We start from the raw sequence: 113,365 nt of genomic DNA on the forward strand, positions 1-113,365 counted from the left end.
CGAATCCCACGTCAGGCTCCCAGTGCATGGAGCCTGCTTCTCCCTCTGCCTGTGTCTCTGCCTCTCTCTCTCTCTCTCTCTGTGACTATCATAAAGAAATAAAAATTAAAAAAATAATAATAATAATTTGCAACACTACCACTAGAATTGAGGCAATGTGCTGATAAGTTTTGTGTGACATTGGAATCCCTTTAGTAAAATATGATAGATGTTCCTGGAAATGTGAAATGTCAAAGATGTCCTTGAGTGAGGAGCTTTCAAAAAAAGAAATTATTTGATATATTTAAGCCATTTTAAAGGGAAGCTTGAAGTTCTATTGAATAGATTAAATTTAGTAGAAAGTTCTAATTCAGAAGCATCAGATGAAAAGGAGTTTGGAATTCTTGAGATGGGGGCAATGGCTAGGATAGTGAAGCCTGAAGCATGGTAACTCTGTCACCCTTACACACACACACACACGCATACACAAGCATACACACACAGACCACATAATAAAAACATATATATCAATTTAAAAATATGTCATAATAGCCAACAATGGAAAAAAAGAGATGCCTTAGTACCTGGGAGGGCCATTGGATGGGCAGAATTTGGAAAGGCTGGGATGAGTGGCTGGCTTCAGCAAGCTTGTCTGCAAGTGAAGCTTGGATCTTTTTAGTACAGGGGTGAGATTAGCAACCCCCCCCCCGCCGCCCCTCCATGCAATCACCACCAGCAGCAACCCTCTGCTTCTTCTGCTCCTACCAGCCTCCAGATTCACTCCTCTTCCTGCCAAATGCCAAGACTCTCTTTATGAGCAGGAAGGGAAGGGGGAAGGAGGGGCAGGTAACGGGAACTGACCTTGCTTTATCATCTTGAAAGAGGGCCACTAATGGGGCAACTGGCTGGCTCAGCTAGTAAGGCATGTGACTCTTAATCTCAGGATTGTGAGTTTCAGCCCCATGTTGAGGGTACATTTACTTTAAAAAAGAAGGAGGGCTGCTAAATAAGCCTCTAGAATTGTTTTGTTTTGTTTAAATGCTGGCACTCTAACAGGATATCAGGCATGACTCCTCATACTGGCACATAAAAAGAGAATAGGGTACATAACTACACCTCTAGCATAATGTATCAGCCTTTTAAGAAATTAAGTCATATAAATACCTCAAGAAATTGTTTTTTATTTTATTTTTTTTAAGAAAATTTTTGTGGTTTTATTATATCATGAGCCATTGAAACATCAGAACAAATCAATATCTGGGCGGTGAGGCAGCTGCTTTCTCCTTTACTTCTTTGGATTACTAGAGCAACTTGTCAGTAGATTAAAAAAAAAAAAAAAAAAAGACAACCTTTTGCATTACTTAAGTCTTTCCAAGGCATGCGCTGGTACCACACAAACTTCTCCTGTCAGATGCAACTATTCTAGCATCCAAACATCATGCACAATACCTCGGTAGTAGCAGCGCACTGCGCCCGCTCCCACCGCGGCCCTGCTCATTTGTGTATGATATTTGGAGCATCTGGAGGAGTGTGAATAGTTATCAGGAAGAGGAAGGAGGAGGAAACAGCATGAGTGCCTGGCTGGGAAGAGGTCAGCCGAAGTTGTGCAGGGCAAGCCTGAACATGTCATTGGTGCAAACCCAAGCATCACTGATGTTCTTTAGTAGGAACATCTGGTGGAACCCCATGATGGGGTCTTCATCAGCCTTGAGGGGCCCACTACCATGCTGATGATGCAGCTATCTGGCGTGGGCTGATGGTCCTGTGCCGTGATGCTGTGCTGGATTTTCTGGAACGGAAGGCTAGACAACTTCTGCACAATGGCAGCTTTCCCCTGGAACTGCTGTCCTTCCCACGTAAGGCATGATGCATCAATATAAATTGCGCCTAGTTGGGTTCTGTCGTTATCAAATAACTGGTAGTATTGCTGAATGAAGCTGGATGCAATCTGCTCCCAAATTGGCTTGTCTCCCTTTCTGGAGCGTCACCCGGCCTTGTTGAGACCCGAGGGGCTGGCACGATGGCGGCAGCGGCGGCGGCGGCCGCAACCCAGCGCTGTTTTTTATTTCATACAAACACCCCTTCTTCTTCTTTATGGCCATACCATAGACTTCCAGAGTAATTTATTCTCTAGACCCCTCTTAGTGTATAGGGACCTGAGAACACATTGATTATAAAGAAACATTAATTGAAACGCATTTCCTGTGATCAGGAGTATTTCTCTGTTACTAAAGACTATGTACTCAAATCCCACAAAATGAAAATTTTAAACAGAATCCTTCTTTTCACCGTCTTAGGCTTAGATCCTGCTTAAGGCAAAGACAAACACTTGGTACAACAGACACTGCGCCTCTATGCACGTTAGCTAAACACGCTGCAAACATTCTGCTTCACCACCCTGACCTGACTGGCCTCTCCATTTCTTTTGTGTTCTGGGAGCACAGAACTTTTGGCAGACTTTTGGATCACAGTGGCCCAGGTATTAGAAAGGGATACCCACTAATGATAGTTCTTAATCTGCAAAAAAGAAAACAAAACAAAAGAAAAACATCATGCTGAGTATTAAAATGCAAGTTTCACAGTGGCTTGAAATCCTGTCAAGGAAATAGTCAAGGGAGCAGAGAAATTGGTGGGCGATTGGGATAGGTGGGAAATGCTTTGACATGAAGAAAAACACCATTATCATCAGGACTTGCTGACATTTGACAAACACTGGGATTGGGGGGGCGGGGTGGAGAGAAACTCTTGTCTGAGGCACGTCCTGACTTGAAGGGATCTGAAGAGAACAGATGCTGGAGATAGGTCTCCATGGGAATTCTGCTAAAAACCAGTGGTTTTCAAAATGTGGTCCTGGACCAGCAGCATCAATATCATTTAGAACTTTTTAAAAACATTAACTCTTGGGCTTTGCCTTTACCTACCAAATTAGCTAGGTGATTCTAATGTAACTACTGAGTTACATTTCATCTGGGCTTTCATTTTCATGCTGCATCCCAGGCTATGTGCGTGTGTCCACATTTAAAATTTTGGATTAGAATAGAAACCTTTACATTTTTGCTTGTTTTAAGCCAGGGTGTTAGTGGAGGAATAACAAACACACAGCGCACTCACTGAGTTATAAGAAGTCATCTAAAATGATAGAAAAAGGCTGATAGGGAAACAGGCAAATATCTTTTATATATATATAAATATATATACACATAAAAGTATCTTATATTTTATATTTATTATATATAATATATATTAATATATATTTTATATATTTTTATACTGTATATATATATATATTCTTTTCCTTGACAGTCAAGTGTGGGTCGCTTGAAATTCTCTTGATTTAAAAATCATATTTGTTTTCATTTGGAAGGAACCTTAGGAACATCTGTTACCACCTTCTTGTTTTACAGATGAGGAAGCTGATGGGGTAAGTATATATTGACATGCCCAGGTTACTCAGAAATTCACCATCGTGGTTCTAAGGTAGAGGGATTATAGGTAAAAGTTTTAAGTTCAGTAGATAGTCCTGATTTGGAGGGAAAATAAAATGTTGACCCACATTTTATAAAATTAAATGGGTCATTTAACTGTCTTCCACATCTCCTGGCTGCTGTCAGAGGCTAGTGGCTAAGTCTCAGATCATGAGAGGAACACATGCTCTTTCTCAAGAGGCCAAGGCTTAGCAGAGCAGACCAGGGCCCCAGCTGCAAGGCTGCCTTTGTCAAGGGAATGAAAGAGTCTTTCACTCCCTGCTTCTTCCTGCCCCCATGCCCAGCATAGCACCAGCAGCAGCCACACCTTCCTTCTGGGAATGCATTCTTCAATTCTGGAAGGAAATCATAAGTGACTTGCCTAGGAAGGATTGCTCGTGAGTAGGTAAAGGAATAAACTTTACTGTGATTATGGATCACTATTATTTTACTTATGCACAGTATCCTACCTTTCAGAAGGCACTTAAAGGAGCACTTTGTATTTTAAGGTCTGTCCCATCCTCTCCCTGGCCTCAACATCCTCAGAAGGCAGAGGGATGGAGAGTCAAACCTGGGTCCGTGTCTCAATGCTTCCTGAAGTGCTGGGCTCCGTGGATATTTGGTGAATTACTGAGTGAATGTGCGAGAGGGATGAGGGAAACAGGTAATGGAAATCAGAGGGAAATTTTCCTGTTTGCCAGATGAGAGTTGAATACTTTGATTTTTCCTTTACATTTAGGAGTAATGAGAGTTAAGACACAAAGTCATGTTCGAGTCACCCTGAAGTCAAGCATGGCAACCCAGATCCTTATATATTTCTGGTCTGGGCAAAGATTATTTTCGAAGAGGATAATGCCTGGGTTGGGAAACATTCCAAATCAGAGTCCAGGCAGCCTTCATAACTGGGATAAGTTATGGTTCCAAATGAAAATGAAAACCCAAATTAACAACAACAACAAAAAGCAGTGGTGAAATCACACCAAGATTTGGAGACAAAATGTTATATGTCATATAACTAAGGTGTCTGCTAATACTATGACACCAATTATCTTGAAGAGTATAAAACTATGTCTCTCCTTTGCAATACTAATAATTCTATATTTTTCCTACTGTAGCTTCTGCAATGGCTTTTAAGTGACTAAGTGAGTTAATATGGTTTATTCGTTCTGTCTGGGCCTCTTGCTATATAAAATCTTAATAAACAGTGATGTGGACAAGATGTCAACACTTGGGAGAAAAAGATATGGAACAATGACCTTAGAAGCAAATCAATAGCTGATTTAATTTAAAGAAACATGGAAGTATGTGAAGGAAAAAAACCCCTGCAATTTGTTTTTTAATACATTATTTTTATGCTCAAGAAACTTATGGTTTGATACATTAGGCTTTTAAATTTTCACTTTAGTAAAAATTGATTGGAAAATATAAAACAAACATCTAAATATGCAGATAGCTTGACTTCTCTAAATACTGCATTTGACACATAATGAACTGATTAAGTTGACAAGATGTTTTAGATTCTGACACTTAAGCTTGCAACTCTAGCAGGAAAGACATAAAATGACTTATTAGAAATAACTTCCTATTGTCAAATTTTTTAAAGTAAGGAGGAATAAAAATATCTTGGCTGCAAATTTGGAAATTTGGGGAAGTAATAGTCCATTTCAATGATTGATAAGCATGCTCTAAATGCTGAAATTCTATTTTATTTTTGATGGCCCTTCTTCCTCAAAAATTTTCCAGATTGGTTTTTGTTTATTTGGAAGCTCATGTAAGCCCAGTGAGGGGAGAGGATATGCCCGTTTATTCCTGTATCTCAGCAGCTAAGGAAGACCTGACTCATGTGGGTAAAATGGAAAGGAGATAGGAAGCAACAAAAGAAACAGTATTTTTTGTTGACATGTTTAAAATACCTTAAACTGATAATTTCTTTGAAAGAAAAATAATGAGCTTTAGTATTTTGTTCCCATGATCATTTTAGCTTATGAATAGTAATATATATGTATTGAATCCTTTTCTTGTTGATAATATTTAGACTTCAGCCATGTTCCAGCAAGAATAGGGAATACACAAAGAAATTATGGACTGTAAATTTGTCGAGGCAAATGATTATTCACATTTATTCAGAGACTGTATTATGTTTTTAAAGCTTAATAAAAGTAATTTTAATATGTATCTATTGTTATGTTTGAACCAAAAATTCTTTAGGTTAAGGACTATATAATCACACTGGCGAGTGAGAAGATGTAACCAGGGAAGCTTGCTTCTCCTTTGCCTGTTTAACTAACAAGGCTGAGAAAATACTGACTTCTACCTCCCCGTTTGTTCTCAGATCCCCTGCTCTAAGAGGAGCTCCAATTACACTATTTTAAAATTGCAAAAAAAGTACGTGTAGGCTTTTAGCCTTTTATAACTAATATATTTTCAGAACTCAGCTGTGCTCAAAATTTCAGCTGGAAACTGAGTTGAGCATCATAAATAGGTACTCAGATATTTGTTTCTTTAAAATTGCTGAACCAGAATTCCTATCCAGGCAGGAAGATGGAATAGAGAGAGAAATGTAAGATTATCTTCAAAATAATGAGGAAGTACAGAAATTTAGAGAAAGGTGCCCAAGGCAAGGATGGTTATGGTGGTACTGGTGGTGCTGATGGTGGTGATAGTAGTGTGATAATCTTAGTGGAGAGAGAGGACAAGTTTCCACGGCAATTGCGGCATTTGGAATAGATCTAGAAAGCAAAGAATACAGAAAGCATAGTTTGTTCTCGAACAGCTGAAAGTGTAGTGTGGCTAGAGCACAGGAGGTGTAAAGAGAGGGAGGAAGAAGAAATGAAGTTGAGATGGGAAATCCGACCTGATTTTTATGGAGACTCTTAGACCATTTTTTAAAGATTTTACATTTGTTCTCCAGGCAGTATAGAATGATTCAAGGAATTTAAACAGGAGAATGAAGTGAACAGATTTTATTTTAGAAAACTGTGGTCACAGATGGAGTAAAGATTGAGTTAGAGAGACCAGAAAGAGAAACCTATGACAGAAATTAGGTAAGGGATGACAGTAGTTTGAACTAGAGTGGCAATAGTGGGATGTTTAAAGCATTTTGAAGGTGAAATTCATAGGATTTGGCTCTTGGTTCTGTGTAAAAAAGGAAAAGGAAATCAGAGGATGAGACTTTATCCCCAATATATTGGGCACCCTAAAATGAGGTGATGTAACTTTAGTCCACTCATTCATTCTACAAATACTTGTTGACCACCTATTCTTGCAGGCATTGTACTAGATTGTGGTGCTACAGAGATAAAAATATGTGGTTGTTATTCTAATGATACCAACAGTATATGAAATTAAATCATTCCAAATTACATCATTACAAAGTCAAAGGACTAAGGATAAAGTTGAAATAATAGTCTAACATACATAACCAATATCTTTAGTAGAAGCTTAATAGAGAAGGATACATATCCTTTGGCAGTTCTTAATAGAAGAAACACATAAAGAGATGCTTGGCCTTCCCAGTTACCAAAGAGATACATTAAACTAACAACAACAAAATATTTGGGGCAAGAGTCTGGTAGATTGATAAAAATGAAACAAAAACAAAAACTGACACCTGGCTGGCTCAGTGGTTGAGCATCTGCCTTCGGCTCATGGCATGATCTCAGTCTGGAATCAGGCTCCCTGCGAGGAGCCTGCTTCTCCCTCTGCCTATGTCTCTGCTTCTCTCTCTGTGTCTCTCGTGAATAAATAAAATCTTAAAAGAAAACATAGTAACATCTCCCAATTTTATAGACTAAAACACACACACACACACACACACACACACACTCTCTCTGACATGCAGGAAATATGGGAAGTGTATATACTAAATTGTTAATAGTGGTTCTTCCCAGATAATGGGTTTATAGACCTGGTGATTTTCATTTAATGTTCCTGCTTTTTTGTATTGTATATATATATTTTTCATTTTTAACTATGTGTTACTCTTATAAGCTAAAAGTGACTAATAATGCTATTTCTAATTTGGAAAAAAATAATAAAGAGCATTGAGGGTAGAGGGAAGGGGAAGAGAGCAATCCTGGCAGTGGGAAAGGCATATGGAAAGGAGCTGAAGTGTGAAGTATTGGAGAGACATTGGCACTTCAGCATCCCACAGCATCAAGTGCCAGAGACAGCCCAGAAGTCATGCAAAAGAGTCTCTTATCCTAAAAGTAATAAAAAACTAAGTACAGATTCTGAACAGGAGAGACATGGTCTATGCACAGATGCTTCTGGGGTCAGAATGGAGAATGGACAAAGGAGAATTGTTTAGTGGCAGGAAGATCACATAGGAGCCCACCAGGTGATGGGCCTTCCCACGCAGGAAGACCCTGGTCAAGTTAAGTATGCAAACTTTCTGTGCCTCAATTGTCTTATCATAAAACAGAAGTAAGAATAGCCCCTGCCTTGGGAGCGGTTGTGTCATGAAATGAATAAAGGTCAATTTTCAGGACCCATCACTTGTGGCATTCCAAGTATTTATTTTTGTAAGTACTAATTTGGTATTTGTAATTTTCTTTTTTAAATTTTAGTTTCTTGTGAAAAAAAATAACTCAACATGAGCTCTATCCTCTTAAAAAATTTAAGTGTACAATACAGTGTTAACGATGGCACCATGTTGCATAGATCTCTAGAATTTATTCATCTTGTGTAGCTGAAACTTCATACACATTGATTAGCAACTCCCCCCAGTAACCACCGTGCTAGTCTCTGATTCTATGAGTTTAACAATTTCAAATATCTTATGTAAATAGAATCATGCAATTTGTCCTTTTGTGACTGGCTTTGTTCACTTAGCACAACATCTTTCTTCAGGGTTCATCCACAGTATAGCGTACTGCAAGATTTCCTGATATTTGTATTTTTCTGTTCTTTTTCTTTAAAAGGGATCCTAAAACTGTACAAGTTTTAGTCTTCAGGGAACTTGGAGCCATTTCTGATAAAGCTTAGGGTTGCTCTCAGGATAAAGTGAGCTGAATGTGTGGCACATGGTAGCTGCTAAATGAGTATCAGTTGTGTTTATTATGTGAAGGTGAGATATGGCTGATGAATACATCTAGGATGATCCCTGGGCACTCTGGCTTGGGTTACAGGATGCAATATCCCCATAGACAGAAAAGTTTAAAAATGAAGGGATACTGGTTCAGTTTTGAATAGTTGAAGTGTGAAGTGCAGATAAAATATCCAGTGGGTGTCCAGAAATAGGTCATGGAAGGGTTAGGAATAGAGCCCAAGAGAGAGGTGAGGGTGATCAATTTGGGAATTATGCAAATACAAAAGGTGGCTAACGTCATGATCATGGATGAGAAGGTTCACGGACAGTGTGAAGAATGAGAACTGAGTAGGGCTGGACAGAATCCTGGGGATACTGGCCTTTCACAATCAGATTGTGGTGGTGGGTACATGAATCTGTATAATTTCATGGTCCTGTATGCTCCCCTCCCCCCAAAAAAAGAATGCATGTAAAAACTGGCAAAAATCCAAATAAGTCTTGCTGTCCAGTTTACTGTGTCTGTGTAGATTTCCTGTTTTTAATAATATATGATGGTTTTGTAAGATGTTATTTTGGGGGAAGCTGGCTGAAAAGTACATGAGACCACTATTTTTGCATCTTCTTCTGAGTCTTTGGTTTCAAAATAAAATGTTAAAAATAAAATCAAGGCTGCAGCATTTAGATTGGGCTGACCCAAAGCAGCCAAATAATTTAGAGTAAGATATTGTGCACTGATAATTATTTTTATGGCTCTCTTAAGCAGTGATCTAATTTCAGGCTAATTTTAAAAGAATGCAACCAACTGCACAAGCTAAAACTACTGTGACATTCCTGCTAAAATCTGTCTCCAATCAATAAAACCGCTAAATCTTTATAGAAGAAAAAATCAGGCAAAGGCAGAGAAGATTAGACAGGAAAATTCTGAGAAGGGGATGAACCCACAGGAAGCAGCTCAGCCCTTCTCTGCAGCACTGGGGATCGAAGAGAGGAAGAAATGCCTATTCAACCCAACACCTGATTTATTCCCAAGACACTGGGAGAACAAATTGTTTCATTCACATACTTCCACTGAAAAAATTAATAAGGGAAAAAATAAGATCAGTTAGATTGTTTTTTGGTTGTTGCTTTCAGGAAAAATAAAATCATTAATAATCTTCAGACTTATCCCATTCTCACAGATTCTGGAGAATATAAGGACTGTTAGAAGTGATTTGGTTCCATGCTGCTCAATATTTGGTCTGGGGACCAGCAACATTGGCATCCTGTGGGGGCTTGCCAGAAATATAGCATTCCAGGCTCCACCTCAAACCTACTGAAGAGAAATCTGTTTTTCAAAGTATTCAGAGGATGTGTATGCACATCGAAGGATGCAAAATCCTGTTCTTGACAATCCTGTGTTTCCACCATGTTCATTATCACCAACAGAAAATTAGTATCAAAAAGATCCATAGAGTAGGATACTAATTTTTAAGTTCTCTGTGAACAAAATCTCATAAAAAAAAATCTTCCTATTCCATGTTATGGTCTGTTTTCTTCTGCTGGGTTTGGGTTAGCAGCTAAGAGGCAGCAGGCTGTGGGGTCTTCTTGGGCACCAAGCAACCGTTATGGTGAGTGAGCTTGGTAGAGGGAAGGGCCCACACTCACTGCCCCTTCAGCTTCCACCTGGCCAAAGCTCTGAGCTTTCTCTTTTCCATAGTGTGAAGGCTGCCTGAGAGGAGCTGGAGTTCAGGAAAAGCCAGGGGAGAGAGGGAGTAGGGATTTTGCGTCCTGAGGTATGACCCCATCTGACAGCCATGCTTCCTTCGGAGTGTAATATTGGAATGCATGTTTTGTTTAATGACTGTCACTACTGGACAGGTTGTTTAATAGAGATGTAGTTAATACATTGCACTCAGTGATGACTCATGAGATCTGGATTTAGCCTGGCCCCTCCAGGAAGGTCACCTCACTTCTTTTTCTGTAATACATGGATAATATTTGCCCATGTTCAGTGCGAGGGCTGGAGTGATAATAAATGCCTGCCTAGAATGAAAGGTCATAGGGATTGCACAACATAGTATCTGCATAATTATGCTGACAACTCGTAAAGCATCCACAAGCATAAAATGTTTATCATTGATATTCACGATGACAAGAGTTGATCTTAAAACCAAAGAGCAAAAATATCAATTGTAAATATTTCTGTTGTAACTAGTAGAGCTTGATTATAAGAATATTGTAATATAATAGGAAACATAAGTAGTGGCAATAAATAGTAAGGTTTAGTGAGTTTTCAGTTTTGGTTTTCCATTCAAATAAAAAGAAGACTTTTAAAGAATGAAGGGATTTTAAAAATAACTATGATAGTTAATGTTCCTTAAGATTTATGAACTATGCTCTTTATGATCTATTAGGTGGAACCATGTGAAAATGCTTTTATCAGCATTTTAATATGGTTCTAAATAATATTTGCCCTATGGTGAATTTGAAAAATGGATGGGAAATTTGCTTTGGTGGTGGTTTTGTTTGAAAACTTCATGGATTCTATGACTCAGAACTTTTGTTGTTGGGATCCCTGGGTGGCACAGCGGTTTAGCGCCTGCCTTTGGCCCAGGGCGCGATCCTGGAGACCCGGGATCGAATCCCACGTTGGGCTCCTGGTGCATGGAGCCTGCTTCTCCCTCTGCCGATGTCTCTGCCTCTCTCTCTCTCTCTCTCTCTCTCTCTCTCTTTCTCTCTCACTGTGTGCCTATCATAAATTAAAAAATTTAAAAAAAAGAACTTTTGTTGTTGTTGTTAGAGAGTTCAGAAATACCACTCTTAAAAAGACAAATTCTTTTGACCAAATGAGGTTCTGTTTAAAGCATTTTGTTCCCCAAAATTTCAGGGAATACAAATGGCGTGAGTTATTCAGAAGATTGAAATAGAAACATATATACTTTGATTTGCTTCCAGTTGAAACCAATTACATTATATCAACGGTGAAATCGATATGACAACATTACTAGGTTAATGTGCAGTATCATTAAACTGAATTTTAGCTCTATGATAGTATGTCTGTGTGTAACGGTAAGTATTGGAGAAAGACAGGAACTCCCGTGACATTTCTGGGCAGAGTAATCTAACTATTACAGATTGTCAAGTTATAACTAAACTTTCTAAAGCCTCCCTGGCATTTCTAAAGGTTCTTTGTCCATGGAGATATTAAAGGACTAATGGGAATAGGAAAGTGTCACTTTGGGTTGAAAGTAGTGATTACTCTAACACACCAATGTAAATATTGATGTGAACATTCAGAACTTAAGGGTAGGGGGAAGGTGTGAGAGCTAAAAAAAATTCTTACCACCATATGCAATAAACTTTTATTTGACAAATTGATTCACTTGCCTCTAAGGCACAACATGCTTCTTCAGAGATTTTCACAGATCTGTAAAACAGAGAGGGCAATACCCTTAGGGCATTTCTGAGAGCGAAATGAGGTAATATGGACACAAAATAATTCTCGGTACCTGGGAGATACCAAACAATTATTAGTTCTCTTTCTCTCCCCCTTTCTCGTTGGTACAATCATCTATTGTAGAGGATTTACTCCCATCTCAGTAAATAGCATGTCCAGTTGCTTAACCGCAAATCTGAAAGACCCCCTAACACCTTCCTCTCCCTTCATGTCTCTTCTCCCTCCCCAAGTTCAGGGAATCTATTAGGGTAACTCTAAGACTAATTATTCTGGGCTGTAGATTCAGTTTTACATGTTATTTTAATGGAAATGGAGGAATTTTCTCCAAAGATAAAAAAGTTAAGTATCAGTGGAAGTATATACGTATATATTATTTTAAAATTGCCCAAGTGATTGCGGAGTAAAATAGCTACCATTTATTCAGCATCTGCTGTGTTCAAAGTGTATTTTTAAAATTTAACAGCCTCTTAAATAGTACTTACAATGTGCCAGGCACATCTGATTTAATGGAATAATTTTTATCCTAAGCATTTTTCACATACTAACTCATGAAATAGTTATTATTACGGTGGCACAGATGAATAAAGTAAATTTGCCCAAGATTACAGAGGCAATCAATGACAGATTGAGAATTTGAACTCAGGCAGCTGGTTTTAAGGTCTGTGCTCTTGACCACACCAACTGGTTGCCTCTTATGAGGTACAGAACTCTGCATTATCTTATTTAATCCTTAGCATAGTCTTATGAAGTAGCTGTTGTTACCCCAGTTACCAAAGGTGAGAACTGAAGCGCTGAGGGGAAATTGCCCAAATTTATTAGGCAGTAGGTAAGACTGCTAGGATTCAAACATGAGTTCATTTGATAGTCCATGATTCTAGTGTATATTTTTAGAGCTAAAAAAAAAGAAACCAGCAAATTTGTAGTCATGGCAAAATTTTCTCTGTCCCAGGATGTTTCAGATTCTTCCAAAGTATGTTATCTTTGGGAACTGGATAACCAACTATAAGATACTGTGTTACAGTAGAAAGGTTTTAAAGTCTAAAACTCCAGGGTTTTTTTTTTTTTTTAAGATTTATTTATTTATTCATGATAGACACACAGAGAGAGAGAGAGAGGGAGGCAGAGACACAGGAGAAGGGAGAAGCAGGCTCCACGCCGGGAGCCCGATGCAGGACTCGATTCCGGGACTCCAGGACCGCACCCTGGGTCAAAGGCAGGCGCCAAACCGCTGAGCCACCCAGGGATCCCCAACTCCAGGGTTTTTTAAAAAAGATTTTATTTATTTGACTGAGAGAGAGAGAGAGAGAGCACAAGCAGGAGCAGCAGGCAGAGGGAGAGGGAGAAGCAGACTCTCTGCTAAGCAAGGAGCCCAATGCGGGTTTTAATCCCAGGACCTGAGCCGGGGATCATGACCTGAGCCGAAGGTAGATGCTTAGCCAACTGAGCCATCCAGGTGCCCCCACAAAAAACTCCAGTTTAAATTATAGTTCTACCACTTACCGATTGTGAGAATTTGATCATGTTACTTAGTGTTAACAAACTTTATTCTGTATGGTTTGGGAGAGGGGGGAATTCAAAGATAATATATGAAAACTACTCATCCTGAACATACAGTAATAGTTCTTCAACAAACCATCAATTTTGACAAAATAGCAATTCCGAAAACAATCTTTGTGAATCTTGGCTTTGTTATGTATTAGCTGTGTTGTTTGGAATATATTAAACTTCCTGAGCTTTCATTTTTTGATCTAATGATAGCCTCCTTATTGCTTTATTGGGGAGGGAAATAAAATAAAGGAGTTAAAATGACCACCCAGAGACCTTCCATATAGTTGAGCTTTAAAAAACTGACACTACTATGGCCCCAAATTTGACTTTTCAGAAAATTTAATGAAAATTGTTTTCATCTGAAAGTGTTAAGTTCCAAAGTCCTGACTTAATATATTCTGATGGAGTAATTTATAGACTCTGAGAGTAGGCTTAATACATATGTAGTTTCTGTGGGCTGTTTAAAACTGGGTATCATTAGCATTTTAATTTCTATCACTTCAGTAGTGCATAGGAAGCACCCCCACTGTTACAAGCAAGGCTTGCGACTAAATACAGTTCAGTGATGTTTAGTTATGCTGTGATCTGACACCATAGGGACTTGTCTATATGTAAATTAAAGATTTTTTTTTTTTTTTGGATGATAGAGCTGGCTCTTTTAAAAAGAAACAGGTATTTTCAAGTTCCACCTCTGTCCTGAATGTGATTTTTTAATAGCCAACAACTGTTTTATTGGTAATAACAATAGCAATTGTTCCAAAAAGACTGAGCCTGTAGAAAAAACATAGGTAAATTCAATTTATTTTATTTCTCATCTTCACATGGCACCAAGTCTTTGCAGCTATATTAGGTTGATGAATGCTTTTTAAAGTTTGTGTTGCTTTAGGAAAAGAGATTTTATTTTTAAAGAAACAATTTCAGGGGATCCCTGGGTGGCTCAGGGGTTTAGCACCTGCTCTTTGAATCAGGGCATGATCCTGGAGTCCCGGGATCAAGTCCCACATTGGGCTCCCTGCATGGAGCCTGCTTCTTCCTCTGCCTGTGTCTTTACCTGTGTGTGTGTGTGTGTGTGTGTGTGTGTGTGTGTGTGTGTGATGAATAAATAAAATCTTTAAAAACAAAAACAATTTCTTTTTTTTTTTATTTTTTTATTTATGATAGTCATACAGAGAGAGAGAGAGAGGGGCAGAGACATAGGCAGAGGGAGAAGCAGGCTCCATGCACCGGGAGCCTGACGTGGGATTCGATCCCGGGTCTCCAGGATCGCGCCCTGGGCCAAAGGCAGGCGCCAAACCGCTGCGCCACCCAGGGATCCCAAAAAACAAAAACAATTTCAATTAGAAATCCAAACTGGCAAAAAGAAGAACAAGAACGAGAAGACAACGACGACTAAGAAACATAAACTGTTCAGGAAATAATATGAGTGAATGATGAAGAAGGAATTTCTGGAGAGAATCGCTTGAAAATTTTAACTATAAGAATGTAACCCTTGGTGTATTTTTATAAAGTCTCACAAAATTAGCAGGCTTTTGTTTTTCTTTCTTTTTTTATTTCATGAACAGGATCTTTGCATATGAACTCTCTATGAACTGATGCATTCAAATTTGTGTTTTGTTGAGTATTGTGTTCCTAGTTATCTGCTATAACATCAGTTTATTTGGGCAGTCAGGCTGGGATGGGGCCAGCTCCAAGAACTGAGAGTGCTGAAGATGGAATTTCTAGACCTAGATCTTTCCATTGAAATTGCCTGAATATTGCCAGAAAAGTGTTAGCTGTTTTGCAGAGGGAATTCTTCTAAGATAATCAGGATATCCAATAATGAATTCTGGTGTTCAGTGGATTTTACCAGCAATTCATCACACATTTTTCTTCTTAGCTTCCTAATAAGTGACATACTCAAGAGGGGAAGGGGCTAGTATCACAGCCAACCAGCACTAAAGATACCTTCTAGTTTTTATTCTTATAATTGCTAATTATGTAGAACTTGAAAAACCTTTATAAGTATACATGGAATACTTAAATATAACCACCATTTTAATAATGTTGAAGATAACTGCTTTGGTGTCTTATCAAGGGATTCTTTTACATTCTATTTACAGATTTCTTCTATAAAAAGACAAGCAGTGTTTAAACAGAAGTTCAAACTTCAGGCATATTCTTGATGGTCTCTGACTGAAGGGCATTGACATTTTCTTTGAGCTCCATCTCTACCTCTCGTAGAAAATCTTTGAGATGTCCAGAAACTCCCACAGGGTTTATAGTCTTAAGGACACCTCTGGGTCTGGGCCTTTACTTTCCCTAATTCAGTGAACTGAATTCTCCCAGCATCATTCACATATTTGTCTTGTTCTGGACCATGTAAACAAGATGGGTATTGAGGCTCTTTTGAAATTTGTCACCAAAACAAAACACAAAGAATTTTTTGAAAACTACACTGAAGGATTCTGGAAATGTAGGCTTCATCATAATGGCAAAAACAACCTCAAATTCAAAATAAGGCAATTTTTTTTCCTTCTGAGTCCTCTGTCAATCTGCCATGTTGCTTTTCCTCTCTTTCAGTTTTCCCTGCTCCTCATTCTCCACTCCACCTGCTGCCAGTCTGCTTATTTCTAATGTAACAGTATTACGAAATGCTATAAGTATTCTTTGATTTATTTTCTTTTATTTGCCTGTTCTTGGGGACCTCACCCTGACTCTAAGTGGCTTACCAAGATTTTCTGAAAGCAATGCAGTTGCTATAAGAATAATTTTGGTGTTTAGTTTTAAACTCTATCCCCCCACTTTGTTATGCATATTAAGTGTATAGAAAATGAGGTACTTTACTGAACCAGCCATTAGCTTCTTTGTAACGTAATATTAAAAATATCAATTTAGCTAGAACAAAGCCAAATCAGGCTAGTAAGAAATATTAAAGGAATTATTTTCCATACTTTAATAGGTTGGATTTTTTAAGGGTAAGTATATTTGCTAAGGAACAGACTCAATATTTCATATGGAAATATAAACTTACAAAGCCTACTTAAGTATCTCCAACTCTATGAATAAGAAATTACTTTTATCCATTTGTACTCAGTTTTTCAAATGCTGCATTTGGCCAGTATCCACTATTTGTTCTAAAGGGGAAAATTATACTGTACTAAAAACATCACAATTATTAACCTTTGGTCAAATGCACACTTTCCATATGCAAAAACTTTAAGGAAGGAATGTGTAATGACATACATTGAAGACCTAGCCTCACGCAGAACTTTTAGATTATAATTATCACATTAGCTTTCAACATAATAATGTACTTAGCAGGAGTTTTATTTTACACCAAGTCATTCTATTGAATTTAATATGAGCTGGGATCAATTAGGTAATATCACCAGTGACAACCTAGATCAGTTCATTTTGTTTATGTGGCCAGAGTTTCTCAGCCTTTACATTTATAAATATTAAAATTAGAATAGAATTGAAACTGAATTATGTCCCATTTTGGAAATTATCATCCAGAAGTATATGAATTAATTGAAAAAAGTCCCTGTCATCTCTTCAAGATATATCTCCAATAAATATATATTCTTTGTTCAATAAATTTTTATTCAAACTTAAAATACTTATAAATACAGATAATTATAATAATCTCTTTGCCCAGGAGGTATTTTTCAAACTGCTTTAAATATAATACATATTCCATAAAGTTCACTCATTTTAGATGTACATTAGTTGAATTTTATTATATTTATAGAATTGTATCATCATAATCTCATTTTAGAACATTTCTATCACCCTAAACAAAAACCCCATGCCTATTTACAGTCAATTCTAATTAACAATCCCAGCCCTAGGCAACTACTACTCTACTTTCTGAATATTTGCCATTAAAAAAATGAAAAAAATAGAATCATACAATATATGTTCATGTTTGGCATCTTTTACTGAAGTTCCTCTACATTGCAATATTTTGGGGGTTGAATAATATCCCCTATATAGATTTACTATATTTTCAAAAATCCATTCATCTGTTGATTGATATACGTTTGGGTTATTTTTGCTTTTTGGTGATTTTAAATAACATTTCTATGAACATTTCTGTCAAGTATACCTGTACAGTTTGTATATGTGTACAAGTATTTGTATTATTATTTGTATTATATGTATTATAGGTGTTCCATTTCCAGAATAAGGCAGGATTCAGCACCAATTCTATTCCAATTTCAGCATTTACAGATGAGAAAGCTGAGAAACTCTATCTCCCTAAGTGAAATAAAGAGAAGTGGAAGGAATTTTATAATGTCAGTTGATTTTTTTGAACCAAGAGAAATGAAAACATGTACATAATTTCACCTCTGATGGGAATTGCAGGTCATATAATAAGTCTACATATAACTTTTTAAGAAATAGTCAAGTTGATTACCAAAATATGCCTGCATCATTTTACATCGGTGCCAGTAATACATGAGGGTTTGAATTTCTCTACATCCTTGTCAACAATTGTTAATATCTATCTTTTTCATTTCAGACTTTCCAGTGGGTAAATTAATGACATAGTGTGTTTTTTTCCTTCCATTTTTCTAAAGACTAATTACATTGAACATATTTTCATATGCTTTGTGGTCACTGGTATACCTTTGGAGAAATGTCTATATTCAAATCCTTTGCCCATCTTTAAATTGTATTACATATCTTATTAAATTATAATAGTTCTTTATATATCCTAAATACAAGTCAGATATAATAATTTGCAAATGATTTCTCATAGTGGGTTGTATTTTCAATTTCTTGACGGTATCTTTTAAGAACAAAGGTTTTAATTGTGATAAAGTATAATTTACTAATTTTTATTTTATTGCTTATATTTTGGGGATTTTAACTAAGAATTCATTGCTTCACCCAACTTTATGAAGATTTACGCATGTTTTATTCTAAGGTTTTTAGAGTTTTAGTTCTTATAGTTAAATTTTTTATCAATTTTCTGTTAACCTTTTAGTATGGTGTGAGGTATAAGTCCAAATTCATCTTTTTAAATGAATATCCAATTGTTTCATTTGTTGAAAAGAAGATTTCTTTCCCATTGAATTTTCTTGGCACTTTTGTTGATAATCAGCTAACTGTAAATAGGCTTATTTATAGGCTCTTAATTTTATTCCATTGTTCAATTCTACCCTACATATGTCTGTCATCATCCCAGTATCAAACTGAATTGATTACTGAAGCTCTGTAGTAAATTTTGATATCAGGAAGTGTGAAGGAGAGCTAAGATGATGGCATAAGGGGAGGACCCTAGGCTTGTCTTGTCCCTCAAACACAGCTAGATAACTATCAAATTATTCTCACTACCCAAGAAATTGACCTGAGGACTGACAGACAAACTGCACAACTAGAGGGAGAGAAGAGGCCACATCAGGAAGGTAGGAATTATGGAGCTGGGATTTGGGGGAGAAATAGATCATTTGGTGCTGCAGAGGCAAGGAAGCCCAGATTGTGGAAACAGGCAAGAGAGAATGGAGCACACAGGGATATGCATAAGGGGAACGCTTCCCCAAAGTTGTTGGCTGGGTAAGCAAGAAGGGCTGATTTTCATGATTTTTTGCAACCAGAGGGGCTCAAAGACTGGAGCTTTAGAGGTCCATGGGCTTGGCTGGGATAGAGTCCTTGAAGGTACTGCCCTACTCCAGGAGAGAAGGCATGCAAGCAATCGGGGCAGATGGCACAATCTGAGAATCACCAAAGGTGCAGGGAGAGACTGTTCATTCTTCTTAGAATGCATCTTGAGAGGTGACATTTGCAGAGTTGCCTCTCAGATGACAAAAGATCCAACAGAGCACCATTTCCCTCCCCCGCCCCTCAGTATAGGCACTGAGGGTGGCTAACCCAGACACTGGAGCTTTAGCTTCCTTTGCTCCAAATTCCACAGCCCTGTGCTCTAGCATAACTGCCCTTTCTCAGTCAAACCTGCATCAGTTCCAGCACAGCGAGACCTTCCCCTGGAAGACCAGCACAGGTCTCCACCACACAAAGTCCCTAAAGTTTTCAGTTTTAAAAACCAGCAGATTTGGCTGGGATAAAGCCCAAAGTGCAATGCACTGCTCCAGGCAGGCAAGGAACCTGGAGACAGCATGAAAACAGTGATCTGAAAAATGCCTGGGATGCATTAGGGGAAATTATTTGTTCTTCTGGGAGTGCCTCCCTAGGATCAGCAAGCACTGAGTCCCTTCTCCAGGGAGAAAGGAGCTGGCTGATGCCATTTCCCTTCCCCACCCTTCAGCATAAACCAACTTTACTAAATATCATAGTGCCAACCCTGGCTACCTGACCTGCTTACATCAAGTCCCACCTCCTTGCACTCTCCTGGTACTGTTTTTCTCAGGCAAGTGTGCCTAAGGACCAGCACAGCAGGCCCCTTCCCAAGAAGACCAGCAAAACTCCTGCATACACCATGTATACTGACCACAGAGTTCTGCAAGGCTTCAGTTCTAGTAGAAGTAGCAAGCATCAGGTCTCATTTAACAAGCAGACCAGTGCACACCTAGTTAAAACTCGCCACTCTGGCCAAGGCCCAAACACTGTCCACTGCAGGCAAGGAGAACCTCTGCAGATGACTGACCTGAGGGAAAGAGCAGCTAAAACACAGCAGCAGAGCACACACAGCACATACCAGAAACACTCCCTGAAGCATCAGGCCCTGGACACTATATGACCTCTTCTTTGTAAAACCATTATTCTCAGGAATAGGAAATATAACAGGCTTTTCTAATGTACAGAAGAAGACAGAGACATAAAAAAATGCCCAAACAGAGGAATTCATACTAAAAGAAAAAGAAAAAGTCACAGCCAGAGATCTAATTGAAACACACATAAGTCATATGGCTTGATGGAGAATTTAAAAAGACAATCATAAGGATATTCACTGGGCTTGAGAAAAGCTAGAAAGACCCTTACCACAGAGATAAAAAGAGCTAAAAAAAAAATAAAAATAAAAACTTTCAATGATTTAACTAAAATTTAATTAATTTTATTAATTAAAATTTAATTTTAATGATTAATTTTTAAATTTTAATCAGTTAAAAATGCTATAACTGAGATTTTGAAACCAACTGGTTATAATGACCTCAAGGATGGAAGAAGCAGAGGAACAAATAAATGATACAGAAGATAGAATTATTGAAAATAATGAAGCTGAACAAAAGAGAAAGAAAAATTGTGGATCACAAGACCAGATTTAGGGAACTCAGTGGACTATATTAAATATAGTAACATTTATATCATAGGAGTTGCAGAAGAATAAGAGAGACAAAGGGGACTGAGGGTTTATTCGAGGGGTTTATTTGAGCAGATTTGGCTCTTCTGGGAGCCAACAACAATTGATAGGTATCAACAATTACCTATCTAATCTGGGGAAGGAAACAGACATCCAAATCCACAAGGCACAGAGAACTCCCATCAAAATCAATAAAAGCAGGCCAACATTAAGACATATTGTAGTTAAATTTGCAAAATATAGTGATAAAGATAAAAATCCTAAAGGCAGCAAGACAAAAGAAGTTCCTAATTTGCAAGGGGAGACCCATAATCTAGCAGCAGATCTCTGCACAGAAATCTGGCAAGCCAGAAGAAAGTGGCATGACATATTCAACATGCTGAATGGAAAAAAATCTGCATCCAAGAATATTCTTTTCAGCAAGACTATCATTCAGAACAGAAGAAGAGGTAAAGAGTTTATCAGACAAACAGAAACTAAAGGAGTCTGTGACCACTAAACCAGCTCTGTAAAAAAATATTAAAAGGGATGCTTTGAGTGGGAAGGAAAGGCTAAAAGTAACAAAGACTAGAAAGGAACAGAGAAAATCTCTAGAATGACAAAACAAGTAATAAAATGGCACTAAATATATATCTATCAACAATTACTCTAAATGTAAATGGACTAAATACCATAATGGATTAAAAAACAAGACTAATCTATAGTGTCAGAATGGATTAAAAAACAAGACTAATCTATAGTCTGCCTACAAAACTCATTTTAGGGATCCCTGGGTGGCGCAGCGGTTTGGCGCCTGCCTTTGGCCCAGGGCGTGATCCTGGAGACCTGGGATCGAATCCCACGTCGGGCTCCCGGTGCATGGAGCCTGCTTCTCCCTCTGCCTGTGTCTCTGCCTCTCTCTCTCTCTCTGTGACTATCATAAATAAAAAAAAAAAAAAAAAAAAGACTCATTTTAGACCTAAAGACATGTGCAGATTGAAAGTGAGGGGATGAAGAAACATTTATCATACAAATGGACATCAAAAGAAAACCAGGGTAGTAATACTTATAACAGACAAACTAGATTTTAATCCAAAGACTGTAACTAGAGATGAAGAAAGGCACTATATCATACTAAGGGGACTATCCAACAAGAAGATCTAAGAATTGTAAATATTTATGCCACCTACTTGGGAGCACCCAAATATATGAAATGATTAATAACAAACATAAAGGAATTCATTGATAATAATACAATAATAGTAGAGGACTTTAACACCCCACTTACAGCAATGGATAGATAATCTAAGCAGAAAATCAACAAGGAAATAATGGCTTTGAATGACACACTGGATCAGATGTATTTAACACATATATTCAGAACATTCCATCCTAAAGCAGCAGAAGACACATTCTTTTCAAGTGTACATGGGACATTCTCCAGAATGGATCTCATACAAGGTCACAAATCAGTGCTCAATAAGTACAAAAAGACTTGAAATCACACCATGCATAATTTCTGACCACACTGCTATGAAACTTGAAGTCAACCACAAGAAAAAATTTAGAAAGATTACAAATACATGGAGGTTAAACAACATGCTACTAAAGAATGAATGGGTCAACCAGGAAACAAAAGAAGAAAAATTTAAAAATACATGGAAACAACCGAAAATGAACATCCAATGGTCCAAAACATGTGGGATGCAGTAAAAGCAGTCATAAGAGGGAAGTATATTGCAATGTAGGCCTACCTCAAGAAGCAAGAAAAATCTCAAATAACCTGACACCTAAAGGAGCTAAAGAACAACAATCAAAGCCTAAAGCCAGCAGAAGAAGGGAAACAGTAAAGATTAGAGCAGAAAAATGATATAGAAATTAAAAAAAAAAAACCCAGAGCAAATCAATGAAACCAGGAATTGATAACCTCTGCCAGACGTATCAAAAAGAAAAGAGAAAGGATCCCAAATAAATAAAATCACAAGTGAGAGGGGAGAAATAACACAAAAGTACAAAGAGAATGTTACAAAACATTATCTGCCAACAAATCAGACAATCTGGAAGAAACGGATAAATTCCTAGAAATTTATAAACTACCAAAACTGAGACAAGAAGAAATAGAAAACTTGAATAGATCAATAGCCAGCAAAGAAATTGAATCAGTAATGAAGAGTCTCCCAACAAATAAAAAGCCAGCCTGATAGCTTCACAGGGAAATTCTACCAGACATTTAGAGAAAAGTTTATACCTATTCTTCTCAAATTGTTCCAAAAAAGAGAAATGGAAGGAAAACTTCCAAACTTGTTCTGTGAAGTCAGAATTACCCTGATTCCAAAACCAGATAAAGACTCCACTTAAAAAAAAAAAAATAAATAAATAAATAAATAAAAGGAAATACAGGGCAATATCCCTGATGAATATAGAGTGCAAAAATTCTCAACAAAATACTACCAAATCAAATACAACAGTACATTAAAAGAATCATTCACCAAGATCAAATGGGATTTATTCCTGGGCTGCAAGGGTGGTTCAATATTCACAAATAAATCAGTGTGATACACCACATTAATAAAAGAATGGATAAGACCATATGATCCTCTCAATAGATGCAAAAAAAGCATTTGACAGGTACAACATCCATTTACCATAAAACTTTCAACAAAATTTAGAAGGAACATGCCAAACATCATAAAGGCCATATATGAAAAACCCACAGGTAATATTATCTTCAGTGGGGAAACTGAGACCTTTTCCTCTACAGTCAGGAACAAGGTAGCAATAGCCTCTCTCAGAAAGTTATTTAGCATGGTACTGGAAGTTCTAGCTTGTTCAATCAGACAACAAAAAGAAAACAAAACAAAAACAGAACAATCATACAAATCAGCAAGGAAAAAGTCAAACTTTCACTATTTGCAGATACCATGATACTCTACAAAGAAAACCCAAACAATTGCTAGAACTGATACATGAATTCAGTAAGGTCATAGGATACAAAATCAACATACAGAAATCTGTTGCACTTCCATATACTAATAATGAAACAGCCAGAGAGAAATCAACCATATTTACAATTGCACCAAAAATCCTAAGGTACATAGGAATAAACCTAACCAAAAAGGTTAGGTTAGGTTTCTGTATTCTGAAAACTAAAGAATGCTGATGAAAGAAATTAAAGATGACACAAAGACAGGGTAAAAGATTACATGCTCATAGATTGGAAGAACAAATATTGTAAAGATGTCTACCCAAAGCAATCTACACATTTAATGTAATCTCTATCAAAATACCACCAGCATTTTTCACAGAGCTAGAACAAATCCAAAATTTGTATGGAACCACAAAAGATCCAGAATAGCCAAAGCAATCTTTAAAAGGAAAAGCAAAGCTGGAGGCATCACAATTCTGGACTTCAAGTTATATAACAAAGCTGCAGTAGTCAAGACAGTATGGTACTGGCACAAAAACAGACACATAGATCAATGGAACAGAATAGAAATCCCAGAAATGGACTCACAATGATATGGTCAAGTAATCTTCAACGAAGCAGGAAAGAACATCCAATGGGAAAGAGGCAGTGTCTTTAACAAATGATGTTGGGAGAACTGGACAGCAACATGCAAAAAAAAAAAAAAATGAACCTGGACCACTTTCTTACACACCATGTACAGAAATAAATTCAAAATGGGTGAAAAAATAAATCTCAAAATGTGAGCTAGGAAACCATCAAAATCCTAGAGGAGAATACAAGCAGTAACCTCTTTAACCCTGGTGGTAGCAAATTCTTACTAGATAAGTCTCCTGAGGCAAAGGAAACAAAAGCAAAAATAAACTATTGAGACTTCATCAAGATAAAAATCTGCACAGTGAAGGAAACAACAAAACTAAAAGGCAGCCTCTGGAATGGAAGAAGATATTTGCAAGTAGGATATATGATAAAGGGTTAGTATTCAAATTACATAAAGAATTTATAAAATTGAACACCCAAAAAACAAATAATTGAGTTAAAAAATAGGCAGATGACATATTTTTCCAAAGAAAATATATAGATAGCTAACAGACACATGAAAAGATGTTCAACATCACCCATCATCAGGTAAATACAGATCAAAACTACAATGAGATATTACTTCATACTAGTCAGAATGGCTAAAATTAACAACACAGAAAACAACAAGTGTTGGTGAGGTTGCAGAGAAAGGGGACCCTCTTACACTGTTGGTAGGAATGCATACTGGTGCAGCCACTCTGGAAAACAGTAGGGAACCACCCTACAATGCAGCAATTTCACTACTAGGTATTTACACAAAAGATTAAAAATACTGGTTTGAAGGGACACATGCACCCTGATGCTTATACCAGCATTATTAACAATAGCCAAATTATGCAAAGAGCCCAAATGTACATCAACTGATGGGTGGATAAAGAAGGGATGACACACACACACACACACACACACTGGAATATTACTCAGCCATCAGAAAGAACGAAATCTTGCTATTTGCAATATCGTGGATAGAGCTAGAGAGTATTATGCTAAGTGAACTAAGACAACCAGAAAAAGACAAATACTATATGATTTCACTCATATATGTAATTTAAGAAACAAAACAGAAGAACCTATGAAAAAAAAAAAGGAGAGAGAGGCAAACCAGGAAACAGACTCAGCTATAGGGGACAAACAGGACAGAGGTGGGCAGGGGGATGGATTAAATGGGCAATGAGTTATGGAGGGCACTTGCAGTGATGAGCTCTGGTGTTGTATGAAAGTTATGAATCACTAAATTCTACACCTGAAACTAATATTACATTGTATGTTAACAGAAATTTAAATAAAAACTTGAAAAACAAACAAAAGAAGCAAAAAACAAAAGAAACAAAAAAAAGGTAGTGTACATTTTCCACATTTGTTCTTTTTCAAGACTGTTGGCTATTCTGGCTCTCTTGAACTTCCATGTCAGTTTAGGATTAGTTTGCCAATTTCTGCAAAATAGTTGTCAGGGATTTTCTTAGGGATCATGTTACATCTGTAGATCAATTTGGGAAATATTGCCATTATAACAATATTCAATCTTTCAGTATGCTAATGTAGAATGTCTTTCCATTCATTTAGGTCTTCTATAAACCCTCTAGCAATGTTTTGCAGTTTTTGGTGACAAGTCTTGCACTTATTTTGTTAAATTTATTCCCAAGAATTTTGTTCTTGATAGTTTTCTCAATGACATTCTTGATTTCATTTTTGGAGCATTCATTGCTAGTGCTTAGAAATTTTATTGATTTTTGTAAGCTAGCCTTTTATCCTGCAACCTTGATGTACTTGATTGGTTTTAGTAGATTTGTAGTAAATTTTAAGGTTTTCTACATATGTAATTATCTTGTATTTAGAAATTCAATCTTTTAAAAATATTTTATTTATTTGAGAGAGTGAGAAAGAGAAGCTGAGCAGGGGAAAGGCAGATGGAGAGGGAGAAGCACACTACCCGTGAGCAGGGAGCCTGACTGGGGGCTGTATCCAAGGACCCTGAGATGATGATGACCTGAGCTGAAGGCAGATGCTTAACCGACTGAGCCACCCAGAAACCTCGAAATTTCACATTCATAAAACTTTATTTGATGCTACTGGAAATTTTTTAAATTAGATTTAAATTTATGTACTTATGTATGATGCAGAGAAGTATGATAGGTGATCAATAAAAGACTTTCCAGAATAAAGAAATGGAAGTATATCAAGTTGCCTGGTATTTAGGTATCACTGGCTACATTTGAAAGGGTTATGTGACAGTTTTATTTTAAAATGTCAATTTACAATAAAACAATTTGCATCTTTTGCTACTATTTAAGTCAGATCAAAAATATATTTTTTAAAGATTCTGTGTATTCATGAGACACAGAGAAAGGGGCACAGACACAGGCAGAGGAGAACCAGGCTCCCTGCAAGGAGCCCCGAATCAGGGACTGGATCAGGGACTCCATCTCAGGACTTCAGGACCCCAGGATCACGACCAGAGCCAAAGGCAGATGCTCAACCAGTAAGCCGTTCAGGTGTCCCCAGATTAAAATTGTTATGGTCAATATAAAAATGAGGGAAAAAGTCACATTTTTTTCCCAGAATTCTTTTAGAGAGTATAAGAAGAGCGAGCAAAATCATTTAAACCACTGTATTAACAAATACCTTCCTAAAGGGGTTTTTTTTTTTTTTTTTCTTTTTGGGATGAATGACGGTTACCTTTCTTAGATTTGGGGAAATTCCCCAGTGGCCCCTAATTTAAAAGCCTCACCCAGTGGTCATCCAACAGTCCTCATCATTAATTAATTCAATTGAGGTAAATAATTCATCTGTAATTAAGTCACTGCCATCCCTCAAGTCACTTAGCTATTTGTAAATGCTCAGGGCAGTATATATAAAAACTTTCAAAGGCAAGTCTACTGAAGAATATGAGATCTATCCTCTACTGTATTTCAGTGATTTTAAAGAAGGGGAGAAATGCGGGCTACGCTCGCCTCGGGGCCTCAGTCCTCGGTGGTCTAGCGGCGCGGCTGGTTACCCCGGGCCGGGGTTGGACCTCCGTACGGCTGCGCCGACTCCGCGCGTGCGCGCACTCACACACGGAGCCGCGCCCGAGAGTTTTACTAAGCACCGCACGCGGGTTTTGAAGGTGACTGTCTTAGACTTGTTAGAAACAAAGATTAGGTTCCGGAGAGTTGAGCAGACCAGCCTTTGTTCTCCCCGACGCGCCGCGTCCAGGGCTCCCTCCAGCCGCGACGCGCCCGCCGCCCGCCGCCCGCCCCCCTCGCAGCCGCGCAGCAGCCCTCAGGCCACCGCGGACAAAGATACTGCGCAAGCGCGAGCGGAGACGACGTGGCCGCCCGGGCCGGGGTCGGGGGCCGCCGGAGCGCCGCTCGCGGGACTCCCTGGGGGCCTTCCGCCCTCGTCCTGTCCTCCCCGCGGGTTCACCTCGACTGCGGCATCCGAGCGGCCCGCTTCGCACACACCACCTCCAAGGTCAGAGTGGGAAGGACGTGGGCTGGGCGGGCCGGGGGCGAGGCGCCCGAGTGGGCGTCGCGTGAGAGCCGACCCGCGGGTTCCTGAGGCGGGAGCGAGGGCCGGGGGCGGGGCGGCCGCGTGACGTGGCGCGCTCTGGAGCGCGCGGCTTGGAATGCTTTGTGAGGCCCGGCGTGCGGCGGCGCGCGCGGGCGGGGCGCTCAGAACCTCGGGACCGCCGCGGCCCGGTGCTCCGTTGCGGCTCCGCGTCCGAGCGAGGAGGGGTGTGGGCCGCGGCAGCCGGGCGGGGAGCTCTTCAAGTGGCGCCGAAGCGCCCGGAGCCCGGAAAGCGCAGGTGGGGCGGCGGCCGGCGGCCAAGCATTAGGCCTGGCCTGGGCCCCCGAGGCGGGCGGGTGGCGGGAGCGCCGCGATCCCCGCGGCCTGGCCGGACGGGGGGAGGGGCAGGGGAGGGGAGGGAAGGCCCGGAGCCCTCGCCCGGGTGCCAGACAGGACACTCCCGTGGAAGGGAGCAGTTTCGAGAGACTAGTTTGAGAAGTTGCTCTCTCAGCCCCCGCCTTCTATTTACGGGACCGTCGACCTCCGCGCGCCCCTGACCGCGTGGGTGTGGAGGCGCTGCTCCCACTGCCGCCCTCAGATCCTGCTCTTGGAACATCTCTGTGGGCCGGTCTGGCTGCCTCCTACGCGTTGTTTACTTGGCTTTGAAAATGGCTGTGGTCATCCGCCCTTTCCTAGCGCTTGAGGCCTCGTGAAAGTTCGATGATGTTTACCGAGTGCCAGCGGCCAACAGCAGTTGAATCGGGAAAGCTTAGCGCACGGTTTTGCTCTTTCGAGTCCCTGCTCGCGTTCCTTTGGGCTTGAGCACTGCAGAGGCGCTCGCTCTGATGTGTGCGTCCGGAAAAAGTTTCACTTGGAACGTGCACCGTTTCGTGACGCGGCACTACTGCGTTACGGAAGGGTTGGCCCAGTTTTCCACTGATTAATGAATTGCTCTACTCTGTCACTGAAGGATCTTCGGAATTCACTTTATTGCATTGTAATTTAATGGATATACGTTCAAGATTGTTGCTGCTTCTGAATACTGCTTTAAATATTTAAGAGTTCAATACGTTTTATTTGTTTTGTTTTTGTTTTTGTTTTTTGATTTCCGGAAGCAAAACGAAGAAAGTAGGGGAATGTAAAAATGTCCCCAGTTAGGAATGGAGCTATTTTTTTTTTTTAATTATTACTCTCCTTTGCAGTAACACCCCATTTGGTGATTTTACAGGAAACCTGTTTGAAACAGGAAGGTTTTATGTTCGTTCTTACCTGTGGGGCTTTCTGAAACGTCATTTGTATTGTTCCTCTGAAAAGAATGCGTAGGATGTTATTGGAGGGAGTTGCATGCAGATATTTGTAAAAGTTCCCTCTTCTTTTTTTGTAAAGAGGCAGGGTAAGCGGGCACTAGAGCCCTTTCTGTATTAGGGGCTACTTGTGATACTGACCTTTAGCTTGATTGTTACTGCCTTTAGGGTATATGGGATTGAACTAAGTTGTCAGATGTTTGATTCAGAATTTTTACCTTTTCTCCTGAGGTCATTTTTTTTTTTAAAGCTTATATATATGCGCGCACACACATACACACATAGTTATGTCCGAAACAAACATGTTTTACTTCTTGTATTAGAACATTTAAGAAATGCACCATTTGTATCTGGAAGTAGATTTTGGTTTTGTTGTTGTTGGGTTTTTGTTTTTGTTTTTTAAGATTTTATTTATTCCTGAGGGACACCGAGAGAGGCAGAGACATAGGCAGAGGGAGAAGCAGGCTCCCTGCAAGGAGTCCGCTAGATGGGGGACTTGCCCCCTGACCTTGTCCCCCCCCCCCCCCAAACCACTGAGCCACCCAGGCATTCCTGGTTTTTGTTTTAAGACAATTATACTGGTGTGGGTGCTGTTTTATGTAGTACTATAGATTGACATTTCAAAATTTTCTGTTCTCAACTTTAAAAATGAAAGTATGTGAAGGCGCAGTCCCTTAAGCCGCTCTGTTTCAGATCAGGTGGTGGTGAGATAGAGCCTGGCATTCCACACTCAGTGGAGTCTGCTGAAGACCCTGTCTTCCTCCCCCTCCCATAAATCAATCCTTAAAAGAAATTTAAAAAATAAAAATTAAAGTATGTGAAGTCATGTAATAATAACTTTTTTCAAGCCACTTGATAAGCTTTTAATTGTGATTAGGGATCTGACATGTTTTCTTTTAATTTTTTAAAAAACTATTCTGAAGTTCTTAACTCTGTGAAACGCATTTTCACGGAGACTACTGAGAATACATCAAATCCTGGAAGATCTCAGAAATATAGTATTTTAGTACAAAATTTACTTTTTGTGCAGAAATTATCAACTACATTTCACCTGATAGATTTACAGGTTTTTTTTTTCCCTGCTAAACTTTTTTTCTTCCAAGATGGAGATGCCAGCAAGAAATGCTGTTCAGCGACTGACCCATGGAATTACACCACCATCACATCACCACTGACCCTGCTCCTCACACTTGACTTTTCAGTGGCCATCCCATTACCTCCAGTGTGACACATTATTTCAAGAAATCTTTGAGCATACTATGTAACATAAGCTTTGAAATGTAGGTAGACACAAGATAAGGTGTTGAACACCTTTTAATGTGCCATTTAAAGATTCTCTTTAGTGAAGTACCTGTCATGTTTTTTTTTTTTTTTTTCACATTAACAAGAATGAGAGGTTATGCCTTTCTATCTTGCTAGAATTATTTTAATGGAGTTTTGGGAGGGAATAGGGCTAACTGCGTGTGAGTAACCTGCCACCTTTAAGCGGAAGGAGGTAACTTTAAAGCTTCATCTAGATATTTTTTCTCATTTATGTCCTCTCCAATATGTGATTCAACCTCATTTTTTAAAAAAGATTTATTTATTTATTTGAGAGAGAGTATGTGAGCACAAGCATGAGGGGCAAAGAGAGTGGAAGAGAGAATCCAAAGTAGACTCCTTGCTCAGCCTGGAGCCAATGTATGGCTCAATCTCATGACCCTGAGATCATGACCTGAGCTGAAACCAAGAGTCAAATGATTAACCAACTGTGCCACCTAGGTGCCCTCAACCTCATTTTTAATTAGCTGGATAAAATCTGGATTTATATTATAATGAATTTTAGAATGAGACTCTTTGTTTCCAACATTAGATATATGGTAGGAAACATTTATTTATTTTAAAGACTTTATTTATTTATTGAGAGAGAGCATGCACATGAGCAGAGGCAGAGAGAAAGGAAGAAGCAGACTCCCTGTTGAGCAGGGAGCCCAATGCAATGCTCAATCACAAGACCCGGAGATCATGACCTGAGCTGAAGGCAGATGCTTAACCAACTAAGCCGCCCAGAAACTTTTATGATAAGAAACTGTAACAAGAAAATTATTCAGTAAATATATTTTGACTTATTCTCTTCTGTTTTTGATTTAAAAGATATTTAGAAATAAGAGCATTATATATCTATTCAACAAATACAATGGAGTGCATTCTTTATGTCAGTTCTAATAATAGATTAGGGAATACAGTAGTAAACGTGACAGACCAGCAAAGGCCCCTGTCCCTTTGAAATATATTTAGGTAGGAGAAATTGATAATAATTCAGTAAACAAATAGTTAAATTAGATAATTAAAGATAATATTTTCTGTTTGGCAGAAATGGAGCAAGAGCCACAAAATGGAGAACCTGCTGAAATTAAGATCATCAAGGAAGCATACAAGAAAGCCTTTTTATTTGTTAATAAAGGACTGAATACAGATGAATTAGGTCAGAAGGAAGAAGCAAAGAGCTACTATAAGCAAGGAATAGGACATCTGCTCAGAGGAATCAGCATATCATCAACAGAGCCTGAACACATAGGTCCTGGGTGGGAATCTGCTAGACAGATGCAACAGAAAATGAAAGAAACACTACAGAATGTACGTACCAGGTTGGAAATTCTGGAGAAGGGTCTTGCCACTTCTCTACGGAATGATCTTCAGGAGGTGCCCAAGTTATATCCAGAATTTCCACCTAAAGACATGTCTGAAAAGTCACCAGAGCCTCAGTCCTTTAGTTCACCTCACCAGCATGCTGAAGTAAATGGAAACACTTCAACGACAAGCACAGGGTTGGTTCCTGCACCTAGTTCTTTATCCATACCATCTCAAAGTCATCCAGCAGAAGCACCTCCTGCTTATACACCTCAGGCTGCTGAGGGCCACTACACTGTATCCTATGGAACAGAATCTGGGGAATTTTCGTCAGTTGGAGAAGACTTTTACAGGAATCATTCCCAGCCACCTCCTCTTGAAACCTTAGGGCTAGATGCAGATGAGTTGATTTTGATACCAAATGGAGTACAGATTTTTTTTGTAAATCCTGCAGGGGAGGTTAGTGCACCTTCATATCCAGGGTACCTTCGAATTGTGAGGTTCTTGGATAATTCTCTTGATACTGTTCTAAACCGTCCTCCTGGGTTTCTTCAGGTAAGCCAGAGAAAAATGTAAACATAATTTGAAATATAGATAGAATACATTATTTTTGTTTGTCAATATTTATTATGTGTTCAGGACATCAAGTGCAAAAAAGATCATTCTTCCTTTTTAACATATCCTGTGAAATTTATGAGCTTTAAATGTTTGCATGTTTGATAACTTTTTTTTTTAGATACAGAATTGTGTTTTAGTATTAAAATTATGATGACAAGACCTGAGGGGCATTGGAGCATTCATCCGTAAAATTTCAAATTCTTTATTGGAGGAGAAACTTAATAACTTCAATTCAGAGGGATTTACGTAACTCATTTGGATGTGTAACTAAATTTCCACAAGTATTGTCAAGCCGCATCTGAGGGGTTGATCTGGACTAGACCCAGCCGAATATACAGAATGGTGAATATACAGAATGGCGGTTCTCAACCTGGGGTGATACCCGCCACTCTCCAGCCCAAGAACATTTTGACAATGTCTGCAGATGTTTTTGGTTGTCACAGCTGGGGAGTGGTTGTGCTACTGCTACTGGCATATAGTAGGTAGAAGCCAGGGGGTACTGCTGAACATCTAAACAGGATCACTAAAAAAAATAAAAATAAAAAAAAATAAACAAGATCACTTCTGTCAATTAAAAAATGATCTAACCCCAAATGTTAACCATGCAGAGGTTGAGAAACTTTGGTATAGAAGTAGAGACTGTGATGATAATTTAAGGTGTATTTCTAACATTCTAAGCAGAAAAATTTACCAGACTGCCCTTGGTGGTCCAGTAGTAAAGACACTTGCTAAGTAACAACTGGTGTTGTTAGGGCATTGTTGTGGAATTAATGAACTATTTTGAAGGTAATGTTGTAATAATCTTTTTAAAAGTTGGACATCAGTACAGGGATTTGGGTTCTAGAAGTGAGGACTCCATTTACACTGGGCGTAACAGGCATTTGCATGCATGTAGAAGTAACTACGTGAGCAACTTAGTATACTTTACTTTCAATTCTTATGTAGCTTTTACGTGGAGTCAGCTTGAAAGTTGTTCAAAGGTAGTTGGAGACGTAATAGGTGTGTATGGAGGAGATAATTTGGGGCATTGCTTTAAAAAAGACTTCATTTTTGGATAGGAAGAATATTATGGATCCTGTAGGTTATTTTAGGAAAGAATCCTTGAGGTAGAAAGAGTAGGCATATTGATTGGGATTGTGAAGAGGCTGATTTTGATAAAAGCTGTAATATTTTCTGCTGACCTGGTAATAGAGCTCTGTTTTAATGATGGAATTTAAAACCAGGGTGTGGTGGGGTGCTGAGTGGCTCAGTCAGTTAAGTGTCAGACTCCTTGATTTCATCGCAGGTCATGATCTCAGGGTTGTGATACTGAGCCACGCTCTGCGCTAGGCATGACACCTGCTTAAGATTCTCTTTCTTCCTCTCCCCTCACCCCCCAAAACAAACATACATATAATAAACACAATAAAATACAGTAAAAAAAAAAAGCCTTTAGGGGCCAGGCTACTGGAGATATGGGAAATGAATATCAGAAACACTCTACTTTGGTTGATTGAGCTCAACCATTAAAATGACTTGTTCTCTAGTAAAAATTTGTCCTGTTTGAGTGCTTTAGATGAAAATGTTTTTATTCTTTCTAATATCTCCTATTTTTGGTTATAAATCATGAGTAAAATTGTACCCCAAATCAAGAGTCAAATATCTAACCAACTGAATCACCCAGGTGACCCTGTGAATGCTGGGTTTGTAATTAAAAGAATTGTTTGGCTTCTCTGGTGCCAGATAGCTTGTGTCTAAATCCTAGCTCCACTTTTTTTCATAGACTCTGAGCAATTTAACCTCTCTGCCTCAGTTTTCTCATACATAGAATGACAATATCTAACTTTATGGAATTGTCGTGAGGATTAAATCAGTAAATACATGTACTTAAAAACAGGTTGATTTTAGTTATTTTCACAAAAGCATGTCTAATTTGAATTATAAAAAAGTCTTAATGTACTTTGTTGTTTATTTAAAACTAGACTCATTGTTGATTATGTGTAGGCTATTTAAGGTCACTAATTTCGAGACTATAATTAGAGAAGCAATGACATTTTTAGGACAGTTCTTGTGAGTGAGTGAGTGATATGCATAAAGAGACTGGCAAATAGCTAATTTTTAGTGAGGATTTGTTGATGCTAATGATTCTATAAAGCTTGTAAAATGCATTTAGAATTTTGAAATGTTGATTTTCTGTATAACAATTCTAAAACTTCAATGAAAACCTAGTTCTATTCATTGATTTTTTTTTTTTTTCCTAACTAATCCCTTCAGGTTTGTGACTGGTTATATCCTCTAGTTCCTGATAGATCTCCAGTTCTTAAATGTACTGTGGGGGCCTACATGTTTCCTGATACCATGTTACAAGCATCAGGATGTTTTGTGGGGGTCGTCTTGTCTTCTGAATTACCAGAAGATGATAGAGAACTCTTTGAGGATTTACTAAGACAGATGTCTGACCTTCGGCTTCAGGTAACTTGTATCATCCTTTTAGCACTGACACTTTTAAAGAAATTATAATAGGGTCTAATGTGATCAGTTAGGAAACTGGGAATATTTAATTTGCTTGTGTGTTCACAAATACTAGTTAGAAATTGGTAGTAAATAGAATTAAGATTATGGGCTCTGGGGTCAGATTACCTGGATTTGAATTTGAACTCTTCCTCTTTACAGCTGTTTTGCTCAAGTTATTGCTTTTTAGTTTCCAATTCATCCACCTCATTGGACTGGTGAAGATTAAAGTTAATATATTAATTGTCTTATATCAGTGCTGGCAAGTAGTAATGTTCTGTGAATGTTAACTGTTGCTGTCACCACAGCCTTCCTGCTTAGTTGGAAAAATAGTCTAATGGGACTAAATGGTGAAGTTTAGGTAATTTTGACATTAGTAGATGGGATATGTTGGACATTTTGGGGGTGATTGGCATTTTGAGGAAGAAACAGGTTTTACTTTAGGGAGTCTTTGTTCTCATGATAAATAAAGCTAAATAGAAAATAAAGTGCAATTAAAAATATGAATTTGCCTTATTAAGCCTGTTTTTTTTCTGCCCACATGTTGATCTCTCATAGGGAGTTGAAATATATATAGACTATTAAGGAGAAGCTTTCATCAGGTATTCTTGCCCATCCTAATGTAAAAGAAAAGGGGAAGAATATTTTTGATTGTGAATATTGACAGTTTTCTGAAGTTGAGATTGACAGAATGATAGTATAATATTTTATTCTCTACTTCAGTCAATGTATATTTAGGATCCATTATTTAACTAGGTATTGTACTAAATGATGGATGAGAATATAGAACAAGAGACTGACTATAAAGATGCTATTTAACAGGTCCTATTCTCAGGCACTTGTAGTTGGCTGAATAATCATAGTACAGGATGATGATAGATGATGAAATAAAAGTATACACACAGTTCAGGAAGGAGATCAGGGAAGATTTCAGAAAATAGTTTCCTTTGAGTTCAGTCTTGAAAGCTATGTTCTTCTTTTCTCAGGAAGTGTAGAGTATACTTTCATTCTGTACTTATATCAGAAAGATCACAGGTGACGGGAGCAGACTACTAGCTAAGTAAAAGGTCAGAGTCATCTCTAGCATTAGGTTATATAAACTATATACGAGAACGACCTGGTGATCAGCATATACTTTAGCATAGTCAGTGCTAAACATTTAAGCTATGGTAATAAAACGTATGGTATCCTTACAGAAGGGTATGTAGCCTCAGTGTGCTCATGGGGAGTGAGTAGTTGACAGAGGCAGAAACATGGTCAAATGGATAGGAGTTCGCAACTTAGCTTTGCTGTTTACTAGCTGAATGAAGTGACATCCTTAATTATTTCAGACCTATTATGGAGTAGTTCCTCCTTTTCACCCCTATATTTATTGGACCTATAATACTGGGTTTTAGGATAGAAATTAAACTAGCTTTTAGGTAGTATGTTTACTTTTTGTGGTTGTATGGCATTTTTAGTTTGCTCTGTTGTCCCAGAAATCCCAACTAAACAAAAGTTAGTTACTAGCTGTGATTTTGACTTGTCTTTACTCTTAAATATTCATTCAGCAAAGTATTTGCAAGCAGAATACCTTCAGTATTCAAGTGCAAAAACAAACATAAAACAAAATCAGGGCAGCCCCGGTGGCGCAGCGGTTTAGCGCCGCCTGAAGCCCCGGGCGTGATCTGGAGACCCTGGATCAAGTCCCACATCAGGCTCTCTACATGGAGCCTGCTTCTCCCTCTGCTTGTGTCTCTGCCTCTCTCTCTCTCTCTCTGCATCTCTATGAATAAAAAAATAAAAAATGTATTAAAAAAACAAAACAAAAACAAAAACAAAATCAAAATCAGTCTTCCAACAATGCAGAGTGGTTAAACTGGACGTAAGTTTTGTTATTGCCTTTAAACTCATTTAGTATTACATGTATGTGTTTCTTAAAATTTACCATATGTTATTTAATTAAATTCAAATGTAGCTACATCTGGCTTAATGATAACTTAAACCAACAACTGCTGTAAATTTATTTTTTATGCTTTTTCTTTAGAAATTTGGTTTAGGCCATTTGTGAACTAAAGAACTCAAGGGGTTGAGGTTTGGTGATGAGATAAACACAAAAGTGTAGAGAAAAGACCAGCAAAAGTGGTTGTATTAGACTTTCAAACACATCAGTGTTTGAACAAGCACATTACTAGAGTGCAGCTTAGAAAAAATTCGAATTTGATCTAAGGTTTAGTCTACCCCCTAGGCCAACTGGAACCGGGCAGAAGGAGAAAATGAATTCCAAATTCCTGGAAGAGCAAGATGCACCTCTGACCAATTGAAGGAAGCCAGTGGCACTGATGTGAGACATTTGGGTCCTTCATTGGACCAAGACAATAAGGATGTGCGTCATAAAGGAAAACGGGGGAAAAAAGTAAGTAAAATAAGAAACAAAGCAATAAGGTATGTGTGTATATTCTATTCTAATGGTGCCTTTCACCAGTTTCAATTATTTATAAGATCTTATCCCTGTTTACTAAAGCAGAGCAACTTGCATAGTCACAAAGTGATCGCTGGTAAAAATAATTAGAATCAGCTTTAATATTTTCCTTTCCAGTGTTTGTTACTTAAACTCTTTTAAAACATATTTTGTGTTTTGGGGGCTAGATTTTTATGAAGTATTTGAAAGATTTTTGTATTTATGTTAATGCATATTTTTTGTTTTGTTTTGTGTTGTTCTCTACCTTCTTGTATACACCAGGATCTTGGAGCCAGGTGCGCTTTTCCTTACACTACCATTTTTATTCAGTCCCTTTCTTTATGGATGGCCATCAGGAAAGAGAATGATTTTTTTAAAAATACATTTAGTAGTGGGGTGCCTGGGTGGCACAGTCAGTTGAACATCCAACTCTTGTTTTTGGCTCAGGTCTAGATCTTGGGGTCCTGGGATTAAGCCCCACATCTCGCTTTGTGCTAAGCAGGGAGTCTTCTTGGGATTCTCTCCCCCTCTGTCTATACCTCCTCCCTGAGCTCGTATGTGCATGCTCGCTCTCTCCCTGATAAATAAATTTTTAAAAAAATACATGTTTAGTGGCTTTTTTCTTTTATTTTTTAGATCTTGAGTATATGATATGCTCTAGATGGTAAATTCGGAATACAGTTCAGTAAGTATTTATTTAGTGCTGGAATGCTGAACATAGTGGAAAAGTTAAATTTCTTATCTCAAGGAATTTATTGTTTAATGGGGAGGACAGATTAGCAAAGAAAATTTCTATCCGGTGTGATCATTAGATGAAGGCACATAGGTTGTATAGTATGCTAGATTGTACCATTAATGTACAACCTAGCCTCATCGATAATGTGGGCCTCTTGTGGTGTGGTAACCAGTAAGGAAGGCTTCTGAGAGGGCATTTGCCTAAGATCAGTCCTGAGGATGAAGCAAGAGTTGGCCATACATACAACAGGTTAAAGGAGATTCTAGGTAGAAGTAGTAAAATAAGCAAATGTATGAAGAAAGAAATAGCATTGTGTGAGTATTGAATTACAGTTTTCTATTCATTGTTGTATTCCATATTGTAAATGCTCAATAATTATCTTAGAAATTAATTCATGCCACTTGAATATTCTACATTTTTAAAAAGATGCTATTTATTTGAGAGGGGGAGAGAGAGTGTGCACAGCTGGGGGAAAGGAGGAAGAGAAGGAGAAGCAGATTCCCTGCTGAGCCAGGGGACCCTGGGATCACCATCTGAGCCGAAGGCAGACGCTTAACCGACTGAGCCACTCAGGCACCCCTTGAATATTCTACATTTATTTGTGTTGAACACCTTAGATCAGATTTATGAGGACTTTGGGAGCCCAAGATGGCTCCAAGAAATGTATTTGTTTAAAAAAAAATTTAAGTTAATGCACAAAAAGCAAATCAAAAAGATACTTAGTGAAAAGTAAGTCAGCTTCCCATTCTGCTGTCCATCAACCACCTAAATTCCCTGCTGCAGACACATTATTGCTAGCTTCTCCTTGCAGATACATTCCAACATATATACATGTTTATTTTGTGTTTGGATATAAATGTACATTCACACTTATATACAATTATTAATACAAATGGCAGCATGAGAGACATACTGTTTTGCTCCTTACTTTTTTACTTAACAGTATATTTGGAAATTTTTCATATCATTTAAAACCTCTATTTTTTAAAAATTTAAGTTGTTAACTAAAAAAATCAAATTGTATAAACAGGCATATACATTGAAAAACTTTACTCCCACCTTTGTACCATTTTCCTTGTCACTGTAGGTAATCACTTTTTATCAGGATCTTGTGTTTCTTCTGTGGGTTTCTTGAGGCATGTAAAAAGCAAATAACAGATTTCTCCCCCTTTTCTTATATAGAAGGTAGTATCATAGAGTGTCCTGTATTTTTTTTTTATTTGATAATAGAGCCTGGGGATCTTTCAGTGTTTTTTTTTTTTAAGATTTTATTTATTTATTCATTAGAGACACAGAGAGAGAGAGAGGCAGAGATAGACCCAGGCAGAGGGAGAAGCAGGCTCCATGCAGGGAGCCTAATGTGGGACTCGATCCCAGGACTCCAGGATCACACCCTGAGCCAAAGGCAGACGCTCAACCGCTGAGCCACCCAGGCATCCCAATCTTTCAGTGTTAAATGGAGAATCCTCTCAAATCTTTTTTTATAGCTACCTCGTATTTTACTGTATGAATTTATAGTAGATTTCTTTAACCAATCTCTTATTGAGTATTGGAATGGTTTTAGGTGTTTACTATTAGAAACAGTGCTTCAGTGAGTAACTTTGTAGATAGATGCATTGATTCATACATTCCCAGGTAATTCATCAGATAAATTCTTAGAAGTGGGGTTACTGAGTCAATAAGTAAAAGCATTTGTATTTTTGATAGATTTTGCTATGTTGCTTCCCTAAGGACTATACTCTTCAGCACTCCCACCAGCAGTGTAGGAGACCTATTTCTTCATAGCCTAGTTCACAGAGTGGGTGATCAGCCTTTCTGTATTTTTGACAGTCTGATAGATGAGAAATGATATATTGGAACATCTTAATTTGCATTGATTTTTTATTGTGAATAATATTGTATGTCTGCTAAGGTTTCCATGAATTTTGTTTTCTGTGTGACGTCTGTTCCTGTCCTTTGTGCGTTTTTAATTACTGGGTTGCTAATCTTTTCTTCTCATTTTCCAGGGACTCTTTATATATTAGGACATTGGCTCATTATTAAAGATAGAAGTTGCTAATATTATGTTGTTTGTCTTTGGGTTTTACTTATGAATGGCTTCCCCTCCTCCATATAGAAGTTTTTATTTTGTTTTTAATATTGTTTTATATTTTATGTGACGTTCTCTTTGTATTTTTATTGGGCAGTTTGATTTTCAATTAATTTTATAGTATGATGTCTGAGTTAGCCTGCTGTTAAGTTCTTAAAATGAATAAATTTAGTTTTGACATTTTGAGTGTTGAGACTAGGCCTCATAATAGCTGTTAAATTAGCAAAAAATACAGGTATTTCTGTGTTCCCCATTTCCACTTAGATGGCTTTTACTTGATTTCTATCAAAAACTAGTTTATTTGGATACATCCTTCCTTACTGATTGAGTCATTTAACAAATCTTCTAAATCTTATTGAGTATCCTGTGCATACTGTCATCAAGGAGGGATTGATAGGTTTATGAAGGAACTCATAGTCTCATCAGTTTAAATATGATTTGATAAATGCTGTATTGGAGATATGTTGGTATTTAAATCTTACTTACCAGGGAGACCCTATATAAGTTTTAAGTTTTATCGCCATTAAAAAAAGAAGAAAGAAAGAAAGAAAAAACAGCATTTTGTGAGTATTAAATTACAAAAATGTTTTTATTGTTCATTGTTGTATTCCATATTGTAAGTGCTTGGTAATTAGGAATTAATTCATAACACAGGAATATCATAACTGTCTCTCAGCCACCTACCTGACTTAGGAGAATATACTTTATAACATAAAATACTTTATGACAGTTGTGGTATTTTGCTTTATGTTATAAGATACACTGGTAATTATGTTGGCTAGAGATATTTTTATTAATTATATATAGTATTTGTTGGCTTGATAATTTATTACATAATGCTTATAATTTTTCCTCCTTATTTTACATTTTGAAACATATTTACTAGGCCAAAGACACTTCAAGTGAAGAAGTTAATCTGAGTCACATTGTACCCTATGAGCCAGTTTCAGAAGAAAAAGCAAAGGAATTACCTGAATGGAGTGAGAAAGTGGCTCAAAATATTTTGTCAGGTATTATAGTAATGTTAATTTTTTTTCCTCTATAATGTGAAATCTTTGGAATCTGTAAGAATATTTAGAAAGATAATATTTTGTATTTTGGTTCCAAATCATCTTTTAATAAATACTTAAACAAAAACAAAAGGAACTAATTTTTTAGAACATTACATATTATCATAAAGGCATAAGTTCTTCTTGCCTATTTTCTGTTTCACTCTTGGGGAAAATTGATAGTGAAAAGCTTTGGGAATCCCACAACTCTCCAGATAGCTCTTCTGAACATAAAATGATTTTCCTTTCCCCTTTGACGTTCACCTTTAATCCTTTTCTTTTCTCCATTTCTCTTCCTTCCTCTTTCTCTAAAAAAAAAATGGTAAGATACTCATCCATCTTTAGAAACAAAGCAGCACTCCCTAACTACACAGCAATTGAGGTATGAAGAGATCTTAGAATTATAGCTAAGCTATTTGGGATGTAGGCCCTACTATTTAATTCTGGTTAGAGAGGGCATCAGATCAGTTATTTTAAAACTGGAATGATCATTACTGACATGTTTTTCCATTTTCATCGGTTAATATTTTAGTTTTTCAGCTATTGTAGCTCTCAGATTTAGATCTTCTATTTTGTTTTTAAAAAATATTGCCAGTTACTCTTTAGCAAGCCAAATTCATGACCCTGTAAGGAGATCTTGACCGTCATTTAAGACTGTCAATACAGATTTCCATCACTGTACCTTATAAGAAGTCAGTAAAAAATAAAGATGTCTAAAGCAGAGGAAACCTTTAACATGAAAAACCAACAAGCTAAAATAAATGAAAATTAATTAGGAGCTAACATAATATCTTTCCCAGTGTCAGAGAGCTGCTGGAGATAAGAAAAGAGAAAGCCAAATTTTTCACTTGTAATTTTAACGGTTAAAATTGGACCCTTGAAAAATATTTTCAAAGAAGTTTTAAAGAAAAATCTTCACTGTTACTACCCTGCCCCATAACTTTACAGGTTGCTAGACTATTAAGTCAGTATTCAGGAAACTTGCCTATATTTACACATATGTAGAGAACTAATTTCAAAGGTTATTTTCTTAAGTTTTTTTTTAATTCATACTGATATAAAACTGTTCTATTTACTATTGCCGTGTAACAAACCATCCCAAACTTCATGGAATGAAACAACAAATATTTGTATATGCTTAGGAGTACCGTGGGCCAGGTATTCCAAAAGGTCACAGCAGGAATGGCTTTTATCTGCTTCGTGATGTCAGAACTTCAGCTAGGAAGACTCAATGGCTGACTAATGACTGACTCAGTAGCTGGGGGCTGGAATCAGTCTGAGGTCTCCCTTCACTGACAAATCGGGTGTCTGGGTTGAAAGAGCTCAAAATCTAGGACTTCCAGATAGAGTGCCTAGACATGGTGTCCATGTGTTTGACAGCTTAGCAGCCTTTAGCTCGTCAGGCTTCTACAGGGTAAGTCAGGGTTTCAAGCATGACTGATACAGCAAACAGAAACTACATACTCTTTCTGATATATTCTTGGAAATTTCTGGTATTACTCACTACAAGAAAGTGACAAACCTTAGATTTATGGGGATTTGACATAGACTCCACTTCTCAATAGGAGGAATGTCAACGTCATGTTGAAAGAACATGTGGAACAGGCAATGCTATTTGGCTCTCTTTGGACGGTATTGCATGCCACAAAGTCTTAACGCTCCTAGGTACCACACAGATTCCACATATTGGTTTTATTCAAAGAGATGGAGCATCCTTAGAATCAGTTAATCCTGGGGACAGATATCTAGAGATTTCAGAAAAACTTTCAGCAATGCATCGTTTGAAAATGAGAAAAACTACACTATGGTAACACTTAGAGGCCAACTTTACTACTTGAGATTTCAGTAGGCTTTTGTAACTCTTCTTTTCATCTTCTCCTCAATTCTGGCAATAGCCCTATAGTGGTACTTAATTTTTTACTATGAGTAAATCTCTACATACTTTTTTCTTTTTCTTTTTTAAATTATTTTTATTGGGCCTATAGATAACAGCGGCTCATCCATCAATGCCCCATTAATCGGGGACAGATATCTAGAGATTTCAGAAAATTTCAGGCAATGCATCGTTTGAAAATGAGAAAAACTATACTATGGTAACACTTAGAGGCCAACTTTACTACTTGAGATTTCAGTAGGCTTTTGTAACTCTTCTTTTCATCTTATCTCCTCAATTCTGGCAATAGCCCTAATAGTTGGTTACATTAAAATTATTTTAACTTCCTATCAGAGTACATACATATCTCTCTACATACTTTTTTCTTTTTCTTTTTTTAATATAAATTTATTTTTTATTGGTGTTCAATTTGCCAACATATAGCATAACACCCAGTGCTCATCCCATCAAGTGCCCCCCTCAGTGCCCGTCACCCAGTCACCCCCACCCCCCGCAAACCTCCCTTTCCACCACCCCTAGTTCGTTTCCCAGAGTTAGGAGTCTCATGTTCTGTCTCCCTCCCTGATATTTCCCACTCATTTTTTCTCCTTTCCCCTTTATTCCCTTTCACTATTTTTTATATTCCCCAAATGAATGAGACCATAAAATGTTTGTCCTTCTCCGATTGACTCATTTCACTCAGCAATAATATCCTCCAGTTCCATCCACGTCGAAGCAAATGGTGGGTATTTGTTGTTTCTAATGGCTGAGTAATATTCCATTGTATACATAAACCACATCTTCTTTATCCATGGACACCGAGGCTCCTTCCACAGTTTGGCTATTGTGGACATTGCTGCTAGAAACATCGGGGTGCAGGTATCCCGGCATTTCATTGCATCTGTATCTTTGGGGTAAATCCCCAGCAGTGCAATTGCTGGGTCTTAGGGCAGATCTATTTTTAACTCTTTGAGGAACCTCCACACAGTTTTCCAGAGTGGCTGCACCAGTTCACATTCCCACCAACAGTGCAGGAGGGTTCCCCTTTCTCTGCATCCTCTCCAACATTTGTGGTTTCCTGCCTTGTTAATTTTCCCCATTCTCACTGGTGTAAGGTGATATCTCATTGTGGTTTTGATTTGTATATAGAATGAAAACCAACTAGCTCACCAAATACTTAAGGTACAAGTAACAAAGTGGCAGAAAATATCCAAGATTTACTCCAGGGAAAATGATCTCTATCAAGAGACTATTTCTACCTGACCCATGCAGGCTCTATGCAAAGATAAGTAATCAGGGATCTAAACTGAGCTCATTGACTTTAGCCCATGATTGGTTTCTGTCCTGTGTCAGCAGATCAGTGAAGATCAGTAAAAGCTACAGTCCTGTGTTTCATAAATATAAAAGGTGAAAAAACATAAAGTAACTGCTTAAAACTTACCTATATAGAATATTGGTTTGAAAGGCTAGAATTACATTTTAAGAAGGCAACTGCCAAACATTTTAGATGAAGAATTTAGTAAGCTGATTTGGGAAGAAGTGGAGGATCTGTAACAATAGACTGATTAGAGGGCAGCCCCAGTGGCGCAGCGGTTTAGCGCCGCCTGCGACCCAGGGCGTGATCCTGGAGACCCTGGATTGAGTCTCACGTCGAGCTCTCTCCATGGAGCCTGCTTCTCCCTCTGCCTGTGTCTCTGCCTCTCTCTCTCTGCATCTCTATGAATAAATAAATAAATAAATCTTTTAAAAAAATAGACTGATTAGAGCCCTCCATTGGGTTAGATTTGAGTGAAATCATTTTAAGTCATCTGCCAACTTCTTATTTATTCAGCAAACATTCATTGCCTTCTATATCTCAGCATTAAATGTATGCATATAATGTGAATATGGATAAAAGAAATCTATATCTGGCACTACACATGCCCTTTAATTTCTTTTTTTTTAATTTTTTTTATTTATTTATGATAGTCACAGAGAGAGAGAGAGAGAGGCAGAGACACAGGCAGAGGGAGAAGCAGGCTCCATGCCCCGGGAGCCCAATGTGGGATTCAATCCTGGGTCTCCAAGATCGCGCCCTGGGCCAAAGGCAGGCGCCAAACCGCTGCGCCACCCAGGGATCCCTACACATGCCCTTTAAAAGATCTTAATAGCTACCAATAAAATATTACATGTTCTCATCTTCTATTGTAGTATCTTTGGTTTTACTGTATTATTTCTCTTACATGGTGATAGCTGCTTTATAATTTGCATCCTAATTATTTCTCTTCATCAGTCCTGTGACTTTTCATTTATCTAATTTCCATTTATTATTAGTCATCAGTGGACTCTGTCCCTCTGGTTTGTTTCATTGCAGGAGTATATAGTCTACTTGAGCTTTCCTTTGTTTCATTGTCGTTTATGATTTCTCAGTCTTCTTCAAATTCAGCTGATTTTTTACTTCCTAAATCTTTCAACCTGTAAGTTAACTCTAAAAACCCATATGTATTTTTTTAATAGAGGTCTTCAATCCCTTTTTGTTATGGGAACTCCTGACTGGATGGTATTTGTCTGGGTTTGAGACGTGGTCCTCCTCCAGGGAGGCTAGTGTTTGAGCTAGAGGTAGACATGTTGACTAAAATAGGAAGAAAAACAACAGTTCTCCTAATCAGTTATCACTTGGCACTTTATTTTTCATTGTTAGCATTTTTAAATAAATAGGATTTTCACATGATTGCTGAATGCCTGCTCACTCATAGGCCAGAGTAATTATGTAAAAACCATGCTACAGACCTTGGAAGAATATACTTAGGTATTTTATATGTATGGCTTTAAAAGCTTGTTGTTTCAGGGTTTAGCCAAAAAAGAAATATTTAATATTGTAAGCTCTCCAAGGCAGGGTAACAGTTCCTCTTAGAGGAAACTATTCTTCTATATTTTTTCTTGCTTTTCCCATCTCCTTCTGACTTCTCCTTTTCCCACATGTGCACAGGACCTTTTCACTAGAGAAGTCTATGCTATCCTGCTTTCTCTGTCACAATCTCATTTTTCATGCATGCTGTAAGAGAAGCATTGAAGGGCTGGAAACTACCATCAAGAAAAATGGCTAATCTAGGCTTCCCAGTTTTCTTCTTATATTTTTTCTTCTCATGCGTTCTTTGAGTATTCTTATGTCTGTCATTCACGTCCATGTTACAAGCTAAAAGGTGCTGAGATTGTGGAGTTTGGGTTTAGGATTGAGGGAGGACCAGGACCCCCTGCCTTATGCCTTTCATCCAAAGCAAGCAAGCAAGAGTTCTGCCTTGGTGTTTGAGATTTAGGTTTACTGGTTTCCAATTTGCATTATTTGTGTCTAAACCCTTTAACACTTCATAGAGGAAAAGTGGTTCCTGGACTAAAGCAAAAAGAAAAAGGATACCTGGGTCCTCAAGCTAGATACCATGTTACTGGCATCAAAACCCAAAATTAGTCCTTACTAGTAACATTGTGGTAAGTAGCATGTAGATAGATACCTATAAGTTGTAGTAGAAGCATAGAGTAATTCAGAACTGTGTTGAGTGATCTGTGACCTAAGTTCTTAAAGATGAATTTACTTAGATATATAATCCAGTTAGAAAATTAGAATTGTAAAGTTGAAAGTTTATGGCATGTTTGAGATATGAACAGTGAATTCCTTGTTTTTGTTTTCCTGTTGGTTTATTAAAGGGTTTACAGGTATAATCAGCTCTAATATTGTACACTTTAAAATTTTCCTATAAAAAGGTGCTTCCTGGGTGAGCTGGGGTTTGGTCAAAGGTGCTGAATTTACTGGCAAAGCAATCCAGAAAGGCGCTTCTAAACTCCGTGAACGGATTCAACCAGAAGAAAAACCAGTGGAAGTTAGTCCAGCTGTGACCAGGGGACTTTATATAGCAAAGCAGGCTACAGGAGGAGCAGCGAAAGTCAGTCAGTTCCTGGGTAAAGTAACTTTGGAGGACTGCTTTTTTTCAGTTAAATTAAAAACGGCTTCTTAATCTAGGTTAATCTGAATGTTCATTTAGATGGTTTAACCTTAAAAGTAAAGGATTAGGACAAAACAGTTTCACTTTGCTACTCATAATAGGGTTTGTAGCAACATCAACCTATCTGAGAGCCTTAGAAACATTTCACGTACTTGGCACACATTAACTGATTCAGAAACAAGATCCCTGCCTAGGTGATTGTTGTTTGCATATTATTTTGAGAAACATTGGTTAAAGGGTTATTTTGGTGTATCAGAGAGAGGAGTGCTGTGTCTTTCAAAAGGAATGGCTCTGAATATATTTGCTATCCTTGAATAGGATACATTCTTTTAAGAACAGCTCACTGCATAGTAGTTGGGGTCAAGTGGGAGGGATGTTTTATTTGAACTACGTTGATTCAGTGATTCTGGTGTCAGCCTTCCCAAGCAATATGCTACTAATTCATTGTCCTTTGAGAATCGTAAATCTAAAGTTTGTATTTTAAGGTAGTCCGATCACTCCTTAGTGAATTATCATTAGAGGAAGATTATCTTTTTGGTATTCAGTATTCTTTGAATCAGGTTTTGGTTTGTTTACTTTTATATAGACTTAAATACCTTATTACTATTTCAGTGAGATATTTGTTGAAATGGAGAAAACATAGAAATGGACATAACTGGAAAATATGAAAGGTGGACCTTGCCAAAAAGAAAATTATATTTTAGAAGCAAGGTTTTAATCACTAGGCTCTGCAAACATATCTTTAAACCAAATAAGAGCCTTTGTTTAAAAACTAGCCAGCCATGGTTCTCATCCTTATATAGAAATGATAAGTTATGCAATAAAATAAGTTTGCTCATGTAAGATGCTCATGTAAGAATTTTTATAAGTAAGAGTGGTAAAATCAAGGGAAGAATACATTTTTTTCTAAGTGTTTCCTTTTTTTTCTGGTTACATTAGTTGATGGAGTTTGCACTGTAGCAAATTGTGTTGGAAAGGAACTAGCTCCACATGTCAAGAAGCATGGAAGCAAACTTGTTCCAGAATCTCTTAAAAAAGACAGAAATGGAAAGTCTACCTTGGATGGTGCTATGGTTGTAGCAGCAAGTAGTGTTCAAGGTAACAAAGGCCCAGAAATTTTACTAGGAAACTCCATTCATTTAGCTGTAGTCTTACTTACTTTTAAATATATTTGCAGGATTTTCAACTGTCTGGCAGGGATTGGAATGTGCAGCCAAATGTATTGTTAATAATGTTTCAGCAGAAACTGTACAAACTGTCAGATACAAGTAAGTTATCATTTTAATGACTAAATCTCTTTGGGCAGTTATAAGAATTCAAGATAGTTAAAATGATTGTGTCATAATTGGGTATATGATAAAAATTTTTTTCACTCTTTTTCTTAATAGTATTTAGGCAAATTAATAGAATTACTATGACTTTGTCTTATATACTAATGTTATATTTCTTAATCATTAATGCAAAGAAGTTTAATGAAAAAGAAAAGCCTATAGTGACTCAATACCTTACTAACTGCATGTTCTTGATGGGTGATGTTTACTAGTAGTTTTGGTGGGAAAAACTTGAATTAAAATTAAACTATTGTACCTTGTTAACATTAGCCCCTTCTGTATACAAAGAATGTTAAATATTGTCACATCTTACTTGACTCTACCCTTGTTCATTCTTATTGGAATGGACAGACTGCATGTTATCTATTTCATATATTAAGAAGTGGACAAATATAGAAATGAGTGTTCTGCCCAAGCCAATCTGATAACTATTAAATGTGAGACTTAAAACAGGATCATTTGATTTTAGCTCTTTATTCTTTATAAGTCCTAGGGGAATCTAGGTCTAAAAATAAATCTAGTATGAAGGACCCGAGTTGCTTTCTTAGCTTTAAATTAGTTTAAAGCCTAATAAAAAATTTTTATTCAGAAAGCAAAAAGGTAATATTAATGGTATTCTCAACTCTGTTATTTATATTAATTATCCACTCAAAGCAGTTGAGTTCATACTTCTGTACCAGACATTGTGTCCAGTGCTTTTCAATATATGTTTAATCTTTAACACAATTTTTAAAAGATTTTATTTATTTATTTGATAGAGCACACAAGCAGGAGGATCAGCACGCAGAGAGAGAGGTAGAAGGAGAAGCAGGCTCCCAGCTGATCAGGGAGTCTGATGTGGGGCTTGATCCCAGGACCATGGGAACATGACCTGAGCCAGAGGCTGGCACTTAACCAGCTGAGCCACCCACACGCCCCTAACACTATTTCTTTTTTTTTTTTTTTTTTTTTTTTTGAGAGAGAGAGAAAGAAAGGTAGGGGGAGGGGCAATGGGGGAGGGAGAGAAAGAGGATCTTAAGCAGGCTTCATGCCCAGCACAGAGGCCAACATGGGGCTCCATCTCACAACTCTGAGATCATGACCCCAGCAGAAATCAAGAATCCGATGCTTAGCCAGCTGAGCCACCCAGACATCCCTCATCCTTAACACTGTTATCTCCATTTTACAAATGAGGAAGCTGAAGCATAGAGCTGTTAAAATACCTCATTAAAGATAATACCCCTACTAAGTGGTAGAACTAGGATATAAGCCAAGTCTCTTTGTATCATGCAGTGTGAAAGAACCAACTCTGCCCTTGATGGGACATCTGTGCAGGTTTAGTATCTAGAGTTATTTTCCACCACTATCTATCATGCATTTACATTCTCTTCCCTCATAGTAAATTACCTGTGGCTTAGGAAAAACTAACTTAATTTCCAAACTGAGTTGATTTGGTCTCCATCTGGGGCATGCATACCTTTGAATCAAAGCAACATAGCATCTTGAAGTGTCAATTTGACCAAAAGATTTGGCAAAGAAAATACAGAATAGATCTGAAGTTCTTTTGGTGGAAATATAAAACCCAAGGCTTCCAACTTCCCTCTTGGTACTTGTAGCCTTGATCTTTAACACATCTTCTGTTGTGGCTCTGAGTTTACTTTGGTGGATCAGTCATAATAAAAAAAAAAAAAGTTTCTTCTTTTGTTGCAAGAACCCAAGAAAGTCAGACATGCCTTTTATGCCAGTAGTGAATTATTTTTAGATTATCAGTATCATTTGTTAGAGATAGTCAGTCATGTTAAAAGTCAGTAGGTTTACCCATTTGCTAATTTAATGAAAAAAAAAAAAGCTTAAATACAATTAAAGAGCTTAATTAAAGATTTGGGATTCACATAACCAGCAAGGTTTTGGTATAGATTTTGTATTTTTGGTCCTTAGTGAGGAGAACCTAATAGGAAGAAAAGGACTTTTAACAGTGGTTCTGAGCTTATTTATTTGTTATGGTACGTATTGCTTTTCTTTTTATCCTTTCCTTCAAAGATTCGTGGAATGAAAAAACAGGTGAGAATTTGGTTAGGTAGGCTTGTATATAAAGTTAACTTTGGTCTTAGCAGAAATTTAATTAGAATGATGGAAGGGGTAGTGAGGATGTAAAGAGTTTTTGTAATACTGTTTCCTCTCTTAAGAATAATCTGGCCCAGAAGTAGAAATTCTCTTTTAAGAGAAGAAACTGCAAATATTAAAGCAGTAATAATTTAATGATTTTTATCACTGAAGAAATGGAAGAGCAAGTTATTTGATTTAATTTAGTTCTCATTTATTTACATAAATTTCCATTTATGAATATAAGTAATACATTTATATTTTTATATTTATGAATTTACATTTATTTAAATTTGTTTATACTTTGGAAAAGTATTTGATAGAGTAAGCTTTTTTGTTTTTCTCCTCTACTCCAACTGCTGGTAGTATGGTAAAATTTGTATTCTTATTTCCTATAATAAGTTATTCCCTCAAGCATTTTGAATCTGCCATAATTATGTGCATTATGCCTAGGTGAAAAACAAATGTATTATATGTACTTCTTTACCTGATCTCTCATGGTACAAGCCAGTACAAAAGTTATCTTTTCATTTAGGCATATTTAAAAGCAGATTGTGTTACAGAAGTATATTGTTTATACCTTTCATGTTTTTAATTATATCCATGGTTTTATTATATAGGATTATGTTCATTGCTTATGAATGTTTTACTAAGGATCTGTATAATCAATTTTACTCTTAAATTTTTAGTAAATTGTGTAGGCATTACTCATTAAGACTATTTTTGTCAATTACATTAATGTTCTTATTTTAAATTAGGAACATGAAGACCTACAGGAACAATGAAAAGCATTAAGTAACTTCAACCCACTATATTAATTGCAGTGTAGTATCTACTAAATAATTTATTACTCTTCTCCATAGCTTCTAAATTTCACCTTTACACTCCTTTTTTTCCATTTCAAATTTCTTAGAGGATAGGGTACCTGACTAGCTCAGTCAGATGACGTTGTGACTCTTGATCTTGTTGTCTTATGTTTGAGCCCCACATTGGGTATAGAGATTACTTAAAAAAAAAAAAAAAAAAAAAAACCTTTAAAAAATACATAAATAAATTGCTGAGAGGAAAAAAAATAAAACTTCAGTAAGTAACATCTATTTTTGTTTTCCCCTCACTAAAATGTTATCTTAGAACACATTTCTGAATAATAAGCTTAGTAAAATAGTTTTTCTATAAGGAATTTACTTTTTTAAAGGTATTGTATTGGTTTATTTAATGAATTTTAATTAAAATTCCCCTTAAATTTGCACTGGGTGACAGGGCAAATTCAAATTCATTAAAGCTAATTCTTTGGCAGATGTCATATTACTCAAAACCAGTTTTATATAGCATCTATTCAAGAGTTATATAAGATCAGCCTTCTCTTTTCTGTACTGTAACTATGCAAGTATTTAAACATTATCATGTCCTTTACTTACTTTTTATTGTCTTCTAAATATTCCCAGCTCCTTTCACAATTCTATATGTACTATGGTTTCCAGTTCCCTTCATTTATCAGTATTCTTTGAAAAGTGGAACCCAGAATTGAATGTAGTATTTTGTGTTGTTTCCAGGTAGAACACAGTGGGACTGCATCCCTTGTTTGGTAATATTTAGCATTTGGCAAAGAGGGAATACAAGACAAAGATATCTTTTTAGTAGCTGTTGTTTTATCGACTCATGAAACTTTTTTTTAATGAAAGTTTATTTATTTATTTTATTTATTTATTTATTTTTTTATGAAAGTTTATTTAAAATCTGGGCTTTCATCTTATTTTTGGACAGTTGATATTTGTACCTAAAATTAAGAACTTTATATTTACTTTAAAATTAAGAACTTTATATTTACACAACAGTATTGTCATTTAGCTCACTGTTCAATTTTGTCTTATCAGACTACTTCTTAGAGTTGTTGTCTTCCATATCCATTCATTAAATATTGGTTCTAAGGCTTTACTCTATGCTCAATCCTTTTCTATTCTTTGTGGATATTGTCTATACTGGTGTCTGTAGTTACAACCGATCATATTTGTGTTTCCAGTTTTTGTCTTAATCTTTATGCTTCATAAATCCCAACTACATAACCCTTCAGCTATTCATTTGCTGAGTCTTGTTTTTTATATTTATTCTTTTCTCTCCAGGCTTGTTACCACTACTGTAGAATAGACCTGCATCATTTCTCAGCTATCTTATAGCTTGTTTCCTATCTGGTTCCTCTGTCTCCCTCTTACTTACAATTCACAATGCAACCGAGTTAGAGCTGTCTAGAAACATAAATTTGGTTGTGCCATTGCCATGGATTTCAAGATAAAGTTTAAATTCCTCAACTTCACCTATAAGGTCCTTCATAAATTGGCTACAACCCACCTGTCTTGGATGGATAGACTAAGAAGGTGCTATTTCTATTTTGAATATTTAAGATTAATATTTCCAAGAATAGTTTTGAAAGTTGCATGTAAATTGAATTTTAGGAAGATTTTTTTTGAAATTTGTTATGACTGAAATTTTGTTATAATTAGTGAAATCTAGAATCACTGCCAATATGCTGTCTTTGTAGACATTACTGAATGTGCTGGAGAATTTTTTTTCCCCTGGAGAAATTTCTGAAGAGTCTCATTCAAACTGTATATGAAGTCTCATTGACTTATTTAGAGTATACTTTATATTCATTTTTATTGCTCTTCAATTGGTAGTGTTACTTGGCATATAAAATCTAATAAGCTGTAATTAAACTTTTCAAGGAGTAAATAAAAAATAAACATTGTCAGGACACCTGGGTGACTCAGTGGTTGAGCTTTGCCTTCTGTTCAGGGTGTGATCCTGGGATCAAGTCCCACGTCACACTCCCCACAGTGCCTGCTCCTCCCTCTGCCTGTATATCTGCCTCTCTCTGTCTCTCATGAATAAATAATATCTTTAAAAAAATACTGTCTTTTTTTACCAGAAATAGACTTTCTAGTTTTTAGCAGTATAGTCTGAATCAACAGTGTATAGTTTGAATGAAGAAAAGAACTGAGCAGTTACTTATCAAGGAAGAGAAGAATAGATGCCTGCCAGGAATACTGGTTCTGAGGCATATTAGGAAGCAGAGGTGATAGATTAGGATACATTAAAGCAAATAAACACAACCACTTAAAAGCCATTTTATTTGGTCTTTAATTACACATTTTGTATAGAGGAATTTTCAAAGTGCTTTAATCTGTACATCTCATTTTATGAGATAAAAAAGAAGAAATTGATGAGATGTGAAGAGGTTGATACTTCACCAATCTTCTTATGGTTAGTTTTGGGCACAATTGGTATTAGTATGTAGTTTTTTGACTCCGAGTTTGGTACTGTTCCCTAAATTAACAGGAATTGCTGCTGAAATGGAGATAGCATGGAAAAACAAGCAAAACATCAGTGTATCAACACAGATGCCTTTTTAGTACATTACTGCTAAAAATGTAGCCTTTGGAATTGTGTTACATATAAAAATATCATGAGTGCAGTTGTAGGTATCAAACTGCATCAGTAGAATAGGGGAAGTGGAAGTTCTTGAATCTGGAGGATTTCCTTTATTCAAAAACACTGATATGGCCAAATTCTTAAGTTAACCATGTCACTTCATTTTAGCTCACATAGTCTGGAAAAGAGGAGCCCTAAGAGAAACCTCAACAGGACATCATGGTCATTCTTCTAGTGCTGAAACTGCTACCACCCCTTTCTTATCATTTAACCTTAGCCATTGCCACTTGATAATAGCATTTATGGGGGCATGATTGACAGAAGGTTCCATGTCTTCTTGCAAAATCAGCAAATTGCAAAGCAACAGGAACTGGCAAACAATAGTTAAGGAAGCTTCAGTGTCTGGTGAGAAAGCCCCAATCAAGAGTGTCTGGTGAGAAAGCCCCAATCAAGAGTGATATGGGGGTGCCTGGGTAGCTCATTCAGTTAAGCATCTGACTCTTGATTTCAGTTCATGATCTTGGGTTACTGGAATTGAGCCCTGTGTCTGGCTCTGCTCTCAGTGAGGAGTCAGCTTCAGGATTCTCTTTCCCTCTCCACCTGCCCCTTCCCTCAATCGCAGGTGCTCTCTGTCTCTCTCAAATAAGTAAATCTTTTTTAAAAAGTGGTATATGGGCAGCCCAGGTGGCTCAGCGGTTTAGTGCCACCTTCAGCCCAGGGAGTGGCCCTGGAGACTCGAGATCGAGTCCCACATCAGGCTCCCTGCATGGAGCCTGCTTCTCCCTTTGCCCGTGTCTCTGTCTCTCTTTTTCTATGTCTCTCATGAATAAATAAATAAAATCTTTTTTAAATAAATAAATAAATAAACAAACAAACAAATAAAAGTGGTATATGAAGCACCTGGGTGGTTCAGTCAGTTAAGTGTCTGCCTTTGGCTCAGATGATGATCTCAGGGTCCTGGGATTGAACCCTGCATCAGGCTTCATGCTCAGCAGGTAATCCGCTTCTCCCTCACACTCTCCCTCTGTACCCTCTCTCTAAAATAAATAACAGTGAGATACACTCTAGCACAGAGATTGAAAAAAAAAAAAAAAAACACCCAAGTATGAACAAGCTAATAGGATCACAAACCACTGTTCCAGGTTAGCCTAATGGTAATAGAGGACTTGTGAATTCAAAGGGTCCAATGTTAGTATAAAATGTCCAGGTATAAGTCACAAAGCACATAGGAATCTTCAGTGTGTCCTAGAGAAAATTATAAAATGTGCCTTTTTTTTAAGTTTATGCTTGCTGAGCAAGGAAAAATCTGGTACTTTAAAAACGGTAAGAGAAAAAAATGGGATAATTTTTAGTGTTTTTGTATAGGCTTTCAACTTGTATTTTCTCATGGAAATGGTACTAAACACAGATATTGATAATTGTCTATAATAACCACTTCTGTATAGTGCTTGTATAATTTCCCAAGCACTTTGCTATACATTTGATGCTCAAGAAACTGTTGGTAGATAGCAGAGGAATTAATCATTTTAAGCATTCAAGAAATAATGAATGTCAGGCAGTGTTCTTAGCACATAGGATTTATTAATGAACATGGCAGAGTTTGTTTTCTAAATAGGGTTTATATTCTAGCAAGATAAGCAAAAAAAAAAAGGAAGTTAAGTTCTATACTATGTAGCAGGTGATAAATTATTGAATATAAAAGAACAGCTTATCAGTTTATCAGGAGATTGACGGATGGACCATGTGGGGTAAAGCAGTTGAAAATAGGTGAGATAGTGAGAAGACAATAATTAACTGACTTGAAGAAGGTGAGGCAGTGAGACATGTGAATTCCTGGGTGAGAATAGTTTAGGCAGATACCAGCCAGTGAAAAGGTCTTACTTATTGGAAGGAATTACTTCCAATAAGATGGCGCATGTGTGTTTCATGGGTTCAAAGAACAGCAAGAATGCCAGTGAATCTGCAGTGGAGTGAGGAAGAAAGTGTTGTAGAATCTTTGCTTAAAGCTAAGCTTGGATTCTGATACTTTAAAAGACCTAACCAGGGGCGCTTGGGTGGCTTAGTTAAGCATCTGACTCTTTATTTTGGTTCAGGTCATGATCTCAGTCTCTTGAGATTGAGCCCTCTGTCAGACTCTGTGCTGGGCATGGAGCCTGCTTAAGATTCTTTCTCTTCCTCTCCTGCCCCTTACACCCCACCCCTACTCCCTCTTTAAAAAATAAATAAAAGGCCTAACCAAATTCTAGTTAAGGTAGAACTTGAAACCATTTATAGTGACTCTAGATTCTTTGTGTTCTATAGTTGCTTCATTGAAAATTTTCTATTTCCAGAAAGGGTGGGTTAGAAAAGGGAAACAGTGACTGATCTTTATTATATTTGCATTTTATTCTTCAATACAAACAGTTGTTATTACATTAATCTCAGCTAGCCCGAGTGTATTTTCACGCAGTTTCTGCTAAAAGAGAAATACAGCCTTGGCACAGTTTGATTTTATTCTTTACTCTGTTTTAGATTATTAATTAAATTGAAACATAACCCTTGATTTTGCTTTCAGGAATAACATACTAATCATGGGACTTACTTAATACTAAATCAGAAGATCTCAATTTATATTTATAATTTCATTATACTTTTTTTCAATCTTTTAAAGATACGGGCATACTGCAGGAGAAGCTACACATGATGCAGTAGATTCTGCCATCAATGTTGGTGTAACTGCCTATAATATTGATAACATTGGTATCAAAGCAATGGTGAAGAAAACTGCAAAAGAAACAGGACAGACACTCCTGGAAGACTATAAAATAGTTGATAATTCTAAGGGGAGTAATCAAGAAGGAAGAGCAAATGTAAACATGAAAAGGGAGACGGGTGAGCAGACAAAGGACCTAGAGAAGAGTGAGGCAAAGAAGAAAGAGAAATGATGGAAGTGCTGTGAATCACCTATACCAAAGCCTTACAAGGTGGATGCATTTTTGTTAAATAGGCAAATGTGGAATTCCCCACAGATTAACCAGTGTTTTAAAAATGTATTCATTCCTATGAAGTGACTATTTCATAAGCTTTACAGCATGTATTCTGCTTACAAGGAGAAGAATCAGTGTTCTTGCATTTGGCCTTTAGAAATATAGGGTTATATTCTCATTAAGTTTATTTTTTCTAAATGTGGCTAAAATATTTTTGCAGTTAAAATAAGACTAATAAAAAAAAAAAAAAAAAAAAAAAAAAAAAAAAAAAAAAAAAAAATAAAATAAGACTAATAATACATGTGCTGTAAACCTCATTAAACCTAATGTTAAGCTATTTTTGTATTTGCTGTCTTTCAAAAAGCAAGATAGGAAATTATATATTTACATAAAATTTGGCATTTAGTAACCTTAGCTCTAGTTGTACTTGGAAGGAATTACTTAAAATATTGTCTCCTGGTTTTGCACTAATTGTGGATTTCTTTTTCTAGGTGCTTGTCAATTTTCAGTATATAAGCTAAAAACAACTATAATCCTAAACTAAAATAATTCTCAGATAACATTTAAGACTTTTTCAATACAGGGAATAGGCTAATCATGGAAAATAAGATGAAGTCTATAGAATTATTTGGTAGCTTATCTCTTTATTCAGAAGTGGAATGGTCTTTCTGATTTAGAATGAATACAAAGAGATTTTCAAGTCTTCTGGATTTAAACTGGTATTGATCTAGGAGCCTAGGAAATTTTGGTATATGATAATTATTAAAATTTGAAGTGATTATCATCACTTGAATTGGACAAAAAAGTACTTTAAGAAATCGCTTTACCATATCTACTTCTTTATTTCAGAAGGCTTAAATATTTATTAAAAATATGAACAATTTTTTGAATGGTAAATATATTTTTATTTTGGGATTTAGTCATTGGGATTTTATATGGTAAAACCAACAAATTATTAGAAAAAGCTCTATTTACAATCATGCTAAAGAATGTGAAGACTTTAGGCTTAATCCATGGTGGTGGGTGAGGTATAATAGTTTCCACTCTGGCAGAAGACAGGACATTCACAGACCTATAAGGTACAAATACATAAGTAAATACCCAGTGGCATTTTATTTTTGTTTACTGATTTTAAATGATTGGTATTGATTTTCATAGCTGTTGTCCATTCTAATATTTCTGAACCTTTAATGGCTGCTAGTTTATTAGACTTCATTCAAAACTATCTTTAAAGTGCTCTTTATGAATAAATTGTTTCTGAATTACTTGGCCTCAAATGTATTCACGGGATTTATTTTGGGAACACTTAGAATTGATAGATCCTTTCTCTAAGGCCAGGGATAATGTGGAAATAAAATTGAATTGGTAAATAGCTTCTATTTAGTCTCTGCCTTAAGTTTGAGATGTGGAATGACAAATATTGGATGCTAAAGTCTACAAAGTTAGAGCAGAGGTCAGCAAAATTGATTTGTCACAATTGTATTTGTTAAATTTGTATTTAGTTGTCCATTTCACTTCATTCTGCTCTGCTCACTTGGTTGTGGGTTTCTTTTTCAGATTAATATAGACACAATCATAATATCTTCTATATTAGAGTGTTCTAGAACCATTAGAGTATATGAGATAAATATACACGTGCACACGTGTGTGTATAAAGAGATTCATTACAAGGAATTGACTCACAAAATTGTGGAGGCTGAGAATAATTCCTAAGGTAGCCATTCAGTTAGCTGCAGACCCAGGAGAGCTGATGTGTTGTTGTTTTAGTACAAGTCTGAAGGCCCAAGAACTAGGTGAACTTGTTGGTATAAGTTCCAATCTGAAAGCCTGCAGGCTCCAGACCCAAGAAGAGCCCATTTCAGTCTGAGTATAAAGGCCAGAAAAGACTAGTACACCAACTGAAAAAGGCAGGAGGAGTTCCTTCTTACCTTTTTTGTTATATTCAAGTCTTCAATTGATTGGATGAGGTCCACTGCCTTTGGGAGGGCAATCTGTTTTACTAGGTGTACTGATTGAAATGTTAATGTTAATCTCATCCAGAAACGCCCTCGCAGACACCTCCAAAATATACCAAGTATGTGTATACCCTGTGGCCCAGTGAAACTGAAAAAATCACAGCTGCTTAGCCCAGTTTTCACTGTATAGTGTATACTTTTACTAAGCTCTGCTTGGCTCTTTGATACTCAATAGATACAGTGTATAAAAGAACAGTACTCAATATTGACTGCTACCAGGGTTCTTCCTACTTTTGCCTCTACAGACTGTCCCTCCCTCATGCTATATGGGGTAGTTTCCTGGGAGTACCTCCAGGCACCAGCTGTCTAGAAATAATCATAGCTAATGTTTATGTAGTGCTTACTGTGAACCATTAATGTTCTAAGTGCTTTTATGTAGGCTAATTCATTTTAACCTCATAACATTCACACACTATTGCAACCTTCATTTTACGGAATACGAAGCAGATACAGTGAGGTTAAGAGAGGTTACTATTTAGTTGGATCTTTTCTAAGAAAAGAGAACAGTATGAAAGGAAAGAGGTCATAGACTAGCCTCAAAAAGGAGGGACCTACACAGTAGAGTGATTGTTAGGCCAGACATTTTTCTTAAACAGAGGTAGATAAGGAAGGACAAATGGCATTTATAGATACCCTTTGCTTCCAGCTGCTTAACGCTAGTTTCTCTTTTTATTACCATTCCACTGGTTTGGTAGTTGGTAGAAAATTGCCCAAGTTAGTAGCAAATAGGTCATAAGTCTTAGATTTGGTGATAGTGTGAGCTTTTGTCTTTTTCTCTGTATTCATAGGTATTTTAGGGCAAGGTAAGAAAAGTGAAGCTTAGGGCTTGTTAAGCAGAAATCATTTTATATTTCGTTTTTTCAGTAAGCCTGAATAAAGCTCTACTTAAACAGAAACTAGTTCTCTGATCTATTCTTGCCAAACTCAGGTTTAAACACACTTCCTAATGGGTATTGCCATTTTGTATTTAGTTTAGCAACAGAAATACTTAAAACATTGTGTTGTTTCTGAAAGCTTGTTTTCTTCAAATTTTTTTTCTATTCATAATATATTTAAAGATAAAGATGAATTTTAAAGTCTTTAAGAACATAGATGAGAAAAACCCAAATAATATCTTCAGATGTATTCTATGCAAAAAGTTGTCATACATGAAAAAAGTTTGGTCACCCTGGAAGCTATTCATTGGAAGAAACAGACTAATGGAAAGTGTCCTCTACATAGGCGCGCGCGCACACACACACACACACACACACACACACACACACCAATCTATTTTGTTCAAATTTGGAAGCCAGCTGAGGAGCAGGTTGCGAGAATGTGCTTATCAAAGAAGTAAGATGTCTGTGGTAAGGAATAAGGTCCCAGCATTTGCAGGTTTAAGAGGATCCACAGACAATATCCCTAGTTAATAAAATATTGCTATTTAGGGAGTAACTGAGTTGGGAGCTGAAAGAATGAGGTTTTGGTAGACAGCAATTGTTGAGTTTAAATTTTCTGAGCTAAAGCCACTCTGATGACAAATTCAGAGTTTTTATAGCTGTGGAAGTGGAGTGGAGATAAAAGCGATGAGAGTTGCAAGTTGAAGGGCAAGGTTGTGGAGAAGACTTTCAGTTGGAAAGACCACTTCTAATGTCAAAGGCAGTAGACAAGGCATGACTCTCAAGACTCTGAGTAGAAGCAAGGAGAAGGCGTAGATGGTGTTACATCAGGAAAGCATGCCATTTACAATTGCTCCAAAAATAAAATACCTAGGAATATATTTAACCAAGGAGGTGAAAGATGTGTACTCTGGAATACTCCTAACATTGAAACAAATTGAGGATGACATAACCAAATGGAAAGATATTCCACGCTCATGGATTGGAAGAACAAATACTCTTAACATGTCCATACTACCCAAAGAAATCTACAGATTTAATGCAATCCCTATCAAAATACCAACAGCATTTTTCACAGAAGTAGGACAAAATAAAGTTTGTATGGAACCACAAAAGACCCTGAATAGCCAAACAATCTTGAAAAAGAACAAAACTGTTATCACAATCCCAGATTTCAAGGTGTACTACAAAGCTATAGTAATCCAAATAGTATGGCACAAAAACAGATTCATAGCTCAATGAGATAGAATAGAGAGCCCAGAAATAAACTCATGATTACATGGTTAATATTTGACAAAGAAACAGGAATATGCAATGGGGGAAAGAATTTCTTCAACAAATGGTGCTGGGAAAATTGCGCAGCTATAATGCAAAAGAAAAGAACTGGACCACTTACACAGAAAAATAAACTCAAAATGGATTAAGGACCTTAATGTGAGACCTGAAGCCATAAAACCATAAAAACCCTACTGAATAAAAAAACAAAAACACAAACAAAAACCTTCTGCACCACAAAGGAAATAACAAAACTAAAAGACAACTTACTGAATGGGAGAAGATATTTGCAAATTATATCTGATAAAGGATTAGTATTCAAAATATATGAAGAACTTATGTAACTCAACACCAAAAAAACAAATGATCCAATTGAAAATGGGTAGAAGACATGAACAGACATTTCTTCAAAGAAGACGCAGATGTGAGGATGAGATATCTCCCACCTGACAGAATGGTGAAACTCAAAAACACAAGAAACAAGTGTTGGCAAGGATGTGGAGAAAAAGGAATGCTTGTGCACTCTTGGTGGGAATGCATCTGGTACAACTACTGTAGGAAACATCATGGAGATTCCTAAAAAAGAATAGAATTACCAAATGATCCAGTAATTCTACTGGGAATTTATCCAAAGAATGCAAAAACACTAATTGAAAAAGATAAATGCACCCCTATGTTTACTGCAGCATTATTTATAATAGCCAAATTATGGAAGCAGCCCAAGTGCCTATTGATAGATGAATGGATAAAGAAGACGTGGTATATATAATGGAAAGTTAGTCATAAAAAAAGAATAAAACCTTGCCATTTGCAACAACATGAATGGATCTAGAGGGTATGGTGCAAAGTGAAATAAGTCAGAACAAATGCCATATGATTTCACTGGCGGAATTTAAAAAACAAGTGAACAAAAAAGAGACCAACTCACCAGATTATTAAGTATAAAGAACAAACTAATGGTTTACCAGAGGGAAGATGGGTGGAGAAATGGGTGAAATAGATGAAGGGGATTAAGAGTATACTTATGATGAGCACTGGGTAATGTATAGAATTGTTAAATCACTATATTGTACCTCTGAAACTAAGATAACACTAAGTTAACTATACTGGAATTAAAATCTAATTTTTTTACATTAAAAAGGCATCCATATCAGAGGAGTGGTTTTTACATGAGGATGGAAAAGTAGTGAGCTGGAAGTAGCATTGGAGGTGGAGAGAATTCTTGACCCTCCTGACCCAAAGAAGCACAAGGCTCTACAAAGAAACCAGAGAACAAAAACATTAATTCTTGGCTTTTGATATTTCAAGAGCTTTTGTTTAGGTGTAAATCATAAAGATTTGAAAGAGTACATAACTATCCCTCTACTGTCCTCCAGCTAACGCCCACCTCCACCCCTTCAGTCTATGAGAGGAAAGAACTACGAACTCTGGCTGGAGAAGAAAGAAGAAAGCCACTAAGGCAGGAAATAGAAACTGGTGAGTGAGAGGAGACCTGCAACTTGCTCCCCACAACCTGTCTGAGGCTGAGCAAAAAAAGTGGGAATACAAGATTTGCCATACCACATGACTTAATTGACAGAATTATTTCATATTATACTTCTTTTTAAATTAACTGTAGTAAAAAAAATAAATAAAATAAATAAATAAATTAATTAACTGTAGTTTTTTTAAAATAACCTATTTACCATCTCTTACAAACCACTTTGTACATAATAACCTTCAATTGCTATTAATTGAACTGATTCTTCAAAATGCTTTAAATTCTCTTTTGCCTATAAATCTGGGTTGTTCTTTTGGACATTAAACAGTGGCAGTAGAGTGTGCTACTTATTACACTTACACTCAGTTCAAACAATTGAATTCCAAACTGTCCCTGTTCTTAAAACAGCCCCCAGTACAGTCTCCAAATTTCCAGAATCTCCCTTCTCTCTTTTAAAACCCACTTTCTAACTGAAGACTTGCCTTAGTTCCAGCATGTATCCAATGAACCATTTTACCATTTTATACAAACTTTTAAGTGTAGCAACCATAGGTCCCAAAAGTTTTTTCTATTTTTCCCATGAATTATCGAGTTTCCAAAAGTATGTTGGTAAGCATAAACCAAATGAAACAAGCATTTACCACATGAAACAAGCATTTACCACATACGCTTTTTATGCTTTAAAAAAAAAAATCTTTGAAGGAGTATCTTATGGGCATAAACAATACATATTTACTGACCACTACCAAGGGTCACTCTTCTCAACACTGAAGATGAAACAGCAGAATAAACAACTCTTTACCGGAGTACTTGTGTTGATTTGTCAGAAAACAGTCCCGTGCTCACACTTCTAAAACTGACTCAGGATATGGAAAGTGTACCAGAGAAATCAGAGGTCAAGGCAGCCCATCTTTCTACTCAAAGATGGATGGGAGCAGGGATAACTAAAGCACAGAACATCAGGAGCAAAATGCAAAATTTGTGATTACAAATACAGGCATGAAACTTCAAGCTGTTGTAAGCAGCTTCGAGCTGTGTCCAGGGACAATTCCCACACTTGGCAAAACAAAATAATCTGTACTGGAAACAGTTCAGGCAGTGCCTTCTCAAGTTCTCTTCAGACACTCCTACCAGAACCCTTGTGCGCAGTAAACTGAAGCAAGAAAGGCGCAGCCAGAACTACTGTTGAGGGGATCCCTGGGTGGCGCAGCGGTTTGGCGCCTGCCTTTGGCCCAGGGTGTGGTCCTGAGACCCAGGATCGAATCCCACGTCGGGCTCCCGGTGCATGGAGTCTGCTTCTCCCTCTGCCTGTGTCTCTGCCTCTCTCTCTCTCTCTCTGTGACTATCATAAATAAATAAAATTAAAAAAAAAAAAAACTACTGTTCAGTACTTCCCTTAACAAGGTCTAAGAGCAAAGTGAACATCGGGCATGGGCATGGGTCGGTGTTTAAGGCCAGCAGATCCCTACTCCTTACAGTCATCCAGCTGGTGCACATCCCCCTCCACCAGTTTGGGTCCCTTTTCTGACGTGTTCCCAGGACGCTCAGCCTGGGCCAGCCTGGGCCCCGCTCTGCCACTGGCACTGGCACTGGCTCGGGTCGCCTTCCTGCGCCCCCGGGCGCCGCCCTGTGACGTGAGAGCGCGGCGCCGGCAGCGGCCACTGGCCACTGGGAGTCGGGGAGTCGGTGCGCCCCGGCGACGGCTCGCGACGGCGCTCTCTTCCCGGGTTCCGGGTGGCTTTTCAGCTCTTGTGGTCGAAGCTGGAAGACGGGGAGGGCGTGGACATTTCTGACCTGACACTATGGAGGAAGGAAGAGGCGACAACTTCGACCGGGTGAGCACCGATCGCCTTAAAATGGAGCTGCTGAAAGAAACCCATCGACGTGAGCGGCGGGCGGCGCGGCGCAGCGCAGGGCCAGGCGCGCGCCGACCAGGGACTTGCCCCTGCGTGCGTCCTGCTGTGGGAAGCGGAAGCCGACGTGAGGCCTGCAGGGTGATCCGAGCCCCGGCAGACCTGCGACGTCGAAAACCAGTGTTTTACAGTGTCATAGCATTTGCCCTTTGATTAAGCGTTTGATATTACAAACAGGCAGGTTTGGAGGCAGGATTCTTGTCTTTGGATCAGGTCAGATGGAGTGTATTGTGTGCACAGACTGTAATACTAAAATATGCGTTTGATTTTCATGTTGCGCTGACTTCAGCTTCTGTTTCAAATTCCAAAGGTTTTGTTTAGTTAGGCTTCTCCATCATCCCTTTAGAAGAACTTAAGAAACGGTGGCATTTTGTAAAAATGACGCGCCTTCTATATACTTCTTAAAATACTCACTATTATACTTCGTATTAAATCTTTGACACATTTTAAGTTTTGTTTTTTTTTTTTAATACCTCCAATCTGACCAGCAGGCCCCATGAGATTTGGACTCCTCTGTGTCCCTAAATCTCCGTGTGCTTTCCTCTGTTGTAGCTCTAACACACTTTTTAAATTGCTTGGTTATTTCTTGGGCTGATATTAAACTGTAAACATGCTGAGGACAGATTATGTGTTCCCTGAGGAATTTAGAGTATAAATTTAGGAATTTTAGAGTATAAATTTAGGAATTTTAGAGTATAAAAGCAAGTACTTTAGAGGAATCCTGCATAAATACAAATCCCAGCTTTTATCACTCTGTAACTACATGATCAACTTAATAAACCACTAAGCTTCAGTTTTCTCAACTCGAAGATTGGTGTATAAATCATAATAGCTCATGTGGTTGTCACCAGGATTGAGTGAAAAGTATGTACAGAGCATATAACATTGGCTTATGATAAGCACTCAATGGAAATTAGCTGCTGCTATCACCATTGCCCAGTTTAATTATTCACTGTAGTATTTTCAACATAGCACAATGCCTTGATGTATAGTAGGCAATAAAAAATACATATTGCATAAATGGTTCTCTCATCATATTTTGACAATTAATGTACTAATTTACTAATGTCCTGAATAGATAATCTCTGGAATGCTATTTGTGTGTATGTGGTTTTGTGTGTGTGTGTGTGTGTGTGTGTGTGTGTGTTTCTCTTTTCCTCTTTGTCTCTGGTTGTCAGTTACCCATTGCCCTAAGTCTTCCATTCTCTGATAATTTGCAGTTAATTTGCTGGGCTTTGAGAAACCAGAACAACTTCTTGGGATCATTTAAGAGTAAAGGTGACTAATGGTTACCTAGGAGCCTCTGAGCTTTAGTACACATTACGGTCCTTGTGGAACTTGGTTATCAGAATCCTCCACTTGCTTGATTTCTGATTCTCAACCATGCCTTCAATAAGTGATGTTTCATAATAAATTGCTCCTAAAGTAGTTGTGTGTTACTTTGTATTATTTTTATATTATACTGGATCATAATTAACAAGATATTTTCAATAATAGGGATATAGTGCAACTATCAATGCTTGAAATAAGACACAAGATAGCGGAACTGGAAGCCAAACTCAATACTGATGATGAAGGTATATAAGTAAATATTTTTATATATGACTCTTGTATAATTATTGTTTAGTTTACCAAGATACCTATAGTGCATCAAATTAGACGTAGGAAATAATAGTACCAGGTCTCAGTACAGCTTTTTGGCAGCATTAATAATAATTTGTTATCGAGGCTTTTAAAACTAATATTTCAGTGTCAAACCTGTTACTCTATAATCATTTGTCTACTTTCAAGTTCAAAATGTTCATCAAAAAAAAAAATGTTCATCAATTAGGAAAACCTTTGTTACATGACACCAATACATTATTGTTTTTGGTAAATAATAAAATGTCACAAATTTTCTGTGTAACTCAAGTAATACCCCTCATATCTTAACTTCTGTGGATTTGGCTATAACTTTAAAATCTTTATCTAGGTTTTGGCTATTTGTGTTGTAAGAATGGTGAAGGGCAGGGGGTGAGTGTTGTGTGCATACACATGCATCCACACACCCACATACCCATATATCCTTAAAATTTATAATGTATAAGATATTAATTCATTCCACAAATATTGAGACCCTGCCATTTGTCAACACTTGAAATGGAAAACCTTTCCATTTAGAGGTTTACTAACTATTGGGAGAAAGTATCAAACTAAAATGCAGTTCTCAGAAAGGAATTAAGTTCTGCAAAAGGAGAAATAGAAACTCAGTTAAGGGAACCTAACACAACTTGGATAAAAACATAAAGACAACTTTTCCAGAGAAGACAGGGCTTGAAATGAATGCTAAAGAACAGTAGGAGTTTATTAGGGTTATGGGGGTGGACTTTGGTTCTTAAACCCATTTACACCTCTCTCCTCTTCTATTGGGGAAGCCATGAAACAAACAGAATTAGTAACCATATGATAAATAAAATGCTACTATTCTTAGTTCCCAAGGCTCTTTTTAAGGCTTGAATGGAGAACACTACTCTGTCCCACATCTGGAGTAGCTTCCTATGTCTCCACGTTTATACTGGAATATATAACTGGCTTTGTCAGGAGAGACTGTCAGTGCACTTACCAAATAGTTGAATTGGCGAGACTAGCTGGGATTTTCTCATCTAACCAGTTACAGACAAAACAAGTCACACTCACAAATATGCATGCAATGCAATAACCATGCCCACTAGTAAAATGTAAGCCTAACAAATCTTATTATCACTTAGTATCTTCTCTTGGAGCGGAACTGGTATGTGGGTATAAAAAGAAAAGGTAAAATGATAGAGTTCTTTCCTCGGGGCCAAAGCTAAACCCTGAGGTGGAGGGGTCAGAAACACATACCCTTTCTTTAACTAAGGCCAGTAACTATGTCAGGTGAGGTGATTATTATTAACCTTATTTATGGAAACATGGAATTTAGAAATTTAAATAGCTTGCTAAGATCATGTAGCATATCATTTCATCCCAGATCACGTACCTACGTGATCACGCTTTGACAACTTCTATTTACCACATCAGCACTGAACAGTTCTGGTTATCTATAGCTGCATAGCAAACCACCTTATAACTTAGGGGCTTGAAAACCTGGGAGGTTAGCAATTGGGGTCTCATGTATTACAGTCAGATGTCTGGAGCTTAGTTATCTGAAGGTTCAATTGGGCTGGGCATTCCCAGATGACTCACATGGCTAGTATCTCATACTTGCTGTTGGCTGGGAGCCCAGCAAGGTACTGCCTATCAGAAATACCTACTCATGGCTTTTGTAGATTTTGCTTCTCACAGAATGGTGCTTGGGTTCCAAGAGGATGTATCCCAACAGCAAGCATTCAAAAAGGCACAAGTGACAGAGACTGCCAGGCCGGTTAAGGGCTACTCCCAGAACTGGTACAACATCAATTCCATTATATTCTATTGGTCAAAAACAGTCACAGATTCAAAGGGATGTAGTAGGAAACTCTACTTATCAAGTTCATAGTACAGAAGAACATAGAGGTGGGGGTATATTATTTCAGTCATCTTTGGAAAATATAATCTGTCACAGGGAGCATTAAACATAGTGCCATTTGAGGAGAACTCTTAAGTAATTGATGAAAATGGCATATAGATTGTCCTGTGAATATATCAGGAGATGAGATTAACGCTTATGAAGACAAATTAAGAGTAGTCTTTAATATGATGCTAATGAATTCGTATTGATCCTGAAGCCAATGGAACAATATTAAAGGAGTACTAAAATGAATTTATTAATTTTTAATATCATAGAAGAAATACGTGCACAAGTGGCAACTCTGGGTACATTTGTTTAGATGATCCTTTCATAGCTACTCTCCCCAAATCTCCATCATCTTTCTCCCCATCTCACTATCAGCTAAGAGCTTACCTTCAAAGAGAAAGAGAAGCAATGAGAAGATTTCCACTTGTTTCTACCAAGAAAGCTACCCACCTACGTGCATCTTTGTATATCCTCTTCCTTCTTTCCTGTTCTCCTGCATATTCTTATCTAAGGGACTCCTCCACGTATGTGATAGATCCTATCTACTCTCACCTACCAAGGACATTACTCCAGCAATTGTCCTCAGCATATAAATGGGCTGGATTTATTTTGTTGAAAAAACATGAAAAAGCTCCTTTGGCCCCACATTTCCTCTTGTGTCATCTTTCACTGCTCTATGTACAGCAGAACTCTTCAAAAGAGTGGTTTCTATTTCCACTCTTACATGTTTATACTTGTTTAGTCTATCTGGCTTATTAACTGTATTAATTTTTAGGCTAAATGGCAAATACAACTTCAAGGGGCTTCACATTCCCATAGTGGCCTTTAGGGTTCATAGGAAACTCTGTGCAGAAAAAATAGTTTATGTTTTAGTATATGTGCTACCAAAGTGAGTACAGAAGTGGTTTATGTTTTAATAAAATCTGAAATTCATCTTAAAGTTCAGTGACAAGATAAAGAAGAGGAAAGAACACGTTCAGATGACTTTTTTAAAAAGTGAGAATTAGCAGTGATTAGAGCTTTAAGTGTATTTTAAAAATTGAAACCACCCTTTGAAAACGATATTATTACCCCATTTTATAGATGAAAAACTGAGACTCATGGATTCTAAATCTCTCTCAAGGCTACAGAAGTGCTGAGTGATAGATCTGCATTTGAATGTAGGCATTCTGGCATCAAAGTCCACACTCAGCCTCTACTTGTTCAACCTCTTATGCTCAAGTTTGCTTCTCAATATTTTTTCATCTAGAGAAGAGAAACTTGATTTACTGAGGCTCTGGGCTCTGAGGCTCTGAGGCTCTTGTTCATCTAGGATTAGAAATGGGCTAGATTTGCCCAGCACAGGGACGATAGTTTTGTTCTCTCTTGAACAGAAGTTTTACCTCGAATCAACCAAAACTGCTCTTGTCAAGATGACTAGTGATTTCCAATTTGCTAAATCCAGTGTCAACTCTTGTCCTCATCTCACTTGACTTAGCACTGATACAAGGGGTCACCCTTATCTTTGAAACACTTTGCTCACTTGGCTCCTGGGATACCATATTCTCAGTTTTCTTTGTACCTACTGGCCATTCCTTATTTCTCTTCACCTTTATGATTTCTGAAAACTTGGGAGTGCCCAAGGGCTCAGTGCTCTGACTTTTCTTTGATACATGCACTCATTACTTAGGTGATCTTTGATCAGATGCTGCTAAATCCTGTCTGTATAATGACAACACACAAATTTACATCTCCATCTGGGAACTCTCCTTTGAGCTCTTTTTAATCTTCATTTATCGGATGGTTTCTATCCCTAAGCCCCTTTGGCTATTGGGTAATATGTTAACAGATCAAATAGTTTTCTAATTCATCTCAGTAAATGCTAGAAATATGTTTTGATAAACTTCAATTTGTCTTTTTTTTTAAACAGAGGAATACTTCTATTTATCTTAAAATGGCCTATTATTTAGTAATGAAACATTAGAGGTATTACTACCCCTGGGGGGAAGAAAACAAAACAGAGATGCCAGATGCTACCATTAAAATTTAATATTTTTGAAAGTTTCCATTAAGCAATAAAATTTGAAATAGACATAAGAGTTGTAGCTATTAGGAAGAGATAAAATTATTATAATTTTTAGTTTTTATAATTTGATATCCAGAATTTTCCAGAGATCAATTGAAAAACTACTGTATTAGTAAAGAATTATGAATGGTTGGATGCAGTAATGGAAGAAATGTTTATGTAAGAAAAAAAAACAGCACTAACCAGTTCAAAAATAGGGTTCTTAAATGATTGTACTCCCAATTTCAGCCCAAACTATAAAATATCAGACAAAAGCCTTGATTAGAAATATTCAGAACCTGTATGAAGGATAGCAGAAGACTTGTGATTATAAGGCAGTAATAACAGTTCAACCAGAATTCTCACCTTATTCAAAGTAAGAGATTTTACACTAGAAAGAAACCCTGGAATAAAATGATAGACTGTATCTATCTTATTTTTGTATCTTTAGTGCCCAGTATAGTGCCATATATTAGGCTTTTCCTTTCCTATTAACATTTTCTTATTTTACAAGACTTTGCAAATTAACATAACTTCATCACTGTTATAAATGCAATGATCAACACAAACATGACTGAATTATTAAAGTCTATATAGAGTCAAGTTTCAATCAATTCAACTGTGTCCTTTTAAACACTTTAAAATGTATTATTTAGCATTGTTGCTTAATAGGGCTTTGTTTTTGTTAACACTGCTATCTAAGGCAAAAAAAAAAACGAAACAAAAAACAACAAAAAAACATCTAAAAGATAGGGCTGTATCTAATTTAATTGTTTTAGAGATTTTATTATTTGTTTGACAGAGAGAGAGAGGGAGAGAGAGCACACAAGCACAGGGAAGGGCAGAGAAAGAGCGAGAAGCAGACTCCCTGTTGAGCTGGGAGCCCAACTTGGGGCTTGATCCCAGAACCCTGTGATCATGACCTGAGCCCACAGCAAGATGCTTAACTGACTGAGCTACCTAGGCACACCATAATTTAGTTTTCTCTTACCTTATGAGTGTCCTCTTCCAAGGTCAATTCATAAAATTGGCCATAAATCAAACTTATAAAACGTTTCAATTTTTGATTTGGTTTTGCTGACTGTTGTACTGATCCTAGCCAAGATCCCTCTGCCCCTCCCCTCATACCCTCATGCTCACACACTCTCTCTCTCTAAAAAGAAATAAACAAATCTTTTAAAAAGAGTGATGCTTTTGTTTGTTTGTTTTTAGAGTTACTGAAGGAGCAATGGTTCATGGAAGTATTGCTTTGGGTATTTTTTCCACCAAGAGACACAAATGTTTCTGCCAAATTTTTAGCCTTGTAATCTGTATTTTAAATAATTGTTTATGGTAAGTGTATTGTTGGGCTTTATAGATTGGCTGCTATTGTGCTGAAGATCAGGGATCATCTTTTTTGGTTTCAAGCATGTTGTGGCTATCTCAAAGATAGCGCCACATCTCTCATTCAGGTGTTTCAAATGTCTCTTAAATTCCCTTAGTATCAAGACTATTAAAAAAACTTGCCATTATTAACTGCCACTCTTACTCCCAATTGGGAACGTAGCTTAAACATTATTCCATTTTAAAGATGGATAAAGAATTAATACTTTTGGTACTTTTGTATTATCACGGAACAAAATGTGGTAGAGAAAGAAATAATCAGTGTGGTTCTCTTTTAGAAAAAAGAAATACTTGATAAGTAGAAAGTTCATGTGATTTGTGAGAGCCAATGCTGTTTTGTGAAAAGAAAACAATTTTGTTAATCTCCAGTTTTGTGGGCCTCCATCCACTTGTTGCGGAATCAGAAATTCTAACACACTTTGGTATTAGCCATGTAAATCAGTTATGGCTGCAGGTTTTGGTAATTTATGTAGTCTTTATGCAGTTGAATTTTAATTGATTAATTATTAATCAATGAATTGTTAATAATGTATACATTATCTTACTAGAATTTGAAACATAATAGACTGGAACAGATCGATGTTAATTATTTAACTGTTTGATAGCTCTGTTTGTATTTTCCTGTCAGTTCAACAGCAGCAACCAATCAGTTGGGTCCATTTAGTTTATGCAGCTTAAGATTTTTCTAAAATAGATTCTCCTGTTTTATGTATCATTCTCCTCACAGCAAGATCAAAACAGCACTGAATGCATTGTCAGATCAACTTTGGCAATGAGGCAATAATTAATACAGGGAGGACAGATTAGATTTAGATATGAACTAGCTGCAAAAATATCAAACAAAGATATTTCAAATTAACTCTGGAAATCAGTCTCAATGATTACTCATAGCTAGATAGCTTAAGAACAGAGTATTCTTTGCTCTGAACAGATTAGTTTGTACTCTTTATTAATTTGACCTAGAATTAGTCAAGCTCTCTTTCATATCTGCCCCAGCTGACTCATCCATTAGGCATAGTGGGCGCATTATGAAGGACCCTTGATGATACTTCTAGAGGCCAATGAGATATTTTATTTTAAAATCAGAAGAAAAAATGAATATGATCCAGTCTGGACTATATTTGTCTTTATACCAGCATAGTAGTAAAAATAGAATTTTTAATATTTTTTATAGAGGAAGAGGCCTACAAAGGCAAAAGTGTCAAGGGGCCATGGAAGTCACAATATGACCCTACAAGACCATAAGACTATTTTTTCCCCATTTAAAATTTTTCTCCTGTAATTCAAGAATAGCCCATTTGCTTTCTCTTTGTCTTTTGTCTTCTACAATCCGGAGCCATCTTTGTACCTGAAGGAATTACACATTTGAAGGTGTACATTTGAAGTCAGTTCATCACACTGGGGAATGTGAATATTGACATCATTACATCCAGGGCCTTGCACTTATTAACATTAATACATGATAGTATACTATTAGGCTTACCTATATTTGAGGATCTCTAAATCAATATTTTAAAGTGGAGGTAAACATTTCCAAACTATAGTTAGATGTGCTAAAAATGAATTACATTCTTAATTTTTTGGTAACTGTTCTGATTTTGATCTGAAGCCCCCATTTCCATGGTGGGGAAAGAGGTCCAATTACAGAGAGAGACTTTACCTAGCCAGTTATACTGGTAATTCCATCTATTTGAACTCAGTGGTATCTTTTGGATAAATGTTCAGTCTGTCAGATTCCTCTTTCCTTCTCGTTCCTGGAAGCATTTGGATTAATAACTTTCAACCTCAGTTTGGGAGAGGGTTCCTGCCTCTGTTTTTGGAACACTATTTGCTAGAGATGAGGGGGTATGGGAGACATGTGGCCAGGTTAGAAGGTTGAGGCTGGTAGTATATGCTTATATTCTTCCTACTTAGATTTTTCTTGTCAGCTATGATGGAGCTGAAATTGCCTCATATATATAAAGAGTATTAAGGTTCAGAAGCAAGCCATCATTTTTCTCTCTATAAAGTGTACTTTCAAGATAAGAAAGAAAGAAAGAAAGAAAGAAAGAAAGAAAGGAAGGAAGGAAGGAAGGAAGGAAGGAAGGAAGGAAGGAAGGAAGGAAGAAAGAAAGAAAGAAAGAAAGAAAGAAAGAAAGAAAGAAAGAAAGAAAGAAAGAAAGAAAAAAAGAAAAGAAAATAGCTTTGGGCCTTGAAGCTGACCAAAGATGTTTTAGTTCTAGGCTGTATGCTCCTCCCCTCCTATAACAATAAAACAAATGTTTTGGTCTTAATAACCAAAGGGGTTTGGTGAAAGAAACCTGTTTAAGGATAAGAGAAGATGACTGAATAGGTAACTGCATGTTTTAGCACAGCGGTTAAGAGGATACACATTCAAGTCAGATAAAACTGGGCTGAAGCCCCAGTTTCCCCATTCTTGGCTTTGTCACCTTAAGAATATTATTTGACATGCCTGAGCCTTGGTTTCCTCATCTGTAAAATAGGCAACGAAGTTTTTTCAAATGAGGAATAATTAGTTAATATATGTAAAGCATTGTGTATTTTATATGTAACAAACATGTAAGTGGTAATTGTAAAACAGACTTTAGAATTTGTTTGCAAAGGGAAAAAAGAGAATATGACATTAGATGGAGGCTAGAACTATTTAGACTGTTATGTATGGATATTTCAGGTTACAAGGAAAGAAACATGTTCCTAATAGTCCCTCTAATAAAATTCTGTGTAAGGGTATGTGAGGAACTGAAGGATAAAGGGAATAGGAAGTGAGAAGACCAGGAATCACAATAGTCCTAGTGAGGTCTGGCTGTGTAGTAATCTGACTGAATTTACTGTCTGCAATCTCAAAGATCCTATCTAATAGAGAAATGCATGCTTAAAAATTAGTTCATTCTAGTTCATCTATATTGCTAACAAAGTCAAGTGCAGTAAGATTGAGCTGATTAATGTTGTAAATAAATGAGAGGTGACAAGTTGATTTTCTCCTATCCCCCTACTTTTCACTCAGGTGGTGAATGGAAAGTTCGTTATGAGACACAACTGGAACTGAATGAACAACTAGAAAAGCAAATTGTTTCTCTAGAAGAGAAAATGGAAAAAAATCCCTGGAAATCCTTCAGGTACCAAAGCAACTATGTATATGTTTTATAAATTGAGTTAAAAGTGATAAAATATTTTTTTAAGATTTTTATTTTATTTATTTATTCATAGAGTCAGAGAGAGAGAGAGGCAGAGACACAGGCAGAGGGAGAAGCAGGCATCATACAGAGAGCCTGATGTGGGATTCGATCCAGGGTCTCCAGGATCACGCCCTGGGCTGCAGGCGGCGCTAAACCGCTGCGCCACCGGGGCTGCCCCCAAAGTGATAAAATATTAATTGTTCATATTTGTTTTGTTGTAGATAGATTGTCTTCTATCCGTGTCTATGAACAAATGCCAGTGGTGAGTAAAGACTGGTTTAACTAAAAGAATAATTGAAGGAAAGAAATTATGTATTTCTTTTTTAGATAGGTTCCAAAAAAAAGTTTAAAGACTGTTGAAAATTCCAAATAAAATATTTTGTTCAGTGGAACTGTTTCTAGGAAGTAAGGAATCCTATAGTAGATCCTTCAACTTAATCTCCCCCTTATAAAGCTGGGCAGGGTTGCAGGTACAAACAAAATGGAAAAAAAAAATGGAAGAAAAAGAATCTCAAATCTCAATAGTCAGTCCAGGTGGAAAATGTTTCTACTTCCTGCAACCTAAAAGAGCCTATTAAACACAGAAATATATATCATACCTATTTAAAAACATTTCCATTCTATTTCCTCCAGAACATAGATATACACATGTATAGATATACACACACACATATTCACATTAACACACATATACACATAATGTATAAAATCCAACAGAGAACCTATAAAATTACCCTATCACATGAAAAAAAAAAACAATTATTGGCTGCTTTACCTAATTTTCTTTGGGCTGCCCTTTCCTCCTGATAAGTTACTTAAATTTATATGTTTTTACTTTACAAAGCACATGTATTTGTTTTTAATTCATTTAAACGTTTGTTTTTTAAAATGTGGAGGAGACGTAAAGCATGGCTTATGGTGGATTTAGAATATGCTTGGAAATAGCCTTTTCTTTAGAACTCACACTGAATTTTTATTTCTAGAATATCTAGAAAAACATGGAAATCTTATAAAAATCAAGGGTACTTTATCTGAAAATATAAATATAATACTCTGCTAAACTGGCAGAACTACACAACCCCATGAGCTAAAATTTAATATTATTTCCTTTAACACATTTGACACTAAGCTTAAAACAATTAAGTGATTTGCTCAGAATCACAGTCTGGAAATGTGGAAATTGATTCTGTTTCTCTAAAAAAACCCAGACCCATTTGACTATACTGTGCTATGCCAACAGCCCTTCTATACTACCTATCAGAAATAACATGTTTTTTAACGTGTTTTATGTAGAGCACTTAACTGACTGCTATATTCACAGAGGTCCTGAGGACTGGAGCGCTACAGAGATTGCTCATTGAATAACTGCAGACCTTTAGTGAAAAATACATAAAAATATCTTTTTTTAATCATAAATCAGGAGAGAAATAACCTATTTTGTACACCTCTGTCATTTTCAACTCAGAAATTTATTTTTGTCTTGCAGTCAGGAAAAATCATGGAGTTATATCTCCATCTTGTGGTACTTAGAAATCACTGCAAGGGTTATTTTAGGCCTTGTCTTTCTTTAACTATGGATATAATTTTAGTTCTACCTATAAAATATAAAATATAAAATACTACCTACAGAACATAAAATATTCTGATTCTCAGTTGCTTGATAACTCATCCTCAGTGCTAGCTCCAGCCTTATGGAGAATAGCAGCAAGTGCTGGTGTGACATGGTATGATACTTTATAGCATACATAAGCATTTGATTGGTTTTTCTCACAGCTACCTCAGACTGTAACATACTCATGTTGACAAAATTCTTTCTTTTTATGAATTTGTGTTATTCTTGAAAAAAATGTGTTTCTCTAAGAGGTTTAGATCTGGAGGCAGAGAATTCTATTTCTCTTCAGTAAAGGACTAAAGAAACGTTAGAAAAACTAAGAGCAGGGTCATGTACCAAGCAGAAAGGAAAGATAATGAAAGTTCAGGCTCTTAAGGAACTGGTTCTCTTTATTCTCTAGGCAGATGCATGTATGAGTATCTGGTGTTTCTTACACAGGGGAATCAGGAGGAGTCTGCAAAAACAGCAGGGATTAGGAATCTAGCCTAGGAGCTGGTGGTGGAAGTCGCCAACTACCAAACAAAAAACATTGGGATCCAAGGATCCTATATCCAGTGATGAAATGTTTTATTCAAGGACAGAAGATAGTATACTAAGCCTTATTCTTTATATAAAAACAATATTTATGAAATTCAGATGCATACTCTTTATGGAATGCAGACAGTTTTGACTTTCTATTAAGGCTGATAATTAGAGAAAGATTTTGAACTTCTTGGGAGTGATAGAATATGAATTCAAACACTACTTGTAAATTTACTGATTCTTTATCCTTGTTGGGGTTGGCACAGTGGCTCCTCCAGGCTCCTGACTTGACTTTCCGCTCTGCCATCCTTTAATGAGTGGCTAATGCTCACAAGATGACCGCTTCACTTTCTTTTTCATAGAAAGAAGTAGGTGAAGGGCAAAGGGCAAAGGTGAAGGCCAGTCAAATTTGCTTTCTTTCAAAGCATTTTCTAACACTGCTGTACCCAGAGTCTCCCCTTATATCTCATTGCTTAGAATTGCATAATATGGGCACCTGGGTGGCTCAGTGGTTGAGCATCTGCCTTTGGGATCAGGTCTTGATCCCGAGGTACTGAGGCACTGAGATGGAGTCCCACATCCGGCCCCCCGTGGGGAGCCTGCTTCTCCCTCTGCCTATGTCTCTGTCCCTCTCCGTGTGTCTCTTCATGAATAAATAAATAAAATCTTAAAAAAAAAGAACTCTATCATATGGCCTCCTGTATCTGCAAGAAAGGCTGGAATATTTAGTGTTTTACTGAGCATAGTAGTAGGAAGAAGGGTAGAATGAATATCTGTTATGCAATTAGCTCTATTTGCCACACAAAGGCACTTTCAATGAGTACTATTTCACTTATTTTTTAAGATTTAGAGAACTCAAGTAAGGGTGAGGAGGAAGGGCAGAGGGAAAGGGAGAAGCAGACTCTCACTGAGCAGGGAGCATGACTTAACGGGGGGCTCCATCCCAGGACCTTGAGATCCTGGTGCCCCAGTACCATTTCATTTTAAAGTTATATATATTCATTTAATATTATTTGAAAAATAAAAGACAAAGATAAATATTACTTAATATTTATATTAAGTAATATTTAAATATTACTTAATATTTATATTAAGTAATATCTTACCTGCAGATATATCTAAAAATGCATGTAAAAACATCATATTGTACATATCATTCTTTTTATTCTGTCCATGTTATAATACATAAAGATCTGGTAAATTTTATTTGCTACATAGTATTCTTCTATCTATATATCTTTATTTATTTATTTATTTATTTATTTATTTATTTATTTATTTATTTATTCCCCTATGAGGATTTTTCAAAATCTCACTGTGACAAACATTGCCACAGGGAACATACTTATACATGTCTCCTGATACAAAGTATTCCTCCAGAATTGGCTAACTTTTCTGTAGAGAGCTAGGTAATTAATACTTCAACTTTGCAGGCCATATGATCTCCGTTGCAACTATTTGATGCCGCTGTTGTAGTGTGAAAGGAGCCATAGACAATATCTAAATAAATAGATAGGATTTTATTCTAACAAATGTTGGCTTACAAAAACAGACTGTGACTGGATTTGGTCTTCAAGCTATAGTTTGCCAGCCCTTGGATTAGGGCAGTGGTCCTTAAACTTTCCTAAGGTAACAGAATCATGTAGGAAACTTCATAAAAATACAAAGGCCAGGCTTATCCTTTTTTTTTTTTTAAGGATTTCATTTATTTATTCATGAGAAACACAGGGAGAAGGGCAGAGACACAGGAAGCAGGAGAAGCAAGCTTCCTACAAGGAGCTTGATGTAGGACTCAATCCCAGACCCCAGGCTCCAGGATCACATTCTGAGCCAAAGGCAGATAGATGCTCAACTGCTGAGCCACCCAGGCATCCCCAGCCTGCCCTATCCTTTAAACAGCTTGCCAATTCTGAGTTCTTTATTAACTCTCCAGATAATTTAGATATACACCAATTTTGAGAACAACTGCTCTAACATACATAGAGTGAAAATTTTAGAACATGGGATATGCACATTTTCAAATAATGATAGAATCCCTCTAAATCAATCTAAAGACACCCCAGGTCTATAGTTAGGTCTGTAATAAGTAAAAGAGATGATGATGGGAGATAAGACTGGAAATATAAGCAGGGCCTTGATAACAAGGGATTTTATATGCATATGAACCTCTTTATATGTGATGAGAAACTTTTTTTTTTTTTAATGGGAAGCATAAAAAAGTATTTAATAGAAGTTTAAGTCTTTCCCCCCATGGAGAAAGGCTTCCCCAGGGTGAGTGAGATTTGAGGCAGAGAAACCAGATAGGACGCTTTTGTAGCAGTCCAGGTACAGGAAGGTAAGTTGTTCAGCTTGGACAGTAGTATATGGGGATGGAGGCAATGTGACAGATTGAAGAGATATTTAAGAATGTGGATTTTGTGAGTATGTGGATGCTCAGGTGAGACTGGAAGAGGATTGGAGGGAGATTAAGGACTCTCTCTTGAACAATGATTACAGTCAACAGCACTGTAGGCATCAGAAGTAGGCAGAATGTTAGGAAATGAGTTTAGTTTTGTATGTATTACACAAATCATAGTGATCAGCCACCTGGACATGGTTTTAGACTATGGAAAGTTGTCTCTCTGAAAGGAGAGATCCTGGAATCATCAGTGTCATCTGAAGTCATCAAAGTATGAGATTGTTCAGAAAGAAATACAAAATCTGAAAAGAAGAATTGAGGATGGAACCCTAGGGAGTACTAACACTTAAGATGTTAGCTGAGGAGGCGATACAGTGAAGATAACTAAGAAGAAAAATTATTGAGAAAGGGAGAGGGAAGACAAAAGTGTGGAAAAGAGTGGTATCATAGAAGCCAAGGGAGGAGAAGGGTTTGATGAGTGTTCAGCAGAAGAATGTTCTCCAAGAAATTTCAGGTGCAAGGTAGGATAAAGCACATAATTTGAAATTCCAGCACATTATTGATTCAAAGGGGAACAAGGTAAGCAGGTTAGAAGCAAGTTAATTAGAAGACAGGCTATTGAAAGAAAATGTTGTGTAGTGGAAAAAAAAGGGGTGAGACAATGAAGTGGGTTTAACCCACCTTGCCCAGAAACATGGCTTTTAGAATTAGACTATCCTGGTTCAAATTCAGACTATGGGGCATTAAGGAAATTATTTCATCTGTCTGAGGCTTAATTTCCTCATCTGTAAAATGGAGTTAATTATGCTCTCTTGCAAGGTTGTCATAAAGATTATTAGAGATACATAAAGCAAATAGTATCATGCATAATACAGAGTAAGCACTTCCCTTGATAAAGTGTTAGTTCCCTTCATCCCTTCTTTGATAACTCGAACTTTAGAGGGAGCTCTAAGCTGCCTTAGAACAAGCCAGTTGTGAAATTAAGTTTAGCCCATTTCAAGGAAATAAGGGCAAGGATAAGTTGTGCAGTATGTTTTCACTTATTCAGCTGTGCTGTTACAGAAGTTGTGAATATTCTGGTACCTCTTAAAACTATAGAATTCTGTGGTCTTTTAGTACCTGTCCAGAGAACAGGGGCTTCTTTTGGGATATAATAAAAAGAACAGAAATTTTACTTCTCTTGGGGTTGCTGGGCTTTCTAACCCCTTTTATTTACATCTACCAGAAGAACCTAGTGTCTACCTAATGTTATCTCCAAGAATTTTGTGGTGTATTGAACAAAGATCTGTAGCCATTCACTGGAAGACTAGGATCTGTTTTAAGCATTCCAAATGATTCAAAGTTAAGGATAATTAGGCTTTGCTGACTCTGATGAGCAGAAGCTGTTTTTCTGGTTCTGACATGGCATTCTAGGCCTCCTCATTAATATCCAATTAGAATATGAAGCTGAGGATTCAGATGAACTCTTTATCAGAACTTTATGGCTCCTGGTGGACAGCCCCATCCGTAGGTGGTTCCCCAGCAGTGTTTTGAGTAATCTTTGAGTGCTTTACTGTCACTACTAGCATACTGGTAGCTGATGTCTTCTCTCTTTGATTACTTTATTTAGGCCCACTCAAGCTGAATATCTATTACACTGTGCCACAAACAGAAAGGATGATTGGCCCCTTTACTTCCCTGCCTCCCTTTACGGTCCAATGCTGCCATGTTCTTAGTTGCTGGTCAGTATATAGAGTTGGGGTCCTTTAATTATCAAACCATGAATCATGGTGAAAAATTTATTAAAAGTGTATATTCTTGGGTTTACCACCCAGAGATCCTTATTGGGTAGGTCTGGGATAAGGCCTGGACATTGCATTTTTTAGCAGACATCACAATAGGTTCTATTGCAAAACACTAATATATAAAATAACAACAACAATAATAACAGATTTAGGGGATCTATATCCCTCAGGGAAAGATGTACAAGATAGTCTCTCTTGTGAAAAGTTACTATAAAGTGTTGATCAAAAAGTTCTACCATAACCCTGTGGTCAACTCTATTGCATGATGGAAATGCTATTCCTTGATTCATCAGGAGTCATAAAATTGATGACCCCTTATCTTATAGTCTGTTCTGGCTGCCATAAAAAAAATACCGCAGACGGGGTGGCTTACAAACAACAGAAATTTATTTCTCATTAGAGTCTGGAAGTCCCAAGATCAAGGCATCAGCATATATGGTGTTTGGTAATAGCTTGATTTCTGATTCAGAGATGACTCCTTCTTGCTGTGCCCTCCATGGTGGGAGAGGGCTAAGAACCTCTGTGGAGTCTTTTTTATAAGAGCATTAATTCTATTCTTGAGGCTCCTATCCCCATAACCTGAGCATCTCCCAAAGTCCCCACCTCTGTATATCATCATATGAGGCATTAGGATTTCAACATATGAATTTGGGAAGGACACAGACATTCAAACCACAGAACTTCTATTTCTCTCTGCTTCTTTTTCCCATCAGTGCATTCCTTTGTTTCTCATTATACCCAGACAGCTTGGACCCTTCAGGGAAAACTCTCACCAGAACACACACTCTGTCAGTCAGATGGAGATAGCACAGAAGATCCTGCTCCCAAAGCCAACAAAGCTATCTGATGATGGGGGACATGAAGGAAAAAGTATGGAAACAGAGAAACAATATTTAGGAAAATTTTGAGTTTCACATTAAATGTTCTCTGGAAGACTCTTGATCAATTTGTAGAAAATCAAGTCATAGGAAATTAATTTGCCAAAATCTAAATCATTGAATACATTCTTATGATTGTAACCCTAGCATTTTAAAGAATGTTCAATTTGTTAAAAGCTAAAACTTATGAAAATGGCTTAGCATTTAGTATCATCATTGAAAAATATATTCCAAAAAATAATATGTTTAGGTTATAAGTTCACATGCATGGAAGATTCTCCTAAAAGCAAGTTTTGGATAATTTGGTAAATTTAGAATCCTTGGTGAATTGGCCTCTTTGCAAGTTAATCCTTTGGTCAATTGACTTCTTGCAATATTAACTTTTGGATATTTACCTAGTTTCCTTTCTGAAGGATGTTTTAGCTTTCCTTAAGACGAACCATAAAATCTCTCCTTGCCCTGCCTTAGTAGGAGAGGCATTTCAAACAGCTGGACTAGTCTCTTCATCATGCACTTGAGCCTTCAAAGAAACAAGACTCTCCCCTCATATCATTCTCTATTTTCGTCCATTTAATTCTACATGTTGACTGCTGATGTCTTTAATCAGCATCCTACTCTTTTGTTCATCCTGATGCCCCATATCATTTTCCTGAATCCCCTTTGTTGTGATTCAGATTCTTCTTTTAGTTATGCTGCTTTATGGGATCCTGGACAAACATTTAGCCCAGTTTGGACCTTCCAGGGAACTATTACCTCACTGTAGTGGCATCATGCTCCCAGTAGGTTCAATTTGGTCATTTCCACCTTCAGAACATTCTTAGAAATTTTGTTTTTAAAGCCATAAATATACATTTTAGAACCTGATAGCCAGGCATTAATAGTAACGAATCTAAAACACTATTGACACTCCTAAATATATTTGTGTTTAAAGTGATATATCTGCCATATAGTGAAAGGATTATTGAAGGGATCTTGGATTATCAAGAATGTGATATAAACAAAGCAAGAGGAGAAATTCCCACTAGTCATCTGACTAGTGGTAGATATGTAGAATCCATCTGAGGCTGCTTCCTGATGTATTCTGTCCCAGATATTACCAAGTTTGTGTTCTCAAAGATCATGTGTCAGTTTGGAGACAGGTGTAGCCTCAAATCACAAAACAAGTAACACATATTTTATATATGAATTTAATAACAATGTTGTCCACAAGGGGGCACTTGATATTTAAGCACGCAGAGGCTGTATTCATTCATTGCTGCAATTGCCTTCATTGAAAAGTACTGCATATCTAGGAGCTGTAATTATATTCTCATATTTTTTCTCTTGTAACCATTCAGTAGAGTGATTTTTTTCACTTGTAATTTTTATGTGTTCTTTAGTATAGTATAGCAATTACCATTGCTTAAAAAATTGGTGGCTGATAGAGTTTCCTTTTTACTTAGGATAGAAAAAAGGGGCTTAAGAAAAGCACAACTAAGTATATTTGATTTCAGGTATGTAAAAGCATCCTAAAATTTCTTATTCTTACCCCTAAAGTGCTATATCTGCCATATAGTTTCAATGTGCTGTTAGAAAATGATCTTTTCCAAGCAAATTAAGACATGATCATAGGTGAAATACTAAGAACTAATTAGTATCAGAAACAAAACAAAACACCTCTTCCATGATAAGAGAATTAATTTTTGTGTACGCGATTTCTTTTTGGTTAATTTCCAGTGTAGTCTTCAATTTACCTCTGGCTTTAGTATGTTTTTTCAGGCTATAGTTTCCTAGTGTGTGACCATTGATTATATAATTAGCTAAAACAAGCTCCTCGGGAAGATCAAGCACATTAAATTATGGGTCTTCTAATGAATTAGAAGTGATGGGATAAGAGAATATGTGACTTTGATAAAAACATTTAAAAAATAGTTCATTTTGGAGTTAGTAAAATAAAGAAGCAAAATCTAGAATGAACCTTGAAGTTACTGTAGTATAATTTTATAATTTTAAAGGATTTCTGATGTTTATAATAATTTTATAAATGGATAATTACAAATATCTTGCATTTAATGATCCAGAGTATTTAATGACTAATACAGTTTTTACAAAATCCCAAATGTGTTCTCATGTTCTCCCCAGGACAGTTTTTTAAATTAATTAGTTAATACCTTTTTTAGAGCAGTTCTAAGTTCTTAACAAATTTGGATGGAAGGCACAGAGATTTCCCGCATACTCCTTACCCCTACACATAGCCTCCTTATTATCAGCATTATTCATTCCATTACTGGAATGAATCTATACTGACTCATCATAATCACCCAAAGTCCATAATTTACCTTAGAATTTACTCTTGGTGTTGTATGTTTTATGAGTTTGGAAAATGTATGATGACATATATTGATCCTTATTATATAATACAGAGTATTTTCACTGCCCTAAAAATCCTCCGTGTTCCACCTGTTCCTCCCCACTATCCACCCCCAACCCCTGGCAATCACTGATCTTTTTATTGTCTGCATAGTTTTGCTTTTTCCAGAATGTCCTATAGATCCAGTCTTTTCAGATTGGTTTTAGTAATATGAATTTAAGATTCCTTCATGTGTTTTCCAATAGTTCATTTATTTTTAGTGCTGAATAATATTTCATTGTCTGGATGTATCATGGTTCATTTGTCCATCCACCTATTGAAGGGCATCTTGGTTTCTTCCCAGTTTTAGTAGCTATGAATAAAGCTTATATAAACATCCATATGCAGGTTTTGTACGGACATAAGTTTCAACTCCTTTGGACAAATACCAAGGAGGGCAATCACTGGGTCATATGGTAAGAGTATGTTTAGTTTTATAAGATACTGCCAGACTTCTTTTTATTTTTATTTTTTAAAGATTTTATTTCTTTGAGAGAGAGAGAGAGAGAGAGAGAGAGTGCTCAAGCAGGGGGAGGAGCAGAAGGAGAGGGACCAGCAGACTGTGCTGAGCACAGAGCCTGACGCAGGGCTCAATTGCACAACCCTGAGATCATGACCTGAGCAGAAATCAAGAGTCATAGGCTGACTGATTGAGCCACCCAGGCGCCCCTCATTTTGCATCTTACATTTAGATCTGTGATCTACTTTGGGTTAATTTTTGTGAAGGGTATAAGATGTCTAGATTAGTTTTTTTGCATGTGGATGTCCAGTTGTTCTGGCACCATTTGTGGAAAAGAGACTATCTTTGTTCCTTTGTTTTACTGGTAATGAACAAGTAGAATTTGAAATCTAAGAACACAATACCATTTATATTAGCACCCCCCCAAAATGAAATACTTAGATATAGATCTAACAAGATGTGTGTAAGATCTGGATAGGGAAAACTACAAAACTATGATGAACAAAATCAAAGAACTAAATACATGGAAAAGATATTCCATTTTCATGAATAGGAAGACTCTATATTGTCAAGATGTCAGTTCTTCCCACCATAATCTATAAATCCAATGCAATCTCAATCAAAATTCCAACATGTTATTTTATGGATATTGATGAACTGATTCTAAAGTTTATAGGAGAAGTAAAAGACCCAAACAGCCAATATGATGTTGAAAAAGAAGAACAAAATTGGAGGACTGTTGTTTACTAACCTCAAGATTTACCAAAAAGCTACAGTAATCAAGATTAGTATTAGCAAAAGGATAGACATATAAATAAAACAGAATAGAAAGCCCAGAAATAGAACACCCAGAACAAAGAGATCCTTTTCAACTGACCTTTGGCAAAACAGTTGATTTTCATATATTAGCCTTGTATTCTGCAACCTTGTTATAATCTCTTATTAGTTCCAGAGCTTGTTGTTGATTATCTTGAATATTCTATGTAGATGATCATGTTGTCTGCAAACAAAGATAGTTTTATTTTCTTTCCCAATCTGTATACATTTTATGCCTTGTCTTGCCTTATTATATTAGCAAGGACTTCTAGTGTCATGTTGCAAGTGATGAGAGGGGTCATCCTTACCTTGTACGTCTGATCTTAGTGGGAAAGCTTCAAGTTTCTAACCATTAAGTATGATGTTACTATAATTGTTGTTGTTGTTTAAGATAATTCTTCATCAAGTTGAGGAAGTTCCCCTCTATTCCTAGTTTATTTTTTTATTTTATTTTTTTTATTCCTAGTTTATTGAGAGTTTTTGGTATCAGTGGGTGTTGGATTTTGTCAAATGCTTTTTCTGCATCTATTGATCTGATCACATGATTTTTTTTAGTCTGTTGATATGACAGATGCCATTAATTGAGACAGTTTATTTTTATGTTTGCCTTATTCCCGTGGGCTTGCCCTAATGAACCATCCTACTTTCCTGAGTTATTGCATAATATCAAAGCATGGTGCATCTAAAACTCAACTGTAGGAAGCAGGCTCAGGGAAGAAAAGTGAGGTGGGTCCCAGGAATTCTACTTGTAGGAGCAGTCCTAAGGCTAACGAGAAAATACTGTACTGTGTGTCTCCATGCAGACTCAAAGGGGAACAAACAAGCGCAGAGCTGGAAGATGGTGTGTTATAGGCTGGAAGGATAAGAAATCAAGATGTTAAAGCTGAAGGTAGTTACGAAGAAAGTCAGAAGGACAAGGCAAGGGGTCCACATCTGATATGAAGTTTCTGCTTAATATGTTTTCCACATGTATATACAAACTTATGAAATTAACATTTTGCCATTTTTAAACATTTTTTAATTTAGGAATTCCTAACTCAAGTACCAGGATGGGTAGCTACCATCTTGAATACAGTCCATTTTATAATTCACTGTGTTGAGTATAAATTATTGAAGAACTATTAGTGAATAGTAGTAGTAGTATGGTGCTTTTAAAAATGTGCTTAATTATAATGGTTCCCATTTTGGTCAAGATTTTTTTTTTTCTGTTATAAAATTAAGAAGGTAGATGGTATTAGTAGTAGGCTCTCAGGCCTGAGATCTGTTAGGAAAAAAATTTTAACGAGTACTACAATTCATTGTTTGGCATATTCACTCTTACCCTGTCTCACAAACCCTTCTTCCTACTCTTCTTACTATGTACAGAAGTCCTAAAATACTCCCTCCTAACCAAATCCAAATATCCCATGTGAAATTAGAAAACTATGCCTGGTACCATTAAAGAATTGGGTTTATTGGGATAGAAGTTGTGTAACATTGTTTTAAAGTGGTTTTGGTAAAATTGAGGCATCAAGCAAATGTTAAGAATAGGCACACAGATTTAGATTTGGATGTGATATTTATTAGCAGTGAAATGATAGTTTATAATGGATAAGGAGAATATAGAAGATCTCAGGAGGTGAGAGACTTAAACAAATTTTTGAAGATCCTCAGGTGGACCGTAGTCATTCACTTGACAAAGTTGAGAAAGTAACAACAAGCAGTTGGCAAGAGGAAGGCATATGAGTAAAAACAAAGCAGTCACTCTTTAGACCTGCTTAGTGCATTGGAACTTGGCAGCCCCAAGTATTGAAAAAGGTGGAGATGAGGAAGGAAACTGGGAAATTAGTTGAACATATAGACATGGAACAGTTGGCCACTGGGACCCCTCTGCCATCCCACATAGGATACTTTCCTTCAGTTAGTGTCCCCCCCCCCCCCCACTGGAGAAATTAAACTGCAGAAGCTCTGGATTTGGGGCCTTCAGGCACAGAGGAGGATGAGAATGAGATAGAGGTCTAAGAATGATGGAATTAAACAAAAATATGTGGTTCGAATAATGGAACTCTCAGCTCTCTCCCCTTGCACTACTCACAGAAAACAAATGGCTAAGGTAGGACATTGGACAGTTCTTCAGTTGTAAAATGGAAATGCCCTTAAAAAATGGTTAGTGAGGTGCCTACGTGGCTCAGATGGTTAAGCGTCTGCCTTCTGCTTAAGTCATGACTTCCAGGTCCTGGGATGCAGCCCCATGTTGGGCTCCCGGCTCAGCGGGGAATCTACTTCTTCCTCTTCTTCTCCACCTGCTCCTCATGCTCATGCGATCTCTCTCTCTGTCTATCTCTGTGTCTCTCTCTTTCTCAAATGAATAAATAAAATCCTAAAAAAGAAAAGAAAAGACTGTTAGTGTGGCTCCCCAGAGAATGCATCTCACAGACTTCCCAGAATAGGGAAGTTAATTGAGGAATTGGGCTTCAAAATACATTACTATTTTTGCATCAAAGCCACACCTCCCATGGGCTGCTCTTTGCCCATGTAGGTATAGGGGGGATACTAAAAGCAACCCTATTCCTGGGAAACATGGGACTCCATTGTCCGTGACTTTGGCTTAAGGATTCCTTGATGGTTTTGCCAAACTTTCCTTAGGCTGCATGCCAGCCTAGCATGCTTCTACTTCTACCTAACTTTCTTTCCCTTTCCCCTTCCCTAAGGCTCAGACTTGCATTATAATCAAACTACTTTCCCATCCTTCTGCTCTTTCCCTATTTCCTCTCAGGCAGGCATTTCTGATAACAGAATCCTTTCACATTTAATCCCATCTTGGTGTCTGCTTCTCAGAAGACTAAGCCTACAACTAGATGTACTGGGAGTGATGCAAAACAAAACAAAACAAAACAACCGGAAAAAAAAAAAAAAAAAAAAAAAAAAACAGGAGGTAAGATGGGGATTTGGGCCTGGCTCACTTACTGTGTGGCAGGCAGAGGATGCTGTCCTGATTTGTAGATATGGCAATAGCAGATCCTGGTTCAGTGCAGCAGTTCAACTGCTAAAAACCTCACTGATGGTGACCTTGGAAAATGTTATGACAGAGGGAAATGTTATAGAAGAATCCAAGATGTAGGCATTTGGAAAAGATGGAGTTATTTTTAAGTTGTAGTGACACCCTGTGTAAGGATAAATGAGACTGAGAACAGTGAACAAGCACTAATATTTAAGAGTGAAAACCAGAGTGTCTTGGTGGTAAAAGTCTTCTATACCCGTAGTAGAAGGGCAGACACCATAGAATAATAAAGCTGAAGACCAGATTGTGAGTTACAGAGTTCCAGAGACATTTAAATGCTCAGGCCGAGATCCCTGGGTGGCGCAGCGGTTTGGCGCCTGCTTTTGGCCCAGGGCATGATCCTGGAGACCCGGGATCGAATCCCACGTCGGACTCCCAGTGCAGGGAGCCTGCTTCTCCCTCTGCCTGTGTCTCTGCCTCTCTCTCTCTCTCTCTGTCTCTCTCTCTGTGACTATCATAAATGAAGAAAAAAAATATAAAAAATAAATAAAAAAATAAATGCTCAGGCCATGCACGTGTGTTATGCAAAAGATAGGGCCCTAAAAAGAATAACCAGGAATCCTGGAAAGTATAAGAGGACATCTGGCTGGATGGGCCTAAGGATATTGACTCTGCAACTCCAGCTGGACCCTCTGGCCCAGGTATACTTCTAGTAAGGGCTAGAATACTCACTGTTTTAGAAGATGCTACAGAGTCCTCTCTCTGATAAAGCAGTGGGTTCTCCCCTCAAGATCTGCCTCCACCTCTTCTGGCTGCCAGGCCAGTTAATGAGGGTGCTGTTCAACATCTATTAAAAAAAAAAAACAGAATGGGGGAGCAGGAGGCTGAGGACAGTTAACCCAATAGAAAGCACAATTCTTTGATCATTTCCCAGATCTTAACCACTTTTCAGTTCCAGAAATCATTGACCAAAGAGGTGCCTGGGTTCCTAGGAGAAAGGACCCTATAACAGTCCACATATATATCATGACCATATCTCCAATCTTCCCCCAAAAAGGCCTCTAACCATTTATGTGGGTGCCTGTACACTGTGGAAAAGGAAACAACCAGACATTTTGAGATCTGAGTTGACACTGATTCCTCAAATAGGAATCTAGGCCTAGAGTCCAAATCACATGGGCTCCATGTGTCTGTAGACTCCTCTACCCCCATGGTTGTCATTTTGCCAGTCCCTGAGTACATAATTAAAACAGATATACTTGGCAGTTGAAGTTAACCCCCACACTAGACCTTCATCTCTGAAGTAAAAACTATTACAATGGGAAAAACAAAATGGGAGCTTTAGAAACTGTCCCATCCTAACCCAATGCCAAAATTGTAAAGCAAAAACCATTTTTTTTATCCCAGGGAAGACAGCAGTGATTAGTATCACAATTAAAAACCTAAAAGGTGCAAGGGTCCTAGTGCCTGCTATTACTCTGTTTAATTTGCCAGTCTGGCCTCTGCAAAAACTGAATTTTTTTTTAAGATTTTATTTATTTACTCATGAGAGACACATAGAAGCAGAGACATAGGCAAAGGGAGAAGCAGGTTCCCCATGGGGAGCCCAATGTAGGACTTGATCCCAGGACCCAGGGATCACACCCTGAGCCGAAGGCAGATGCTCAACCACTGAGCCACCCAGGTGTCCCAAAAACTGGATATATTTTGGAGAAACACTGTAGGCCATTGCAGGCTTAACCAGTTAGTAGCCCCAACTGCAGTTGCTTTGCCAGATGTAGTATTACCACTAAGCAAACTAATAAGTTTTCATGTGTAGGGTGTGTAACCACTGATTTGGAGAACGTATTCTTTTTGTTCCAATTAGAAAAGAGGACCAAGAACAGTTGCAACTTCTGGTTTCGGCTCCAATATTCATAGTGCTGTCATTACAACAAGCAAGAGGTAAATAATCTGAAAATCAGTCAGTCAGTGACCTGAGTTTGCTAGGCAAACTCCCATCCTGAAATCTAATAAATAGACAAATCCAGATAGTCACTAACCTCTGCTTACCTGGAACAGAAGATGCTGGAAACATAAACTAGCAGGAACACTTAAATGGTGATTTTGATGAATTAATGGAGGAAAAATAGACAAATCCACTATTAAAGTTAGAGACTTCAATACTGAACGTATCAGTAATTGATAAGTCAAAAAGGGAGGAAAATCAATAAAGACATAATTGACCTGAACAGCAGTGTCAAACAACACAATCAATTGACATTTATAAAGTATTCCATCCAAAGACAGAATACAGATTCTTCTCAAGCTTTTATGTAACATTCATAAAGGTAAACCATATAAGACACTCAGCTCAATGAGGACAGGGTCTGGATTTGTAATTCTCAGTGGTATCCTTAGCACAATGTCTGGCACATAGGAGCTGCTCGATGAATGTATTTTTTTAATGTATTTTGAGTAAAATTAATGAATTGTAAAATTAAATGACAAAGAATTTAGTCAGGATAGGAATAGTAGTGAGATATAGTCTAACCCAAAGAAAGCATATTAAAAATATTTAAGCTTTGGGGGAACCTGAGTAGTTCAGTTGGTTGAGTGTCTGATTCTTGATTTCAGCTCAGGTCAAGATCTCAGGATTGTGAGATGGTGCTCTGTGTCTGGCTCTGTGTTCTAGCTTGAGATTCTCTCTCTCTCTCCCTCTGTCCTTCCCACCACCCCACCTCGCTCACACTCTCAATAAGTAAGTAAGTAAGTAAGTAAGTAAGTAAGTAAGTAAGTAAGTAAATAAATAAATAAATTTAAGCTACAAAGCTTAGAACTGCAAATCCACATCAAGAAATAACAGAAAACACTCTTCTGTCATAAGAACTGCCACTTGATTAGTATTCCTAACCCTCTGCTTTCATCATGCCACTTGTTTAATAATTTCCAATAGCTCCCAGTGTTTTACTTCCTGAGCCTGGCAGTCTAAATCTTCTATTAAACAGGTCCTTCCTTATTTATGTTACCTTATTTCTTATTTATTGCTCAAATATTTTGCTTCAGCTCTATTATTACCACTAAGCAATCATTTTGACTCGTCTTTGATCAATATCAATCTCTCCTGTCTCCCTCTTTTTTGTCCATCCAAATCCTTCCTCTTTGGGGGATCCTGAGTGCTCTAGCCCATGTTGATCAGCTTCTTTTAAAAACTTGTAAGGCATTTATTATCTATATTTCACATTTTGGCATTTAATCATATATTGCCTTGAATTTTGCCTATTTCTGTTTTTTTAAGATTTTATTTATTCATTCATGAGAGACACACAGAGAGAGGCAGAGACAAAGGCAGAGGGAAAATCAGGCTCCCTGTGGGGAGCCTGATGTGGTACTTGATCCCAAGACCTTGGGATCACGACCTGAGCCAAAGGCAGGCGCTCAACCACTGAGCCACCCAGCCATCCCGAATTTTCCTCATTTCTTTTTTTTTTTTTTAAATTTTACCCATTTCTTATGCACATTTCTTATATGAGTTTCTAGAGTTTGGGATTATATTTCATTCTGGTCATCTTTAATATAAAATAACTTGTATTCCAGTATTAGTTTATTAATAAGCTAATTTCTCTTAGAACTTAGAGTGCATTTTTCCATTGAAACAATATTAAAAAGAGTTAAATTCTCTTTTACATTTATAAAAATGCATTTAACAAATGATGTAACTAAACCATATTACTATGGTAGGCTAAGCTTGGAATTCCCCTAGCAAGGATCTGTACAGCAAAAATTTTGAACTACTTCCATCACTCCTTGATTTGAATTTAAAAACTCTTCATACTTGAGCAGTGGTTTATTTCATAAGGGTTTAATTTTCTATAAGATAACCCAGTTTAACCTCTTAAATTTGTGGAGCTTTCATGGACTTTCTTCTGGAGCAAGTTTATATTTGGGGGAAGGGACTGAAAGCCATTTATGATGCCCAATGTATGATATTCAAAGACAAATAATGCCTGCCTAAGAAATAACACCCAGTTATGTTTTAATGGTTATCAAATATACATAGTGAAGAATTGTCACAACAAGGGATTTGTTTTATCACTGGTGTTATTTTTAGAGACAAGAACTTGTCTTGTTTCAGCTGACCTAATTATCCTATCAATACAATTTTTAAAATTCTAATAAGTATTAAGTATCTAGAAGCATTTTTAGAGAATTAGCTGTTTTTCAGGAGGAGGGTATGAGCTCTAAAATATCTTGCAGTGTCACTTTGTGGATATTTAAATCAGCTGCTTCTGTTTTTCTTTAAATGTTTCTTTTAATATATTCAGTTACCTAGATCATGACCAACAAGGGTTATGTAGAATTCAATTTGGAGATTTTTTTTAATGTTATTGTGGTAATGTGTAAGAATATGAGAAATAATTGGAGTTACTGCAAATAATTAGTTGTTGGTTTAGGGATTAAATTTTTAAACCAAATTGGTGTAATGCAGTATTTCTCTGGCATTTGGCTAAACCTATATTTAGCTCCAACTATTTGTGATGAATGGCATTTGGACTGAGGTCTTAGTTTCCAGAACTGTCCCACTTTGCAATATTCTCTCATTTCTCCTGGTCATTAACTTTATGGTCTATTCCTCTACTGTACTGTTGTTACACTGGTATCAGTCATATGAAAAATATATAATTGTTTATTTAGTATGTGTGGGCTTTGGAGTCAGATTACCTGGGTTCTTTTTTTTAAGATTTTATTTTAAAATCTTTAACGTATGGCTCAAGGTCAAGAGTCGCACGCTCCACTGACTGAGCCAGCCACTGGTAGTAGCACTCCAAACTACCTGGGTTCTAATTCCAGCTCTACCACTTATTAGCTGTATGTCTTTGTACCAGTTATTCAATATCTGTCAGATGCCGTTTTCTCAACAGTAAAATGGAAATAAATATATTAGTCATCTTCATGGATTTTATAAGGATTAAATGAAATAATCTGTGGAAAGCACTTAGCACAGGTACTGACTTGGCATGTTGTTAGGGTTCAATAAATATTGTAATTATTATTATTACTATTACTTAGTAGGTACATTTTAGAGAATTTGAAGTCACAGAACATTATGAGGTAGAGGAATTTACCAAAGAAGAAATTTCTTACTGCTATTTTGAGCATGAGTTCATGTAAAAATTTACTATTTATATTTTCAGGAATCCTTAAATACATTGCTTAAATAGCTAGAAAAAGAGAAAAGGAGCCTTGAAAATTAAGTGAAAGACTGTGCACTGAGATTGGAACAAGATTCAAAGGTTTGTTTTCATTCTATACTAGATATTTCTTTGTAACTGCCATTATTTTTAATATGTTATCTACAAATCTACTATATTATTATCCCAAAATGCTTACAAAACTATTTCCTACACTATTTTAAAAAACAGTATAGAGACATAAACTTGACTTAGGAATAGTCTTGCTAGTATTGCAAATCCTCTCTGATGTTAGATTATTTACTTTTATATCTTTCCTGTAGGCTTACCATAAGACCAACAATGAGTGCCGTATATACCTAGCTAAAATGTCACAGGTAACTTTTATTGTCTTCCAAATTTTAAGAGTTTCCTCTCACTGTAAATTACATTTTTCAGTCTTCTAGGCTTTTGATTGGTTTGGTTTGGTAAACAAACATATGTTGGAATTATGGGAGAAAATGTACCAACTTTCTAAATATAGAAAGTAAAAGGAAAATTTATAGCTTTTATAAAAACGTAAAAAGGAGATAAAAGTTTCCTAGATTAAGGGAATATTTTGTATATTTGCTTCCTGAGTTATCCTTTTAGTTTGATCTATAATTTCTAGAATTCAAACTATTGTCATATCTTTCTTAATGGCAAAGTGTATGTATTATTTATATTCAATGTTTATTATGAAAACCTTCAATGATCTTTATATCACAAAATGACATGCTTTTCACAATTTCCTCTATTTATTTTAAATACTACATGGAATGTGGGGTTGAGATAAAGGAGTTTCCAGAATCTTTAAAAACCTTTTAATACTGGTATAAAAGAGTTAATTGAGAATGGACTATTAACTCTTATCTCCAAAATCAGTCATGAAATAAGAGATCAAATGCTCAAATGTTTGTATTTCAGATCTCTGACTCATACCAAGTTTCTAAAAGGCAACAGATGGATCAACTGCCTAGAGTGAAAGAGAATCTAGTGAAAATGTAAGTCTAACTATATCTTTCCTTTCTAATTAATTATATTTGCATGTGAATGGTACTGACAAAACAGGTGTCCATTATATTTTGGAAGCGTAACTTCTAGATTTTATAGCAATGATATAAAATAACAGACAGATGGTAGAAGAACTTAAAGAACTTTGTGCTCTCTATTCACTATTTATATACATTTTTGTAGATCCCAAGAATATGTTTTGTCTTCCAATATGATAAGTTCTTATTTTCTAAACTAAAACAATACCCTACCCAAGAGGAACATAAATCTACACCATTAACAATATAAATACAATTAAATTACCAGCCTTAACTTTTTTACTGATGAAATGTGGACACTGAAATTAGTGTAGAGGACAGTGCAGTTTAAACTGTGTTTTCCTGGGCAGCCCAGGTGGCTCAGCGGTTTAGCACCACCTTCAGCCCAGGGCCTGATCCTGGAGTCCCAGGATCAAGTCCCACTTCAGGCTTCTGGCATGAAGTGGGACTGCTTCTCCCTCTGCCTGTGTCTCTGCCTCTCTCTCTCTCTCTCTCTCTCTCTCTCTGTCTCTCATGAATAAATAAGTAAAATCTTTAAAAATTTAAATAAATAAAATAATAAACTGTGTTTTCCTATGCAAATAAAAGCAATGTAGCATGAATAAAGAACAGAGGAATATTTTATGGGTTTAGGAGGTTATATCTACCCATAATTTTCTTGTTCTGTACTGAGTACAGAAGAATTAATCCAGGTAATCCTTGTCTTACATAACCTTTTCTATGTAGTGGGGGCAATATATCCTTATATAACTTAACAATATGAAAAAAGTAATCCATGATATAAAATTAGCTGTAAATCAGAATTCTTTTCAAATATGGACATTCAAGGTATATTATAGCAAGTATTTTTGGTGGAGATTTATGGGATAGCAACATTTTGTCCAATATATTGATAGCTAGATGAAAGTGTATTTTCCTTGAGTAGTCATAAATATTTTAAATTATGATTCATGGGGTAGCCCGGGTGGCTTAGCGGTTTAGCGCCGCCTTCAGCCCAGGGCCTGATCCTGGAGACCTGGGATTGAGTCCCACATCAGGCTCCCTTCATGGAACCTGCTTCTCCCTCAGCCTGTGTCTCTGCACACACCCCCCTCTCTGTGTCTGTCATGAATAAATAAATCTTTAAAAATAAAATCAATAAATTATAATTCATTATCCTGTACATTTTTATCAATAGAAATATAATATGGTTAAAACATTAAATTCTGGAAAATTACTTCCCTCTGAAAACTAGTATACTTGGGGGCCCCAAGGCCAGTCCTATGTTCAGTGATTTGCGAGAACAACTCACAGGACTCAATGTATATTTGTGCATACAGCTAGGATGTATTGCAGCCAAAGGATACAAAGAAAAATCATCAAAGGAAAAAGGTGTATGGGATGAAGTTTGGAGGAAACTAGGCACAAGCTTCTTAAAATCCTCTAGTACAGTCACATAGGACACACTTCATTCCTCCAACAATAGGTCATGTAACATGTGTGACAACATATGAAATTTTATCTTCCAGGGAAATTCATTAGGTACTGAGCCCAGGTGTTTTACTGGGGACCAGTCATGTAGGTAACCTCTGCTTAACATATACTAAATTCCCAACTTCCAGAAGGAAGATATATAGACAGAAAACCATATTGTTTGTACAGTTTAAGTACAGTGAGCCATTCCTTTTCATTTAAGGAAAGTTCTATATTAGTGTTGAGAACTTTTTACCACTAAACCAGTCTTGCGTACAGGTCTTTCTGAGGGCAGCAGTTTTAGGCCTGCAACAGTAACCCTCTTTTTTTTCTTTAAGATTTTATTTATTCATGAGAGAGGCAGAGACACAGGCAGAGGGAGAAGCAGGCTTTATGCAGGGAGCCCGATGTGGGACTCGATCCCGGGACTCCAGGATCACATCCTGGGCCAAAGGCAGGCGCTAAACTGCGGAACCACCCAGGCATCCCATGCTACAGTAACTCTTTCTGCACAATTACCCTACTTATTTCTTTTTTATTGTTACATTTATCTTCCAAATCAAATTTCTTGTAGAAAGATAATACCTCTTTATTCAAATTTGCTTAAATAATGGGGAAAGATTTTGAAAATGCAAATAAAATTCATTCTAATTACATATTAACATATACACACACATCTGTACTATTAGACTATAGGTCTGTTAGGACGGTTTAGTTTTCCACTGAATACTGTTGTACATTGGATCTCTCAGGGAGTACACTCTGAAATGGAAATCAGCATGCAGGAAGTTTGCTTGTGAGCATTATTAGAATGAGTACCTCAAGGGTAAGGGAAGGAAATAGGTTTGGAGGAGAGAACAGGGCTACAGTGCAGCTGCAGTCTTCATGTATCAAGCTGACTCACAAGTGAATAAAGTGTGGGCTTTCTCTTCCTCTGATGGGGTGACCTACCCGGTCAAAGCCCTGTTTTCCATGTCCTTTCCAGGCCATGTATAAGTGATTCTCATCCACTTAATTGTCAAATTGGGAAAGATGATACTAAAGGACACTGAAGTAGATGACCTGGATGCCAACCCATTCCTCCTTGTCCCCTGCTATATCATCCTGATGATCAGTTCCTCTTTGGATCCTTCCATGCCATAGGCCTGAACTGAGCTGGAGGTGCTAGTGCATCAGAGGTGGATGACATGGTCTGGGATACCTGCTCAGTAAGCTGGTCTGTGCCCTCTGGCAATGCACAGGCTTGATTTTGGATATGTCACTTCCACCTTCGATGGAACCTAATGTTGAATACAGTGCCTGGCATAAATAAATAGGTGTTTACTAATTTTTTAAATGAATTCATGAGTGAATAAATGATCATACAAATGGGAAAAAAACTTTCTGGAAATATTAATAACCCACATAACTCAAATTGAAACATTTCTATATACCTATAACCTTCCAAATTAGTTATATATAATTGGTTATACTTTAAAATATTGTTATTCTGAGTTACTATCTCAACTCTGGAATTTAGTAACTTTTTGATTCAAGTTTTAGTCTTTATTTGTTTATTTATTTATTTATTTATTTTTAAGTTTTAGTCTTTAAACCAAGTTTTAGTATTAAGCACCTCACAGAGGGGGATATCCAAATGGCCAATGGACTTAAATCATTACTTATTCAATGGAATGCAAATTAAAATTATGAGAGGCCACCACAATTTTAAAGATTGATGATTCCAAGTGTTATCAAATATATGGAAGAATTGTAAATTTATGCAACCACTTTGGAATAGTGTTTAGTATTACTTTATACATTTAGCTGATCATACACCTACTCTATAAACCAACAATTGCACTCTTAGTTATATATTTAAAAGAGTAGTGCATATATTTATACCAAAAAACCTGTACAAGAATGTTCATAGCAGCTTTATTCATAACAGCCATAGACTGAACTCAAATATCCATCAATAGTAGATTGGATAAGATTTTTTGAGAGATATATATTCATACATATGTTATTCTTATGTAAAAACAAATATTCATATATTTATGAATAGTAACATTATATTATATACATATGAATAATAACAATAAAAACAAACTCCAGCTCACACAAAATCATGAATAATTACTACAGTATTAGGGAAAAGAGGCCAGAAATAAAAGAATACATATAATATGTTTCTATTTATATAATATTCAAAGACACGTACAACTAACTAAACCGTGGTGTCAGAAGATAGGATAGTGAGTGGTTACCAATAGAAAGGAGTAGAGGGCAGCCCGGGTGGCTCAGCAGTTTAGTACTGCCTTCAGCCCAGGGCATGATCCTGGAGACCCGGGATCGAGTCCCTCGTCAGGCTCACTGCATGGAGCCTGCTTCTCCCTCTGCCTGTGTCTCTGCCCCTCTCTCTCTCTCTCATGAATAAATAAATAAAATATTTAAAAAAAAAGAAGAAAGGAGTAGAATGCTGATTGGGATAAATAGAAGGTTTTCCAATGTGATGGCAATGTTCTGTTTGTTGACCTATGTAGTGGTTACAGGAGTATTTGCTTTATTATAATTCATGGAACTTAGTTCTCTATTTTGTGCACTGTTCTATATGTGCTATACTTAAAGCAGTGTTTTAAAAATAAAGTTTTAGTGGCTTTTAATGTTTCTTTTGGTTGATACTCTTACATATGCTAATGCTAAATGTTGACTATGGAGTTTCCTAATGTTCAGAATAAATCAGAGCATTAAAAAATACCCAGATGAGGTACTTGGGTGGCTCAGTCGGTTGAACATCCAACTCTTAATTTCAGTTCAGGTCATGATCTCAGGGTCATGAGATGTAGCCCCATGTTGGGCTATGAACTGGGCATGGGACCTGCTTAAGATTCTCTCTCTACCTCTCCTTCTACCCCTCACCCTCCCCTGCTTGCTTTCTCTCCCTCTCAAAAAAAAAAAAAAGAAAAAAAAAAAAAGGAAGAAAATACCTATTTGACTGTGATATACTATTTATAAAAAAATCTATCAGAGAGGGATACTAAATATTAGCTATTACATATATTCCTACTTTGAGGAACCATAGCCACAAAATGAATGAGATATACTGCTACTGTAAGATGTATCTTAGAGATCCTTATATATACTTATTTGAAAAAAGGGTATGAGGCCTCTGGCTGGATCAGTCAGTGGAGCGTGTGACTCTTGATCTTAGGTTTGTAAGTTCGAGCTTCATATTGGGTGTACAGAGTACTTAAAAGTAAAACCTTAAAAAAAAGATAGATAAATAAGAGATATCACCTTTAAGATAAATAGGAGAAATGATCTTTTTAGCATGAGATTTGGAATTGCCAACTTAATAGTTAACCTTATGACAATGACTCATGGCACATATAACTATAAAAAAATCATCTTCCTAGAAGCAAAGACTTCAAAAGCTGATACCACTAGTAATGATTCCTAAAAGTAGAAAACTGTAAAATTTATTTTTTCTTTAGTGTGAACATCCTCATTTTTTTTTTCTGCTTAGAAGTGTTCTAGAGTGATTAAGAACTCTAGAGAAGAAAGTAACAAGGCAATCGTTAGTGCCCTGGAATCCACAGGACCTGAAGGAAATTCTGAGACTCATTGAGAGACAGATTGTTCAGGGAACCTCCTTTTGATAAGAAAAGCAGCTAGAGTAGAGAAAATACAACCAAAATATCCAAAATTAAGGGAATAATTCAATTAACTGTGATGATATTATAAAGTTACAAAAAGTTACATTCTAGGAAAATAGATAATTGATACAGCTAAATGTTTACCTATAGTAGTAAAGAAAAATTATAATACAAAATAGTATAATGGGATTATGGATAATTTATATTTGTACTTTGTAGTATTTTCTATAAGAATATGTGTACTTTTAACACAATTTAAAGTACCCAGCTTGGGGTGCCTGGGTGGTTCAGTCAGTTAAGTGTCTGCCTTTGGCTTGGGTCATAATCCCAGGGTCCTGAGATCTAGCTGCACTGGACTCCCTGCTCAGCAGGGAGGTGTCTGCTTCTCCCTCTCCCTCTGCTGCTCCCCCTACTTGTGCACGTGCTCTCTCTCTCTCTCTCTTCCTTTCTCAAATAAATAAATACGATCTTAAAAAAAACAAAAAACTACCCAGCTCAAAAAGGGCATTTAAGATAAGGAGCTGTTTTTTATAAGGTTCCATTGGTTCTACTAAGGAAAGAACAATACAGATTTTAAATAAATATAGAAAAAAACCTAAACTTCGTTTGGAACCAAACATATATAGGAGGTCAGGGTAATAATTAACGGAATACTTGTGTCTAATTGCTGTTAGTGTTTCCATTTGTTTTTGTAGGGTAAGATTGGGGCAGCCAATAAAAAAAAAAGAGTATGTATACTTCATAATAATTTTTAACTACATTATATTAAAGGAGATAAATCGAGGCGCTTGGGTGGTTTAGTCCATTGAGCATCAGACTTTTGATTTCAACTGATGTCATGAGCTCGGGGTCATGAGATGGAGCTTCACACAGGGCTCTGCGCTCAGCATGGAGTCTGCTTGTCCCTCCCTCTGCTCTTCCCACTCATGCACTCACTCTCTCTCTTAACTAAAAAAAATTTTTTTAAAAAAGGAGAAAAGTCAAGGGTTGCCTGGCTGGCTCAGTCGGTAGGGCATGCAACTCTTGATCTATCTTAGGGTTAGGAGTTTGAGTCTCACATTGGGTATAGAGATTACTTAAAAAAAGAAAAAAATATCTTTTAAAAAAGATTTTATTTCTTTGAGAAAGAGAGAGAGCGACAGAGCAAGCATAAGTGGAGGGCTGAGGCAAAGGGAGAAGGAAAAGCAGATGCCTCACTGAGCAGGGAGCCTGATGTGAGGCTCAGTCTAAGGATCCCGAGATCATGACCTGAGCCAAAGGCAAACACTTAACTGACTGAACCATCCAACTGCCCTGAAAAAATTAAAAATTAAAAAAAGAAAAGAGAAATAAAAATAAAAATAAATAAAATAAAAATAAAGTCCATCTCCTAGAATGACTATAGAATACCTCAAGTCAAAACAACAGTGTAAATATTTGTGTACCTAATCCAGTGTGGTATTTTTAAAAATAGTATGGTAAAATTAAGATGGTAAATGAAAATTTGCACTGGGTTTGGAGCAGATAATCAGTTTTTGCCTCTGCCACTTATTATTTAATGTGGCTTTATGTAAGTAACTCCTTCAGATTTAGTTTATTCACCTATAAGATGAGAATGACAAAATCCAAATTGAATGGCTAATATGAGAATTAGAAATTATTGAAAAATCTCCAGTTCAATAAATATCAGCTATTATTATTTTCTACAATGTAGTATTTTATTGAATATAAAGAATAAAGTAACAAAGAATTTATTTGTGGGAAGAAAATAAGACATATGACAATAATTTGAAACTGCAAGTGACAAAGCTATAACACTGTTATGCTTGCGTAATCTTGCAAGGGTCTCAGCTACTCTCATGTATTAAAAACTATGATACTCAGGAATGAAAAATGAAAAACTATGATACTCAGGTCAAATTTTGTTGACCATGGCTGATCACATATTGTGACCCAATATACCCACATATATATTTATATATAACTGAAACCATGTATGAAATAATACTTAGCCTTATGTGTGATGCATGCTAATATTTTGTTTTGTTCTATTTTTTATATTGCTATAATTCACTAAATCAATCAACTATTGAATTGCATCCTGCAGTTCAAAAAACACGGTTTTAAAAGAGGCCTAGTAGATTAAACATGTTTTTAGAGTTATGTACCTCAGCTTGATGATTAGAGTCATCATGTCAGTTAGATCTTATGGAAATGGTTGATATTAAGGAAGCTATTTAAAACAGCCTTAGCATAATATAAAAGCATGTAGTATAGTAAACAATAATGAGCTATTACTTGAATATGATATAAGTGAATGCTTGTGGTTAATTACCTCTTATACCAGAAGATGAAATTATTCTAAAACATTGTTATTTAATTAAGGAAACTCTTTGCACAGGAAATGGCTTATTCCCAAAATACAACATTTAAAAATATTTATATTGAGATATAATTGATATACCCCAAAATTTACCCCCCCTTTTTTTTCCTTTCAAGATTCTATTTAAATTTAAGTTAGTTCACATATAGTGTAGTATTAGTTTCAGGGGTTAAATTTAGGGATTTATCAGTTGTATATAACATCCAGTGCTCATTACATCAAGTGTCCTCCCGGATGCCTTTTACCCAATTGCCGCATCCCCCCTTAAAACGTCCCCTCCAGCAACCTTCATTTTGTTGCCTGTAGTTAAGAGTCTCATAATGGTTTGCTTTCCTCTCTGTCTTTATCTTTTTTATATTTTTCTTTCCTTTCCCCTATGTCCATCTGTTTCATTCTTTTAAAAGATTTTATTTATTTATTCATGAGAGACACACAGAGAGAGGAGAGACATAGGCAGAGGGAGAAGCAGACTCCCTGAGGGGAGCCTGATGTGGGACTTGATCCCAGGATCCTGGGATCATGCCCTGAGCAGAAGGCAGATGCTCAACCAATGAGCCACCCAGGCACCCCATCTGTTTCATTTCTTAAATTTCACTTATAAGTGAAGATTTAAAATCATACTATTTTTGTATCCATTGGATAAATACCTAGAAGTATAATTGCTGTGTCATAGGGTAGTTCTATTTTTAACTTTTTGAGAAACTTCTATACTGTTTTCCAGAGTGGCTGCACCCATTTACATTCCTACCAATAGTCCAAGAGGATTCCCCTTTTTTTGCATTCTTGCCAATGTCTGTTGTTTCCTGAGTTGTTAATTTTAGCCATTCTGACTGGTGTGAGGTGGTATCTCATTGTGGTCTTAATTTGTATTTCCTTAATAATGAGTGATGTTTACCATTTCTTCATATGTTTGTTAGCCATTTGTATGTCTTCTTTGGAGAAATGTCTATTCATGTTTTCTGGCCATTTCTTAACTGGATTGTTTGTTTTTTGGGTGTTAAGCTTGATAAATTCTTTATAGATTTTAGATACTAGCCCTTTATCCAATCTGTTATTTGCAAATATCTTCTCCTATTCCATAGGTTGCCTTTTAGTTTGGTTGATTGTTTCCTTTGGTGTGCAGAAGCTTTTTATCTTGATGTAGTCCCAATAATTCATTTTTGCTTTTGTTTTCCTTGCCTCCAGAGATGTGCCTAGCAAGAAGTTTCTGCTGCCGAGGTCAAAGAGGTTGTTGCCTGTGTTCTCCTCTAGGATTTTGATGGATTCCTGTCTCACAGTTAGTCTTTTATCCATCTTGAATTGATTTGTGTGTATGGTGTAAGAAAGTGGTCCAGTTTCATTCTTCCACATAAGTGGTCCAGTTTTATATCTCCCACATAATTTATCCCTTTAAAGTGAAACTCATTGCTTTTTGGTATATTCACAAAGTTGTACAACCATCCTCACTATATACTTAAAGAACATTTTCACATCCCCCCAAAACCTCTTTACCCATTAACATTCATTCTCCATTCCTCCCTCCTCCAGCCCCTACCAATCACTAATCTACTTTCTGTCTTTATAGATTTGTTTATTCTTCCTATAAATGGAAGCAAACAATATGTGGCCTTATGTGCATGACTTTGTCACTTAGCATAATTTTTCAAAGTCATTCATGTGGGAGCATATATAAGTATTTTATTCCTTTTTGTGGCTGAATAATCCAGTTTTTGGATCTGTCACATTTTGTTTATCCATTAATCAATTGATGGACATTTGGGTTGTTTATACCTTTGACTATTATGAATAATGCTGCTATGAATATTCTTACACAAGTTTTTGTGCATATGTGTTTTTAATTCTGTTGGGTATATGCCTTGGAATTGAATTGCTAGGTCAATTGGTAACTCTTGTGCCTTTTTGAGGAACTGCCAAATTATTTTCCAGAGCAGCTGTACCATTTTATATTCCCACTGGCAATGTATATGGATTCTAGTTTCTCCAAATCTTTATCAACATTTGTTATTACTCTTTCTTTTTCTAGCTATCCCAGTACTTGTGAAGTTGTATCTCATTGTAGTTTTGATTTGTACTTACCCCAGGACAAATGATGTTAAGTATCTTTTTGTGTACTTGCTTGCTATTTGTATATCTTCTTTGGAGAAATGCCTGTTCAAATCTTTTGCCCATTTTTTAAAAAAGATTTTATTTATTTATTTATTTGAGAGAGAGCAAGAAAGCACAAGTAGGGGGAGTGGTAGAGGGAGAAGGAGGAGCAGGCTCTCCACTGAGCAGGAGTCCAATGCCACTAGATCTCAGGACCCTGGGATCATGACCTGAGCTGAAGACAAACATTTAACTAACTGAGCCACCCAGGCACCCCCTTTTGCCCATTTTTAAACTGGGTTTTTGTCTTGTGTTATAAGAGTACTTTATATATATTCTGGTTACTAGACCTTATCAGATACATGATTTGCAAATATTTTCTCCCATTCTGTTATTGTTTTTTTTTCCTGTATTAATGATGTTCTTTGAGGCAAAAAAGTTTTGATTTGGATGAAGCCCAATTGATCTTGGCTTCCTAGAATCTTTTTTGTTGGTTACTTGTGCTTTAGGTATCATATCTAAGAAATTTTTGCCTAATCCAGGAGCACAAAGATTTATACATGTTTTCTTCGAAGAGTTTTTATAGCTTTAGCTTCTTTTTAATTCAATTTTTAGTCAATTTTTGTATATAGTGTAAGATTGGGGTCCAGTTTCAGTCTTGTGCATGTTTATCCAGTTGTCCTAACCCCCATTTTTTTTGTAAGGACTATTCTTCCTTATTTGATTGTCTTTGCACCCTTTTAAAAAATCAGTCAACCATAAACATACATTTCTAGACTCTCAGCTCTTCTCTGTTGATCTATAATTTTACCCTTATGCCAGTGCCATACTGTCTTGATGACTAGCTTTTCAGTAAGTTTCGAAATAAGTAAGTGTGATTATTTCAACTTTATTCTTCTTTTTCAAGATGGTTTTGTTTTTTTGGAGTCTCTTTAATTTCCATATGAATTTTAGGATCAGTTTTTCAACTTTTTTCATAGGGATACCACACAGCTGGGGAAAGGGGGCAAGTTAAAATGCTACAAAGTTTAGTATTTTTGCTAAGTTTCAGGTGTGTGTGTGTGTGTGTGTGTGTGTGTAGTGTGTTTAATAAATTCTCCAAGATTGCTGCAAGTACTTGGTTACTTTCCTGAGCTCTGAAAAAGTTTCTTCTGACCACTTTTCCCAATTTTTCCATTGCTTTTATGGAGGAAAAAAATTTCTAAAGTCCTTATTCTGTCATTTTTCCTGACATCACTCCCTGAGTAAGGTACTTGTGAAAAGCACCTTCCAGGGAATTGAAGCTGACTCTACTCTTAGGTAAGGGTGTAGGGAAGTTGGCTTTATAAAGATCTGTAAATCAATAAAGGAAAGATGGTCCCATGGAAATCCAAGAACAGGAATCCCAGTATAACTGAGCCCACAGTATTAAAACTAGAATTCAAGGAAGCTTTAAAAACCTGAGCAGAACATCTTAGTTCACTACTATAGTGGTCTGTCATACAGAAAAGTAGTTAAAGGCATAGACTTTGAACTCAGCCTTTCTGGATTCAAATTCCAGATCCACTTACTAACTATATAACCTTGTTTTGCACACCTATATAACAGGGTTAATAATAGTACCTACTTCATAGGGATTTTGTGAGGTTGATGTGAATCAGTTAATAAATAGAATTTAGAACAGTCCCTGACATAAATTATGTTCTTTAAAAATGTTGCTGTTATTTTTATATAATCAACTAGTTCAGTCTCTACTTCACTTTTCTTCTCATTACTGACTGCCGTCTTCACTCTCTACATTTTTTTAATATCACAGACCTTGGTATATCTTAGTTTCAATCTTATTATAATTTTAGGTACATATCTTTGGCTTACTCACAGATCCTTATTTCTTTATTCTCCCTGCCTGACTTCATGGCTTCTCTCTACTTTCTTAGCTTTAATTCATATTTCCAGAGGCAGTATCAGAATGGTCCATCTCATCCCTCTTTGGTCAGAGCCTTTTACATTAGGCCACCTCATGGACTCCTTCCAGGCCTTTGGATTATCTGCCCTTGAGTTGGTTTCCTCTATCTGTAATGAGATAATATGGTAATACATATGGCTGTTTAGGATGGTACTATAAGCATATCATGTTTTTGCTGTACATGATGATGACTGAAGAATTATGATTAACACTTCTTTTATTTCAGGAGAAGATATAATTCAGTTAATCAGAAGACAATGAATGCCAAGAGAGGACCAGTAAAAAAGATTACAAGATCAAACCATCTTCCAAAACTCAATCCGTAATTGTAGAACTGGGTGGATTTCTATATCTTCCTTTTTTTCATCTGTAATATTCAACTGGTGAAGTTAATGTTTAACACATTTTTCAGGGAATGAAATAGACAAGAAAGAACTATCAAACTTCTGTTTAGCTCCTCTTCCAGAAGTTTGTTCCTTTGTCTGTATGAAAATAATTTTCTCAAGTGATAGATCCTAAAACATCTAATAGCATTGCTTATGATTTTAGAAATATCCTAGAAAGCCTGAAGGTTGGCATTATTACACTTAACATTTAATAATATATCCATAACATATGCTGATAGTAACATTGCTATTATATTTGGTTTCTAGTTGACTATCAGCTAAAAATATGAATTCATCAAAACATTTGGCTATTATAGGCTCTATCCTGTTTGGGTCTTTTAAACTTATGGTTTAAACAAAGCTACAAATCAGATGGATTTTATTTTTTTTTAAGATTTTTTATTTTATTTATTCATAGAGACACACAGAGAGAGAGGCAGAGACACAGGCAGAGGGAGAAGCAGGCTCCATGCAGGGAGCCTGACGTGGGACTCCATTCGGGTCTCCTGGATCACGCCCTGGGCTGCAGGCGGCGCTAAACCGCTGCGCCACCAGGGCTGCCAAAATCAGATGGATTTTAAATTTTGATTTGAACTATCATGGTGTTACAGAAATAGCCTTGAACCAATAATCAGCTTGGTTATAATTCCCACCCTGCCGTGAACTTAGGAGATTTTGGGCAGATTCCTTCATCTCATCTTTATTTCCCACATCTGTAAAATGATGGAGGCAAATGATACAACTTCTAAGCTTTGTACTTTGCTAGAAAACTAATATTTAGGGATCCCTGGGTGGCGCAGCGGTTTGGCGCCTGCCTTTGGCCCAGGGCGCGATCCTGGAGACCCAGGATCGAATCCCACATTGGGCTCCCAGTGCATGGAGCCTGCTTCTCCCTCTGCCTGTGTCTCTGCCTCTCTCTCTCTCTCTCTCTCTCTCTGTGTGTGTGACTATCATAAATAAATAAAAAAAATAAAAAAATAAAAAAAAACAACTAATATTTATTCAACTACAAGGTCCTACTACTTAGCACATAGTAATTTAAATCATTTTATGATGTTTCTTAATTCACAGTGATGGGGGATCCCTGGGTGGCTCAGCGGTTTAGCGCCTGCCTTTGGCCCAGGGCATGATCCTGGCATCCAGGATCAAGTCCCACATCGGGCTCCTTGCATGGAGCCTGCTTCTCCCTCTGCCTGTGTCTCTGTCTCTCATGAATAAATAAATAAACTCTTAAAAAATAAAAATAAAAAGAAGCTAATAGATTGATCTGATCTATGAATTAGAAAATTTTTGAATTTATAGAATATCCTTTTATTTTAACAAGGCAATTTCATAGATATTATCTCAGTTACAGGGAAAGCCTTGTTATCTGGAGAACCACCCAACAGTGAGTTTATCATTATTGGAAATGTTCAAGGCTGAGAGACCTTTGTCAGGGATGTCTTAGAAAGAATTCCTGCAATGAGTGGAAGTTGGATTCAAAGACTGCCAAAAATCCCTTCTGTGATTCCCTGCTCATTTATCAGATAAGAAAACCAGAGACGAAAATCCACTTCCTGAAATGTGATTGTATCATGTAGGCTGTAAATATGGACTTTCAAAAACATTATGGAGGGGATCCCTGGGTGGCTCAGTGGTTTAGTGCCTGCCTTAGGCCTAGGGCGTGATCCTGGAGTCCTGGGATCGAGTTCCGCGTCGGGCTCCCTGCATGGAGCCTGCTTCTTCCTCTGCCTGTGTCTCTGCCTCTGTGTGTGTGTGTGTGTGTGTGTGTGTGTGTCTTTCATGAATAAATAAATTTAAAAAACAAAAACATTATGGCTTTACCAGTAGCCACAACTAACAAAACCAGGTATAGTATTATTAATGGCCACTTGTTAAATGTAAACCAAAAACAGGTATTTTTTCATCTATAAGAAACAGTGGTTTTCTTTTTTCTTTAAACAGTGGTTTCAAAATGATAATTTTCAATACTAATACATCTGAAGTTTAAAAGTTCTAGTATACTGCTGGTAGGGATATAAAATATAATTCTTTAGGAAAACAATTTGATTATATTTTCAATTAGCCTTAACATTCATACATTGACTCCATGATTATATTTCTATAATCTATTGTAATGAAAAATCATGCGTATAGAAAATGCAGGATGTTAAATGGTTTAACAGCATTTATAATACCAAAAAATGGAGACTTCCTCACTGTACAATTATATGCATAAGTGGATTGTGATTCATCCACATAGTTTATTATGCGGCAATCAGCACTTTCTAATATTGAAATTATTTCCTCTCATACATTTCCTGCACTTGAAGCACTTCAATGTCATTTATCTTAGCACTTAAATGAACAATCTTATTCATCATTTGTCACCAGCTAGCTTAATACCTAGTATAGGACAGGTAGTTAATACATTTTGTTTAACTTAAATGAATGTTTGCAAAACAGAGTTTATAATATCGTGGGATGATTTAGTAGTGAATGTTAACATAATGGTACAAAGTCAATTCATTGATTTTAACTATTTAAATATATCTGTAGGAGACAAAAAGGGAGCTTTAGTCTACTTATGCCAAAAGACATGTTTCTGCTTTACAAATTTACTGTCCAGCTCTACAAAGGAATGTGAATTAGGCTCCAAATGGTGAGCTAGCGAAAAGCGGGAGGGAGAAGAGGAGACCTGTGGAGTACAAGGGAGCATACCTTGACACAGTGCCGAACTTAGGAAGGCTTGCTTAACTTCCTGTCAAGATTTTACTTTGTAGAGTGAAGATAGAAATAATTGATCTCAAAGGTACCTTTATGTGTGTGTGTGGCACAGAGAGGGGAGTATAAACCTTTTTATTATTTTTATTGCAATAATTCTGGTATCTTAATGTAATAAAAACAAGTAATAGAAATTATAGAACATCATAAAGTATCTAGAAAATTATTCTGACTTTCCAGTTTGTAAATAGTTAAGAAAGTTTTGAAAGTAGCTGACAGCACTAGAGTAATTTGTCTATATAATGTTGAAGGAATTGAGGCAAAGAATAAGGAAATAGTGGGAAGAGATCAATGAAATAATTTCACTCTAGGGTTTAGGAGTTTTCAGGGATAATATTTTCCTCTATCTCTATCGTTTCCTTTTTCTTATTGTTACAACTTAGTTAAGCCTTTATTATAGCCAGATAGCTAGACAAAGGAGAAAAAGGGGGTAAAAATTTCATACTAGGGTGTTGAGAGTCAGTCAATAATACTTCCTGTTGATGGACATGGAGAATTCTTTAATCTTCCTAACTAGAATTGACTTCTTTAGTAAATAAACTCCTTTGATTAACTACCTTGCTTATGCCACTTCTGTGGCTCTAACCACCTTCTGTCCTGAATGATAGGTTTATTTTCTTGTATGCTTTCCATGTCTTTTCTGTTACAAGAGAGTTGGCTTCTAGGACAGGTTTTGAGTTGGCGGCAGCGGGGGAGGAGGACTTTAGGGTGGGGCTGGGTATAGGTAGGGCCATGTCTTATTCATCTTTGTATCTCCATCAGAACTTACCTCAGGGACATGCATATTTTTTTTGACACTCATTAAATATCAGAAATGAAAAGGTGGATCTAAACATAAGGTAAATGTTCTATAAGGACCCTTAAGCACATAAGGAATTAAAAAGTCTTGTAGTGTAAAAAATATAAGAATGACAAAGCAAAATATGAATAACCCAAGAATCAAGGCCTTAAGAAAAGGAACTGTAGTTTGAGAGTAACTCTTATAATAATAACCTGCCAAGAGATAGAGGTTAATGAGAAATATGGGGGCATTGCATTAAAACAATTTTTTAAAGATTTTATTTATTTATTTATTTGACAGAGAGAGAGAGAGATAGAACAAGCAGGGATAGCAACAGAGGGAGAGAGAGAAGCCGATTCCCCATTGAGCAGGGACCTAACCATGGGGCTCTATCCCAAGACTCTGGGATCAAGCTGAAGGTAGACACTTAACTAACTAAGCCACATAGACACTCCAGTCTATAACATTTTTTTATGTTATCACCTAAATAAATTTCTCTCACCCTAATCACTGAAACTTACAATGGGTAAAATGACTAGATAGGGCTTTGTCTTGTCTTGATTGGTGGGGAGGTAAGTATATTCTGGGAAGAAAGGAACAAAAGGATATTTGGTGATCAAATTGATAGACTGTGGTGAGGCTGCTATGTGCTTACCAGACTTCCTTACCTTTTCTCTAATGGGGCAGAACAAGGTCACGTTTTCCATGTGTGAAACAGATGGTCTAACAGTGCCTGGTGCATATACTACTTTTTTTTAAAGTGATACATGTGTGAAACATGCTGGTAAGTAGTGGTTAATGTATATATGCTGCTGTGTTTAGAAATACGATTGTGAAACGTGTGCAGCTAGGTGTGGTCTTGTGACTATATATATAATCTAGGCATATATGATACACATTTCTGTGACTGGCCCATAAAAACCACCCAGGTGATCATTCCTGGTTGTGCTCTTTGAAAATTTTGATGAGTGGACATCTAGGGTTGAGAAGTAAATGCCAAGGCATCAGGGCATGGTAGAGCCACAGATGAAAGAAACATGTGTGCCTGAATTATTACATATGGCAGATTCACTGATCTCAGCTTCTTGACCCTCATTTGATTGTGGTGTATGGGAAAAGTAAATCCTTCTGTGAATGAGTGTATGTGCATGTGCATGTGTTGTCACTGAGATTTGGGTTTTATTTGTTGAAGCAGTTAACTGATATTCACTATTAAAGCACCAAATTATTTTTAGTAAGTCTTACATGTATTTTTTTTTCTTTTCAGTAGATAATGATACTGTTCTTTGAAACCACATAGAGATAAATTTAGCTATTTATTGGTAGTGATGGCCTCTGGCCTGCCTGCATCATTGAGTCAAATTCTATAACATCAATTGATATTTTTTGTTTTTGTTTTTGGAGTAGGGAGAGGGGCAGAAGGAAAGGGGTAGAGAGAATCTCAAGCAGACTCTGTGCTGGGTGCAGAGCCTAAAGTGGGGCTGAATCTCATGGCCTTGAGATCATGACCTGAGCTGAAATCAAGAGTTGGATATTTAGGATATTTAAACCAACTGAGTCATCCAGGCACCCCTCAATTGATATTTTTTATTTTTTAAAATGTTTTATTTACTTATTTGAGATAGAGAGCACGAGCAGGGGGCAGGGCAGAGGGAGAGGGAGAGAGAGAGAAGCAGGCTCTCCTCAGAGTAGTGAGCCTGATGCAGGGCTCGATCCCAGGACTCTGAGATCAAGATCTGAGCTGAAGGTAGATGCTTAACTGACTGAGCCACTAGGCACCCCTCAGTTGATGTTTTTAAATTGGTTCTAACTCAGTGTATTTTTCAGTTTGCTGAACATAACTAGAATTTTATTTTTTTATTTTTTACTAAACAGAATCTCTTGCTTTTCCATCAATGACTTTCTAGGTTATTGTTCTTTTAAGCCTAGTACAAAGGCTATACAGACTGATAGCCAAAGAGACTGTGCTCAAACATTGGTGGAATGCACCAACCAATGCCTGAGCAGGGGAGCATACCCATACTCACCTTTACTCAAAAAAGGAAGAATGCACAACATCACTGGTCCATAGCATTTATGGAATCCCATTGGGCAGATATGGTGAAAGCCCTCTTCTCTGGGAATGGGGTAGGTTCCTTGATCAGATTCTGATTTTGTTTCCAGAGAAGAATATTCTTATCCATGTTTCTCAGTGGCCTCCGGCACTACTCCATGGGAGTTTCTTCCTTTTCAGTCTTCTTGCCCATGTTTGAAGCGGATGTTGGAGATGAGGCCTTCCTTTGTGGATGAACAGCTTTTTTAGGGTTCATTTTCTGTTTGAACAAACGTTAAGTACTCTGACGTGACTTCACAGTTAAAAAAGTCAAAAGCTTTTAGTCAAAGTTTATGGTTTCTTGGCTAATATAACTGCATCAAAATATTAGCCAGTTCCATGTATAATAATGGTAATTTCAGAGCATGATTCATTTCTTTGGCCTATATGTCTCTCTACCTAATGGCAGCTAATATGTCAGGGTGAATATTTAATACCCATAATCTAATCTTTGCCATAGGACGGTCTTAATGGCCTCCTGTTGCTAAGAACCCTTCTCTGTCTTATCTCTTGCTTTTTGGGTTCTAAAAGTATTGGCTTTTTGAACCCTTGAATGCCCTTCGATGCCCCAGATTTCAAGATTCTCAGACTCTATTTCTTTTCTTAATTTTTGCGAACTGGCTAATGATATCCTAAGCTCATCTTTCCTTCAAAGGCCGGCAGTAACATGCACCACAAACCGTGAGTAGTAGGTTTTTGTGATCTTTTCTTCGACCTACAGATTTGGTAAGCACTTGGTCTGCTCTGTGTAACAGGGAAGTCCAGTTCTTCTCTTTCACACATTGCCCTGCCTCCCACTACAGATCTGCTAAGTTAATGCCACATCACTTTCTTTATTTTGGCATTTTGTTAATACAGCACCCAAATCCAATTGATTCTGTATTATGTCTATAAGAAACAATTCCAGACTTGAGAGGCTTAGCATAAAGGTTTATTTCTCTCTCAGAGCATAATCCATTTAGGTGTTAGTAGCCAAGAAAATCTATCAGTGAGTAAGCTTTGTATCTTGGGAGAGAGAAAAGAGAATGGGAATGGGAGAAGCACATAAAAGATTTCAAAAATTATTGGTAGTCTGTTAGGCAGGGTCATAGGTATATACACATTCACATACTTTCTATTGTACATCTCTAATATATGTACTCTTAGATCTGTACAAAATTTTCCATAATAAAAGATAAAAATTACTCCTGAGTTTTTTTTTTTTTAAAGATTTTATCTATTTATTCATGAGAGACACAGAGAGAGAGAGACAGAGACAGAGGCAGAAAGAGAAGAAGATTCCATGCAGGAAGCCCGATGCAGGACTCCACCCTGGGACTCCAGAATCACGCCCTGGGCCGAAGGCAGGCACTAAACCGCTGAGCCACCCAGGGATCCCCTACTCCTGACTTTTAAATC

General features: G+C 36.9%; 2 protein-coding genes and 1 pseudogene across 5 annotated transcripts; 2 read left to right on the plus strand and 1 right to left on the minus strand.

The window, feature by feature from the left end:
* Window positions 1–1,235: 1,235 nt before the first annotated feature.
* Window positions 1,236–15,661, minus strand: LOC100684367 (annotated as a pseudogene).
* Window positions 15,662–27,308: 11,647 nt separating this feature from the next.
* SPART (spartin) lies at window positions 27,309–74,645 on the plus strand. Of its 4 annotated transcripts, XR_005378326.1 has the most exons (12): window positions 27,855–28,012; window positions 31,372–32,183; window positions 34,500–34,697; window positions 36,964–37,131; window positions 40,888–41,011; window positions 46,662–46,856; window positions 47,840–47,998; window positions 48,078–48,168; window positions 56,390–56,702; window positions 65,764–65,843; window positions 74,212–74,323; window positions 74,605–74,645. XR_005378326.1 is itself a non-coding variant. In XM_038573267.1 (10 exons), exons 3-10 carry the CDS (start codon window positions 31,374–31,376, stop codon window positions 56,661–56,663), a joined length of 2,019 nt encoding a protein of 672 aa, XP_038429195.1. In that variant the 5' UTR covers window positions 27,875–28,012; window positions 30,122–30,298; window positions 31,372–31,373; the 3' UTR covers window positions 56,664–56,683. The 4 variants fall into 4 exon arrangements, 3 of the variants coding, with proteins under 3 accessions (XP_038429196.1, XP_038429194.1, XP_038429195.1); XM_038573267.1 differs by lacking the exons at window positions 65,764–65,843; window positions 74,212–74,323; window positions 74,605–74,645 and adding an exon at window positions 30,122–30,298 and having other exon boundaries at window positions 27,875–28,012; window positions 56,390–56,683; XM_038573268.1 differs by lacking the exons at window positions 27,855–28,012; window positions 65,764–65,843; window positions 74,212–74,323; window positions 74,605–74,645 and adding an exon at window positions 27,309–27,331 and having other exon boundaries at window positions 56,390–56,683.
* On the plus strand, window positions 63,666–106,747 carry CCDC169 (coiled-coil domain containing 169). Its single transcript, XM_038573278.1, is given in 9 exon segments — window positions 63,666–64,188; window positions 65,764–65,843; window positions 74,212–74,300; window positions 74,302–74,323; window positions 74,605–74,645; window positions 93,397–93,495; window positions 93,717–93,770; window positions 94,339–94,415; window positions 106,172–106,747. Coding segments are annotated over 8 exon segments (543 nt in total). The 5' UTR covers window positions 63,666–64,188; window positions 65,764–65,782; the 3' UTR covers window positions 106,272–106,747.
* Window positions 106,748–113,365: the final 6,618 nt, after the last annotated feature.

This window comes from Canis lupus, chromosome 25 (genome assembly GCF_011100685.1).
Source record: "Canis lupus familiaris isolate Mischka breed German Shepherd chromosome 25, alternate assembly UU_Cfam_GSD_1.0, whole genome shotgun sequence".
NCBI lineage: Eukaryota > Metazoa > Chordata > Mammalia > Carnivora > Canidae > Canis > Canis lupus.

Bases quoted from the DNA above. Each gene is read 5' to 3' on its own strand.
- SPART (XM_038573268.1), top strand. From the start codon at position 31,374: ATGGAGCAAGAGCCACAAAATGGAGAACCTGCTGAAATTAAGATCATC. The intron at 32,184-34,499 runs GTAAGCCAGAGA...TAATCCCTTCAG, and splicing joins GTCCTCCTGGGTTTCTTCAG to GTTTGTGACTGGTTATATCC. The intron at 46,857-47,839 runs GTAAAGTAACTT...TGGTTACATTAG, and splicing joins GAAAGTCAGTCAGTTCCTGG to TTGATGGAGTTTGCACTGTA.